Here is a 144179-nt window from a genome sequence, read left to right as displayed (position 1 = left end):
CTGATAAAGTAGGAACGAAGATTCATGGCACTTACCATCCATGTTAATCGATAGAATATCAATAAATCCTAAAACTGATGTATTTCATTTGGTCAAATCATTGCCCTTCCAGGATATTCGAACTTTAATACCAATAATTCTTGGTTATAGATCATTTTCAAAATCATCGATGAATACATCTAAAGGAAGCAATAGAGAATCCAAATAATCTTTATTCCTATCCACATGGAAACAATATCACGAATTGTCAACGTATTTAATTCTTGGTTCATAACCCATAGTAATCATACATCATGCAATATCATTGGAGTTCTCATACTCATTCAATCACTTACTAAATTCTCAGTCATTAAAGTTACTCGGTTCATTTAGTAGTCAAATCAATATCCAGTTACTTCAGAGTCTTTCCGAGTAATTCTGATGCTTATGAATTTCGGATACATGTTGTACTTCGTTTAGTTCACTTTGGTCATTTACTAAAATCATTATTTTGTGTCGTGATTGATTTATTTCACGAATATCCACTTCTTAGTACCAAATGCGTTCTAGAGTTGATCTGAGGAAAATACTTCCAGAATTATCATATATCCAAACTTGAGAAGACGAACACACATTCAAGTGATATCTATGCCATTCAGATATAGACATAGCATTAGGGTTGATCTACTCACTTAAGTTGTGTTCCATAACTTTTAAGGGTAGTACAACACCTACGTTTATTTGGATTTCTTATTTAATCCAAAACATTTACATAGTCTAGTCCATAAGGGCATTTTGGTTATTTTGGTTCTCAACATTTTTCTATTCATTTCAAGCTTGAGTATATCTATTCATTCCTGAGCTTGGTGACATTATTGAGTCATTCCATTCCAGGGGTATTTTAGTCATTTTATAGATGCAATGTATTTTCATCATTTCCTTACATCCGATCTTATTATTTAATTTAATCTTATCACTTACTTCAGTCATTCCAAACAATTCTGACCAAAAAGCACCTTCTATAAATCATTCTTCAGGTATTTACTCAATTTGGTAATTTCCATGTTAAATGTCTTTTCAAATGTTACTAACGAATTTTCAGAAATTTTTCATACAAAGGTAGGATCTCAATAATCAAATCAGTAATTTATCGGTTTAAAAACAAATTCTCAGGTTACTCTCTCATTCAGAGTCAACTTGGATTATTTTCACCTCTTAAGGGCATTTTTGTAATTTCGCACCTAGATATTTTGGTATTAACTCTTAACGAAAATAAATATAGTTTAGAGATCCTATGCTTAATTTCTTACTCGAACATTCTCAGATCTTGAAATGATTCCTTAACAGACTTCTAGTATCTTGCATAAATCCTATTGGGTTGTCTATACTCTGGGATGTACTGCAGTGAGTTGGGTTTCTCAACTACAGAAGATAATTGCTCTTTCCACAACTGAAGCAGAATATGTCGTTGTTACGGAAGCCAGCAAGGAGATGGTTTGGCTCCAAAGTTTCTTGGAAGAGTTAGGCAAGAAACAAGAAAACAATGTCTTGTATTGTGATAGTCAAAGTGCTATCCATCTAGCAAAGAATTCGTCTTTTCATTACAAGATGAAGCACATACAATTGCGATATCATTTTATCCGGTCTCTTCTGGAAGATGGGATTTTGAAACTTGAAAAGATTAGTGGAACCAAAATCCGACAAACATGTTGACAAAGACGGTAACTACGGACAAATTGAAGTTGTGTTTAGCTTCAGTTGACATGCTAGAGTAGCAAGACCAAAAATGCTGTTGCATTGATCAAGGTATGAAGACAAATTAAGATCAGTCTTTAATTGGGAGATTGTTGAAAGTTGAATTAATAATTCTTTGCCGCAAAAATTGAAATGCATGGCAGCAAGGGTTGAATTGATGCATTTGGCAGCCGGCGGTTTGGAAGCATTATGGGGCTGCTTATAATTCAAAGTTAGGCAGCCACTTTGATTGAAATAAAAATTGGAAAAATGTAATTTTGGTCATTGCACTTTAGGGTATTTTCAAAGATTAGTCCCTAAGCTTCAACTATAAATACCCTAGCTCATTTAGCTTCAAAATCATCCCAAATCATTTTTTCTCCCAATATTAGAGAGCTTTCTTGTGAGTAGTGAGTGTTTTGTAAACACCTGTAAATTTTCTCTTTAATAAAAGATCTGCAGCAGTCCGGAGACGTAGGCAAAATTGGCTGAACTCCGTTATCAATTTCGGGTATTATTTTCCGCTTTTATTTCGCATTCTCACTAATCTGATTATAGAGAAATTACTCGTTCTCGTTTATTTCCCAACAGCCAAACAGTCCCAAATAAGCCACCAAATTTGCACTTCCATCCAACAACATATTTAAGCAAAGAAAACCTCGACAGAAGTGTTGGATCCATCAGCAAAATACTATCGCTGAAACAAAGCAATTGGAAATCAGGAATCTAACATCCCAAAACACAACAGACTAAAGCCAGCATTAACAGGGCAGTGGCAAATGAAGCCTTAAAAAACACAACTAATCCAGAACAGGCCAAGGCCACAACACAACAACCAAGGAAATAATCGAAAGACATGGCATGCTGAATGGAGCACAACTGTAATAGAAAACACTTAACAACCAGCAGATCCCATCGAAATTTGCAGTAGACCTACACCTAGTAGAGATTAAGCCAATCTCAAAACACCCGAAGGGTAACTCAAGAAGTCCGAAATAGAGATGAACGTTTGCGGCCATTTACTTTTGCACCAATACCTTATTCTAAGCAGGCCGACTCTAATATGGACTCCCAATCCCACACTTTATTATTGAAAACCACTTTATTTATACAGAGCCAAATTGATGAAAAAATCTTGAACTAAATATTAACAGCAGCCAAAATATTAAAATATTTTAAAAAAATTATAAAGATTTATTAGGTATTTAAACGAAAACTTCAGCACGAATCAAGCTAACTTAGTGATTAAGGGATTGTTATTGTCTTTAAAGTCTCAAGTTCGAGCACTGCGTATATAGGGGTATGAGCGTTCATTGTTAAATATTTGGAGTCTTTGTACAAATATTACCTTGTATTCACCCTAGATTTATAAAAAAAAAAAAAAACTCAAAATTCACAAGATAACACCTAATTTATCTAATATTTAAAATTACAATGATCTAAATTGTTATTAGACCAAAAATTTTGAGAACATGAGATTATCCTTCTTTAGTTCGTTCCTTAGTTGATTAAATATTAAATAAATTATTATATTTTTTAATTTAAATATTTATTTTTATATGAATTAAAATACTATTAGACTAAAATTATACTAAATATACAAATTTTAACAAGAAAATATACAAATTTTATCAGGGGCAAGGGTCACTAAGCTCCGCCCCTGATCTTGAAGAACACCATGTGAACTCTTGTATTTGCTGGTGGATAGCGAATTCCAATTGATGATTGGACACTTACATTTTCAGGAATGATAAAGATAACATTGTTGAGGGTGCACCACTTCTGGCAAACGCTCCATACGATTAAATAGTGACAAAAAAAAGGTGGTTTACCGTTTCTTCCTCTAAGTGACAGAGGGCACAAGATACAAAATCCAAATTGGGTACACCCCTTTTGGATGGTTCTACAACCGTGGGTACTCTTTGATGGATAACCTTCCAAACAAAGGCTTCCACCTTGGGAAGGGCGAGGTTAGCCCAAACCAGCTTCCAGCAAACCTCTTTTTCAGTTCTTAAATGGGAAACACAGTCACCGAAATGACCTGAAGAGTATGACCTGATAGGATGATTGTTCCATAATAGTCGATCTGAGACGGCGAAATTGCTCACTGCTTTGTCAAGTAGGGATAAGAACTCCTCCCAGCTATTAAGTTCCCAATCGAAAAGTGATCGCCTAACTTCAGCGTTCCATAACTAGCGGCCATTAATTATCGCCTTAAACTCACTTACTTTCCTCGATTTTTTTATCGCAATACTATAAATCCTCGGGAAAGCTGTTTTAAGGGACAAAACTTCTGTTCATAGATCGTCCCAAAACTCAATGCTACACCCATCACCCACCGGACAAGAAAGGTTTTTAGAGAAAGGGTCATCATCCTTAAATAGAGGTTCGATTAAAATCCTCCAAAGCCACGAAGATTTTCTCAGATGAATATGACTAGGCGGAAACAACCTCCGGTCCAAACCATATTTAGCAACCACTTGCCTCCATAAGCTTGTTTTCTCGTTACCATATCTCCAAATCCACTTTTTCAGCAAGGATCTATTTTTTTACCGCAGATCAAAAAACCCAACCCACCAATCTCTTTTTGTCAGCAAGCGGTTTTCCACTTCACCCAATGTATGGCCCTACTAGACTTCGGACTCTGTAAGAAGCTAGCGATCATTTTATTCAGTTTAACAGCTACCGACGCTGGCATCAGAAAAAGAGAGAAAATAAACAGGCAAAATGGACAATACTGATTTTACCATGGTTATTCGAACGCCAAATGAAATAACTTCCCTTTCTAACCATCAAGTCTAGACTGAAATTTTTGGAGAACTGGATCCCACAAATCTACCGAGTTCCTAGTGAAGCCCAGAGGGAGGTCAAGATATGTGGTTGGGAAGTTGTCAACACCGCATTTAATTTCTTCTGCCTGTAAAAACAGCTGCTGTCAGGGAAGTTGATTCCATACAACTTCGAATTCCACAAATTTAGTTTCAATCCGGATGCAACTTTGAAAAGCTTGAGAACACTCTTGGTATTTCTGATTGACCATTGTTCTGCCTCGGTAAAAACAATGAGGTCATCAACGAACTGAATGTGGGATAATTTGCGCGATGCCTGAGCCAACTTGCACACCTCTAATCAAATCAACTTCTCCGGTTTTGTTCAACAACGCGTTTAAAACCTCCCCGACTATATTGAACAGCAGGGGAGATAATGGACACCCTTGTCGGAGACCTTTTTAGACTTGAACCATTTGGTCGGGCTTCCATTCACTAGTATAGAAATTGATACGGTGGATACACACATGTGGATCCAATTTCTCCATCTCGAACCAAACCCCAGACTCTTCGGTACAAAATCAAGGAACTCCTAATCCACAATATCGTAGGCTTTCTTAAAGTCTGCTTTGAAGACAAAGGCTTCGACATTCCTTATTTTCAAGTCATCTAGGATCTTGTTAGCAATAAGGGCGTAACCCACAATTTGTTTTCCAGCTGTGCAGGAAAATTGACAATCACTTATTACCTCATTGATGCATCTAGCTAGCCTTCTGGATAACACTCATGCTAGTATCTTGTACATGCTACCCACCAACGAAATGGGACAGAAGTCTTCAATGCTTTTAAGGGTTTTAGTCTTCGAGATTAACGCAATATAAGATTGATTGAAGGATTTATCGTCGCCCTTTCCATTGTAGAAATTTGAAGAAAAAAATCCAAGATTTCCCATTTAGTGAACCTCTAAATTTTTCTGAAAAAATCCAAATTGAATCCATCTGGACCCGGGGCCCTCAGCCATCCGCCGATTTGATTGCTGCCCAAATTTCTTATTCTGTTTCCTCGAGGCTACACACAGCTTCTTAAGTTTCGCCCCAAGCCTCTTAACCGGGATAGGTTTTACTTCACCGTAACTATTTCGGATCTATTTTTTAAAAGCCTGAGAGATTTGTTTCAGGGTTGATACTTCCTCGCCATCCACTCTAATGGCCAAATATTGTAACACCCTATGTCAGTACAACACACAGTCGATCCATAAAAGTACCACATGGAATCACTGGATTGGTTTCTTGATGTCACATTTCGATACAAATATGAACTTGTTATCCAGTCCGGGGCTCAGATAATGGTTTCTCTTGTTATAACTTCATCTTTAGATATTGGAATTGTCAGAACTCATGCTTTGTGCAGGTATACAGTTGCCATATTGAGGCTCTACGGATACAGCCTACTTTTGCTATTGCATGGTCAAATCTTGCGGGTCTGTTCATGGATTCTGGCGACTTAAATCGAACCCTTCAGTATTACAAGGTACGCATTGTTCCCGCCATTTTTTCTTTTTTTGTTTTCTTTGTCAAAATTCAGTATTTTTATTTCCTAATTACATGGTCAATTTTTCGTGTGCTGCTGCTCTTTTAATAATTTTCCACGAGATATAATCTCCATCCCCCTCCTCCCCCCTTCCTTAAACCGATTTTAGTCCTTAAGTTATTTTATGTGCTGCAATACTGATGGTCTAATTTGCTAATTTGAAATTGTAGGGAGCGGTTAAACTTAAACCCACATTCCCTGATGCCTATTTAAATCTTGGGAATATTTATAAGGTAAGCCATCTTGCCTTGTGCTGATAATGTTTTGTTTCTGCCAGTGCCTGGACCGTTCTTGTATTGGAGAAAGAAAAACATGATATCTGTTTCTTTCCAGGCTTTCAGAATGCCTCAGGAAGCTATTGTTTGTTATCAGCGTGCTGTTCAAGCTCGACCAAACAATCCGATTGCTTTAGTAAGTGCCTGTCAGAGATTAGTTTCCTTAATTGAAGGATTTGTAAATATTTTATTTGATTAGGATCCTTTACTCTAAGGGTCTGTATTATGTTACTAGAAGTAATTTATTACCTAGTTTAGAAGTTATCTAAGATAGTCCCTAGGTTTGTGTATTTATTCGTAAGTGTTTTCACTGTTGAACAATAAAAAAAAAACTTCGACATGGTGTAAGAGCCTACTAGAAAATTCTATATTTTTGTTGATGTTACTTTTGTTAAAAAAGGAGAGTTATTTTACTGTTTCTTATCTTCAGGGGAGATATCTTTAAGAGAAGATAAGGAAGCAGAAACAAACCTTTTTTTACAGCCCCTTCTTGATCAACCTCCTATTACTCCTCCTACTGCAGAAATACATTCTGGTCAGCCATTTTCTCCTATTCCTACTTCATCTTCTCCTCAAACTCCTCAACCAGTCATTAACATATCACATCCCAATATTCAAGATACTACTTGTCCCCTGAGGACCTATTCGAGGAGGAAGACACTTATACAGAATGATTGATTCCCTTCTCCAGAATGATTGATTCCCTTCTTCTGCTCATACTCCTATTCCTATATAGCTTGAGGTACATCCTGAAACTTATTCTGAACATAATGATAATGAAAATGTTTTAACTACCTCTGAACATAATGACACTGCTTTTGTTTTTGAATTTCCCATTACCATTAGAAAAGGAAAAAGAACATGTACCACTAAACATCCCTCCTATTTGTTTATGACTTACAAAAACCTTTCACCCAGCCACAAATCATTCCTTACTAGCATGAATGATATCACTATTCCTAAAACAACATTAGAGGCATTAGAAAATGAGAACTGTAAAAAGGCTATGAAAGAAGAAATGGGAGCACTAGAAAAAAAAAGACTTGGGTCTTTACTGTAAAATACAAATCAGATGGCTCTTTGGAAAGGTACAAGGCAAGATTGTTGGCAAAGGGGTACTCTCAAACCTATGAGATTGACTATCATGAAACATTTGCACCTATTGAGAAGATGAACATAGTGAGAGTCCTACTTTCTTTATCAGCTATCTAGGGATGAAATCTGCAGTAGTTTGACATCAAAAATTCCTTTTTACATGGAGACCTTGAGGAAGAAGTGTACATGGATATTCCACCTGGATTTGCTTTGATTACTGGAAAAAATGTTTACAGTTTAAGGAAAGCTCTATATGGACTAAAACAGTCCTCAAGATCTTGGTTTGGGAGATTTACCAAAGTAATGCTAGGAGAAGTCTTCAAACAGAGCCAAGGTGATCATACTCTGTTTGTGAAACACTCTTCATCATGGGAGTAACTATATTGTTGGTGTATGTAGATGATATTATTGTGACAGACAATAATTCAAAAGGAATTGATAACTTAAAGAAGTGCCTTGTAAAAGAGTTTGAAGTGAAAGAACTAGGAATATTAAAGTACTTTCTTGGTATTGAGGTGGCATAATCACAACAAGGGATTTTTATATCTCAACAAAAATAAACTTTGGATTTGTTAAAGGAAACTGTAAAATTGGGATGTAGACCAGCAACAACACCCATAGAAATTAATCACAAGCTTGGAGACTCAAAGGAGGGTGATATGGAAGTTGATAGAAATTCATTCCAAAGACTGGTGGGAAGACTAATATATTTGTCACACACTAGACCATACACATCATATGCTGTTGGGGTTGTGAGTCAATTCATGCACAACCCTAAGGAATCACACCTAAGGGCTGTAGTTCAAATCTTATAGTACTTGAAGGGTACACCATACAAAGGAATTATGTTGAAAAGAGAGGAGAAATTGACTCTGGAAGCATACACAGATGCAGGCTATGCAGGATTAATAGTTGATAGAAGATCAACTAGGCTACTAAACCTTTATTGGAGGAAACTTAGTTACTTGGGGAAGTAAGAAACATAATGTGGTGGCTAGATCCAGTGCAAAAGATGAGTTTCGAGCCATGGCACTGGGAATTTGTGAATTATTATGGCTGAAATTAGTTTAGAAGATTTAAAAGTGAAATGGGATGGACCAATGAAGCTATATTGTGATAAAAAGTCTGCAATCAACATAGCTCATAATCTAGTTCAACATGACAGAACAAAACATGTTGAAGTGGATAGACATTTCATAAAAGAGAAACTTGATAGTTGTTTAATCTGTACTCCCTATGTAACCATTGAAAATCAAGTTGCAAACATACTTACCAAGGGACTACCTGGTAAAGACTTTAAGAAGTAAATAGACAAGTTAAGGATGGAAAACATCCATGCCCTAGCTTGTGGGGGAGTTTTCGAGATTAGTTTCCTTAATTGAAGGATTTGTATATATTTTATTTAATTAGGATCCCTTACTCTAAGGGTCTGTATTCTATTACTAGAAGTAGTTTATTACCTAGTTTAGAAGTTACCTAAGATAGGCCATAGTTTGTGTATTTATTTGTAAGTGTTTTCACTATTGAACAATAAGAAAAACAATCTTTTCTACAGTGCCTACTACAAATATATTTTTCCTTTGATCAAGGATGAAAACTTTCTTTGAACTATTGTCATAACCATTTTTAGGTGAAACAATTGTTTATTGTTTTAAAAAAGATTATGATTTTAATTTTGGAAAAATTGGTGATTTTGAATTAATTTGTATAAAATTAAAAAGAGTCGCCATCAACCTTTGGGTTAGGTAGGTCGAATACCTAAAAACTTCTTTTAAAAACAATTTTAAGAAAAATCATTTTTAAGACAAAAATTGGTATGTGTTTACCAAAGATTCGATTTAAAATGGATTTGGGAGTCGGTTACACGTGGGGAAGGATTAACACCCCCACAGTGCCTAAATTTTGGTACCTAAACGATTATATATTGTTTAAATAATGAGAATTATAAACTCGAAAACGTATTTAAATTATGATCCTTTTATTTATTTGACCTTATTTAAATAAATGTGAACAATCTTTGAGAAAGCATTTCTTTTATAGTTAGGAGACTTTCTCATAGATTACCCTCACAAAAACATTATTTCACAAATTTCGTCAAGATAAAATAAAATAAGGTGAAAAATGATAAAAAAATATTCGAAATAAATAAACGTGAAACAAATAAAATTATCGAATATAAAAGAAACATTTACAAAAAAAAAAAAACCTTTGAAAAGATACTTCCCTTTAGTTGGGAGATATCTTCGTAGATTTCTTCACATTGAATTTTTTTTATATATTAAAATCATGAGGATTTATAAACAAAAACGGAAATAAAATTTCCACAATAAAACGCTTTCAACAATTACATGATTTATAAACAACAAAATTACAAATCTGTATCAAACTATATATTTACAAACATGATAAACTAAAATACTAATAAAATATTTATTCAAGACTAAATTGCAAAGATAGAAAGTTAAAGGACCAAAAATTGTTAGTTGTTTAATTTAATGAGAAATCTTGGGAATATATATATATATATTTACGTAAGGTTACAAATCTTGGGAACCGAAAATTTTCATTCCCAAGAGTTTCTACTTTCTAGGGAAATAACTTGAAGGTACTTGAGTACTTGGTGCAACCTAGCTATTATTCATCTTGTTTTATTTTTTATGTATTTTTATTTCTGTTTGTGAGAATAAAATTACCGAATCATTAAAAAAATATATCAAAATATATATTTACAAATATGATAAATTAAAATACTAATAAAATATTTATGACTAAATCGTAAATGTCAAATAATAACACCAAAAATATAGATAACCCATGAATAATATATAGGACTAAAATAAAATGAACATAAATATAAAAGATCAAACAGTAATTAAATCAACTGCAAAATAATGATTAAAATGAAACATTTACAAATATCAGAACCAAATTTTGAAAATCAACAAAAACACATAACACCTAAAATCAATGACTAAATTGAAATTAATAAAATTAAAGTGCTAAAAACGAAATAAACAAACATAGGGATTCGGGGACTAAGAATGTAAATAAAAAAATGAAAGTACTTAAATTAAAGAAACAAAAGAATGGAAATGTAAGAAGGTAAAACGTTAGGGTTAAGAGCCAAATATGTCCATGGGTTAGAATAATTATTAGTATAGTCAGAGAGTTAGTAATGCAAATAAACCAAAATAAATAAAGGATGGTGACAATAATGCAAATTCATGCTTAAAGTAAGGCATCTTAAGTGTAATTAACCCAAAAACTTGACATTTAGGCTAATATTAGCCATTTACGTTTGGTAACCAGAACCCAAAATGGGTTTTCACTTTTGTTTTTCTCTCTTTCATGCTATTATTCTCTCTTTTTTCTTAATCAGAAGGCTTCACAAGAGTCATGAAAGAACTGACCACCTTATATGGTGGTCCTTTTTCACTCCAACTCTGTCCCCCTAAATGATCATATTTTCCTTCTAAACCGAAACCTAAGGTAAAAACCTAAAAAAACTTCAATTTTTTTACTTTTTGCTTTTCGACCAACCCCAAAACTAAGCCTAACACACCAAAAGCCTCATATTTTCATCTATTCTTAGCTTTAAACGAACCAAGAAGAACCTCCCCAATTTTCTCTGACCGACGGCGCTCACCCAAAACTGAAGGTAAAAGAAAGTTTCTTTTTTGTTTCTTATACTATATTTTGAATGAAATAAAAATGTAAGGGATATGATACCTTTGAGAAAAATATAGTTCTTGAATCTGAAAATTTTCTTCTCTGTATATTGATAATTTTCAGATGATTACAAACTTTTTCGATTTTTTTTGTTTCCGTTTCTTCCTAATCGGTTCCTCCTTCATTTTGCTCTCGATTTCTCTTTGATTTTATTGTTGAAATCTTCACCAAATCTCCTTGGATGCATCTGCATTTTCTTTGCGTTTGGTAAGACCGTGACAGGTTTAAGTATGATTTATGTATTTGCTTTTGACTTTTATACAATTTTGATTTGTTTTGTTGTTCGATTGGCCGACATAATTGATGATGACATTTCAACTTGCTCGGAGGTGACTCGTCTTGGTGACTCGTCCGTGGAGAGGCTTGGTACTGTTGCTGATGGGTCTGTTGGGTTGCTGGATTTTGGAATTGGGCCTTTGGATAACTCTTTGTAACTTAGGCCTGAAAAAATGTAATTAATTAGTAATAAGATTAATAATAATAATAATATAGATAATAAAATACTAATATAATTAATAACGTTTTTTCGAGACCCGGACAAAAATGGGTGTTTATAGTTACCCCTCTTTGCACATTCTTGTGTTAACAAGAATAGGGAAAAAGACGAAAAAAACCAATTTTTGTCCGGTTCTCTTTTTTGGTTTTGAGATTTGTTGTTTGATTTGGGAGACGACACGACTCATACGTGCTGAAGAGTTCTAGTCGTCTAAGAGTGACAAGACTCCTACATAATGAGAAGATTTAGTCATGGGATGACACTGCTCATACGTTATGAAGAGTTCTTTGCCATCTTTAGGAAGGGTGATAACTCGGTTCCTACGTGATGAGGACGTCTGTTTATCTAGGTTGACATAGCTCCTACATAATGAGGAAATCTAGTCGGGTGATGACACGACTTATACGTGATGAAGAGTTTTGGCAATCTAAAGGTGATAACACGGCTCATACATGATGAAGAGTTCTGGTTATCAAGGATTGACACGACTCCTACATAATGAGGAGATCAGGTCGGGTGATGACACATTCCTACGTGATGAGGATGCATACCATCTATAGGTGATAACACGGTTCCTACGTGATGAGGACGACTGTCTATCTGGGGTTGACACCGTTCCTACGCGATGAAGAAATCAGGTAAGTGGATGACAAATTGTTGTGTCACTAAGTCAATCCATTGGGCACAATATTCTTCTTCGTGAAGTTGAAATCGTGAGTGGCTCTTTCGTCGTGAAGTTGAGCTTTGAGTTAGATAACTTTCATTTTGAAGTGTTGAATTGAACAAGTTCTTCTCATTATGAACTTCTTCTCTCTTGTTGGATGAGTTTTTCTCATTATGAATTCTCTACTGGAAATGTTAATGCAAGGTTGAACGAGTTCTTCTCATTATGAACTTCTTCTTCTCGTTAGATGAGTTCTTCTCATTATGAACTTTCCACTGAAAATGTTGATCCACCTCTTTCTTTGATGGAATCAAACCAAGGTTGAACAAGTTCTTCTCATTATGAACTTCTTCTTCCTCATTGGATGAGTTCTTCTCATTATGAACTCTCCATTGAAAATGTTGATCCACCTCTTTCTGTGATGGAATCAAACCAAGGTTGAACAAGTTCTTCTCATTATGAACTTCTTCTTCCTCATCGGATGAGTTCTTCTCATTATGAACTCTTCTGGAAATGTTGGTTCACCTCCTTCTGCGGTGGACTTGAAAGGAACAAGTTCATCTCATTATGAACTTTCTCCTTTAGGATGAGTTCTTCTCATTATGAACTCTTCTGGAAATGTTGGTTCACCTCCTTCTGTGGTGGATCATGATCTTTGCTGAAATCTTTGCTAATCTTTGCTAATCTCTAGAATTCCTTCTGTATGTAAGGTATTTTCCATCATGAATCTTATTTTTTCATACGAAGATCTGTAAAAAATGTGCTTGAATGCAATCAAATGTATCAATGTAATGCATTATCTATTATGCAAATGATGTTCTTATGAATGCAAAAATGTTGATGCAATCTTCATTTGACTTCAAAGTGTGAACTCGGTCTTCCTTCACTTAGTCAAAATGTCATTTCAAGCTGACATTTCTGATGAGCCATTAATCCACTTGCATCTTTGTGTTTTCTTTGATTCATTAAAGCCTAAAAAGAAATGTTTCATTTGTGGAACTCTTGTCGTAGTCAGAATTATGATCTTGATGCCCCATTTTGTCCTAGATAACTCCAGCTTTCTTTGCTTGGACTTGTGCAGAAATCCAATAAAGCTTTCATCTTTGAAAAGAGAATCTATCATCTTTGAAAAATATAGATGTAGATATGCTAAACACAGCAGAGATTAATTAGGAGAGCTGCGTCTGTTCTGATTTGACTTTTGAAACACATTGCAAGGAAAATTTATCCTAATTCCTTTCATGTCTTCACATCTAATCGGATCTCGAACAAGCCATTCATACCATATTATGTCGAGATGTTTAACAACAACCTATCGTTCAACCTTAGTTGGCTCCATTAGTTTCTTATTGTTAAAATTTCAGCTTCCCTTCTGTGGAAAGAAATCTTCATCATTTCTCACTTCTAACCTTGGGGTTGAAAAAGTCAATCTTCATCTCGGATCAACAAATGTAAATACCATATGATTGCAACATTGATTCAGCACCATAATCACTGGTTCGTAAAACATTTGATAACACATTCATCATTTCCTATGGCTTTTGCACAGATTTCTCAATCATAGTTTTCAGAGATTTTATAGGATGTCACTTAAGAACAAAGCTCAGTGGGAATACAAGTGGGGCGCTTTGACTTGCCAACATAAAATCATCAGAATAAGGCAACGGTGTGATGAACAAAGAAGTTATGTATAGTCAGCTCCACTGTCACTGTTTCACCATTTTATTCTTTATATCTTTCTGTATCATTGGGAATATTTTCTCAAATCAATGATCTTGACACAGGATGATATGAGCCTTCAGCATGCCCCCAACATTTGTAGATACGAACATTCAAAATGCATTCAAAATTGTTTCTTGCTGATGTGAGCCTTAAAAAATGCTTCAACATGAGCTTTCAAAATGCCCCACATGGATCATTTCTATCTGTATTAGCCTTCAAAATGTACCAATATTCTATTTCTGGTTGAAATGGACTTTCAAAATATCCCAACCTTTTCATGTTGGTGTGAGCCTTCAAGATGCCCCACATGGATAATATCTGTCTTTTTCATGCTGATGTGAACCTTCAAGATGTCTCACATGGATTACTTCTATCTTTTTATGCTGATGTGAGCCTTCAAGATGCCTCACATGGATTACTTCTGTCTTTTTCATGCTGATGTGAGCCTTCAAGATGCCTCACATGGATTACTTTGTCTTTTTCATGCTGATGTGAGCCTTCAAGATGCCCCACATAGATAATATAGACCTATAATCTTCAAGTCAAAAGGTTCACTCTCAATGTCCATTGAATTTGAATCTTATGATTCCCACGAGGTACAACTTTGATAATGCCCCATTTGTGGATAATTGTGGCTCTATTCGTATCCAAATCTGTTTATCTTGAATGCTCTCATTCTGGTGTTACTGAAAAACAATTAAATAACTTGAAAAATTTTCTTCATGTTGTCATAAACTTAAGAAGTGGTCAATTCTCTTGACAGAAAAGTCTGAGATATGTGCCTCTTTTGAATAAGGTGGTCATTTTCTGCTTGACTGGTTACATTCTTGCCTTTTTTTGCTATGCACTGGAATATGTGTCCCTTTGAATATGGTAATCCTTCTTCTTATCAGTTTGCTGATAATTTCACAAGAGAGTGTTACAAGGTCTCTCCTCCAACCCTTATGATCTTTCAGACCACTTGCTCTCAAGATGTGCTTCATCATTCTGGCACCACTCATTCTTTTTCTACAATAGAGGCATAACAATCCTCAACTTGCTTCAAGAACCTTTCTCATTTGAGACTGTCCTGTTTGAAAATGTTTTTCCTCCTTTCTTTATTGAAGAATGAAAGAATTTTGTAAAATATTGCCTATTGCATGTTCACAATTGAATCAAATCATAAAACATGAATTTAATGAATATCAAATAAATCAACTACTTTTTTAAATCATTAAAAATCATAGTCCTATGACAAGTGTCAAAATTATTGACTGGTTTAAGGTGTAGGTTGATTTTGGTAAAGTAAGGTCTCTTAAGTTGGTCCAGCATATATGTCTCTTTGAACTTCCACCAACTTGAAGAAATGGTTGCTATACTCATCTCATAGAGATACTTCTTGGTTCCAGACTCTTAGCAACATCTTTGGGATTTGTTGTGCTTCATCAAGAGCTTAAAATCGTCTCGTATGTCATTGTTACACCATTCAATATTCGAGTCGCCTTTTCAAGTATGTAACGTAGGCCATGGCTCATGGTTACTGTAACATCCTTTACACCGAGTTAGTGACTAAATTGTAAAGTTTCAAAATTTGGTGACTAAAGTAGAATAATGAAATAGTTCAATGATTATTGGAAATATATGATGAAGGTTATTTAATAATTATTAAAGGAAATAAAGGGTAAAATGGTCATTTGACCAGAAAGATTTTTATCTTTCTTTTAAGGTTATAAAACACGTGGGAATGAGATAATTTCTCTAGAGCATTCTTCAGTCTTCTTCTTCCTCCTCCCGTATCTCCAAGCTCAAAGGTGAGTTCTTTGCTTGTGGATTAATTATTGATTTTAAGGTTGGGTTATGATCATTAGAGGATAATTAAGCTTAAGGAAAACTTAATTTGTTCTAAAACAACAAGATGAAAGATATAGAAGAGATTAAAGAAAATGAGTTTTTAAGTGAATTTTTGAAATAGAAGGAGTTAATAGATTTTGAAGTTGAATTTGACTTGTCAAGGGTTAAATTAAGAGATGTGAAGTGATAGAATGAGTTTTAAAACATGTTAAAAATATGGTATGATTCTTGAAGTTAATGAGATGAGAGGATATTAAGGTTAAAGTCGAGATAAATAAATATAAATGGGTTTAAACATATATATGTAAGTTAAGAATAAGAAAGTGGATGATATATGAAGTAATTAAGCTGAAAAGAGTGGATTTTCAGGTATAAATTAGAATTCTGGGCTATGTGCATCAATGCACATTCAATGTGCACCGATGCATCAAGGGTAAATCCCAGAAATTGTTCAAGGTGTATCGATGCACCTGAATTGCATCGATGCACTCTTTTAAAATACAAACATCGAATGCCATCAATGCATCGATGCATAAGGAGTGCATCGATGCACCCCTTTAAATGTAAACATCGAATAGGATTTCTGCATCGATGCAGAGTGTGGTGCATCGATGCATACCTTCATTAAAAGATGAAAATGTCTCTTCTTTTATCCCAAGAAATGATAGTTTAGAATATATTAATTAGTATATTATTAATATCAATGAATTACTATGTAGATACAGAGCCTAAACAAGTTCTGGAACTTGGCAAATAGGATCGATCAAGGAAAAGATAACAGATCAGTATTGACTAGTGAGGCCAGGTGGTGCATAATAGTGACATGTATTGTTTAATGGAAATAAGACTTGCGATGAGTCTATTTCCTAGAATAATATGCATGAAGTTATGAATAAGATTATGTGTTTGCTATTATTATATGTGTTATATGTGATTATATGTTTTACATTAATTGTATGTATGCATAACTAAAATGTAATAATGGAAGAACATGAAATAAATTATATGATAGAGATATAAGGAATGAAATGAACGAGTGGGCATAAAATAATCAAGTATAAGTCATATTACATGGTATAGGTAATTACAAGAGAAATGTTAGAAGACTCTATGATGATAGTATAAATTCAAGGGCATATGTATAAATAAGGATACATAAGTTATATAGGGAAGATTTATATAGTTAAAGAAAACTATGGTTTATGAAGTATATAAGAAAAAGGGGAAGTGAGATAAGATAAGTAGAAAGTATTTATAGGATAGAATGAGATTATTTGAACATGTATTATAACTTTATAAAGGATGACTTAGGCTAAATCATTATATGATATAAATATAGGGCATTTCTATGAAAATTATGTTAAAGATACATGTTTACACGATTACAAGATATAATACAGGACATTAGATATATGAAAGAGAAAGTATATATGATATGAGAAAGCAAAATAAGTTGATATTGAATCAAGTGAATATAAGAGATTAAAGGATACTTCATACGAAAAGATATAAGGCATATGATATGACATGTTTATAGGAACACAAAAGAAGTGTTATATGCCATGTGATACAATGAATACGAAATGATATGAGAATTTACATGAACTGCATGATTACATGTATATGTGAATGAAGCTACGAGTTTATATGAATATGTGATATATTTACATGAATATGGAAAGGATATAAAATATAATACCCATGATATGTGTCATGAGAGCTAGGGGTATAGTTGGCATGCCAAGAGTCGAGGGTCTACGCAGTCCTTCAGGACATATATGTATCATTTGGAACATCTATGAGGTCTTTTGAGACACATACTTGGTCCTTGGAATATGTATATGGATCTAAAGGAATTTTCTACGTGGTCCTTAGGGACATCTCATATGGCACTTTGGTGCATTTCTACGCGGCACTTAGGTACAATTCTACGTGGCACTTCGATACATTTATACGAGCTGTGGTGACAACATTAGTGCACAACCTCTATAGACTCACATATCTATAGTTCTCACATGTGTACATGGGCTAATAAAGAAGATGTTATAAAAGAACCTTGTATGATATTGTGTGCTTTGTTTGTAATCTTTATGAGGTGAAATGATATATGTGATATGATTGATAGGTGTATATAGCTTGGTTAAGAAGAATAAGTACAAGAACATATGACTAAAAGATAAAGAACTAAAATAAGACTATTAAAGAGATAAGTAGAAATTTATTACGTACGCTTTATATGCTTTGTGATAGGAAATATGTTACTAGAATTATATGATGATATGTGTGTTGCTTTGTGAAATAATATGTATGTATATGACATACAAAATGCAATATATATATATATTTTTATGTTTGGATGCATTTTATGGTTTATCATGATTACATGAAATGTGCATAATAAGAATTAGTTATGATATGCTATATTCAGTTTGTTTATGCCTAACTAAGTCATCGACTTAGCATGTGATTGTTTCACACGTAGGTTAAAGAAGCGAGAAGAGAAGGAAGAAGAGCAAGACAGGTCATCATCTCCCTTACAAAATTTCAGATTAGAAAATAGATGATTTAAAGGTGTTTGGTTAATTGGAACATAGTTGACATGTACTAATTGATTGAGTTAAATATGCTTTGATCGACTTTGATTATTATGGTCAATTTATGTAAATAAACCGCTGTTATTGTAATGAAAGTTTTAAATTTTCTTTGAATTTGTCAAGGGTCAAAGTTTGAAAAGTCAATGTGACACCTCAAACTCGTATTCGGGTCGGGTACGGGTTGGGGTGTTACAGTTACGAAAGAAAGAGATAAAAAGGCCCAAACAAATGTTTAAGGTTAATTGAACCATGATCAATTCATTCTGATGCCTTCAATCTTGCCTTGCTTGACTTGAATATGCTTTGCTACTTGTCTCTCATCATTTTTTCTGGATCCCTCTAGACTTCCAATTTTTGGGTTCATTTTCATTTTTTATATCTCCAGCATTTCTTGTGCTTTTTAGTGAATATGAATCTTTGCACTTGATCAACCTTGTAACTTGAAGCTCAATGATTCACCCATCTTGTTTCAATTTCTTTTTTTTCTTCTTTTCTTTTCTTTTTTCTTTTTTCTTTTTTTTTCTTTTCTTTTTCTTTTTCCTTTTCCTTTTCCTTTTTCTTTTCATTTTTCTTTTTCTTTTTCTTTCTTTTTCTTTCTCTTTCTTTTCTTTTTTTTCTTTTTTTTTTTTTTTTTTTTTCCTTTTTCTTTCTCTTTTTTATGGATGAGTATAAAACTTCAATTGCTTTGAGTACATCATTTTCCTCTTGCATTTGTTATTCTTGACTGGATTTGATCTTCAAGAACCTTATATTTGATCTACCTTGTAGTTCGTAATAAAACTGGATTGACGATCTTTATTCCTGTGAGCAGATATCCTTCACCTTGCCCCCCAATGTGGAGGGTAATACTTCTTCAGGATTGAATCAGAAGAAAACTTATTCAAGCTCAAATGGGGATAAGAAAATATATATTTTTCTCTTTTTGTGAAGGGATAAATGAAAGAAGGTCGTTCATAATTTCATACACATAAAACTTTTTAAAAAGAGGTATCCACAGGGATAAATGTTTAATTAAACACCTTTATCAAAGCATATCGGTGTACTTCCAAATTTATCAACAAATCCAGAATCGAAACTCGTGCTTGTTGCTTGTGTAACTGCTCATTACACTATACTCACTATGTTTCAAGAATTTTAAAAACTCCTGTGCTTGTGTTTCAGTTATTGGCTCATTGATTGTTAGTGAGGGCTCATCATTAAATACTTCTGTGTACCAGTGCAGATTCCCTTTTCTTTCGATGTTTCAGGAGAGTAACACCTCTCACTTCTTGTGAAAAATCCTATTTCACTCACTGTTTCGGTTATCAAATCAATTCCTTGTGCTTTATCTTTTTCTTCTATTTTCTCCAAAGAAACAGGTCCTCCTACCATTGAAATATTGGCAATGTAATTCCAAGGTACCTTGCGGGTATCCTTAAACGGAAATGATAAAAGGATTGTGATAACCACTTTTGGTTTTGCTGGCATATGATTCATTACAGATGGTTTTACAGTGATAATCACAGACTCACTTGTTCTATGCATGGGTTTGGAATCTTTTGATGTGCAGACATCCTCTTCTCTTTTTCCTTTATCTTTCTTGAAGAATTCTATCTCTTTATTGTCCATCAACTTTTGTATCAATCCCCTAAATTCAAGACACAACTAAATTTCATGACCTTTTTTCCAAGTGATATTCACAATAATCTCCACAATCATTAGACTTTGGCTTAAACTCTTGATGAATCATACCAGTTTGGGAGAGTTGCTGGAATACCCAACTGATAGGAGACTTAATTTCAGAAACATTGACCTTTACTTTCCTCCTATTCTTCTCATCTTTCTTATTGCTTCGAGCCTGTCCAAATTACTCAAAATTCTCTTCGACAAATTGATTTATGATGCCCTATCTCATCTCTTCATGCAGGAAGATTTACGGATAATTGAAAGTTTGATACTTTTGAGGTCTTTTGGTTTCACCAGTATGATGATTTTGTATCTGGAAGAACAAATGTGTGACTTTTGAAGTTGTGTATATGGTGGAACGTTATAAACCAATCAACTCTACCCAAGAAAGTAAACATATGGATTTGGTGTCTAAAAAACAGGTAGAAACATTACTTCAAAGTCTCAGATAAATGTAGTGTCAAGATTTGGTTTTGGTAAGGACAACAATAGATCAAGTATTTGTATTTATGGCGTTGGACGGAATATGAAATGTCTAATTTTACCACTTGCCAAAGATCTATAATTCTTGAAAAATTTTAAAAAAATATTTAATTTACATGATACTAAAAAACTTCAAGATTAAATTTTGATTCCTTGCTCATAACCATAAAATCAATACAAATTTATTTATTACACAAAAGGCGGAGAAATGAAAAAAAACATGTTCAAACAAGATGCTGAAAATGAAAAGTATTATAGTGGTAGATAACAACTTCCACTTATTTATCTATCATGCCCCATTACTCCTATAATGTTGGGTGTATAATCGGCCCAGAGTCCTTGTCCTCATTTGCCCCCCATTTCTTGATCATCTTTTGTGTCAACTTCTTTGGATAAACTTTCAGATGCACAAATCTCTCTTTCCTCATGAGCAATCTCCATCATCATTTTTTTCTTCTCTGACTAGAAATTGGGCTTAATTTTAGATCCATAACAACTTTCCTTGGCGATGACAGTTTTTTCTTGGTTCTGAATGCTCATTGCAGCTACGATTTGGGTAGTATTCACCAGACTCCTTAAATTGCCCCCTGCCTCACTTGTTTTTAGAAAATATGATATAGGTATCTGAGGTGTCTTCTGGGTTACATCTGCCCCATTCTTTCTTAGACATATGGACCAATCTCGAATTACCTTTCCTTTCATTTCTTCATTTCTCATTTCTTTCTCATTATTTAGCATCAGAGAAGTATCGAGAGAAAAATTTGCCATACATACTTCACATTCCTTAGTTTTTCCCTTTTCCCTTTTAATGTCCTCTGCTGTATGAACTTCACTTGTTTTGACACTATCAACTTCATTTTGGGCGTTGAATGTCAATTGTATGATCAACATTGATTGATTGTTAACATCTACTTCTATGATTTTATGAACCAAAAGGTCTTGAACTCCTCGTTTGAAGTTTCCGTAATTCTCGATGGAGTGTCCTTGGATTCCAATATGATATTCAAAAAAGACTCTCATTATACCATCTTGGGTAAGGACGCAATAAAGGCTTAGCCCGACATGGGACAATAAGTTGGGCTTTGAGTAACTTAGGATATTACTTGCTGCACGAAATTGAAGGAAACTTAGGTAGAATTTCCTTTGACATCACTATCTCATTACAGTTGTTTACTTTGCTTTCTTGAAGACCTTGTGACTGATGACCAAAATGTTTTATTTGAATGTTTGGTTCTTGACCAATATCATGAGAAAGACAGTAATTTGAAAATTTCTCTTTCTCGACCAGTTTTGAGTTTTTGAGGAGCTTAGGATTCCCATCTTCAAAACATAGCAACCCTTCTGTTATAAGATCTTGGACTTTTAATCTCAGAATTATGCAATTTTCTGTAGAGTGACTGAAATCTCCAGTATGATAATTGCATAAATCTTTGACATCTTGCCAATCTGGACGCATATCAATACTACGTGGAATGGGTATTACAAGACCACTTTCAAAGAGAAAGGGTAACAAGTCTGAATATGAGATTGGGATTGGAATGAGATGTGTCATCTTCTTTTCCTTCTTGCTCTTTTTATCATTTTCAATGGTACTTGGTCCTTTCCATGCTTCTTTTCTTTGAAGCCAACTCAACTGATTTTTGGAGTTGTATTTGATTCCCACGTTCTTCTACAAGTTCCTGGTTATTTGTCATTATTGTCTTGGTTACAACACCAACATTCATATTTTCATTCAATTCCTTCGTAACTGGATTCTTTAAGGGCTTTTCTCCATTAATCACAATATTCACCATGTCCATTAATTTGATCATTTGTTTTTTTGAATCATCCTGGAACTTTTTTTCTTGATCCATCATCTCCTGTTGAGTCTTGATAATTTGGTCTTGGAGTTTCTTATTCTATAAACCCTTCCTAAAATCTCATTCATGGTTATTATCCTTCGCTAGGAAGACCAAGTTAGCTCCAATTTGATTTTGAAAATTCATTCATGGAATCCTCCATGAATTATTCCCAATTTTCATAATTTAATGCATGTAAAATAGTTTGAAACAAAATTCAAATGCATGATGTAAGATTGAAACTATAAATATAACTATGCAAAGATGCAAATGAAAAAAATGAAAATGTAAATACAAACGTAAAAATGCAAAGATGAGAATGCAAATACAAATGCAAAAGGTATCGATTTCCAAAAGTAATCATTCTTAGAAAGAGTTTTATTCTTCCAAAAGAACTTTCATCTTTACAAGAAAGATCGATATATGAATGCGGTTTGGCCTTTTTATTTAGCTTCATGATCTCAGTCATGATCCCAATAACTTTCTCCTCTTTCTAGAAATGATTATGAATCCAGACGGTGAGTTAGGAATTAAGTTTTTACAGAGTTATCACACCCCAAACTTAAGCTCTTGCTTGTCCTCAAGCAATGAATAATAGCTAGAATAAAATTAAAATTATCATGTCAAAGCAGTATTAAGAAAATCATATGGATTGAGATTTCAACCCTCAACAAAAATTGTTTGGCCTCAACACGTTGACAGTCATATCATTCAAGTCCCTTCCCTAGTCAATATCCCTTGCTATTGTATGTGCGTGATTGTAACTAGTCTATTCATAGAGGTAATTAGAAAACTTAAAGTAAGCACTCCTGGTTTGTCAAGGAAACAAATTATTCATCAGGCTTAGTTTATACTCCTAGTTATTTATCAACTTTTATTCTCTTTATTCATTTATTTAGGGGAGTCAGCTCATCACACCTATCGTTCCACACTCTAGGTAAAAGGGAGCATACCTTCCACCCCCAAGCTAGTCAGGCAGAGTCATCTTGTGACTACTTTCATTCACTCATATGCCTTGGCTACTCTTAGTTCTTTTGGAGTTTTTCTTGTTCATGCCTTTGCACAGAGGAGTATCCCTTTGTATTTTCGAGTTTTTCAAGTTTTTAAACACTAGAGAGTTTCCACTTTACCCTTAGAATATTTTTGAAGTCTCGACAAATAGAAAGTTCTTTCCTAAAAATTTTACAGATTACCTAGAACAAAACAACCTACAATAATGTTTATGAATTTCAAGGAATCAAGCCTAGGATTGGTTCTCTTCTTTAGACAATCTTAACAATAATTCTAGCCTAGGCAATAAAATTATGCATTCATCATTGGGCATCCCTAATTCATTCCTAATAATAATCTCATCTTGCTTATGTCATGACAACCAAAATTTTCAACCAATTAACATAAATTGCTTTATATCAAAGTATGGTGGAATATGGTACAATACCTCCTCCAAACTTAAAGGATGCATTGTCCTCAATGCATGAAATTAAAACTACATGATGTTATATGCATATGTGAAAAAGAAAAAAAAACTAAAATAAAGACTTACTGTGGTAGGGTGGCTTGACTGGACGCCGTCGTTCGGCGTCGTTTTGGAGGAGAGGGACTCTTGGATCTCGAATCTACTGCTGCTGGCGAGGAAGATGGCTGAAGTATATGACATGCGGTTCTCTTGTAGCGTTTCTTGCTGGACGAGGCTCGTGTTGGAGTTGACTACTCGGTAGTAGAAGTTGACTGCGATTCTCTTGTAGTGTTTCTTACTGGACGAGGAACTGCTGCTGGGACTGGTGGTGTTGGTCGAACAGGGGACTGAATAGGATCATGCTTGGGTTACTTCGGTGCTGGTGTGAAATCTTCGTCAGTGAAGAAGTGGGGTGGAGTATCATCACTGCTCTCGGTGGTCAAGAAAGAAGAGGAACTGAGACCTCTATGTCACCTTGGCTTTCCTTTGGTACAGGTGGTACTTGAGTTTCTAGTGGTGGCACATCCCCGGGTACTTTGGGGGAACGTCTGGAGGTGCATGCGATGTCGAGGCATGGAATGTTCTCACGCCCGCATTGTATTTGAGAACAGCGAGGAAGGTTGGTAGTATGATGTTTGTGCTCGGGAGGAACTCCTTGAAGAAGGCGTTGAGTTGCATGTCCCTAGCCTTGACATACTCGAAGTAAATTTCCATGTGGTCCTCCAGGCGACCGATTTTTCACGCGTTTCTCGAGTGTATATGACCACAACAGCCACTCTAGCTACGACAATCAATTTGGTCCACGCTCCAAACCTTCCTTTGGGTTGTCATCATTGAAACTCATTAGATCGGGGACTTTTTTCTTAGTAATACCCTCCTTTGGTTTTATGTAATCCTCGAAGTAATCCCCAGGAACCTTCTTCTTCTTGCATAATACGGTTATCAAGTTGGGAAATAGAAGGTTACCCCGATTCCTCTTGGTATAGTCATGGATCTGCTCGAAAATGAGTTCTCCAACGTCAATCTTCCTCCCGCATATGATTGAGTGCAAGAGTAACAGTTCTTCACAAGGACTGAGGTATTGTGGGACGTTGGCATCAACTTTTCTTTGAGAAAGTGGTTCCATAATTTCACGTGCGATTTTAGTGCTCAGAGATCTACTCTTTTCGTCGTTGGGACATTCCCCTAGAACTTGGCCCACCAAAAGCATAAATCTTGTAGTACACTGCCGTACATTTGTTGATCGGTCTTTGCCACAAATCTTTTGTGTTGCTCTTTAACTTTCCCCAACTTAAAATATCGGTTGAGTACAGAGGTGGAAAATCGAATGAGCTTTCCTCGAACATAAACTGTGTGGTTATACAGATCCTCGAGATAGGTATAGAATTCTCTTACCATCGCGGTGCTACGGCTTTGGGATTGTGAGAAAACTTCTCCCAGTTGTGTTTCTTTATCACGTCCATTACCTCTCGTCCAAACGAATCCTCTTACTCGACGGGAAAGACGAATCCATCTTCCAAATAGACATGACGTTTTTGAAAATTTTTGAAGCGTGCTTTTGCTTCTGCTGTTTGGAAACGTTTGAAACTCTGTGTTGGGCCTGGGGCTTTCCTTGTTCTTACCATTTTTCTTGGTTGCTATCAGTAGTGACGATGGGGAGAGGAAAATATTTCTTGCTTATTGTTGAGAGGTTGAGGCACGTTAAAGAAGAAGAAGTTATTCAACAGTTTGTTTCTTTGGAAAGTAATGGTGGTTTTGGGGTAATTTAGTCATTTCATGGTGGGGAAAAGATATCTCATTAAATGAGAAATATATGATTGGAAATAAAGTGGGGGAAAAGATTTATTTCCCTATTTATTCTGCCGCCAAAACCATGTGTCCTAGGGTTTCTTCTCTTCTCGTGCATACTTTTATTTCCCATGCGGCCACGTGTGCTTTGGTTGCCTACAATAAATAAAGAAAATAAAATAAAATGGATAATGAAAGCAGAAAATATCTTAATTTATTTATGTACAAAATTCAAATTTTTGTTGCCTAGGTAACAAAATTTTGTTCAAGAAAGTAAAGAAAACTCTTGGGCATCATGTGCCAACGATGCCGGTTTGTTACGCATGACTAGGGCTTCTTTGTACTCCTTTAGTCTCTGCCCGTTCACCTTGAAGATGGAACCATCGTTTTGGTTCTGGATTTCAATTGCTCCATTTTCATAGACTTTGTGAACGATAAACGGTCCTGACCATCTTGATTTCAGCTTTCCTGGGAATAACTTAAGGCTTGAATTGTAGAGTAGTACTTGTTGTCAGAATAAAATTGCCTCGACAATATTTTTCTGTCATGCCATCGTTTTGTTTTCTCCTTGTAAAGGCTAGCATTCTCGTATGTATGTGCTCTAAATTCATCCATCTCGTTCAGCTCCAAGAGTCTTCTTTCTCCAGCAAGCTGAGCATCCATGTTTATCTTTTTGATGGCCCAGTAGGCTTTATGTTCAAGTTCAACCAGTAGATGATATTCTTTCCCGTAGACCATTTTGAACGGGGACATTCCCAGTGGTGTCTTGAATACTGTGCGATAAGCCCATAGTGCTTCATCTAGCTTTGACGACCAGTCTTTTTGACTTGGGTTGACCACCTTTTTAAGGATCTACTTAATCTCCCAGTTAGACACTTCTGCTTGTCCATTCGTCTGAGGGTGATATGCCATAGCGATCCTATGATGTACTCCATATCGTTTTAGTGCCTTCGTAATCAATTTATTGTCAAAATGTGTGCCTTCATCACTGATGATAGCTCATGGTGTTCCAAATCGGGTGAATATTTTTTGTGCAAAACCTTTAGCACCATATTGGAATCGTTTTTAGGTGTTGCGATGGCTTCCACCCATTTTGATACATAATCCACTACCAGGAGAATATACAAATCTCCGAATGATGACGGGAAAGGTCCCATGAAATCTATTCCCTATACATCGAAAAATTTGTTTTCCAGAATATTTTTCCATGGCATCTCATGTCGTTTCGAGATGTTTCCTGTTCGTTGACATCTATCACATGACTTGTAGATTTTATACGCATCTTTGAACAGGGTTGGCTAATAAAATCCGGATTGAAGCATCTTTACTACTGTTCTCATTCCACCAAAATTCCCTCCATATGGTGACGAGTGGCATTGGTGTAGGATATCTCGCTGTTCTTCTTCTGGAATGCATCTTCAGATTATTTGGTCTCTGTATTGCTTGAATAGAAACAGTTCATCCTAGAAGTAATGTTGCACATCATGTCGAAACTTCTTTCTGCCCTGGCTAGATAAATCAGAGGAACAATACCACTAACAAGAAAGTTAACAATGTCACTATACCACGTCGTAGCCATGACAAATAATATTTCTCGTCTGGGAAATCCTATTTAATTTCCGTGATGTCAGGACAATCAGGTTTGTTATCTAGCCTAGACAAATGATCTGCCACTTGATTTTCTATACCTTTTCTATCCTTGATCTCTAAATCAAATTCTTGCAGTAGTAATATCCACCGAATTAGTCTAGGCTTTGCATCTTTTTTATTAATCAGTTATTTAATGGCAGAGTGATCTGTGTGCACAATTACCTTAGTGCCTATTAGATATGGCCTAAACTTATCGAATGCGAATACTACTGCTAAGAGTTATTTTTCAGTGGTGGTATAGTTCACTTGTGCATCATTAAGAGTTAAGTTCGCATAGTAGATAACATGAAAAATTTTACTTTTTCGTTGCCCTAGCACCGCTCTGACTGCATAGTCACTAGCGTCGCACATGAGCTTAAATGGTTCATTCCAGTCTGGTGGGATAACAATTGGTGCTCCCGAAAGCTTTTTCTTCAAATCTGTGAAGGCATTCAAACAATCATTAGTAAATTCAAATGGATGATTTTGTTGAATCAAAAGACATAAAGGTTTAGAGATTTGAGAAAAATCTTTTATGAACTCCTGTAGAAGCCTGCATGTCCAAGAAACTGCTTACACCTCGCACATTAGTAGGTGGGGGAAGATTTGCAATTGCATCCACCTTGGCTTTGTCGACTGCGATGCCATGGCATGAAATTTTGTGACCCAACACTATTCCTTCTGTTACCATAAAATGACATTTTTCCTAGTTCAGTACTAGGTTGGTTTCTTCACAGCGTTTCAACACCTTGGATAAATTGTCGAGACATCGGTCATAATCATCACCCGAGATGGAGAAGGCATCCACAAATATTTCCATGCACTCTTCCACTATATCTGAAAAGACTGCCATCATGCATCTTTGAAATGTAGCTAGAGCGTTACACAGTCCAAACGACATTCGTCTAAATGTATAGGTACCATACAGACATGTGAAAGTTGTTTTCTCTTGATCCCCTGGTGCTATGGAAATTTCGTTATATCCCGAGTATCCATCGAGAAAGTAGTAAAATGCTTTTCCCGCTAGTCTATCCAATATTTGGTCGATAAAACGGAGGGGAAAATGATCATTATTTGTGGCTTTATTGAGCTTTGTGTAATCCATGCATATGCGCCATCCCGTGACTGTTCTCGTGGTGAGGAGCTCGTCATGCTTGCTTTTAACCATGGTCACACCACCTTTCTTTGGTACGCATTGTACTGGGCTAACCTATGAACTATCGAATATAGGATAGATTACTCCCACATCCAGCCATTTTATAATTTCCTTCATTACTACCTTATTCATGATCAAGTTGAGCCATCTTTGGGGTTCCACCGAGGTGATGTGGCTATCTTCGAGATTAATTTTATGTATGCATATGGTCGGACTGATTCCTTTCAAGTCTGCCATTGTCCATCCTATAGCTTTCATGTGTTGTGACAAAACATTCAACAAACTATTCTTCTGTTCGGAGGTTAGGTTGGCAGAAATTATCACTGGTAGTGTTTCACCAACTCCTAGATAATCATATTTCAAATGTGATGGAAAAGGTTTAAATTCCAATTTTGGTGCATGTTGTGAAGATAACTCATGAGATTTAACTTCATCATGATCTAAGGGTTCAAGTTTCATACCTGATTTGTTATGAAGAAGTCTCGATTGGTCCTTTGTTTTTCCTTCGTATCTTGCATTGGTATCGTTTTTGGGGTGTTCATTGCTCATATTTTTGTGGTCGAGGCCATGCTTTTTGGGAACATCTTCTGAAAATAGTTTATCTGGGCCAAAGTTTTCTGCTTCATGTATATCGGTTGTAGGTTTATGGCACAAAGTACTGTATTCATTGAGCCTTAGGGATTCACCACGTCCCAGGATTACCTTTTCTTCAATCTTGTTAATGCATTGGCATTCATCTGAATCGTCCACTTATTTCATAGAGTTGAATACATTAATAGTGACGCTTTGCTTGCCTACTCTCATGGTAAATTTTCCATTTTTACAATCTATGAGGATTCTCCCGGTGGCTAAGAAAGGGCGTCCCAGAATGATTGGTGCATTTTCATCGGCTTCACAATCCAGGATAAGAAAATCAACTGGAAAAACAAATTTATCCACCTTTACTATGATGTCTTCTATTATGCCGTCGGTTCGCACATAAGACAATCAGCAAACTGTAGGATGACCGAGGTAGGATGGGTGTGATACCCGTCTAACTTCATAAATATGGACTTTGGCATCAAGTTTACACTTGATCCCAAATCAATAAGAGCTAATCCTATGAAGTCATTACCAATGGAACATGGTATTATAAAACTGTCAGGGTCTATTTGTTTTGGTGGGAGTTTGCTTACTGTTGAATAGATTTATGTTGCCCTGGTGACGCATTCTACCTTCATTTTCTTTGTAACAATTTCTTTAAGATACTTGGCATAGGAAGGTATTTGCTCGATGGCTTCAAGTAAGGTAACATTAATACACAACTGATCCTGAACATCAACAAATTTCTTGAATTGGATTTCATCATCATGCTTCTTCAACCGTTGAGGGAACGGTGGTGGAGGTCTCACATCGACTGCTGATGGTGCTGAGTAATCGCTGGCCTTGGCCATGAATTTTTTGTTATCTGGTCGATGCTTTTCTAGCCTTTACTTCTTTTCTTCTCTTCAGACACTTCCTCTTGTTCAACATTCTCATAATGATCATCCAGTTGTGTTACGCCTTGGCGAGGATTGTTCAGGTATTCTCCCCCAAACTTATCATCTTGGTTAACTTGTTTTCCACTCCTTAGCGTAAGTACATTGCATTGCTCCTTCCCATGATGCTTAGTGACTTCAATATCACTAGGGAGATTTCCATGTGGGCGAGAATGTAATGTCGTAGCTTTTCTCCCACTTGATTCTCCATCGCTCTGAGAGATGAACTATGGATTTGCAAAAGTGTTTGTTGGCTTTGTAACAAATTTCCTTGATTTTTAATTATTGCATAATGTTCGTGCATGAAGGTCTTTGTGGAAGCCATGAAATCTTTTGTCGAGGCCATGAATTCATGCAATGATAACTCTAAGGAACTAGTATTCGAATTAGTGTTAAAGGAAGAAGCTATACCTTTATTGTTCTGTCAGGGCTGCTGATGATGCTGATTCTGAAAATGTTGATGGTCAGAATTATTTTGCTGTGGCCTGTAATTTGTAGCTTGATTGTTACTATTCCCTTGGTTACTCTATGAAAAATTCGGGTGCTATCTCCAACCAGAATTGTACGTGTTTGAATAGGGGTTATTATTGTTCCGATTGTAATTGCCCACAAAATTGGTTGACTCATGGTTTTCAGGACATTCACTCTCATGATGATTTCGTGACAAAATAAGCATACATTATTGGTCACCTTGACTTCTCTTACCTCATTAGGGCGTTGCAAATTTTTCAACATATTGGTTATGGCCGAAAGTTGAGCTACTACCGAATCATTACCTTCTAATTCATATGCTGCCGATGTCTTTCTGCCAGTTCCCATTCTTACTCTTGGAAATTGATAATCATTATTTGTTATCCTATCGAGGATGTCAAAAGCTTCCTCGGGTGATTTGTCTAGTAAGGTTTCAGTTGCTGAGGCATCTAGCATCATTCGAGTTGGTGCATTGACTCCATTGTAAAACATCACCACTTGCGTCCAATCATGAAATCCATGGTTAACACATTTATACCTATCCTAACATTTGTACATTGATTCATCATCTCCTTGGCAAAAACTCACGATGTCATTACGAAGCTGTGTATTCATATTGGGCGGATTATATCGGAGTAGGAAACTCTTGCATAAATCTGCTCATGACTCCATTGAACTGGAAGGAACTTCGTTGAGCCAAGCTCTTGCTATATCGTGTAAGGAGTAAGGAAAAAGCTTCAGTTTGAGCACATCTTCATGAACTCCTTGTTGCCGAAACGAGTTGCATACTTCAAGGAAGGCACGCACATGCTGCCTAGCATCTTTATTGGGTGAACCACCAAATTGGCCAATAGATTTCAGCATATTAAACATCACTGGTTTAAGTTCGAAATGAGTGGCTTGTATCTCTGGTGCCACTATACCTGGATTGAGGTCATCGAGAATATGATTCAAATGATCTCGTATCGCTCTTGGTCTTGCAACTTGAAGATTAATTGTTGCATCTGGATCTCCTAGATATCTCATGTTGTGTTGCATTTGGAGTTGATTTGATTGTTCTCTGGTTCTTTGGGCGCGTAACCTTTGTCTGAGTGATTCATTAACTTTAGGGTCAAATGGTTCCAAAGGCTTAACAGAAGATCTCAAGGTCATGCAATAATTGGATCTTACAAAAGAAAATAGTAAACTATGTTAGACTAATATAATGTAACAAAGAGAACTTGTTATGGCTAAACATTTCGTCAGTTGCCAATCCCCGGTGATGGCGCCAAAAACTTGATCGCTTGTAAATGTATATGCTAAGGCAAGCAAATATGTGCAAGTATACACAATCGATGCAAGTAATATAGTAGTGAGTGAGTATCGTCTCCACAGGGATTGTATTAGAAATATATTTTCACCATAGCTAGAACTAATGTCACAAGCTAATTCCTACTAAGTATTATCCTAAGAACTAATATTAATGAACTAAGAAAAATGATTCAATGATTTCAGAAAAGTTTGGTTGAGGCAAAATAAATATGTAGACTAACAAAACAAGTGATGTTTAAATATAATGCAAGCAACCTCACATATTCAGACGTGTCACAGAGCACTTATGCTAAACTATTATCTTGACAACAATTATTCCAGTTTAGAATGAATTATTATGACTCACTAAAGCTACTCGACAGGATTACTAGGTATTCTTAGACGCTTGCTATGGCAATACCTCTCAGCGTTAACTATAGACGTTGTCTATCCTACTCTAGCATCTATCCCTTTTAGTCGATTGAAACTACTCCTTATCTCTAAGGTAGACAAGTTAGAACTTCACCATCCCAGATTCATTCCATTGCTCACATTGATCTATCTTAATTCTCTCAAATTTAAGAATCACTTATCTAGACAAAAGGCTATCTCTCGATGCTCTTACAATGCCAATACATGTTTTACCAAAACCCAAGGCTATCTCTCGATGCTTTTACCGTGCTAAGGTAAAATATTTAAACTATGAGCAAAACAATCATAAGCTAAACATAATTCATCATTCATAAACATAAAATTATTGTTCAGGGAAAACAATGTTTAACACCAAGTAAAGCATTCATGGTGCTATCAAAGATCATCCAAGATTCAACGTTTAATACAACCCCAAATAGATAAAGAGTTGAAAATAAAGGAAGAACAAATCCCAAAACTGGAGGCTCTGTCGTGACAATCTTGAACAGCATCGCGCCTGCCTTGGTGATCGCCCTCTCTCGAGGCCTGATCACCGCTCTGCTATCGTCTAGCTATGGAGGACACCAAGGAAGGTTGGTGGGTAGATGGTGGGAAAGCACTACAGTTGCTTGCTCACGCCTTAGGTAAAGCTCTTCTCTCTTCTTCCCTTCCTCTCCCTTTTTGGCGGCTACGGCTGGTTATTTATAAGGAAAAATCTCCTAGGTCTTTGTCTACTTTTGGAATTTCCTTAACTAGCCATTATTAATTGCTCAGACTTAAAAAGGAAAGACGGCTGGCGACTATCAGAATATTTGAGGCTTGTTGGCACGTGAAGTAGGTCATCTAACTGGCGTGTACATAGGTGGTTTCACCACACCTACTTCACACTTCCTCAAATAAATCTTGCCTCGACGAGATAAATCTACTTCTCACGTTCTCATTTGTTCCGTTGGCCTTTGCACTTTTACATTGTCACGACTGAAATGTTCTTACTCTGTAGGATTCCTGCACAAACACAACCCAAACAACCCTTTCTCTTCAGCAGCATCAGTCACACCAAATAAATTTTGCCTAAGGAACACTTATCCACCAAAATCTAATATAACCTATATGCAACTAAATGCAACTAAAAATACAGTGCATATTTTGTCTAGATGAGCAATAACTTAAGTAAAAAGACTAGGAATTAAGTCTTTTTACAGAGTTATCAGTGGTAAACCATCCTGTGGCTTGGTTAAGACATCTTGAAAATCCTACAATAGAGAAGAAAATACACTAGGCAAATCTGTGATGTGAGTGATAGTTGATAAAACGAAGTCCTTGAAATGGACTAGAATACACGACATATTGAGGGTCACTCACACCTGTGGGTCATTTGTTTAGCTTTTATCGGTTGTGATCTCTTTTACCTTTTGTTTCAAGTTCCTAATCTCCTTGAGAATTCGTTGTTGATCTATAATAATCTCTTTAGGGGGTAGAGGGTTAAGTTGGAACAATTTACCTTTTATTGGAATTGTGTAAGTTTTTTTTGGCCATAATATATCGTATTGCCAAGGATGTCCTAGGAGGATGTGGGATGCTTGTATCGAAATTACATTACACCATACGTTGTCACAATACTTTCCCATCTTGATATTAATGAGGCATTGTTTAACCACCTTCATCTCGGCATTCTCATTAAGCGTTTGTAAGCAATAAGGTTTCAGGTGTCGTTGGCAAGGAAGTTTGAGTGATTCAACAACGTTGGAGCTAATGTCGTTGACACAAATACCATTGTCAATGATGATGGAGAATGGTTGTTCCTTGATTTGGTAGCGTGTGTGGAAGATTTTGGAACGTTGTATTTCAGACTCGTCAGATGCTTGGATGTTCAAGGTATGACGGATCACTAAGATTGTACCATTGTACTCATCGCTTCCATAATCATCACTATCTTCTTTGGCTTCAGTATGTGCTGGAATGTCGGGGATGTCATCATTGAAATCAGAATTGTAAGATCCATCAGCTAGTATGGTTAGGGTCCTCATGTTTGGAAAATCGCGGCTGATATGACCTCTCCATAAGCATTTAAAACACTTGATGTCTCTTGCTTGGGTGTCATCTTTAGAGGCTGGAAGTGTTTCATTCTTTACTGGTTGTTGTTTCTCCTTGTTGGGTTTGTCATCTCTCGACTTTTTTTGAGAAAATAGAGTAGAAGATGAGGAAAGATTTGAAAGATTACCTTGGTAAGAGAATGAAGTACCTTGGTAATGTTCACTGAATCAGAATCTCATTTGGATTTGTGCTTCGATTGTCATTGCCTTATTTAGTGTATCTTTAAGGTTTTTGTACCCATGGAGATTAAGAAGATCAATGATGTTTGAGTTTAAGCTGACGACGAATCTTGACATGGTGTCATCTTCTTCTTCGGTTATGTTAGCTATATTGAGTAATGACTGCATCTCCTTGTAGTAATCTTCAACTGAACTTCTACATTGTCAAAGTCGGTGTAGTCTTTGTTTAACTTATCGTGTATAATATGTCGGTAGGAATCGGTTCCTCATGGCGTGTTTGAGTTCGGTCTAAGAAGTGATTGGTTGAATTTGGAAGTTGTCGATCTTTTTCCTTGTTTACATCTACCAAGTGTGAGCATATCTTTCGAATTCCAAGGTGATGAGGGGAACTTGTTCAGCTTGGGGGCAGTCATGGTATGCTAAAATGAGATCAACTTTTCCTTCCCAATCGATGTACTTGTCCGGATTGTAATCTCCTTTGAAAGAGGGGATCCTGAACTTTGGTTTTACAAAGAGTTCTGGTGCTTGAAAATGTGGTTGTGCTCGCTTGGGGGCAAAAAGTTCAGCATTGTTTGGTCTTGGATTCTGGTTTGGTAGATGTAGTTATAGTTCTTTTCGTTCTCTCACAACATTGTTAAGTTGATCAAATATTGTTTCAATTTGAGTTGTGAGTCGTTCAAGTGCGGCTAAGATAGTCATAAGTGTCTCGTTGTTATTTTTGCACATCCTGCAATCATAACACTCAAAAGAAAATTTTAAAGTAAAATAAAAATAAAAGAAAGAAAATTCAACAAAGTAAGAAACCTCACAAGTCACTCCAAGAAAGTAACACAACGAGAGGCAAGTAAGCCAATCTTGTACTCTTTAAAACTCACTTTTCCAAGTAGTCTTCCACAATTCGTATCGGATTTTGATTACTAGCAAAGGTGATAAGAAAACTTAAAAGCTCTAAAAGGCCAAACAAGGTTTAGACTCCAATAGAACGAGAATGCAAAGAAGGAAGAAGTATGAAAACTCTTTAGTCCTACTAAAACAAGAAATATAATGTGTTATATAATGCAAAAGAACAATAAAAAGGAAATAAAAAGAACCTAAAGCACTAAGAGTCAAAGAAAAAAAAGAACCAAACCAGAAACCTAGAAAACGCTGGGTCAACTTGAGTAACGTTTCTTAGGGGGTTATCGGTATCCAAAACTTTTGGAAAAAATTCTTAAATGTCGTTCGATGTGCGTAGAAACCACCTGTAAAAGTTCAGAACCAAATACCTTCAGTAGTATCCAGTAGACTCTGTTGAACGGTAAGTCCTCAAACAGTCTATTTTTCGTGATCACTTTGTTTGAAATTGTTATTGATCTCCAAAAATTTTGATTGTTTTTTTAATTATCTTAAATATATTTTGTTTCAATATGGAAATTTTCACTATGAAATTCCTCCTGTATAATTTTCAAGAAATTCGACAAGATTCTAGACCGAATATGCTGATGAAACTTGAACGATGTATTGAAGGCTCTAATGAACTCCGATTGCGGTGAATTTTGGACCAGAGATTACTCTTAGGATGAATATGACAGTTGGAGAAAATAATCCCTAAATTCATTTGTTTGCATTTTTTTTAATTTTTGTGATTTTTTATAAAAGTTTTGGCATTTTTTTGTAAAAACAGTAAACTAACAAGAAGGATTTGAATCTAAATTAAAATTAAATAAAAAAGAGCCTGCAGATTAATGAAAGTTGATCTTGTTGAAGAATCTAAATTAAAATTAAATAAAAAAGAATCTGCAGATTAATGAACGTTGATCTTGTTGAAGAATCAAACCTAGAAAACTCTAGACTCGATGAAGAACAAATGGGATGAATAGTAGAAGGTGACTCCCTTATTAAGGTGAAAGGTAAAGATGATGATGGTGAGGATAGATTTGTGGAAAATAGATGGATAAGTGTCCTATCGAACCCTCCTAGTCTCAATGAAAAGACAAACTCGATAATATGGCTCTAAGTGTCCTATTGAACCCTCTTAATCGCAATGAAAAGACAAATTCGATAATATGGCTCTAACCAACCCTCCTAGTCACGATGAAAAGACAAATTGAGTGTGAAGATTAATCTCACTCACAAGAACTTGAAAAAACTCCAGGAGAAGAAGCTTTCAAAGCACAAGGCAATCATCACTTGCAAAAATGAACTCTCATTGTATTATTAATCAAAGAAATCTGATTTACAAAGTTGAATGAAACCTCCTTTATATAAGGGTGAGTTCTAAAGGTCCTAAATAACTAATGAATAAAATAATAACAAACTAAACGTGTCTTAACTCTAATTCATAATAAAATAATAAAAACTAAAAATATGTTTTAACTCAACCTTAATTCCTAATAAAATAATAAATCTAATCCTAAAAGATAATGCCTCATCCTATATTAAATTATATTTCAAATAATCAATATAAATATTTAAAATTCGTAATATTTACAAAATCACATATTAATCTCGTATAGAAATTTCCTGCATGCGTTGTCTTCAATAATATGAATGTATCTTGAGTTCCCGATTTGGATTGATGCAAATCAAGAACCGTTGGAAAGATAAGAGACAAACGGTTGTATCTCCAGAAGACATGTTGACCGGATAACAACTGGATCCCCTTCAAAAAGTTGTTGTAAATTTGCTGCTATTAGACACTGACGGATGAATTCTTGAACTGTGATTTGAAGCTTGTCTTTAGAAAGTTTGGTCCGGCCTCGTGTGATAGGGTCAATTTTGGTTTTTGGCAAAGTCCCACATTGGTTGTGTATAAGGAGGAGGGGAAATTCTTTTGTTATAAATAAAGCCATCATCCTCCTTAGTTTATCATCCCACAAATATAAGCCTTCTTCTATATTAAAGGCTATTTGTATTATTTCTCTCTTTGTAATATTTCCTCTATTAGTGAAATATTTTGGTGTTCTCTTTTATCTCTATTTAATAGCTATTGTCGGGTATAGTTGTTGTTAATTATTGTCCTATTAAAATTACTTGTCTTGGTAGTTCTGTCTAAGGAAAGTGGGTTTTAAGAGGGACCATTGTAACCCCTCCTCTTTCCTGGGAATATACCTTGAGGTGATTTTTAGTACAATCGTTTTCACACTAGTCACCTAAATAATAGTTTCGAAGGTGAATCTCTTATTGGTGGAAATTAACCCGAATTCTACAACAATTGGTATCAGAGCTCTTGGTTTATTTTAGTATGCTCTGTGGTTGCGGCTTAGGCTGATCTTCCACATCAGAAAAAATTTCCTTGGGATAATTGACATTCCGCATTGGCAGTTATTAAATAGAATTTGTAGCAGAAATGACAGACGCTTCTTCATCTTCAATTTTGGTAAGAAATGCTGTGACAAATATTAGATTTGCAGTGGAGATTTTTGATGGCACCGGTCATTTCGGCATGTGGCAAAGTGAGGTTCTAGATGCCCTATTTCAGCAGGGTCTAGACATTGTTATTGAAGGAGAGAAACCAGATGATGTTGAGGAGAAAGAATGGAAGATGATCAATAGAATGGCATGTGGTACTATTCGATCGTGTCTTTCTAGAGAGCAGAAGTATGCATTTTCTAAGTTAACTTCTGCAAGTAAATTGTGGAAGGCACTGGAGGAGAAATTTTTGAAGAAAAGCGGTCAGAACAAACTCTACATGAAAAAGAGATTGTTCCGCTTCAACTATGTACCAGGTACCACTATGAATGATCACATTACTAGCTTTAATCAGCTGGTGACTGATCTGATGAATATGGACGTGACTTTTGAAGACGAAGATCTGGCTCTGATGTTGATGGGATCACTTCCTGATGAGTTTGAGTATCTTGAAACTACTCTACTTCATGGGAAGGTTGATGTGTCTCTCAGTGAAGTAATTGATGCCTTGTATAGTTATGAATTGAGAAAGAAAGACAAACAAGAAAACACAAGTGTCGAAGCAGAAGCTCTTGTTGTTAGAGGCCGTTCGAAGAGTCAGAATAAAGGAAGCAGAGGGAGATCGAAGTCAAAGCCCAGATTGAGCAAAGATGAATGTTCCTTTTGTCGAGAAAAAGGGCAGTGGAAGAAAGAATGTCCCAGGCTAAAGAATAAAGGCAAACATGAAAGGGGGAAGGCTATCTCAGAATCAAATGTGGTCGAGTATGATGATGCAAATTCAGATTTCGCACTCGCTGCTACGCCATCAACCAGCTGTTCCAGTTCATGGCTGTTAGATTCAGCTTGTAGCCACCATATGACCCCCAATAGAGAATGGTTCTTTGATTTTAAAGAACTAAAAGGTGGAATTGTCTACACATCAAATTATTCCCCTCTTGACACACTTGGGATTGGTTCAATTCGCTTGAGGAATCAGGATGGATCAATCAAAACCTTAACAGGTGTCCATTATGTACCAGATTTAATGAGAAATCTCATCTCTGTGGGAACCTTAGAGTCAAAAGGTTTAGAAGTGAGGGAAAAAGATGGGATTATGAGGATTATCTCTGGTGCACTGGTGATAATGAAGGGAATCCGAAAAAGAAACAATGTGTATTACTTTCTGGGTAGTACAATTGTTGGGACAACAGCAGTGGCAGCTTCTACTGATGAACATGAGTAAGAAGCAACCAGGTTATGGCATATGCGCTTGGGGCATGTTGGTGAAAAATCCTTGAAATTACTCATAGATCAAGGATTATTGAAGGGTGCTCGGACTTGCAAATTAGCTTTTTGTGAGCATTGCATCAAAGGGAAGAAGACGAGGGTGAAATTTGGAACAGCAATCCATGATACTAAAGGTATTTTGGTTTATGTTCATTCAGATGTATGGGGGCCTTCCAAGACAACTTCATTGGGAGGAACACACTATTATGTCACCTTTGTTGATGATTTTTCCCGGAGAGTTTGGGTGTATCGAATGAAGACAAATGATGAGGTGCTAGGATTTTTCCTTAAATGGAAAAAGATGATGGAGACTCAAACAGGCAGAAAAATCAAACGTCTCCGTACAAACAATGGTGGAGAGTACAAAAATGATCCATTTCTGAAAGTCTGTGAAGTGGAAGGTATTGTCAGGCACTTCACTGTCAGAGGTACACCACAACAGAATGGGGTGGTAGAGCGTATGAACCGGACATTAGTGGAGAAGGTTCGGTGTATGTTGTCTAATGCTGGGTTAGGCAAAGAATTTTGGGCTGAGGCTTTGGTCTATGCTTGTCACCTTGTCAACCGCTTACCATCGACTGCTATTGGTGGTAAAACACCATTAGAGAAATGGTTTGGAGTACCTGCTACATATTATTATTCCTTACATGTGTTTGGTTCCACTGCATACTACCATGTTAAGGAGTCAAAGCTGGATCCAAGAGCAAAGAAGGCGATCTTTATGGGGATCACCTCTGGTGTGAAAGGCTATCGTCTTTGGTGTCCAGAAACAAAGAAAATAATCTTCAGCAGGGATGTTACCTTTGATGAATCTATCATGTTGAGAAATGTGACTTCAGAAAAATTAGACCAGACAGATGGAACTCCCAAACAGGTAGAGTTTGAAGGAAGCAAGATTATCCCAACCAGTAAAGAAACTGATGTTGACTCTCCTTTGGTAGAAGAAGAGTCAGATGAAGAAGAGGTTCAGACCCAAGAACCTCCACAGCAATATAAATCAATTGCACCCAGAAAGGGAAAGAGGACCATTATACAACCTGTTCGTTATGCTGATATGGTCTCTTTTGCATTACCAATTGCAATTGATGACGTTCCTGCCACTTTTAATGAAGCAGTTCAAAGTTCATAACATAAAAAGTGGAGGATCGCCATGAATGAAGAAATGCAATCCCTTCAAAAAAATCAGACGTGGAAACTAGCTAGTCTTCCGAAGGGAAAGAAGGCAATTGGGTGCAAGTGGGTATATGCAAAAAAAGATGGATTTCCTGACAAGAATAACATCCGCTACAAAGCAAGATTGGTGGCTAAAGGCTACGCTCAAATGGAGGGAGTTGATTATAATGAAGTATTTTCTCCAGTTGTAAAATATTCCTCCATCAGAATTTTGTTGGCTTTGGTAGCACAGTTGGATTTGGAACTAGATCAGATGGATGTAAACACTGCATTTTTACATAGAGACTTGGATGAGGAAATCTACATGACTCAGCCAGATGGATTCAAAGTTGCTGAAAAAGAAGAGATGGTGTGCAAATTAGAAAAATCGTTATATGGATTGAAGCAATCTCCAATGTAGTGGTACAAGCGATTTGACAAGTTTATGATAGGGCAGAAGTACACAAGAAGCAAATATGATCATTGTGTGTATTTACGCGAGCTAGAAGATGGATCCTATATATATCTTCTTCTTTATGTTGATGATATGTTGATAGCTTCCAGGAGTTAGACAGAAATTGTGAAACTAAAGACTCAATTGAACAGGGAGTTTGAGATGAAGGATCTTGGTGAAGCGAAGAAGATTCTAGGCATGGAGATATCAAGGGATAAGAAATTGGGGAAGCTTTGTTTGTCTCAGAAAGAATATCTAAGGAAGGTACTAAAACGTTTTGACATAAATGAGATGTCAAAACCAGTTAGTACACATCTTGCTCCTCATTTCAAGCTCGGTGCATCAATGTCACCTAAGGATGATGCAGAACGAGAATACATGTCAAAGGTTCCGTATGCAAATGTTGTTGGTAGCTTGATGTATGCAATGGTGTGTATGAGACCCGATATTTCACAAGCAGTTGGGGTTGTGAGCAGGTATATGCATGATCCTGGAAAGGAGCATTGGCAAGCTGTGAAATGAATTTTGCGGTATATTCTAAACACCGTAGATGTTGGTTTGGTCTTTCAGCATGACAAACAAGACGGTCAATGTGTAGTTGGGTATTGTGATTCAGACTATGCAGGTGATTTGGACAAGCGTCGATCAACTACTGGTTATGTGTTTACATTTGCAAAGGCACCAGTCAGTTGGAAGTCCACCTTACAGTCAACAGTGGCTTTGTCTACTACAGAGGAAGAGTATATGGCAGTTACAGAGGTTGTGAAGGAGGCAATTTGGCTTCAAGGGTTGCTTGGTGAATTGGGAATGGAACAAAAGCACATCAAAGTGCACTGTGACAGTCAGAGTGCTATTCATTTAGCAAAGAACCAGGTTTACCATGCAAGGACGAAGCACATCGATGTTCGATATCACTATGTACGAGAGATTCTAGAAGAAGGTGGAGTCATAATCCAGAAGATTCGGACCACTGAGAATCCTGCTGATATGTTGACAAAAGTGGTAACTGCGGTCAAGTTTAAACATTGTTTAGACTTGGTCAATATTGTTACAAATTAAAAGATTATTTTTTTAGAGATGTGTGTGGAATTTGCCAAGGTAGAGATTTGTTGGTTTTTGGAAAAGTCCCACATTGGTTGATCGGTGGGATTGAGCCAAACAATGCATTACCAATGGTGATAACCCCAACATTTTGGCGATTTGACCTAACTAACACCCTATGAGCCTAATATGCCTGAACTAACACCTTTTTACCAATATTTCCCGAAGTAACACCCTTTCGGCTGAGCTGGTACAAAGGCGCATCCCTGGGGATGTGTTTTACCTAGGTTTTAGTTGACTGGGATGACACGTGGGTAAGGCGCATCCCTGGAGACGCGCTTTCACGGGGTTTCAGCTGAGTCGGATGCCACGCGGGTAAGGCGCATCCCCGGGGGGTCGCTTTCGTGGGGATTGGTGACACGTGTGGAATGCGTGTTTCCGGGGGGCGCCGTCCATTAAATTAATTAAATGCCATCCGTTTTTTCCTCACCTACCACCCTCCTTCTCCCCTATATAAACCCCTTTAACCCCCCTCATTCTTCACACCAAAATATCTATTCCTCTGTTATATAATTCAAATTCACCTTTCATTTGAGTATTAAATTTCTTATTAGTGGTAAGAAATTTAATTTTAAGTTAGTATATTTTTTAAAATAGTTGTTATATTTTTTATTAATATAATTATATAAATATTATATTTTCATTCAAATAATATTTATATAATTATGATTTATTTATATTTATTAATTAATTATTATTTTTTCTAATTATATTTTTTGTCTACAGTTATAATAGAAAGCGAAATGTTGTTGCGATTAAATGCAAATCATATCTCCAGACATTTTAGTGATATAGTAATATTTTTTTAAAATTTATGTTAATGTTTATTATTATTTTTAATTTAAATTTATCATGAATTTATATTAATTTTAAATTTTTTGAATGCTTATTAATTAGGAAAATGATCGTATTTTAGAGACATTTATTAAAAACCCACATATACCGACACCAACACGTATTTTGCCATAGTTGTCTTCTACAGGGTTTGGGTATATTACAACAATTATTGGCGGTTGCAAACTCGAACTTGTCCTAATTTTTTCATTGATTGAGAGGTGGAGGCCCGAGACACATATTTCATCTTCCATGTGGAGAGTCTACAATTAAATTGGAGGATGTCTCTAAGCATTTGGGGCTTCCCGTCGACGGAAATATTATGTATGGTGTTGCCGATGGTGATTGGAAGTCAATGTGCATGGAGTATCTTGGAGCTGTTCTGCCAGAGTTTAATGGAGGTAGAATAGCTTTATCATGGCTAAAAGCCAATTTTAAAGTTTTGAATGAAAATGCTTATGAGTATGAAGCAAAGGCATGTGCTCGAGCTTATATTCTGCGAATCATTGGAGGAATATTGATGCCCGATAAATCTCGTAACCAGGTGCATTGTATGTGGTTGCATCATCTGATTGATTTTGATGAAGCTGAAAGATATAGTTGGGGACCTCCAATTTTGGCATCTCTTTAGAGAAATGTGTCGTGCAACAAATTATAAAAAACTGTTATCGGTGGATGTCTTCTGCTTCTCCAATCATGGGTGTGGTTCCGCATGTCTTTCTTATGCCCAATTGTTAATGAGTCATACGTATTCCCCTTATTATTGAGGTAATTTCCTAACTAAATTTTGATTTTAATATTTTTAATTAAATAGGGTGATATTTAGTTTATATTATATTTCATAGGTGGTCGATGAAAAGAAAAATCATAGAGATATCCCTACTGAACTAGAGGAAATCCGTTTACTTATTGATACAAAACTTGGGCTTGAGGTATGTTTTTAAATCTGTTTAAATATGAATAATTTAATTTAAAATGCTAGTTATAATTAGAATATTATATTTATTTGAATTGTATATTTATATTTCAGTTTCAGTGGATACCTTATGTGAGCGATGAACTAAAGGCTTGCATCCCACCCCACCTGCGTAGGTCATTAGATGTCAGTTGTACCTCTTATATGTTATGCTATTGTTGAGTGGCATCCAGTTGATCGTGTGCTCCGTTAGTTTTGTTGTACGCAATATATTTCTGGAGTACCTAGGAATTTAGACGACATGCATAACATAGACAGAAGAGGAAAGAAGGAGGTCAACTGGGTGGTGAGACACAAAGATTGGATTGCGATTTGGGAGAACAGGTATGCACAGTTGCCCCCTCAACAATTTTACGCTGAAACTGGTCATATTGTTATGTATATCTATATGGAGTGGTTTAATGAAAACATAAAGTTATTTCTACTTTCTGCGGAAGTACGAGGGGTTAGCATTCATAGGCGTCGAGATAGACGTCCACCGTCTTAATATCATCATCCCCCGACTCGTGGACGGAGAGAAGACGCTACCGGTTCGGCATCAGTCGCACGACCAGAACCATCACAACATCCATATCCACCGATGATGATGCCACAGGGGTACATACCCAGCCCTCCAGTTCAGATGCCATATCCGCAAGGGCATATACCAAGCCCACCATTTCATATGCCATCTCCGCAGGATTACATTCTTAGCCCGCAGGGTTATATTCCTAGCCCGCCAAGTTTTATGCCTAGCCCATATAGTTTTATGACACCCTATGGAGGTGCATATACGACTATGTTTAATGATCCAACATATGGTTCATATGCATCTTATTTGGCTGGTGGTGCTTCTCTACAGACACCTCAAACTCCATCTAGATCACAGACATTGATGCCAATGTTTTCACAGTTTTCTCAATTTTCTATAAGCGGTGGGATTGTCAGTAACACTTCACCAGGGTTGTTATTTTATACAGGCCCTTCATCTTCATCTATGTCAAATGAATAAAATTTCGATGATGATGATGATAGTGAATATGAGGAGACTGAAGAGCAAGTTATACGAAGAAATCCTGCGAAATAGACAACCACCGGCATGTGTAACTCATTCGAGAAGACAACATCGATGATCCAGTTGTATTTTAATGTTATTTAAATAGTTATATTTTAGAAATTTATGTAATTTTGTAATGTTATTTAAATGTTTAATGGTTTCGTGAATTATTTTTAATGTTATTTTGTAAAGTTATATTTTTAAAGTTATATTTTATTCAAATTCAACATGAAATGTTTTTAAAATACAAATCCAAATTCAACTTAATATTCCAATTGAAATTTAAAATTGTATTCGAAATTTAAAGTTATATTCCAATTATAGTTTACAGTACTTAAATTGAAACTTAAATTACATTGTCTTGTAAAAATTATTTAAAAAATAATTCCACAGTAGTTAATGAGCATCATTATAAAACATATACATTAAAGCCCACGTGTTATAATCTCATTAACAAAGGTTCACAATGGAAAATAATTCAAACTTCACATAACATTTTATCACTTCACATTTATTCAATTTCGATGCTCATTCCATACAATTTCAATGTCACAACATAAATGTTGACTTTATCACTTCACATTTACTAAATTTATCTATAGCATTTTATCCAATTTATTCAAACTTCACATAACATTTTAATTTAAGTTATGAACTTAAATTTATCCATATGTATGATTTTATCCTTAACTTGCTCAACGTTCAAAAATAACTTAAATATAGATTATAATTTACCCAATTTCACCACTTGGTTGTGACCCCGGGGACATGAGTCACATAATAGGGCAATCATAACATATTCTCTGACAAAATAATGGAAGGCCCCCCTAATACGCACTTTCACCACTTTGTTGCGTCCCCTCAAACATGATAGGCACCGACATGAATAGTGGCTCGGGGGACATGAGTCACATAATAGGGAAATTATAACATATTCTCTGAAAAAAATAATAGAAGGCACGCCCCCTGAAACGCGCTTTCACCACTTTGTTGCGTCCTCTCAAACATGATAGGTACCGACATGAATAGTGCCAGGGGGACATGAGTCACATAATAGGGCAATTATAACATATTCTCTGACAAAATAAAGGAGGCGCTCCCCCTGAAATGCACTTTCACCACTTTATTGCGTCCCCTCAAACATGATAAGTACCGACATGAATAGTGCCCTGGGGACATGAGTCACATAATAGGGCAATTATAACATATTCTCTGAAAAAATAATGAAAGAAACGACCCATGAGACGCACTTTCACCACTTTGTTATATCCCCTCAAACATGATAGGTACTGACATGAATAGTGCGCTCGAGGACATGACTCACATAATAGGGCAATTATAACATATTCTCTAATAAAATAATGGAAGGTGCGCCCCCTGAAATGCGCTTTCACCACTTTGTTGTGTCCCCTCAAATATGATAGGTACTGACATAAATAGTGCACTCGAGGACATGACTCACATAATAGGGCAATTATAACATATTCTCTGACAAAAAAAGGGAAAGCACGCCCCCTGAAACGCGCCTTCACGTGAATAGTACCCTTGTTATAGACATTATTATATACATCGTATTATAAACTTTCAAAACAAACTTCAGCTCCCTAGCTTTCAAAATCTCAAATTCTAAATTTCTCAAAAATCTCAATCCTGTATTCTCTGAAAATGAGTCATCTTTCTGTTGTTGTTTTATATGATAGAGAAATTAAGGAATCTGAAGAGGGGGTTGTTTTTGAATCAGGTCATTATATCCCCTTAACCTTGAAGAGAAACAACACTCTTGAGGAGTTAATCACAAAAATTTTGTTTAAAATTCGTGTAGGAGGCCGGAGAAGACTATCTTCACTTCAGTATAGATTTCGTACTGAACTTTTTACAGTCACATATACATTATTTCAGTTTTCCAATGATGATGATGTTGCTATGATGGTTGATTCTCATATGGGAAGTTCACAATCTCTTATTGAAATGTATGTCACTTTTATTGAGGTTCGTGCTTCTCGTGGTCTCTCATGTTCCTCTCACTTTGGCATTGCATATCAAGCTGATCAAGTTGATAGTCTGACGCACCTGATCTGTAATGATTTCACATCATTAATGGAAAATCCAACGCCAGATGCCATGCCATCAAGTTCAATAGGAATGCATTCATACTTATAATCTCAGCCCACGTGGCTTCACCAATAATCCATATGGCAACATCTCTTCTACTTCAAGGGGTAGACATTCATCTGCCACTGTTTTCGACTTACACATGGAAATGCCATCGAGACATCAGTCTATTCACAACCCACATGATACAATAGCCTTAAGTTCAAGGGAGGACACGCAAGCAGCAACTTCTTTGACCTCAACATTGGATTATCTGAGGAACCCTCATCTCCACCAGAAGAACCTCTTCGGGAGCCAGGTGCAGATGGTGCTGAAACGAGATTATTCGTTGAACCTGACTCACCACAGTTTAACATACACTCTGATGATGACGAGGATGATGTTCCCATAAATACAACACCAGGAAAACTTCCTGCACATATGTATGGGGTTGATTATGATGCAATGTACGAGCCTGAACTTCCAGATCTCCCTAATGTTTGCAACTATGGACTTTAGTCATCAGTCAATGACGGTGATTTACATATTGGAATGGAGTTCGTATCGAAAGAGGAAGTAATGATGGCAATAAAGAGTTACAATATTCATAACTTAGCTCACTCCCGAGTTGATCGATCTACCACGGATAAATATGTCTGCTACTGTATCCAACGTGACAACGGATGTAAGTGGATGGTCCGTGTATCAAAGAGGAAGAACAACTTATGGGAACTAACCAGATACAACGGTCCTCATACGTGTTGTGCAAGAGGTATAAACCAGGATCATCCCAACTTGGACTCCAATATTATTTGCCAAGAAATCATGCCCATTGTGAAGCAAAGCTCTCATATAGTTGTTACAGTGTTGATTTCTATTATATAATCACAATATGGGTACACTGTCTCCTATAAATAGCTTGGTTGGCAAAACAGAATGTCATTGTCAAACTTTATGGAGAATGAGATTCCTCTTACAACGAGCTGCCCAGTTGGTTTCATGTTATGAAAAGACTTAATCCCGGGACAATTGTTGAGTTCAAAACTCAACATCATTACGTGAATGATCGAGTGGTTCGCGTTTGCTGCCAATTTTACCGTGTCTTTTGGTCTTACCCTCAGTGTATTAATGCAGTGAAGTATTGTAAACCAGTTGTCCAATTGATGGTACTTTCTTGTATGTGAAATACAAGCAAGTTTTATTATTGGTTGTGGTCCAAGATGGTAACCACAATATTCTTCCTGTTGCATTTGCCCTCGTTCAAGGAGAAGACACTAAGTCTTGGGATTTTTTCCTTAAATATTTACGTTTACATGTTGTCACAAGGGAACACATATGCATTATTTCAGACCGAGGAGCCGAGATAAAAGCAGCAATGGACTCTTTGGGTCCAATGTGGAAACCTCCACATGTTCAACATCATTATTATGTCTGTCATATTGCTGCAAACTATTACGGAAAATACAAGAAGAATGATGAACGTCAATTAGTCGTGCGCATGGGTATGTTACTTTTTTTCAATTTGTCATTCATTTTCGTATTACTTATTTATACTTCATATTAACTATTACATATTTCTAATGGCTTAGGTTATGAACTCTTACCTCAAATATTTGAGTTTATGCTACAAGAATTGTTTGACAAAAATAAGAAGGGATGCGAGTACATTATGGACATCAGCAAAGAAATGTGGACAAATGCGTATAAATGGGGGGTATCGCTATGGTCATATGACAACCAACTTGGCTGAAGTAATCAATTCAACCTTATAAGGGGCGCGTCATTTACCAGTCACGACGTTGGTCAAAATGACTTATTTTCGTTTGGGTCAACTATTTGCAAAGCTCGGTGGACAAACTCTTACTTGGATGCAGAACGACCATATTTATCACCCAAGACTAGTAGCTGATTTACAGAAAAAAGTGGCTGCATTAAATGGGATGTTGGTTACAAATTTTTCTCGCACCCGTGAATTATTTTGTGTAACCGAAATGCCTCGTCCTCTTCAAGGGATTAAAGCTAACTCTTTCAGAGTTAATCTGCAAGAGAGGTGGTGTGATTGTGGTTTCTTTCAAGCACTCAAATATTCATGCTCTCATGTTATTGCAGCTTGCTCACATTCGCATTTGGACTACAAAAATTATGTTGATCCCGTATACCAACTTTCACAAGTATTCAAGGTACATGAATTTGAGTTTCCGCCCATAGGTAATGAAAGAGACCCAGATGAGATTCAAACTTGGCTTACAATTGTACCAGATCCGTTTCTATTGAGGGACTCAGGTCGTCCAAAATCCACTAGAATACATTGTGATATGGATATTCAGGAGCAGTCAACAGAACAAAAAGATGTGGGCATTGCAGAAACATCGGGCACAATAGAAAAAAATGTCTAGCTCTATTGTCATCACATAACCGTTAACCCTTATGTAATTGCATTTTCTATTTCAATGAATGTTTTGGTTTCTAATATATAAATGTAATTGCATTTTCTATAATTTCTCAATGTATGCATATTTTCTGCCTAAATTTTCCACTTACCTCTTACTTCAACTAATTAACATTTTCAATTTAATCAAACCTAACCCTAAAGGCTCGTTCCCTGAAACGTATAACACTTTACCATAAATTTACTCCACCTTTAATACACATTTAAAAAATACATTCGACAATTCTTAAATCATAACCGAAACAGTTTATATAATAAATTACTAATTTATAATAACAATAAACATTAAATCTTTATTAAAAAAAACCAGCGTGGCATCCGACTCAACTGAAACCCCGTGAAAGCGTGTCTCCAGGGATTCGCCTTTGTGCCAACTCAACCGAAAGGGTATTACTTGGGGAAATATTGATCAATTTCAGGCATACTAAACTGATAGGGTGTTACGTCAAATCGCCCAAAATTTTGGCTGTTGAAACCAACAAAGGCGACCGCCGCAGTTTTCCCTATGTTGAACTGGAAATGAATCATACCCAATGGGAAAACAAAAACATCTCCGGGGTTTAATATTTTCGTGAAGAGACGGTTGTCCGGGTTTGATGTAACTAAGGCGACATAAAGTGTGCCTTCGACAAGAAGTAAAAACTCAGATCCTCGAGGGTGAAAGTGAGGAGGGTTAACGCCATGAGGCGCAAAGTCTACTCGAGCCAGAGATAAGCCGAGAGTGTTAAGTCCTGGAAATGCATCAACATTGACCACAGTGACATTTGATCCAACTGGATTAGCTGTGTTCCCCTGCTTGTTTAGGCCTGAAAAAAAATCTTCTGCAACTGCAAGCTTTGGGTCTTTGCAGAATTTACCGTTTACAAACACTGCAATGAAGAAACGTTAAAAGTTATATTAAAACATTGAAACTAAACTGATTTTTCTTCAGCTGAGGCTTTAACATAAAGTGGACTACATACCGCCATTTTTTATGTCCTTGACAGCAACACAGAAATCCTGGAGAGGACTGGGATCATACGCTGAGGCCAATGAGCAAGCCAAAGCCAAGAGGCTGAAAGCTATAAGAATGGAATGAATTCCTTTCATTATGATATAGCAGAAGTGATTAACTTCTTGTTTGCTATTGCTTTGGAGAATATTGAGGAACTTTGCATGGCAGATGAAGCTTTTTATAGATGGAAACAAACGATCATTTCATTATTTTTCCACGAGTAGCAGGTAAAGACTGTCACGGTCAGCTGACCGGGAACGTATCAGAGTTTAGCGGCTTGAATTTACTCATTCTATGGATTTGCATGCTTATTTTTCTGGAACTTATTTTTCATGTTTGTCTATGGTATTTTTGCAGTTTAAGCTCCTGTTATCAGATTTCAGATTTCTGATCATAGACTTCTCAGACTCTTTTATGTTTATCAAACTAGTAATTAGCAAATAAACTTTGCTCAAAGAATATACCCAGATTTCTTGCAGAAAACTGATCAAGTAAAAAGTAAACAGAGAGTTGTTAAAAAGATTAGTTTTCCCCGAAATCCCGTGTTTGTTTCATGTAATTCGTTTTCCGGAAAATATTTTCCCGTGTTTGTTTCATGTAATTCATTTTCCGGAAAATGTTTTACCGTGTTTGTTTCACGTAATTCGTTTTCCAGAACGTAATTCATTTTCCTAGTAACAGAATTTCCTTTATGTTTTTTGTAAAATGACTTACAGATTCATTTTCCGTAAGTCATTTTCCAAATTTTTCACTTCAAAGCAAAAATACTCAAAATAATTTTATTTTATGAATTTAATATTAATAAAATATTTTAATATCATTTTCATCAAAATATTAATTATTAAAATATTTAAAATATATTTATTAATATTTATAATATATAATATATATTTTAATATTATAAAATAATCAATTATATTATAATAATATAAGATATTATATTTTTATTTTAATATATAATAATTTTTTATATATTTAATAATGAATAATTTTATTTATATATTTAAATAATATTTTAGTAAAGATATTTAAAATATACTAATTAATATTTTTTAAAATATAATATAACACTATTACTTTAATAAATAATTAATATAATTTATAATATTTTAATTCACTAAAATATACCAATATTAATATTTTTATTAATAAAATTATAAAAATAATATTTAATAATAAATATATTATTTTAATATTTTAAAATAATAATATTAAGTTTTATGATAAATAATATTATTTATTATATTTAATATTTGTAATAAATAATTTTAAAAAAAACTCTTCAACTAGTGGAAAAATATTTAAATAACATCTTCCAAACATCATAAAACGTTTTCCAGAAATGTAATTCATTTTCCAGAAATGTAATTCATTTTCCAGAATTCAAATTCCAGTAATTCATTTTCCAGTAATTCAAATTCCAGTAATTCATTTTCCGGAAAATCAATTACAGTCAAACAAACAGACCAGTGAGCTTTCAAGAAGCGGTACAAGAAAAGAAATGGAGAGATGCGATGGATGAAGAAATCAAGGCCATCGAGAAGAATGACACATGGGAACTTACCTCACTTCCCAAGGGACATAAGGCGATAGGTGTCAAATGGGTGTACAAAACAAAGCAACACGCCAAAGGAGAGATTGAAAGGCACAAGGCGAGGCTAGTTGCTAAAGGCTATAGTCAAAAGGCTGGAATTGACTATGATGAGGTATTTGCTCCTGTTGCTCGATTGGAGACTATCAAACTAATCATTTCTTTGGCAGCTCAAAACAAGTGGAAGATACAACAGATGGATGTAAAGTCCGCCTTCCTAAATGGAGTTCTTGAAGAGGAAGTTTACATTCAGCAACCATCAAGCTATGAAGTCAAAGGGCACGAAGACAAGGTGTTGAAGTTGAAGAAGGCTCTTTACGTGCTAAAACAAGCACCAAGGGCATGGAATAGCCGAATCGACAAGTACTTCCAAGAGAATGGCTTCAACAAATGTCCCTACGAGCATGCTCTATATATCAAGATCAAATATGAAGATATTTTGATCGTGTGTCTCTATGTGGACGATTTGATCTGCACTGGAAGCAACCCAAGCATGTTTAATGAATTCAAGGATGTGATGATGAAAGAATTCGAGATGACACACATGGGGCTCATGGCGTACTACCTTGGCGTTGAAGTTAAGCAATAAAATGATGGAATTTTCATTTCACAGGAAAGCTATGCAAAGGAGATACTGAAGAAGTTTAAGATGGAGAACTGTAAGCCAATAAGCACACCGGCAGAATACGGGATCAAGATGACCAAACATGAAGAAGGCGAAAGTGTAGATCCAACATTCTTCAAAAGTTTGGTAGGAAGTCTACGCTATCTAACTTGCACGAGACCCGATATTCTTCACGCAGTTGGATTGGTTAGTCGCTATATGAAATCTCCAACAACCACCCATTTTAAAGCCACAAAGAGAATTCTTCGTTATCTGAAAGGTACAATTGACTTTGACTTGTTCTATTCAGTTTCTAACGATTACAAGCTTGTTGGATATAGCGACAGTGATTGGGGTGGAGACATAGATACTCGAAGGAGCACTACTAGATTCGTATTTTTCATGGGAGATATTGCGTTCACATGGATGTCAAAGAAACAACCGATTGTCACATTGTCCACTTGTGAAGCGAAATATGTTGTTGCTACCTCATGCGTTTGTCATGCAATTTGGCTTAGAAATCTGTTGAAGGAGATAGGTTTGATACAAGAAGAGCCTACCAAGGTTTGTGTCGACAACAAGTCAGCCATTGCCTTAGCGAAGAATCCAATATTCCATGATCGAAGCAAGCACATTGATATTCGCTACCACTATATAAGGGAGTGTGTTGCAAGAAAAGATGTGGAAGTTGAATACGTGAAGTCACAAGATCAAGTTGCTGATATTTTTACCAAGCCACTGACTAGCGAAGACTTCTTAAGATTAAGGAACCTACTAGGGGTCACGAGATCAAGTTTAAGGGGGGGGTGTTGGATCATAAACTTGATCCATTATGGGAGTCTAAACCCAAACCCAAACTAAATTGATGTCATTACTTACATCATTTAATTAAAGATGTCATTGCTTACATCATTTAAGTAATGATGTCATTGCTTACATCATTTAAGTAATGATGTCATTGCTTACATCAATTTAGTTAGGTGAGAGTTAGATATTTGTTGAATTTGTAATGGTTTAAATTAGTTTATTTGTGTGGTGTAGGATTGTTCTTGAGTAGTATAAATGCCCCTTCCCATTTTAATTTTAAGCATCAAGAAAAATTAAAAGCTTCTAAGTGAGTGAAGAAGCAAAGTCCTATAAGAGAAAGTTGTAGTTCTTGTTTTTGAGTGAGAGTGCTCTTGTAATATTTGTTTGAGTTTCAATAAAAGTTGTTTGTGTGAGTGTTTTATTTCTAACACTGGGATCATACGTTGAGGCCAATGAGCAAGCCAAAGCCAAGAGGCTGAAAGCTATAAGAATGGAATGAATTCCTTTCATTATGATATAGCAGAAGTGATTAACTTCTTGTTTGCTATTGCTTTGGAGAATATTGAGGAACTTTGCATGGCAGATGAAGCTTTTTATAGATGGAAACAAACGATCACTTCATTATTTTTCCACGAGTAGCAGGTAAAGACTGTCACGGTCAGCTGACCGGGAACGTATCAGAGTTTAGCGGCTTGAATTTACTCATTCTATGGATTTGCATGCTTATTTTTCTGGAACTTATTTTTCATGTTTCTGTCTATGGTATTTTTGCAGTTTAAGCTCCTGCTATCAGATTTCAGATTTCTGATCATAGACTTCTCAGACTCTTTTGTGTTTATCGAACTAGTAATTAGCAAATAAACATTGCTCAAAGAATATACCCAGATTTCTTGCAGAAAACTGATCAAGTAAAAAGTAAACAGAGAGTTGTTAAAAGATTGGTAGTTGAGAATGACATTAAGCAGCAGATAAAACGAGCTTAACAAATCTGATGACAAAAACATCTGCTAGTATTATTTATGTGATGGAAAAACATTTTTATTGACGCAAAACCTGCTTCCTTAGTTAAGTAAGAAGAAAATTGATCGATTGAAGGTAATTCAACTAATATTTATATATAAATTGGGGTGTGGTTAACTACTACTTTGAATTTGACCACGTGGAAGGTTACAAACTAACTAATATGGGAAAATTATTTGATATAAATACATAATATTCGTTGTAATAATAACAATATGTAATAATGTAAGCACGATAATAACGAGTATAAGACAATCATAAAATTAAAAATATAATATTTAACGTAGAAAACTCTATTTATTGTGTTCGTAATGAATACAAGAAAATTTGTGTATAAAGGTGATTTAGAGTTTAATCAAATTACTTCTAAATCATAATCCCTAGGAACATTCTACTACGCTCGAAGAGCACGGTTGAATACCACTGAGCATTGTTAATTTGATTTATAAAAAATTAAGATTTTAAAGTACTCAACGTATAATTATAAATTAGTTAAAAATCTAAAGATAAATTATTTAAAATAAAATATTAATGATATTATTTTCCTATAATTTTTATCAAAATATTGTTAAAAAAACTATGGAAAATAATGTAATTAATATTTTATTTTAAATAATTTACCTTTAGATTTTTAACTAATTTACAATTATAAGTTGAGTCCTTTAGAATATTAAATTTTTATAAATTAAATTAACGGTGCTCATCGTTAGTGGTGTTACGCGACGCTCGTCGAGAATAACATACTCATCCCAATCCCTAATATCTATCTATAGAGAGAAATTCTTTTAACAAACAACACTACATAGAAAAAATCTATTGAATCTTCCACTCTTTATCGCGCAAAGAAAAAAAGTAGAGTTTTAAATGAATTGAACTTCCACTCATACCATCCTCCCATTTGTTAATTGTTTCCATATGCAGATTTTAAATCTTAGCCGGAGATTTATATTGCAGTCAGCAACATATATAGTTATGGAATTTAAGGATTTTATTGTAATGTAAGGATTTTATTGTAATGACTTGTAAAAAATCAGGACTAATAGCATTGTTCGATGTATAGCCTGTGTTTGAACTCTATCGTTGTGAACAAAAAAAATATTAAATTAGAAGTGTTACTCTTATATGATAAAACTCTACGGTATCTGATTTAAACTAGTTATCCAATAAATCGAATATATATGATTATACTAAATAAAATATTTTTTCAATCAAATTCAAATAAACATCTTATAAATGTGGGTTCAGACTGGAAACACACCAACAAAATCCAAACAAACATGTTTCAATAAGAAGAGGCCCATAAAAAGCCTATTTCATTTCACATTTCAGAAAGAAATAAAAAAACTAATGTTAACTATAAATAACGAACGACGACTTCAACAATTACTCAACGCATTTTACTTCACATCAGGAATTGAACTGAAGATTCTTCACCGTTTTCCTGTCGAGATGGAAAGCCTTGGCCAGAATATGAGCATTGATGGGAGGATTTGAGCCGAAGACTGCATTAGAAACGGTGATCACCCCTGGGATTTGGCTGTTCATACTAGCAAAGGCCACTGCATGGGTGTTCCCATTGTTTTACTGGTAATGAGTGAGACCCTGAGGGACTACGAACACATCTCCAGGGTATAAGACTTTGGTTATCAGACGATTTTCCGGGTTCAACGTAACAAAACCAACATGGAGCGAGCCTTCCATAACCACCAGAATCTCTGACGCACGTGGGTGAGTGTGAAGTGGGTTGAGGCCACCATTAGGTGCATAATCAACTCGAGCCATGAATATCCCCAATGTGTTAAGTCCTGGTATCTGCGCCACGTTAACTGGTGTCACGATCAATCCGGCTGAATTCGACGTGTTTTTGCGGATATGGAGCCCGGAAAAGTAGAAGTCACCTGCTCTGGCTAGCTTGGCGCCTTTGCAGACTTTCCCATTGACAGAAACTGCATGAAATATGTTACTATGTTAATTCGGGTGTGAGTGTCGAATACGAATATATATCAGAAAGGACGGAGAGAACATACCAGAACCGTTGGGGTCAGCTTCACAGAAATCCTGAAGAGGACTAGGATCAGAGGCAAAGGCAAAGGCCAAAGACGATGCAAGAGACAAGATGAAAAAGGCTTGGATGATCTCAAGACCTTCCATTTTTATGTAATGGTAGCTTTATATCAGAAGAGTTACGTGAAAGAATGGCCATTTATAGGTTGAAGACATTGAATTAGTCCATGAATTTAGCTCGCTTTATTTAATTTTACCATAGCAGACAATACATATTGAAACACAAGAATCATTTTTTAATTACCTTGTGAATCATTCTTCTGCAGGCCTGCATGAAAGAACTAATATAATTCATCTTCCTTTTGCTTAAAACAGGGCATATTGAAACAGAAAAGTCGATGGGATGCTGGCAATTTATGGATTGAAAGTGACTCCAACTGTATCTCAAATGAAGTAATGCTTCATACAAGAAAAGGCACAGTTTAATCCTAATAATATTATCGAATATGACTGATGCTTCGATTCGTCATACGCTACGGAATTTGACAATGAAACCTAGTATTTTCCCAATTCATTCATTTATTTACGGGTAAATTACAAAGAGTAGTCATTCAATTTTGGGTTTGGTTCTATTTGGTCACCCAACTTTAAAACTTTTTATTGTAATCATTTAACTTTTCAGAACGGTTAAATTGTTAATGGAATAATGATGTGATTTCTATTTTATTATAATAACATATTTAATCCTTAATATCTATACATTCAATTTAGTTTGTCTTAATTATAAATAAATCAATAAATTTTAATCCTTCAATTTTATAAAATCTATTAATTTGACCTCATCTATTAATTTGACCATTAACCACCGTCAAACTCTACATATATTAGAAATTGTATCTTGAAATAATAATGAAGTGTGATGTAATTATTGTTTAGTTCATTTCTTAACTTTGTTTGTAGTTTTTATTCCTATCTATAAGAATGGAATGCATTTCATAATCAATCGCACTCATAATAAGAAAAATTAATTATAAAAGTATTATATCGGGTTTTAAAGCGGTGTCTAAACTGTTTTTCAGTCAGTTTAGGTGTTTAATGTTACAAACATTATCACATATGTGTTTGATTCGTAACAGTCGTTAAAAGATTCCGTTATCCAATACGTGTTAAATTTATAGATTTTTAATTTTTAAAAATCCCAAAATTATCATAAATCTAAAAAAAAACCCTAAACTCTTAACCACCTTAATTTTAATCCCTAAACTCACACCGACCGTCGGCCTTATCGCTGTTATCATTGATTGAACCTCCACCGACAATCACTGTAATATCTCAAATTTTGGATTAGTGACTGGAATGTAAAATTCAAAAGTTTAGGGATTAAAATGTAAATTTTTAAAAGCTTTGTTTTGGGTATGTAAATAAGTAGTTCAACCCAAGACAATTATTTTAGTGGGTTTCAGATTTTTGATCTGGAGTTTGAATAAAAGTCTATTAAAGAATAAAGTTCGGTATATTATTCGGATAATCGAATTGAATTGAAAGCTTACAAAAATTTAAAAGAAGGTAGATTTTGGTAGGAAAATTATATGGATATTTTTAATTAGTGAAATTTAAGTTGAATTGGTTGAATTTGGTGAAGATTTGCACTATAAAGTAGAATAATGCCATTTAGTGACTAAATTAAAATTTTAGAAAATTAGAGGGTGAAAAAGAAAATTTTAAAGATGAGATTTTTAGGGTTATTTAATAATATTTAATGAATATGAGAGTGGCATGAGTATAATTTTTGGGAATTCATTAATGGTAATTTAGGCTTTTGGCCCAAAATGAATAAAAAAATTCATTTTAATTTATTTTAAAAAGCTAAATTAAGAGATATTTTGCTTAGAATTTTTAAGAGAATTGCTCCTCTTCTCCAGCAAACTGCCGTGAGTCACCATAGCTAAGGTAAGTTAGATTTTTTTTTTCATTTTTAGTCAAAGTTAGTAAGATTTTAGGCTAAAGTGTGAAATAAAAAAATAATCCTCATTAAATTTTCTACAATTGATGTAATTATTTCTTTGTTTTATGCTTGAATGGGGGAAATGAGTGAATTAGGTGGATGAAGGGGAGATTTGAATTCATTGAACTAATGTTAGAAATGGATGTTGGTAGTGTTGTAGAACTAAAATCAAGCATGAAGATTAATTAAAACCATCAAAGGAGCCAAATGAAACTTTCGGCCATTGATGAAGTTGTTAGGAACTTGATTTAATTTGATTTGTTTTGCTTTGAATTTGATTGGAATTGATTGGAAATGGTGTGTGGATGACTAAATTGTGATTGAATTAAAATGGAGACCATTTGGAGAAATACTCTAAAGTTTCTGCTTAAAGGAGAAAATTGAAGGAAATTTTTATAAAAAATTCCTATTGTTTTAGAGTGAAGGTAAGAATGATTTGGTGTGCTTGAAACGATGATTTGGATAAACAAGATATTGATTAAGTTGTTAGGGACATTTTAAAAAGTTTGAAAATTTTAAAGGGTTAATAAATAAGCTTTGGGGAGTTAGGGTACAATACTGAAATTTTTGTTAGAATGTGGAATTGGAGTTAAATTGAAAAGTGGTGAAGATTGAGAATCAATTTGAAAGATCTTGGAAACTAATTAGTGGTGATATCAATTTGATTATATAGATGAATTGTTTTAATATGCAAATAGTATATGATTTTTAATAAGCCCATTGTATAAGAATGAGGTTTAGTGGTACAATGGCATGCCATGAGGTGGAATGAATTTGTATATGTTTTAGATCTGACACCAAGATGGATCATTCGTGGTCTAACTTGTGTACCCTAGTGGTACGCGAGGTGGAGTGATCCGGTGCGATCTGTCTGGCACTATATGTGCATTATATGATATGGCACCATATGGGTCACTCGTATTTGACTCGGCGTATCTTAGTGGTGCACAAGGTGGAGTAACTCGGTGCAATATGTTATATTAGTTTCGACTGCATATGGCACCCTCACTCGTTATCTGACTCACGTACCATTTAATTCTCATGATAATACAATGGGCAAATGTCTTATATAAATAAGAAACATATGAATTTGAAATGATTTGACTTCGAAAAGAAAAGTATAATTTTGCAATGATATGGACTAAAATAGAAAAGTATATATCTAAAATGGTATAATACAGTTTGAATTACAGATTTCTATAATAAATTCTTATTACGAGTTAACATATGATTTTATGCATATTTTATTTTATTAATGTTTTTATACGATTCTGTCTGTTTTATACGTTAAATATTTTATTTATTTTAATTTAATTTGTTGCCTCACTAAGTTAAAACTTAGCATGTATGGAGCACATCAACATCATTTTCGAGGAATCGATTATCCCACCAAAATTAGTAAGTAAAGACGTTATCTCTGTTATATTTGGTAGTGACATGTATTTTAAAGAAGCTTCTAGCTGCTCTGATTCGAGTCTGTTTAAGATATTTTTTTTTGTTTAAATTATGAAGGATTAGTTTTACAAAGGACACTATTAATTATTTATATTAGTTTATTAAATCGTAATTATTTATGATATAAATTATTTTCAAATCAGGTAGTTTTTTTGCAGTTTTGATTTAAGATATGTTATAGTACAAAACTGTCTAAATTTATATCTAAATTGAATTTAAATTTTGACATTAAATATTAAATTATGATTTTGTGTGATTATTAGTTTTAAAATAAAGAAATACATTTTGAAATTTTTAAAGAAATAAATATTTATTGATTTTCAAATAGTAAATGTTTCGTATGACTGATGTGATATCTTTGACTCATATACGGGTACGTATATAGGTTAAGGGTGTTACAATTTTTGGTATAAGAGTTGTAGGTTTAGCCGATTTCTCGGCCTAAACCGAAAAGAAAAAGTGTAAAAAAATTATACATGCCATTAAGATGTCCGAATTATTGATCTGGTGAGATGGTATACGAGTAAACTCGATAGTGTAATGATATAGTGAGAAATGTCAGTTTAGTGATATTATTTGATAATTCAAAAAGTAAGATCGGGATTATTTTTAATTTGAATAAACTAGAGGAAACTCTAGTTTACTATTCTAGAAAGGTTAGTGTCATATGAAATTTTCTTCATGTTGCAAAAGGAATGTTGTGTCAACAGGTGAAGATTAAATTGACACGAGATAACGGTTCACTCAATAGGAAAACAATGATATCAATTTAGAGGAATGTTGGATTAGAATTGATCTCGGAATATAGAGGGATGGTTAAATGTTTTGGGGCCACAAAGACAAGGATAAATAGCTTATAAGTTGCTATAGAGGATTTAGAATAATTTCGGTTAGAGATTAGATATTTTGTTGTTAGGCCCAAATATATTGTTGTTCAAAGTTAACGATTCATAAAGGCTTGGAAAAGATTACGAGATTATGATGATTGAGAAAGAGAGTTGAGAAAAGGAAAGATTTTATAGGAAACAATCATGAGCAGAAAATGATTAACCTCCACAATTAGAATGCGAAAATGATTTGTATTGATAAAGATCGCTTAATAGGGATTGACGAGCTTTGTAGTTAAAAGTATATTAGTATTTCTTTTTTAATTTAATTTTGATCGGATATTAGAATTTGATGCGATTAATGCGAGTTTGACGAAATATTTTTCAATTTGAATTAGGTATTTTAATATTTACGTGTTAGGGAACCGAATTCCCAATCGTACGTGAATGTCAAAGATAATTGTATTTTCCTAATGATATTTCGATTTAATTAAGATAAATGAAGGACATGAAGTAGAATTTCGAATAATGGTTCAAACTTTCTGAAAGGAAATAAAGGTAGAACGGCAGAAAGTATAGTATATGTACGAGTTGTGATTGAGTAGAATTTTGAAAAGTTATTCTGAACTTGAAATCTTTTGAAAGTCACAGATTATTCAAAAGATTCATAAAAAGACTCTCGATGACTCCCTCCCCATTAACCAAGTTATTAGGAAAGGAAACGACATTTATTTGAATTGGTAAGAAACAAGGAAATGAATGGTATGGAATAGTAAGATCAGTTGGAAATTGATAGTTTGGAAGGTAAGTTGAGGAAGTCATTACAAATTTTATAGAAGATATTTGAAAATGATTCTCTTGTGGTAAAGTAAACAAATCAAGCGAGTTTCGTTCGAAGTACGAGAAGATTGATTTCGAAATATGTACGAGGAGTATGAATTTTTAATTGATAATAAGTCAGAAATTGGAGCAGCAAGTTCTGCAAAAAGTAAATTTTATAAATTGGATTGGAAAATCCGTCAGAAATTGTAAAAGCTGAATTGGAATAAGTACTTTATATGGTTAGATACGTATTTGAATCCTATTTCTGATGGATAAAAGGAGAAATTGCAAGTATAAGAAATAATGCAGAATATTGTTTTTTTTCAAATAGCATAGACTACCAAAGTCAGAAAGGTGTAGTAAATTCTGCAATCAGTAAGGATTACAAGTATTATGATGGCGCCTCTCATACCAGTATGAGAATGATATGACCTATGTTACAAGGAAGCTTTCAATTTAAGAAGGAAATTTTTCTCTAAGTTATGAGTAAAAGTTAACATATATTGTGCTTGCTTGAAGATAAGAGATGATGGATCAATTGCATTGACAATCAAGAAAGGAAAAATTGAAGTGTTGGACAAATTACCAAGTGAAAATTAAAACAAAAAAAAGATAAGACTTTCTAAGGTTTATAAGCGAGTTGTAGAAATTGATATGTTACGCAAAAAATTCTTTTCTGTATTGAAAATTGTCAATTTGTAATTATTAATAGAAGAAGAAAATGGAATAATGATTGTAGGGGTAAAGTTAAAGTTTATTTTGTTGAACAAAGAAAGAGTATAAAAGTACATGTTAGGTATAGAATAGGAAAACGAGGATGAATTTGAGGATTATAGGTTATGCTTGAGGTAGTAAAGAAATAAGAAAGATTTTCACTTTGGAAGAAAATAAAGACAAAAGAAATTAAAGAGAATGGTTTAAAGGGTGACAAGGTTATAAATAAATGTAGTTTATAAGTTTGGCATGACAATAAATTGGAAATAAGGTAATAAATGTAACACCCTGTACCAGTATGACACACACTCGACCGATGTAAGATGTCACATGGAACCACCGAAGTGGTTAACCAACTTTAAACTTACATTCTTTTGCTTTGAAACAACCATAAAATAAACTGAAATACAATAAAAATCTTTTCTAAAGGGGAGCTGCAAAATAAAATATTTACACTTCAAAAATATTACTGACCAACTTGACTTAATATACGACTCAACTGGACAATAATGTTTACAAATATACATGCCTAAATAAAAACGCTGAGACATACATCTGATTTGCACTGGACTGGTCTGGACTTTGGTCTATCTACTTCTTTCCAACTGCTTGATCTACTAACCTGCCCACGGAAAGATCTGAAGGCTAAGTAAACTAGCTCACTGCCACACTAACGACTAAAACATACTAACTGTAATTCACTGAAAAGCTCATGTTATCAAGTATATTGGTATAAGGTCTACTGTTGTCTGTTCTACTCTTTGTTCTATTCTACTAGCCCACTTATTAAGTGTTGGACCTTGCACCCAATCTAGTCTACTTTAAAATTGCTTTAATGAGTACTCTTGAATACTCACTCTCTACGCTATGGTAGACATCATAGGCATAGAGAACACACCAGAACCGATAATCGAAGATACCACTAGGCGCAGAGAACACGCCAGAACCAATGGCAGCTTAGACAGTTAGCTACGGCACCTAACATACAACATTATCTCTGCATCATTTTTCCTCAAGGCGTAACTCCGTTTACTCTGAAAATGAGCCTTATTCATCTATTTCCTATATTTTATGGGCTTCCCAATGAAAGTCCACACAAACATCTCAAAGAGTTTCATATGGTGTGTTCAATCATGAAACCTCAGAGAGTATCTAAAGACCAAATAAAACTATGAGCTTTCCATTTTTCTTTATTTGGTTTAGCCAAAGAATGGTTATTTTATTTACCTCCCAGTTCTATAAATACTTAGGTTGATTTAACTCGGATTTTTCTTGATATGCTTTTCCCAGCAACAAAAGCAAGTGAAATAAGGAGAATCATTATGGAAATAAGACAAAGAGATGGAGAATCGCTTTATGATTACTAGGAGCGATTTAAGAAGCTTTGTGTAAGCTGTCCACAACACAGATTATCTGAGCAAACACTCATCCAATATTTCTATGAAGGGTTGCTTCCAATGGAGATGAAAACTATATACCCTTCTAGTGGAGGAGCTCTTATGAACAAAACACCACCTATAGCAAGGGAATTAATTTCGACAATGGCTGCCAAATCTCAGCAGTTTGGCACTTATAATCCAAGATGGAGAGACCATCCAAATCTGAGTTATGGGTAAAACATAAGGCAGAATCAAACTTATCAGCAAAGGCCCTCACAAACATTTCAACCACAAAAGTCCTCTCTGGAATCCATTATTCAACGTTTGGCATTGTCTAAGGAAAAATTACAAAATTGAATCGAGGCCCATTTACAAGAATTGGATTAAAAAATGAGCTAACTAGCTCAAACCGTGGGGATACTAAAATCACAAGGGAAGCTACCTTCACAAACGAGACAAACCCACGGTAAAATGTTAACACCATTACTCTCCGAATTGGTACAATTATCAAACAACCAATCTCAGAGGATGTTGGCGCAAATCCAAAAAGGAATAAAGAAAATTCGACACCCCAAGTAGAAGAAGAAGAAATTAGCGCAAACCCTCATAAGGAAAAGGGGATTGACGCAAATCCATATAGAAAGAAGAAAAAAGTTTCAAAGCCTGATCTGATACCATCTCCCTATGAAACAACACCACCTTTTCCTTTCATGTTAGTAAAAATAGACAAACAAGATGAAGAAAAGGAAATATTGGAAGTATTCTGAAAGGTTGCAATCAACATACCCCTCCTTGACGTAATCCGAAAAATACCAAGGTATGCTAGATTTCTTAAAGACCTTTGTACTAAAAAAAAGAAAGCTTACCAGAATAGAAAAGGTGAATTTGGAAGAGCATGTTTATGTTGTTTTCCAACGAAAGCTTCCACCAAAATTAAAAGATCAATGTATGTTTGTTATACCTTGCAAAATTGGTAAAGTTGGAATTAAACATGTAATGTGTGATTTAGGAGCTTCTATAAATATTATGTATTTATATGTGTACAACTTACTTTCTAATGAGCCTTTGAAGGATACAAGAGTAACAATACAGCTGGCGAATCAATCAATAATATATCTCGAAAGACTCTTGGAAGATGTCTTAGTTAAGGTAAATGAGCTTATACTTTCGGAAGATTTCTATGTCATTGATATGGAAAACGAATATTTCTGGAAGATATCTATGTCATTGACATGGAAAACGATCGAGCAAATACTTGTTTAGAAATACTTTTAGGTATTCCCTTCCTTATCACAACAAATACGAAAATCGATGTAAAAAGTGAAATTCTTACAATGGAGTTTGATGGTGAGATCATAAAATTTGATGTATATAAAGCAATGCGACATCTAGATAATGTTTCTAGTATTAATTTTGTTGATATTATTGAGCCTCCTGTTAATGATTATATGGAATCTAACTTTATTGATAAGATATGCAGGGAATTAGGGGAATTTGAAAATGAAATAAGGGAATTCGAGAAAATATTTTTGGTTAATTCTGATTCATGCTTTACACCCTCAAATACTAAAATGCTACATTCTATTTTGTAGGCTCCTCAAATCAATTTGAAGTAGTTGCCAGAAAACTTGAAGAACACATTTTTGGGAAAAATAAATACTTTACCCATAATTATTTTGGACAAGATGAAAATGATTTGAAGAATAGCCTATGAGAAATCCAAAATTTACAATAAAAAATAAAAGAATTATACGATCGTAGAATTTCTCATAAGGAAATTCTTAGTTAGAAAAAATGTAGGAAGTAGAAGAATAATATGGAGCCTATAATCTAAAAAAACAGGTCACGAGCTAACGATGTTAAACAAAGACGCTTGATGGGAGGAGGCCCATTACATTTTATTTCATTTTATTTTCATTTTATTTGTAGCACACTTTATTACATTTAAATTTATTTCATTCCATTTTATTTTTATTTTATCAAATGTTTAATTTATTTTATTTTTCTGAACAAATTCGAATTTTGATCGAATATATAACCAAGGAGTAGTGTTTCAAATATGGAGACAGGAGGCGGTACAGGTTAGCATAACCCACCCCCACAGGCACATGATAGCAATCACCAAAGCCAAAGCTTTTCCTATTCTACCGAAACTTCTAACTTCAGGGGGCTTCAATTTTTTTTCGGCGAGGCTCACCTTATCATCTATATCTTACCCTTTTAAATCAAATCCAATCACCTTCATTTTGATTTTCACATGGGTCCAACATGATAAAAAACACAAACCCAAATTGTTTTTGACCGGCCACTTTTTCCATTTCCCCCAAACTTTTCTTCCTATATTTTAACCTTCTATTGACCCATCTATCACTTTCAAGTTCTTTTAAACTCAAATTATTTTCTCCTTTTTGTTTAATAACACACGTGGCCTAGCCCCCATTTAACAAACAAAACTATGTTTTTTTTATTCTTTTTTCTCCCCAGTCGCACGACAAACAACCCTCTTTTTCTTCTTTTATTTTCATCAATCGGCCTCCACCCCCATCGCACTACCGCCTTCGAATTGTTGCACCAGCACCTCCACTTCGATATTATTTATCTTTTTTTTATTCATTATGGTGAGAACACATAACCAAGCCAATAGAGGTTCTCCTCCACCGCTCAACCTTGGAGGACGTCGTCGCCATGCCGCTTAGGCCTTTGCAACCATTCCAAGCAATTTTCATTTTATGCCCGCTCTACCTCCTCCTCCTTGTGGTGGGTGACAGCTACAAGACTCTTAACCGAGAACTCCAACAACTACGCACGAACCCGTTGCTCCTCCGTTCATCGGCCAAACCTCATTCTCTCATCATCATACTACCAGTCCAAGCAATCCACATCTGCCCAGACCTTCATCATCAGCCACCCTGATGTTGTACTCTATGTCGTCTAGTTCCACTTCCCAGTCGATGTCGAATACCGCACCACCATCATATATTGTCCCTGAATAGCCCAAGCTAAATTCTACGCCATTGGAAATTGAACCTTTACTGATATGGCACCATGTTTTTTGTTTTAGAGAGGACTTTGAACAAGGTTTTCCCATTTCAACGGGTGTTGTCGATGCCGCTGCTTCTTTTTCTCATCAGCATGTTGCGCCACCACCATCTCCTTCATTTGCTGCAAGCTTTACTGCTGATTCTGGTGAATATTCTGCTCATATGGGTGATGCTGATAATGACAATTCTTCTGAAAGATACCGTCAGGAACGAACATATTCGGTCCCAATTGAAAAAAATTCTCCATGAATATCTTCAATTTGATAATGAAGAGTCCTGGAGGTTCGACAGCATCCGACATCGTCGGTTTCAGGTTTGCAAGTATATTCTCTCTCGTACTCTTGATACTTTACATTTATGAGATTCTGTCTATAATTATTTTTCTGTCATTGGTTGGGAATTGTATCCTAAAATTAGGTGTAGCACGTATTATGAATTGGTGTTCAAATTTTATGCTACATTTACCTTTTCACAACATCGAGTCATTTCTATCAACTCTCCTGATGTTATATCATTTATATTTCTTAGCCAGTATTTTAGAATGTCTGTGAATGATTTTTCTTTTTCTATGGTGTTCGTGACGGATTTCACGAATCATGGATATCTGATTGCTTTACTTGAGATGCCTCAGGATTTCGACACTGACATAACTTATGAGGCTCTCACAGGATCGACGGGAGTTTAGTACAATGCACGCACTACTAAATCATGGCACATTCATGACCCTACTCTTCGTTATATCCACCGATTCTTAGCATATAATTATTATGGACATAATGATACTACGTCCGCACAAAATAAAGTTGAATTGTTCTTTTTATAGTGTACGCAAAACGATACTAAGGTAAATTTGGGATTTTTGTTCGCTCGGGCCTTTGAGCGGGTTGTGTGCTTTGATCGCCCCTTTCTCAGACCGTATATTACTCACCTTGCATCTTGTTTATTTCCATTGATGTTTGATACTACTCAATTTACTTATGCTTTTACAATGGATACTTTGGATGCTAGGTGTTTGGACACAATGGACCTCCTTGCCGGCACCCCTGACATTCCTCACATAGTTCCTCCAGGCACTATCACACCTCGTAATCAGTGAGTTTTTCTCCGAAGGACTTCTCCACAGCCACCACCGGTCGAACATCCACACAGTGGGATCTATGAAGCTCATGGGTGCCTCAATTCCATTGAGCTAACTTAGTTGGGATCCTATCCTATCTTCGATCGAGTTCGTCTTGCTGTGGACACTATAACGATCGCCATTAAATCAAGGGAGTAATTTTGTTCCTTCTCTTATGCTTTAAATTCATATTGGGACAATATGGTCTAAGTGAGGGGTAGAATTTGCTATCAAATTCTTTTCTTGCTTGTTTGATTGGTTGGAATCAAGTAGTTCTGATATTGCTGTGTTGGATTCTTTAGGTGCTTATCTTGAAATTCACTTTATACCCTTGTTTCCTTTTGGATTGTGACCTTGTTTTGATCGAATTCAATTTGCATGATGGTGATTGGTATAGCTGGTGATTTTCTGCTAAGTATTGATATTTCATTCAGTTGTTGATGGAGATGAACTTGACTTAGTACATATAAGCCTTTTCTTGTGAGATTCGAGCCTAACGAGAATACATTTTCTTTCTTGCTCACTGTTTGACTTGATTGTACCGAACTAGTTATGATATTCTAAAAATTGTAATCATAATGCATATTGAGATTACATGTTGGTTATAATGTTTTAATGTGATAGGTGCACTTTGGTTTAAACCCATTCCCCCCCTCCAAAAAAAACCTACTCATTTATATATCCATTAGTGAGCCACCTTTTGAGCCTTTATCCATTTTCTTTGTTTTACACCACATAATTAGACCCAACCCTTTATTTTTATCCCTCTTTTCTACTCATATCAAGATAAGTAAATGGTTCCTTGAACAACATGTTTATGTTTATTTAAAAAATGGTTCAAACAGCAGTACAATGCATAAAATAGCAAAAAAATGAAAAAAAAAGGTGCAAAAGAATGAAAAAATGTTTATGTTTATGCTTTTATATGTTTATATGTTTGATTTTATTTTATTTTATGAAGATTAGGAATAATTTGTAAATCTCTTGTCTTTGTACTTAAACCGATCATCATAGCCTTTTTCCTACCCTAACCTAATCCCCATTATACCCTGATTTGAAGACCCCATGATTATTTTATTATGTTCACCTTTAGTAGTGGAGACTTGATTGGATTCCAAACATATGGTAATATCTTGATTAGTTACGGTTTGAGTGATTTTAATTTACCCTAAACACTTTGAGCGGGTTTGTGTGGATCTCTGTGAGGTATTGAGTTATGTTTTACTGATGTTAGCAAAGAATTGGGATATCTTGTTTGCTTAAAATTCTCCTTAGTTGTGTCTTTGTATTGTATCTTGAATTCGACAATTGTCATGAACTTATTTTGATTGGAAGTTTGAGGAATAAATTGAAATTGAAGATGACAACTTGTGATTTTGATATGTTAATTGAGGAATGCTTGATTTTTTGGCTTCCACTTTGTATAACAGCATACCATTTGAACCAAGTGGTTCCACCATAATAAACTTCTTTCTGTCCGTCAAATCAATAGCGAAGTCCTGCTCCAATCTCCGGCGCACAATTGCGGTGGTGGTGGTGTTGAGGTCCGATTCATCCAAGAACTCCCAGAGGAGGGCGATTAGCTCCAAGTCCGACGCCATTTCGGTGATTCGGCAGCTTGGATCTACTTTTGCTCACAGGATTTTCAGTTTCAGCTTGGATTTTCTTGCTGGTAAGCTTGATTTTAACATCCTTTTCTAGTTATTTCCAAATCCCCTCCATTGGAATCCTCGAGAAAGGTACCAAATTTCCTCACTCGATCCAGTTTTCCCCTGATTATTTTTGGGTTGAATGAATCATATTTCTTTGTTCAAGTGCTAGTATGATTTGATTTTCGTTTTGGTGAATTGGATTAGATCTGGTTTCTGGGATTTGAATTTGGGTTTTTCCTTTCCTTTTTGAATTATTTTCAATTATTTTTAGGTCTACACGTTATTTCCTTCATTGGGGTTTTATTGTTCTTTCTCTCGAGTTGTGATCTCAATTTAGTTATTTTTAATCTTCAGTTCTGTAGTTACTTGGTTCAAATTTTCGTGCCTTTTGCTGCTTAATTTTGGAGGATAATATTTGACTCTGCGTAGTTTAATTATTTGTCTTGTACTCTAGAATAATCCAAGTGAAGTTCATGCTAATACACTACTGGTAATTGATGGTTATCAAGGGCTTCCCTTTTATCTTCATTCTTCACCTTTAAGGCACTACTGGATCTATATTTTGCTATATTGCTCTGGGTAGGAGTTACTAGATCATTTTTTTTTTCATTGTCCTATACCTCTAGTATCTTATATCATTATTTATATTTCAAATTGAGTATATCTGTTATAAATATTTATAAACTGTTGTTGCTTTTTGGGTGTTACATTTTCGGGTCTGAGGATTTTCAGAAAGGTTTCTCCTTTGGATCTTCTTTTTCATAGTCCCCCATAGCTTCGATTATAGATGATTACTTGAGGTCATGTCATTCTTTTAGATCCCATAGGGCGTATAGGGGGAGGGCTCAACGGAGTGGTGTCAAGGAGACTAGACTTAGAGTTTGTTCGTTAAATGTAGGCACATTAAATGCTAGGCTGCTGGAGCTGACCGACGTACTTAGTAATAGGAAATAGATTTTGCATGTATTCAGGAGACTAGGTGGAAAGGGGCTCGCGCCAGAGAGTGTAATGGGTACAAGTTGTGGTATTCAGGAGTAGATAACGCTAGAAATGGGGTGGGTATCTTGGTATCCTCTAGTCTCAAGGAAAATGTTGTTGAAGTTTGTAGATACCGGGATAGGATCATGATGATTAAGGTTATTATAGAAGCGGAAGTGGTGAACGTCCTTTCAGTGTACGCTCCACACGTTGGCCTAGGGGAGGGGGAGAAACGTTGCTTCTGGGATCAGTTAGATATTGTACTTAGGAGCATCCCGGAGGACCAAAGAGTTTTCATAGGGGGAGACTTCAATGGCCATATAGGTAGTGCAATCGACGGGTATGACGTGTTCATGGGGTTTCGGTTATGGTAACAGGAATGATGAGGGGCGTACGTTGCTTGATTTTGCTACTGCTCACGACTTGGTGATCACTAACTCCTTATTTAATAAAAGAGATGCGAACTTGATTACGTTTCACAGCGGGGGACATTGTACCCAAATCGACTACATCTTGGTTAGAAATCGGGAACGATGGGCTTGCATTGACTGTAAGGTGTTCCCTGAAGAGGCATGTGCATCACAACACAAATTGTTGGTTTTGGTGTTCCGCGTACCCAACGGGCGGAGCACGCATAGGAGGGCTAAACTGGGTAAACCTAGGATCCTCTGGAAGAACTTACATGGAGCGAAACTGATGACTTTAGGAGTAAGCTTTTGTCTAATACAGGTTTTGAAACTACAAACTCAAATAACGCAGATATGTTATGGAAAAATATGGCAAATTCCATCAGAGAGGTGGGCAAAAAAACCCTTGGGTTGTCGACGGGGAAGGCCAAGGAACATAAAGAATCGTGGTGGTGGAACGACGAAGTCCAAACTAAGGTGAAGACAAAACAAACTTGCTTCAAGGAGTTTCTTCAATGCAATGACGACGAAGAAAGGTCGGAGCTAAACAAAGATACCAGGAGGCAAAGCGGGAAGCCAAGAAAACGGTAGCTAAAGCAAAGGATAAGGCATATGAGGAATGTACAAGAGATTAGACACTAAGGAAGGACAAAATGGCATCTTCAGACTTGCAAAATCTAGGGAGACTAGGAAAAAAGATCTAGGTAACATTAGGTTTATTAAGGACAACAATGGTGTTCTTTTAACGAAAGAACAGGATATTAAGAGGGTTTGGGGTAGTTACTTCTTTGGCTTATTTAATGACGGTGCCTCTCCATGTAGAGATAATATCGTTGTTGGGTCAGCCGACCATCATACTACGGCCAATGACTGCCCTACAAGTAGGATTGGGTTTGAGGAAGTCAAAATGGCTCTTAGAAAGATGGGAAGGGAGAAAGCTGTCGGTCCTGATCAAATTCCTATCACTGTGTGGTTAGCCCTAGGAGATGAGGGAGTTAAGTGGTTGACCAACATCTTTAATATTATTTTAGAGACTGCCAAGATGCCAGAGGAGTGGAGAGAGTCTACGGTGATACCAATTTATAAAATAAGGAGATCCCCAACGTTGTGGTAACTACAGAGGTATTAAACTACTCAGCCATACCATGAAGCTATGGGAAAGGGTGATAGAGGCTAGGTTGAGACAAGTCACTAGGGTTTCGGAAAACCAATTTGGCTTTATGCCAAACAGGTCTACCACGGAGGCGATTCATTTACTTCGACGGCTTATGGAGAAATATAGGGAAAAGTCTAGAGATCTTCACATGGCGTTCATTGACCTTGAGAAGGCTTATGATAGCGTTCCTCGCGATACGATCTGGAAGACTTTGGAAACGAGACGGATACCAACTGCTTATATCCGGACGATTCGTGATATGTACTGTAGATCTACTACTTACGTCAGGACTACAGTTGGCGACACCGAGGCATTCCCGGTGGAAATCGGACTCCACCAGGGGTCGGCTCTTAGCCCTTACATCTTCGCCTTGATTATGGACGACATCTTTTGTGCGACACCAGACGGTGTACCTTGGTGTATGCTTTTCGCTGACGACATTGTCTTAGTGGCTGAAACAAAATCTGAGTTGAATAGCAGACTGGCTACCTGGAAGACTGCTTTGGAAGAAAAGGTTTAAGGATCAATATTGAAAAGACAGAGTATTTATGTTCAAACTTCAGTGGGAACCAAAATGATGAAATGTAGAAGTATGCATAGAAGGACACGTTCTTCCCTCAAAGGATTGTTTCAAGTACTTAGGGTCTATGATACATAAAGATGGGGTGTAGATGATGACGTTACACACCGTATAAAGGCGGGATGGCTAAAGTGGAGGGCTGCTACTGGAGTTTTGTGTGACAAGAAGGTGCCTCTAAAACTTAAGGGAAAATTTTATAGAATGGCAATAAGACCAGCACTGTTGTATGGATCAGAATGTTGGGCACCCAAGAAGGATCACGTAAGGAGGATAGAGGCCGCAGAAATGAGAATGCTTCGATGGACATGTGGTAGGACTCTGTGGGATATGACGACAAACTCTGCTATTAGGATGTCCTTAGGGGTGATGTCTGTTTCCGAAAAAATGAGGGAGGGAAGACTACGGTGGTTTGGGCACGTCCTTAGGCGACTACCGTCGGATGCGGTCAGGAGGGTAGAGTCGATTACAGTCGACGGTGCCAGAAGGAAAGGACGACCAAGGCGGAAGTGGGATGACTGCTTGAGATCTGATTTGAGGGATTTATGCCTTACCGAAGACATGACCTATGATAGGAAATTATGGAGGCTTAAGACTAGGGTAGTCGAGTAGTGTGGGTCACATCTATAGGGTGTATCATCTTTCTCTTCTTTTAAATGCATTTGTAGTTATTTCCTTGACTTTTACTTTTTATACTTTTCTGTTATTGGTATTTATGAAAATATTAAAACTGGGCTTGCTATCGTTGTCTCATGTGTATCATTCTCATCATGTTTCCTCTGTTAATTTTAGCCGGGACTTAGGTTTCTGTCTATATGCAGAGACTCTTTCGCAGAGATTATTTTGCAGGGATTACTCCCCATTACAGAAGCACATATGATATTAATGACTGCATATGAATACTGTTTAGCTATGTATTTATGTAATTATTTATACATGCATTGCATTTTATCTATATTTTTAATTTTCTGACTGCCGGAGGTCTTTCACGGAAGCTATTCTCAACCTGGCGTTGGGGGCAGCCTACTACCCTACCTCCCCCTTACCCCATACATATGGGAATTGGGTTTTGTTGTTGTTGTTGTTGTTGTAATTGAGGAATGCTTGAGGATAAGCATTGGATAAGTGAGGGGGGAATTTGTTAGGTGTTTTATTTAGTTATTATTTCAACTTTAAATTGCTCTTTAATTTTTAGTTTTTATGGCTGATTTTTTCGTTTTGATTCATTTTCTGTGCATGACACTAGATTCTGAAAATTGCACTAAAAGGATGAATTATGTTGTTTTTTTGTTTTCAGAATCATGGCTGGATTAGTGGACATGACTCCGGACATGACGCATCTTACGAGGTGATGATTCAACACCTTCTAGAAGGTCCAGTCAGCGCTTCTAGTAGGATGAATGGATCAGCCGCACGTTTCTACAATTCGAATTTAAGTTAAACTCATGTTTTTAGGATATTAGTATAAATATTATATTTTATCTTATTTTTTTTAGTATTTTAGTTTAAATAGTTTAAATATTTTCATTAGGAATTATCTCTTTTATTTTAGGAATTATATTTTCCTTATTTTTAAGATTTTAAAGGCTATAAATACCCTCTGAGTGTAAGCCTAGAAACATATTCATAATTCATTCTTCTTCTTTCCTTTGGTTTTATAAAAGTTATATTTTCTTTTTCAAAGTTTTTCTTTGTTTTAATTTTAATTTTAATTTTTAAAGATGCTAAGTATGATTGTCATACTTAGCTAATTTCTCCATAGCCAAGTGTTAAAGCGATGACTCAATCCCTATTGTGAGGATTGAAATGCACTAAAATAACTTTGAGTTATTTTCTCAATTTTCTGGAGGAATAAGATTGGTAATCGACCTATCTTTTTAAAATCAAAATGATTTTTAATCAAAAAGTCGATGTTGGTTCGAAAGTTGTTCTGATTTATAGTTTGGAGGAAGAATCGGCTGGTAGCAAGTTCTACTTCCTGTGAACACACTTAACGGTGGTCCGCTAAGGAAAATTGAGATTGTGCTCGATTCTCATTGAGGCAAAATAATCCAAGTCGGGTTTTTCTAGATCTATAAAACAGTTTGCCGCTAACGACGATAGTCGTAATTAGTCTCCGTAAAGGACTGATATCCAAAAATATATTTTGGGTTATCGGTTCACAAGAGAAAAAACCAAGTTACAGGGGTTGGGCCCTGTAGACTGTAACCGGTGAATAACCGAAGCAAAAATTTATTCTGAGAATCAATAGGAATTTGAGGCAAAAGATGAAGCCAAAGGCTAATTTCACTGTAAGTTTCTTTTTATCCCAAACACTTTAAATTATTTAATTATTTAATTTCTTTTTTTAATTATTCTCTTTTATTTTAAAAACAACTTTTAAACCACCTATTTAATCTCATCCAAAATTCTACCTTATCTCATCATTTTTTAAATCAGAGATTTCAGTTCATCAGAAACACCAGAGTCCTTGTGGACAGACTTTGCTTCCCTACTCTATTCTCTCTCTTTCTTTATTTATTTTTAAGAAGCCGGAATTATTTTGACAATAAAACGACATTAAATCTATGTCCAACCTCATAATTCTAATAATATATTCTGAGTTCATATCCAAAATGACCCCACACAGAGGATACAAGATATAGGTACATTACAGGCCACCATATCTTCCTTTATTCATGCTGGACATTAACTATAACACTCGCACTCAAATTCAAATTCCAATAACAGCTAATTCATTATATAATAGCACGTAGGACACTACGACACCAATAACACCACAACATTATTTCAAACAAACTTCTGAGGTTTTGATTTAGGTCTTACAGTACTTTTTAGTCCGATCAGAACCGAGACTGGAGATACTTAACTGTATTCTTGTCCAATTGGAAGGCCTTGGTGAGAACATCTGGGTTGATCGGTGGGTTTGAGCCAAACACTGCATTAGCAATGGTGATAACCCCAGCATTTTGGCTGCTGAGACCAGCAAAGGCGACCGCCGCAGTTTTCCCTATGTTGAACTGGAAATGAATCATACCGAATGGGAAAACAAAAACATCTCCGGGGTTTAATATTTTCGTGAAGAGACGGTTGTCCGTGTTCGATGTAACGAAGCCGACAAGAAGTGTGCCTTGGACAAGAAGTAAGATCTCAGATCCTCGAGGGTGAGTGTGAGGAGGGTTAACGCCATTAGGCGCATAGTCGATTCGAACCAGAGATATGCCGAGAGTGTTAAGTCCTGGTAATGCATCAACATTGACCATAGTGACATTTGATCCACTGGATTAGCTGTGTTCCCCGGCTTGTTTAGGCCTGAAAAAAAGAAATCTTCTGCAACTGCAAGCTTTGGGTCTTTGCAGAATTTACCGTTTACAAACACTGCAATGAAGAAACGTTAAAAGTTATATTAAAACATTGAAACTAAACTGAATTTTCTTCAGCTGAGGCTTAACATAAAGTGGACTACATACCTCCATTTTTTATGTCCTTGACAGCAACACAGAAATCCTGGAGAGGACTGGGATCAGACGCTGAGGCCAATGAGCAAGCCAAAGCCAGGAGGCTGAAAGCTATAAGAATGGAATGAATTCCTTTCATTATGATAGAGCAGAAGTGATTAACTTCTTGTTTGCTATTGCTTTGGAGAATATTGAGGAACTTTGCATGGCAGATGAAGCTTTTTATAGATGGAAACAAACGATCACTTCATTATTTTTCCACGAGTAGCAGATAAACGATCACTTCTTGTTTGCTATTGCTTTGGAGAATATTGAGGAACATTGCTCAAAGAATATACCCAGATTTCTTGCAGAAAACTGATCAAGTAAAAAGTAAACAGAGAGTTGTTAAAAGATTGGTAGTTGAGAATGACATTAAGCAGCAGATAAAACGAGCTTAACAAATCTGATGACAAAAACATCTGCTAGTATTATTTATGTGATGGAAAAACATTTTTATTGACGCAAAACCTGCTTCCTTAGTTAAGTAAAAGAAAATTGATCGATTGAAGGTAATTCAACTAATATTTATATATAAATTGGGGTGTGGTTAACTACTACTTTGAATTTGACCACGTGGAAGGTTACAAACTAACTAATATGGGAAAATTATTTGATATAAATACATAATATTCGTTGTAATAATAACAATATGTAATAATGTAAGCACTATAATAACGAGTATAAGACGATCATAAAATTAAAAATATAATATTTAACGTAGAAAACTCTATTTATTGTGTTCGAAATGAATACAAGAAAATTTGTGTATAAAGGTGATTTAGAGTTTAATCAACTTACTTCTAAATCATAATCCCTAGGAACATTCTACAACGCTCGACGAGCACGGTTGAATACCACTGAGCATTGTTAATTTGATTTATAAAAAATTAAGATTTTAAAGTACTCAACGTATAGTTATAAATTAGTTAAAAATCTAAAGATAAATTATTTAAAATAAAATATTAATGATATTATTTTCCTATAATTTTTATCAAAATATTGTTAAAAGAACTATGGAAAATAATGTAATTAATATTTTATTTTAAATAATTTACCTTTAGATTTTTAACTAATTTACAATTATAAGTTGAGTCCTTTATAATTTTAAATTTTTATAAATTAAATTAACGGTGCTCATCGTTAGTGGTGTTACGCGGCGCTCGTCGAGAATAACATACTCATCCCAATCCCTAATATCTATCTATAGAAGAAATTCTTTTAACAAACAACACTACATAGAAAAAATCTATTGAATCTTCCACTCTTTATCGCGCAAAGAAAAAAAGTAGAGTTTTAAATGAATTGAACTTCTATTTTATTCTAAACTTCGCCGCTTGTCACAATATATCCTTAACTCCTATTTTAAGTAAATTTCTTCTTAATAATCTCGGACTCGATAAAAAAAATTAGATGACACGATTCTAACACAGTGTTTACCAAATCATAAACTTGTCATGTTTGATAATTCAGTGTTAGCCAAGAGATTTAGCCGTTTACGTTACAACTTACCAGAAGAGGTTCACCTACTTACAAAATCTTGCACTAAAATCCTGAATTAAAAGGACCAATTTCCATATTGTTTTCATCTTTCTTTCTTTTTATGCAGTTAGTTATTCGGTGTTGATAGATGACGTTCTAAGGCAGTCAATTTTCGCTGGTGGCATTTAATGTGCATGTTTTGATTACCATCCTCCCATTTGTTAATTGTTTCCATATGCAGATTTTAAATCTTAGCCGGAGATTTATATTGCAGTCAGCAACATATATAGTTGCGGAATTTAAGGATTTTATTGTAATGACTTGTAAAAAATCAGTACCAATAGCATTGTTCGATGTATAGCCTGTGTTTGAACTCTAACGTTGTGAACAAAAAAAATATTAAATTAGAAGTGTTACTCTTATATGATAAAACTCTACTGTATCTGATTTAAACTAGCGAAATGCTGTTGCGATTAAATGCAAATCATATCTCCAGATATTTTAGTGATATAGTAATATTTTTTTTAAAATTTATGTTAATGTTTATTATTTTTTTTAATTTAATTTTATCATGAATTTATATTAATTTTAAATTTTTTGAATGCTTATTAATTAGGAAAATGATCGTATTTTAGAGACATTTATTAAAAACCCACATATACCGACACCAACACGTATTTTGTCATATTTGTCTTCTACAGGGTCTGGGTATATTGCAACAATTATTGACGGTTGCAAACTCGAACATGTCCTAATTTCTGCATTGATTGAGAGGTGGAGGCCCGAGACACAAATTTCATCTTCCATGTGGAGAGTCTACAATTACATTGGAGGATGTCTCTAAGCATTTGGGGCTTCCCGTCGACGGAAATATTATGTATGGTGTGGCCGATGGTGATTGGCAGTCAATGTGCATGGAGTATCTTGGAGCTGTTCTGCCAGAGTTTAATGGAGGTAGAATAGCTTTATCATGGCTAAAAGCCAATTTTGAAGTTTTGAATGAAAATGCTTATGAGGATGAAGCAAAGGCATGTGCTCGGGCTTATATTATGCGAATCATTGGAGGAATATTGATGCCCGATAAATCTCGTAACCAGGTGCATTGTATGTGGTTGCATCATCTGATTGATTTTGATGAAGCTGAAAGATATAGTTGGGGCGCTCCAGTTTTGGCATCTCTTTAGAGAAATGTGTCGTGCAACGAATTATAAAAAACTGTTATCGGTGGATGTCTCCTGCTTCTCCAATCATGGGCGTGGTTCTGCATGTCTTTCTTATGCCCGATTGTTAATGAGTCATACGTATTCCCCTTATTATTGAGGTAATTTCCTAACTAAATTTTGATTTTAATAATTTTAATTAAATAGGGTGATATTTAGTTTATATTATATTTCATAGGTGGTCGATGAAAAGAAAAAATCATAGAGATATCCCTACTGAACTAGAGGAAATCCGTTTACTTATTGATACAAAAGCTGGGTTTGAGGTATGTTTTTAAATTTGTTTAAATATGAATAATTTAATTTAAAATGCTAGTTATAATTAGAATATTATATTTATTTGAATTGTATATTTATATTTCAGTTTCAGTGGATACCTTATGCGAGCGATGAACTAAAGGCTTGCATCCCACCCCACCTGAGTAGGTCGTTAGATGTCAGTTGTACCTCTTATATGTTATGCTATTGTTGAGTGGCATCCGGTTGATCGTGTGCTCCGTCAGTTTTGTTGTACGCAATATATTTCTGGAGCACCTAGGAATTTAGACGACATGCATAACATAGACAGAAGAGGAAAGAAAGAGGTCAACTGGGTGGTGAGACACAAAGATTGGATTGCGATTTGGGAGAAGTGGTATGCACAGTTGCCCCCTCAACAATTTTACGTTGAAACTATTCATATTGTTATGGATAGCTATATGGAGTGGTTTAATGAAAACAATAAGTTATTTCTACTTTCAGCGGAAGCACGAGGGGTTAGCATTCATAGGCGTCGAGATAGACGTCCACCGTCTTAATATCATCGTCCCCCGACTCGTGGACGGAGAGAAGACGCTACCAGTTCGGCATCAGTCGCACGACCAGAACCATCACAACATCCATATCCACCGATGATGATGCCACAGGGGTACATACCCAGCCCTCCAATTCAAATGCCATCTCCACAAGGGCATATGCAAAGCCCACCAGTTCATATGCCATCTCCGCAGGGTTACATTCCTAGCCCGAAGGGTTATATTCCTAGCCCGCCAGGTTTCATGCCTAGCCCATATGGTTTTATGACACCCTATGGAGGTGCATATACGGCTATGTTTAATGATCCAACATATGGTTCATATGCATCTTATTTGACTGGTGATGCTTCTCCACAGACACCTCAAACTCCATCTGGATCACAGACATTGATGCCAATGTTTTCACAGTTTTCTCAATTGTTTATAAGCGGTGGGATTGTGAGTAACACTCCACCAGGGTTGTTATTTTATACAGACCCTTCATCTTCATCTATGCCAAATGAATAAAATGTCGATGATGATGATGATAGTGAAGATGAGGAGACTGAAGAGCAAGTTATACGAAGAAATCCTCAGCAAAATAGACAACCACCGGCATGTGGAACTTATTCGAGAAGACAACATCGATGATCCAGTTGTATTTTAATGTTATTTAAATAGTTATATTTTAGAAATTTATGTAATTTTGTAATGTTATTTAAATGTTTAATGGTTTCGTGAATTATTTTTAATGTTATTTTATAAAGTTATATTTTTAAAGTTATTTTTTATTCAAATTCAACATGAAATGTTTTTAAAATACAAATCCAAATTCAACTTAATATTCCAATTGAATTTAAAATTGTATTCGAAATTTAAAGTTATATTCCAATTATAGTTCACAGCACTTAAATTGAAACTTAAATTACATTGTCTTGTAAAAATTATTTAAAAAATAATTCCACAGTAGTTGATGAGCATCATTATAAAACATATATATTAAATCCCACGTGTTATAATCTCATTAACAAAAGTTCACAATGGAAAATAATTCAAACTTCACATAACATTTTATCACTTCACATTTATTCAATTTCGATGCTCATTCCATACAATTTCAATGTCACAACATAAATGTTAACTTTATCACTTCACATTTACTCAATTTATCCATAGCATTTTATCCAATTTATTCAAACTTCACATAACATTTTAATTTAAGTTATGAACATAAATTTATCCATATGTATGATTTTATCCTTAACTTGCTCAACGTCCAAAAATAACTTAAATATAGATTATAATTTACCCAATTTTACCACTTGGTTGCGACCCCGGGGACATGAGTCACATAATAGGGCGATCATAACATATTCTCTGACAAAATAATGGAAGGCGCCCCCCTAATACACACTTTCACCACTTTGTTGCGTCCCCTCAAACATGATAGGCACCGACATGAATAGTGCCCTGGGGGGACATGAGTCACATAATAGGGAAATTATAACATATTCTCTGAAAAAATAATAGAAGGCACGCCCCTTGAAACGCGCTTTCACCACTTTGTTGCGTCCCCTCTAACATGATAGGTACCGACATGAATAGTGCCAGGGGGACATGAGTCACATAATAGGGCAATTATAACATATTCTCTGACAAAATAAAGGAGGCGCTCCACCTGAAACGCGCTTTCACCACTTTATTGCGTCCCCTCAAACATGATAAGTACCGACATGAATAGTGCCCTGGGGACATGAGTCACATAATAGGGCAATTATAACATATTCTATGAAAAAATAATGAAAGGCACGACCCCTTAGACGTACTTTCACTACTTTGTTATATCCCCTCAAACATGATAGGTATTGACATGAATAGTGCCCTCGAGGACATGACTCACATAATAGGGCAATTATAACATATTCTCTAACAAAATAATGGAAGACGCGCCCCTTGAAACACGTCTTTCATCACTTTGTTGCGTCCCCTCAAACATGATAGGTACTGACATGAATAGTGCCCCCAGGGACATGACTCACATAATAGGGCAATTATAACATATTCTCTGACAAAAAAAAGAGAAAGCACGCCCCCTAAAACGCGTCTTCACATGAATAGTACCCTTGTTATAGACATTATTATATGCATCGTATTATAAACTTTCAAAACAAACTTCAGCTCCCTAGCTTTCAAAATCTCAAATTCTAAATTTCTCAAAAATCTCAATCCTGTATTCTCTGAAAATGAGTCATCTTTCTGTTGTTGTTTTATATGATAGAGAAATTAAGGAATCTGAAGAGGGGGTTGTTTTTAAATCAGATCATTATATCCCCTTAACCTTGAAGAGAAACAACACTCTTGAGGAGTTAATCACAAAAATTTCGTTTAAAATTCGTGTAGGAGGCCGAAGAAGACTATCTTCACTTCAGTATAGATTTCGTACTGAACTTTTTCCAGTCACATATATATCATTTCAGTTTTCCAACGATGATGATGTTGCTATGATGGTTGATTCTCATATGGGAAGTTCACAATCTCTTATTGAAATGTATGCCACTTTTATTGAGGTCCGTGCTTCTCGTGGTCTCTCATGTTCCTCTCACTTTGGCATTGCATATCAAGCTGATCAAGTTGATAGTCTGACGCAACTGATCTGTAATGATTTCACATCATTAATGGAAAATCCAACGCCAGATGCCATGCCATCAAGTTCAATAGGAATGCATTCATCAGGAACTACTTATAATCTCAGCTCACGTGGCTTCACCAATAATCCATATGGAAACATCTCTTCTACTTCAAGGGGTAGACATTCATCTGCCACTGTTTTTGACTTACACATGGAAATGCCATCGAGACGGCAGTCTATTCACAACCCACATGATACAATGGCTTTAAGTTCAAGGGGAGGACACGCAAGCAGCAACTTCTTTGACCTCAACATTGGATTATCTGAGGAACCCTCATCTCCACCAGAATAACCTCTTCAGGAGCCAGGTGCAGATGGTGCTGAAACGGGATTATTCGTTGAACTTGACTTACCACAGTTTAACATACACTCTAATGATGATGAGGATGATGTTCCCATAAATACAACACCAGGCGAACTTCCTGCACATATGTATGGGGCTGATTATGATGCAATGTAAGAGCCTGAATTTCCAGATCTCCCTAATGTTTGCAACTATGGACTTCAGTCATCAGTCAATGACAGTGATTTACATATTGGAATGGAGTTCATATCGAAAGAGGAAGTAATGATGGCAATAAAGAGTTACAATATTCATAACTCAGTTCACTCCCGAGTTGATCGATCTACCACGGATAAATATGTCTGCTACTGTATCCAACGTGACAACGGATGTAAGTGGATGGTCTGTGTATCAAAGAGGAAGAACAACTTATGGGAACTAACCAGATACAACGGTCATCATACTTGTTGTTCAAGAGGTATAAACCAGGATCATCCCAACTTGGACTCCAACATTATTTGCCAAGAAATCATGCCCATTATGAAGAAAAGCTCTCATATAGTTGTTACAGTGTTGATTTCTGTTATACAATCACAATATGGGTACACTGTCTCCTATAAAAAAAGCTTGGTTGGCAAAATAGAATGTCATTGTCAAACTTCATGGCGAATGAGATTCCTCTTACAACGAGCTGCCCAGTTGGTTTCATGTTATGCAAAGACTTAATCCCGAGACAATTGTTGAGTTCAAAACTCAACATCATTACGTGAATGATCGAGTGGTTCACGATCGCTGCCAATTTTACCGTGTCTTTTGGTCTTACCCTCAGTGTATTAATGCAGTGAAGTACTGTAAACCAGTTGTCCAATTGATGGTACTTTCTTGTATGGGAAATACAAGCAAGTTTTATTATTGGTTGTGGTCCAAAATGGTAACCACAATATTCTTCATGTTGCCTTTTCCCTCGTTCAAGGAGAAGACACTAAGTCTTGGGCTTTTTTCCTTAAAAATTTACATTTACATGTCGTCACAAGGGAACACATATGCATTATTTCAGACCAAGGAGCCAGGATAAAAGCAGCAATGGACTCTTTGGGTCCAATGTGGAAACCTCCACATGTTCAACATCATTATTATGTCTGTCATATTGCTGCAAACTATTACGAAAAATACAAGAAGAATGATGAATGTCAATTAGTCGTGTGCATGGGTATGTTACTTTTTTCCAATTTTTCATTCATTTTCGTATTACTTATTTATACTTCATATTAACTATAACATATTTCCAATGGCTTAGGTTATGAACTCTTACCTCAAATATTTGAGTCTATGCTACAAGAATTGTTTGACAAAAATAAGAAGGGATGCGAGTACATTATGGACATCAACAAAGAAATGTGGACAAATGCGTATGAAGGGGGGGTATCGCTATGGTCATATGACAATCAACTTGGCTGAAGTAATCAATTCAACCTTAAAAGGGGGGCGTCATTTACCAGTCACGGCGTTGGTCAAAATGACTTATTTTCGTTTGGGTCAACTATTTGCAAAGCTCGGTGGACAAACTCTTACTTGGATGCAGAATGACCATATTTATCACCCAAGACTAGTAGCTGATTTACAGAAAAAAGTGGCTGCATTATATGAGATGTTGGTTACAAATTTTTCTCGCACCCGTGAATTATTTTGTGTAACCGAAATGCCTCGTCCTCTTCAAGGGATTGAAGCTAACTCTTTCAGAGTTAATTTGCAAGAGAGGTGGTGTGATTGTGGTTTCTTTCAAGCACTCAAATATCCATGCTCTCATGTCATTGCAGCTTGCTCACATTCGCATTTGGACTACAAAATTTATGTTGATCCCGTATACCAACTTTCACAAGTATTCAAGGTACATGAATTTGAGTTTCCGCCCATAGGTAATGAAAGAGACCCAGATGGGATTCAAACTTGGCTTACAATTGTACCAGATCTGTTTTTATTGAGGGACTCAGGTCATCCAAAATCCACTAGAATACATTGTGATATGGATATTCGGGAGCAGTCAACAGAACAAAAAAGATGTGGGCATTGCAGAAACATCGGGCACAATAGAAAAAAAATGTCCAGCTCTATTGTCATCACATAACCGTTAACCCTTATGTAATTGCATTTTCTATTTCAATGAATATTTTTGTTTCTAATATATAAATGTAATTGCATTTTCTATAATTTCTCAATGTATATATTTTCTGCCTAAATTTTCCACTTACCTCTTACTTCAACTAGTTAACATTTTCAATTTAATCGAACCTAACCCTAAAGGCTTGTTCCCTAAAACGTATAACACTTTACCATAAATTTACTCCACCTTTAATACACATTTAAAAAATACATTCGACAATTCTTAAATCATAACCGAAACAGTTTACATAATAAATTACTAATTTATAATAACAATAAACATTAAATCTTTATTAAAAAAACCAAACATCCGACTCAGCTGAAACCCCGTGAAAGCGCGTCCCCAGGGACGCGCCTTTGTGCCAACTCAGCCAAAAGGGTGTTACTTCGGGAAATATTGATCAAACGGTGTTAGTTCAGGCATACTAAACTGATAGGGTGTTACGTCAAATCGTCCAAAATTTTGGCTGTTGAAACCAACAAAGGCGTCCGCCGCAGTTTTCCCTATGTTGAACTGGAAATGAATCATACCCAATGGGAAAACAAAAACATCTCTGGGGTTTAATATTTTCGTGAAGAGATGGTTGTCCGGGTTTGATGTAACTAAGGCGACATAAAGTGTACCTTCGAGAAGAAGTAAAAACTTAGATCCTCGAGGGTGAAAGTGAGGAGGGTTAACGCCATGAGGCGCAAAGTCGACTCGAGCCAAAGATAAGCCGAGAGTGTTAAGTCCTGGAAATGCATCAACATTGAACACAGTGACATTTGATCCAACTGGATTAGCTGTGTTCCCCTGCTTGTTTAGGCCTGAAAAAAATAAATCTTCTGCAACTGCAAGCTTTGGGTCTTTACAGAATTTACCGTTTACAAACACTGCAATGAAGAAACGTTAAAAGTTATATTAAAACATTGAAACTAAACTGATTTTTCTTCAGCTGAGGCTTTAACATAAAGTGAACTACATACCGCCATTTTTTATGTCCTTGACAGCAACACAGGAATCCTGGAGAGGACTGGGTGTTGGATCATAAACATGATCCATTATGGGAGCCAAAACCCAAACCCAAACTAAATTGATGTCATTACTTACATCATTTAATTAAAGATGTCATTGTTTACATCATTTAAGTAATGATTTCATTGCTTACATCAATTTAGTTAGGTGAGAGTTAGATATTTGTTGAATTTGTAATGGTTTAAATTAGTTTATTTGTGTGGTGTAGGATTGTTCTTGAGTAGTAGAAATACCCCTTCCCATTTTAGTTTTAAGCATCAAGAAAAATTAAGAGCTTCTAAGTGAGTGAAGAAGCAAAGTCCTATAAGAGTAAGTTGTAGTTGTTGTTTTTGAGTGAGAGTGCTCTTGTAATATTTGTTTGAGTTTCAATAAAAGGTCTCGACGAGAGGAATCCGACGTCGCCAGAATTTTCTCAATCTGAGTTCTGACGCACCACCAGAAGACTGCTGCCAGAAAATCGAGTTGACTCACCGAGTTGAGCCGAGTCAGCCGAGTTGGAGCCCTTGACCGAGTTGTCCAAGTCCCTCCAAAGTTTTTTTCAGCGTTCCGGATTCATCCGTGCAATCGGATTTTACAAAATCTCATTATATTGAGAGATATGGCAAATGGTATGGCACCATTCCAAGTTCCAACACTCAACAACAACAACTACGACAATTGGAGTATCAAAATGAAGGCACTTTTTGGATCACAAGATGTGTGGGATATCATAGAGAAAGGCTATAACGAGCCTGTGGATGATGATGCTTTTGCTACTCTTACACCAGATCAAAAGACAACTTTGAAGGATTCAAGAAAGAGAGATAAGAAGGTTCTCTACCTCATCTATCAAGCATTAGATGATGATGGTTTTGAAAAGATTTCAAGTGCAAGCTCTAGCAAGGAAGCGGGGGAGAAGCTGCAAACCTCTTACAAAGGATCCGAGCAAGTGAAGAATGTTCGTCTCCAAACATTAAGAGATGAATTCGAATCCTTAAACATGAAAGCATCTGAGTCTATTTCAGATTATTTCTCAAGAGTAGTAGTTGTTTCTAATCAATTAAAAAGAAATGGTGAAAAGTTAGACGATGTGAGGATAATAGAGAAGATACTCCGTTCATTGGATCCCAAATTTGAGCACATCGTCGTGACGATTGAAGAAACTAAAGACTTGGAAGAAATGACGATCGAGTAACTCCAAGGATCATTGCAAGCATACGAAGTGAAGCATAAGAAGAAGCATGAGTTTACTAAGCAACTCCTCAAGCTGCAACTCAAAGATATGCATGAAAGCCAACGCAATGATAGAAACCAACGTGGTCAAGGAAGAGGTAGAGGTCATGGACGAGGTGGAAGTCGAGGTCGTGGACGAGGCTGGAATTCCAACAACAACAATTCCAACAACAACTATGAGAAAGGAGAAAGCTCAACACGAGGCCGTGGAAGAATCAATCCGAACTCAAGGCATGACAAATCTCAAGTTCGATGTTATAATTGTCAAAAGTTTGGGCATTATGCTTCAGAATGTAGAGCTTCCAACAACAAAATTGAGGAGAAGGCTAACTACGTGGAGGAAAAGACAGATGGCAAAGAAACTCTTCTTCTAGCACGAAAGGAAACTGATGGTGGCCAAGCAAATTCCTGGTATCTTGACAGTGGTGCAAGCAATCACATGTGTGGAAGGAAAGACATGTTCGTGGAGCTAGACGAGTCAGTAAGCGAAAATGTTTCATTTAGAGATGATTCCACAATAGCAGTGAAAGGGAGAGGTAACATTCTTATCCGTTTGAAAGATGGGAGGCATCAATTTATTTCAAATGTCTACTATGTGCCCAATATGAAAAGTAACATCTTAAGTTTAGGGCAACTGGTAGAGAAAGGTTATGATATTCACATGAATAATTATAATCTTTTTATAAAAGATGATAAGAATAACTTCATTGCTAAAGTACTGATGTTAAAGAATAGAATGTTCTTGATCAACAGACAAAATGATGTTGCAAAGTACCTAAAAGCTTGCTATAAAGATGCATCATGGCTTTGGCATATTCGATTTGGGCATCTCAATTTTGGAGGTCTAGAGCTGCTATCTAAGAAGGAGATGGTGAAGGGACTACCTCGCATCAACCATCCTGACCAGCTTTGTGAAGGGTGTCTAGATGGGAAACAATTCAAGAAAAGCTTTCCAAAGAAGTCAGAGACAAGAGCCAAGAAGCCACTCGAGCTCATCCATACCGATGTGTGTGGACCGATCAAGTCGAGCTCTCTCGGTAACAATAACTATTTTCTTCTCTTCATTGATGATTTTTCAAAAAAAACCTGGGTATATTTCTTGAAACAGAAGTCAGAAGTTTTTGAAGTCTTCAAGAAGTTCAAAGCAGCAGTGGAGAGAGAAAGCGGTAGAAAGATCAAATCCATGAGATCTGATCGAGGTGGAGAATTTACTTCCAGGGAGTTTCAAGAGTTCTGTGAAGCAAATGGAATTCGTCGACCAATGATAGTTCCTAGATCCCCCCAGCAAAATGGTGTGGCAGAAAGAAAGAACATAACAGTCATCGACATGGCACTAAGCATGCTCAAAAGCAAGAAACTACCTAAGGAATTTTGGGCGGAGGCAGTAGCGTGTGCAGTCTACTTGACAAACCGATCTCCAACAAGAAGTGTATGGGGAAAAACACCGCAAGAAGCATAGAGTGGAAGAAAGCCTGGCATTTCCCATTTGAGAACCTTTGGAAGTATAGTCCATGTTCACGTACCAGACGAGAGAAGAACAAAGCTTGATGATAAAAGCGAGAGTTTTATCTTCATCGGCTATGATGCTAATTCGAAGGGCTACAAGTTGTACAATCCAAACAATAAGAAGTTTGTGATTAGTCGAGATGTGGTCTTCAATGAATAAGGAGAATGGGATTTTAACTCTCATACAGATGCCTTCAATTTCTTTCCTCAGTTTGAGAAGATGAGCAGACAATGAGGGAACAACTAGATGAATTTCAACAAGAGCTTGCAACTCCACCCACTTCACCAACATCAACCACTCAAGGAGACTCATCACCTTCGTCATCGTTAAGTGGGAATCAAAGTGAAAGAGTTGTTCAACACACAAGAAGCCTTAGAGATCTCTATGAGGTAACTGAACGACAAGATAATCTTACATTATTTTGTTTGTTTGCCGATTGTGAACCAGTGAGCTTTCAAGAAGCGGTACAAGAAAAGAAATGGAGAGATGCGATGGATGAAGAAATCAAGGCCATCGAGAAGAATGACACATGGGAACTTACCTCACTTCCCAAGGGACATAAGGCGATAGGTGTCAAATGGGTGTACAAAACAAAGCAAAACGCCAAAGGAGAGATTGAAAGGCACAAGGCGAGGCTAGTTGCTAAAGGCTATAGTCAAAAGACTGGAATTGACTATGATGAGGTATTTGCTCCTGTTGCTCGATTGGAGACTATCAAACTAATCATTTCTTTGGTAGCTCAAAACAAGTGGAAGATACAACAGATGGATGTAAAGTCCGCCTTCCTAAATGGAGTTCTTGAAGAGGAAGTTTACATTCAGCAACCATCAAGCTATTAAGTCAAAGGGCACGAAGACAAGGTGTTGAAGTTGAAGAAGGCTCTTTACGTTCTAAAACAAGCACCAAGGGCATGGAATAGCCGAATCGACAAGTACTTCCAAGAGAATGGCTTCAACAAATGTCCCTACGAGCATGCTCTATATATCAAGATCAAATATGAAGATATTTTGATCGTGTGTCTCTATGTGGACGATTTGATCTTCACTGGAAGCAACCCAAGCATGTTTAATGAATTCAAGGATGTGATGATGAAAGAATTCGAGATGACAGACATGGGGCTCATGGCGTACTACCTTGGCATTGAAGTTAAGCAACAAAATGATGGAGTTTTCATTTCACAGGAAAGCTATGCAAAGGAGATACTGAAGAAGTTTAAGATGGAGAACTGTAAGCCAATAAGCACACCAGCAGAATACGGGATCAAGATGACCAAACATGAAGAAGACGAAAGTGTAGATCCAACATTCTTCAAAAGTTTGGTAGGAAGTCTACGCTATCTAACTTGCACGAGACCCGATATTCTTCACGCAGTTGGATTGGTTAGTCGCTATATGGAATCTCCAACAACCACCCATTTTAAAGCCACAAAGAGAATTCTTCGTTATCTGAAAGGTACAATTGACTTTGACTTGTTCTATTCAATTTCTAACGATTACAAGCTTGTTGGATATAGCGACAGTGATTGGGGTGGAGACATAGATAATCGAAGGAGCACTACTAGATTCGTATTTTTCATGGGAGATATTGCGTTCACATGGATGTCAAAGAAACAACCGATTGTCACATTGTCCACTTGTGAAGCGAAATATGTTGCTGCTACCTCATACGTTTGTCATGCAATTTGGCTTAGAAATCTATTGAAGGAGATAGGTTTGATACAAGAAGAGCCTACCAAGGTTTGTGTCAACAACAAGTCAGCCATTGCCTTAGCGAAGAATCCAATATTCCATGATCGAAGCAAGCACATTGATATTCGCTACCACTATATAAGGGAGTGTGTTGCAAGAAAAGATGTGGAAGTTGAATACGTGAAGTCACAAGATCAAGTTGCTGATATTTTTACCAAGCCACTGACTAGCGAAGACTTCTTAAGATTAAGGAACCTACTAGGGGTCACGAGATCAAGTTTAAGGGGGGAGGTTGGATCATAAACTTGATCCATTATGGGAGCCTAAACCCAAACCCAAACTAAATTGATGTCATTACTTACATAATTTAATTAAAGATGTCATTGCTTACATCATTTAAGTAATGATGTCATTGCTTACATCATTTAAGTAATGATGTCATTGCTTACATCAATTTAGTTAGGTGAGAGTTAGATATTTGTTGAATTTGTAATGTTTAAATTAGTTTATTTGTGTGGTGTAGGATTGTTCTTGAGTAGTATAAATGCCCCTTCCCATTTTAATTTTAAGCATCAAGAAAAATTAAGAGCTTCTAAGTGAGTGAAGAAGCAAAGTCCTATAAGAGAAAGTTGTAGTTCTTGTTTTTGAGTGAGAGTGCTCTTGTAATATTTGTTTAAGTTTCAATAAAAGTTGTTTGTGTGAGTGTTTTATTTCTAACACTGGGATCATACGCTGAGGCCAATGAGCAAGCCAAAGCCAAGAGGCTGAAAGCTATAAGAATGGAATGAATTCCTTTCATTATGATATAGCAGAAGAGATTAACTTCTTGTTTGCTATTGCTTTGGAGAATATTGAGGAACTTTGCATGGCAGATGAAGCTTTTTATAGATGGAAACAAACGATCATTTCATTATTTTTCCACGAGTAGCAGGTAAAGACTGTCACGGTCAGCTGACCGGGAACGTATCAGAGTTTAGCGGCTTGAATTTACTCATTCTATGGATTTGCATGCTTATTTTTCCGGAACTTATTTTTCATGTTTCTGTCTATGGTATTTTTGCAGTTTAAGCTCCTGCTATCAGATTTCAGATTTCTGATCATAGACTTCTCAGACTCTTTATCGAACTAGTAATTAGCAAATAAACATTGCTCAAAGAATATACCCAGATTTCTTGCAGAAAACTGATCAAGTAAAAAGTAAACAGAGAGTTGTTAAAAGATTGGTAGTTGAGAATGACATTAAGCAGCAGATAAAACGAGCTTAACAAATCTGATGACAAAAACATCTGCTAGTATTATTTATGTGATGGAAAAACATTTTTATTGACGCAAAACCTGCTTCCTTAGTTAAGTAAGAAGAAAATTGATCGATTGAAGGTAATTCAACTAATATTTATATATAAATTGGGGTGTGGTTAACTACTACTTTGAATTTGACCACGTGGAAGGTTACAAACTAACTAATATGGGAAAATTATTTGATATAAATACATAATATTCGTTGTAATAATAACAATATGTAATAATGTAAGCACGATAATAACGAGTATAAGACAATCATAAAATTAAAAATATAATATTTAACGTAGAAAAACTCTATTTATTGTGTTCGAAATAAATACAAGAAAATTTGTGTATAAAGGTGATTTAGTGTTTAATCAACTTACTTCTAAATCATAATCCCTAGGAACATTCTACGACGCTCGACGAGCACGGTTGAACACCACTGAGCATTGTTAATTTGATTTATAAAAAATTAAGATTTTAAAGTACTCAACGTATAATTATAAATTAGTTAAAAATCTAAAGATAAATTATTTAAAATAAAATATTAATGATATTATATTCCTATAATTTTTATCAAAATATTGTTAAAAAAACTATAGAAAATAATGTAATTAATATTTTATTTTAAATAATTTACCTTTAGATTTTTAACTAATTTACAATTATAAGTTGAGTCCTTTAGAATTTTAAATTTTTATAAATTAAATTAACGGTGCTCATCGTTAGTGGTGTTACGCAGCGCTCGTCGAGAATAACATACTCATCCCAATCCCTAATATCTATCTATAGAGAGAATTTTTTTTAACAAACAACACTACATAGAAAAAATCTATTGAATCTTCCACTCTTTATCGCGCAAAGAAAAAAAGTAGAGTTTTAAATGAATTGAACTTTTATTTTATTCTAAACTTCGCCGCTTGTCACAACATATCGTTAACTCCTATTTTAAGTAAATTTCTTCTTAATAATCTCGGACTCGATAAAAAAAATTAGATGACACGATTCTAACAAAGTGTTTACCAAATCATAAACTTGTCATGTTTGATAATTCAGTGTTAGCCAATAGATTTAGCCGTTTACGTTACAACTTACCAGAAGAGGTTCACCTACTTACAAAATCTTGCACTAAGATATGAGCCAGCGTCTGATCTGAGCATACTGATTGGAAGTTAACACCAATTTCGAATTGCACAACTCCATCTTCCTGAATTAAAAGGACCAATTTCCATATTGTTTTCATCTTTCTTTCTTTTTATGCAGTTAGTTATTCGGTGTTGATAGATGACGTTCTAAGGCAGTCAATTTTCGCTGGTGGCATTTAATGTGCATGTTTTGATTACCATCCTCCCATTTGTTAATTGTTTCCATATGCAGATTTTAAATCTTAGCCGGAGATTTATATTGCAGTCAGCAACATATATAGTTGCGGAATTTAAGGATTTTATTGTAATGACTTGTAAAAAATCAGGACTAATAGCATTGTTCGATGTATAGCCTGTGTTTGAACTCTATCGTTGTGAACAAAAAAAATATTAAATTAGAAGTGTTACTCTTATATGATAAAACTCTACGGTATCTGATTTAAACTAGTTATCCAATAAATCGAATATATATGATTATACTAAATAAAATATTTTTTCAATCAAATTCAAATAAACATCTTATAAATGTGGGTTCAGACTGGAAACACACCAACAAAATCCAAACAAACATGTTTCAATAAGAAGAGGCCCATAAAAAGCCTATTTCATTTCACATTTCAGAAAGAAATAAAAAAAACTAATGTTAACTATAAATAACGAACGACGACTTCAACAATTACTCAACGCATTTTACTTCACATCAGGAATTGAACTGAAGATTCTTCACCGTTTTCCTGTCGAGATGGAAAGCCTTGGCCAGAATATGAGCATTGATGGGAGGGTTTGAGCCGAAGACTGCATTAGAAACGGTGATCACCCCCGGGGATTTGGCTGTTCAGACTAGCAAAGGCCACTGCATGGGTGTTCCCATTGTTTTACTGGTAATGAGTGAGACCCTGAGGGACTACGAACACATCTCCAGGGTATAAGACTTTGGTTATCAGACGATTTTCCGGGTTCAACGTAACAAAACCAACATGGAGCGAGCCTTCCATAACCACCAGAATCTCTGACGCACGTGGGTGAGTGTGAGGTGGGTTGAGGCCACCATTAGGTGCATAATCAACTCGAACCATGGATATCCCCAATGTGTTAAGTCCTGGTATCTGTGCCACGTTAACTGGTGTCACGATTAATCCGGCTGAATTCGACGTGTTTTTGCGGATATGGAGCCCGGAAAAGTAGAAGTCACCTGCTCTGGCTAGTTTGGCGCCTTTGCAGACTTTCCCATTGACAGAAACTGCATGAAATATGTTACTATGTTAATTCGGGTGTGAGTGTCGAATACGAATATATATCAGAAAGGACGGAGAGAACATACCAGAACCGTTGGGGTCAGCTTCACAGAAATCCTGAAGAGGACTAGGATCAGAGGCAAAGGCAAAGGCCAAAGACGATGCAAGAGACAAGATGAAAAAGGCTTGGATGATCTCAAGACCTTCCATTTTTATGTAATGGTAGCTTTATATCAGAAGAGTTACGTGAAAGAATGGCCATTTATAGGTTGAAGACATTGAATTAGTCCATGAATTTAGCTCGCTTTATTTAATTTTACCATAGCAGACAATACATATTGAAACACAAGAATCATTTTTTAATTACCTTGTGAATCATTCTTCTGCAGGCCTGCATGAAAGAACTAATATAATTCATCTTCCTTTTGCTTAAAACAGGGCATATTGAAACAGAAAAGTCGATGGGATGCTGGCAATTTATGGATTGAAAGTGACTCCAACTGTATCTCAAATGAAGTAATGCTTCATACAAGAAAAGGCACAGTTTAATCCTAATAATATTATCGAATATGACTGATGCTTCGATTCGTCATACGCTACGGAATTTGACAATGAAACCTAGTATTTTCCCAATTCATTCATTTATTTACGGGTAAATTACAAAGAGTAGTCATTCAATTTTGGGTTTGGTTCTATTTGGTCACCCAACTTTAAAACTTTTTATTGTAATCATTTAACTTTTCAGAACGGTTAAATTGTTAATGGAATAATGATGAGATTTCTATTTTATTATAATATCATATTTAATCCTTAATATTTATACATTCAATTTAGTTTGTCTTAATTATAAATAAATCAATAAATTTTAATCCTTCAATTTTATAAAATCTATTAATTTGACCTCATCTATTAATTTGACCATTAACCACCGTCAAACTCTACATATATTAGAAATTGTATTTTGAAATAATAATGAAGTGTGATGTAATTATTGTTTAGTTCATTTCTTAACTATGTTTGTAGTTTTTATTCCTATCTATAAGAAAGGAATGCATTTCATAATCAATCGCACTCATAATAAGAAAAATTAATTATAAAAATAAATATTCAAATTATATCGGGTTTTAAAGCGGTGTCTAAACTGTTTTTCAGTCAGTTTATGTGTTTAACGTTACAAACATTATCACACATGTTTGATTCGTAACAGTCGTTAAAAGATTCCGTTATCCAATACGTGTTAAATTTATAGATTTTTAATTTTTAAAAATCCCAAAATTATCATAAATCTAAAAAAACCCTAAACTCTTAACCACCTTAATTTTAATCCCTAAATTCACATCGACCATCGGCCTTATCACTGTTATCATTGATTGAACCTCCACCGACAATTATTGTAATATCTCAAATTTTGGACTAGTGACTGGAATGTAAAAACTCAAAACTTTAGGGATTAAAAATGTAAATTTTTAAAAGCTTTGTTTTGGGTATGTAAATAAATATTTCAACCCAAGACAATTATTTTAGTGGGTTTCAGATTTTTGATCTGGAGTTTGCATAAAAGTCTATTAAAGAATAAAGTTCGGTATATTATTCGGATAACAGAATTGAATTGAAAGCTTACAAAAATTTAAAAGAAGGTAGATTTCGGTAGGAAAATTATATGGATATTTTTAATTAGTGAAATTTAAGTTGAATTGGTTGAATTTGGTGAAAATTTGAACTATAAAGTGGAATAATGCCATTTAGTGACTAAATTAAAATTTTAGAAAATTAGAGGGTCAAAAAGAAAATTTTAAAGATGAGATTTTTAGGGTTATTTAATAATATTAAATGAATATGGAGTGGCATGAGTATAATTTTTGGGAATTCATTAATGTTAATTTAGGCTTTTGGCCCATAATGAATAAAAAATTCATTTTAATTGATTTTAAAAGGCTAAATTAAGAGATATTTTGCTTAGAACTTTTAAGAGAATTGCTCCTCTTCTCCAGCAAACTGCCGTGAGTCACCATAGCTAAGGTAAGTTAGATTTTTTTTTTCATTTTTGGTCAAAGTTAGTAAGATTTTAGGCTAAAGTGTGAAATAAAAAAATAATCCTCATTAAATTTTCTACAAATTGATGTAATTATTTCTTTGTTTTATGCTTGAATGGGGAAATGAGTGAATTAGGTGGATGAAGGGGAGATTTGAATTCATTGAACTAATGTTAGAAATGGATGTTGGTAGTGTTGTAGAACTAAAATCAAGCATGAAGATTAATTAAAAACCATCAAAGGAGCCAAATGAAACTTTCGGCCATTGATGAAGTTGTTAGGAACTTAATTTAATTTGATTTGTTTTGCTTTGAATTTGATTGGAATTGATTGGAAATGGTGTGTGGATGACTAAATTGTGATTGAATTAAAATGGAGACCATTTGGAGAAATACTCTAAAGTTTCTGCTAAAAGGAGAAAATTGAAGGAAAATTTTATAAAAAATTCCTATTGTTTTAGAGTGAAGGTAAGAATGATTTGGTGTGCTTGAAACGATGATTTGGATAAACAAGATATTGATTAAGTTGTTAGGGACATTTTAAAAAGTTTGAAAATTTTAAAGGGTTAATAAATAAGCTTTGGGAAGTTAGGGTACAATACTGAAATTTTTGTTAGAATGTGGAATTGGAGTTAAATTGAAAAGTGGTGAAGATTGAGAATCAATTTGAAAGATCTTGGAAACTAATTAGTGGTGATATCAATTTGATTATATAGATGAATTGTTTTAATATGCAAATAGTATATGATTTTTAATAAGCCCATTGTATAAGAATGAGGTTTAGTGGTACAATGGCATGCCATGAGGTGGAATGAATTTGTATATGTTTTAGATCTGACACCAAGATGGATCATTCGTGGTCTAACTTGTGTACCCTAGTGGTACGCGAGGTGGAGTGATCCGGTGCGATCTGTCTGGCACTATATGTGCATTATATGATATGACACCATATGGGTCACTCGTATCTGACTCGACGTATCTTAGTGGTGCACAAGGTGGAGTGACTCGGTGCAATCTGTTATATTAGTTTTGACTGCATATGACACCCTCACTTGTTATCTGACTCACGTACCATTTAATTCTCATGATAATACAATGGGCAAATGTCTTATATAAATAAGAAACGTATGAATTTGAAATGATTTGACTTCGAAAAGAAAAATATAATTTTGCAATGATATGAACTAAAATAGAAAAGTATATATCTAAAATGGTATAATACAGTTTGAATTACAGATTTCTATAATAAATTCTTATTACGAGTTAACATATGATTTTATGCATATTTTATTTTATTAATGTTTTTATATGATTCTGTCTGTTTTATACGTTAAATATTTTATTTATTTTAATTTAATTTGTTGCCTCACTAAGTTAAAACTTAGCATGTATGGAGCACATCAACATCATTTTCGAGGAATCGATTATCCCACCAAAATTAGTAAGTAAAGACGTTATCTCTGTTAATATATTTGGTAGTGACATGTATTTTAAAGAAGCTTCTAGCTGCTCTGATTCGAGTTTGTTTAAGATATTTTTTTTTGTTTAAATTATGAAGGATTAGTTTTACAAAGGACACTATTAATTATTTATATTAGTTTATTAAATCGTAATTATTTATGATATAAATTATTTTCAAATCAGGTAGTTTTTTTGCAGTTTTGATTTAAGATATGTTATAGTACAAAACTGTCTAAATTTATATCTAAATTGAATTTAAATTTTGACATTAAATATTAAATTATGATTTTGTATGATTATTAGTTTTAAAATAAAGAAATACATTTTGAAATTTTTAAAGAAATAAATATTTATTGATTTTCAAATAGTAAATGTTTCGTATGACTGATGTGATATCTTTGACTCATATACGGGTACGTATATAGGTTAAGGGTGTTACAATTTTTGGTATAAGAGTTGTAGGTTTAGCCGATTTCTCGGCCTAAACCGAAAAGAAAAAGTGTAAAAAAATTATACATGCCATTAAAATGTCCGAATTATTGATCTGGTGTGATTAAGTGGCTAGATGAATAATGCTGATTTTTTACTTAATGTGAGATGGTATACGAGTAAACTCGATAGTGTAATGATATAGTGAGAAATGTCAGTTTAGTGATATTATTTGATAATTCAAAAAGTAAGATCGGGATTATTTTTAATTTGAAGATACTAGAGGAAACTCTAGTTTACTATTCTAGAAAGGTTAGTGTCGTATGAAATTTTCTTCATGTTGCAAAAGGAATGTTGTGTCAACGGGTGAAGATTAAATTGACACGAGATAACGGTTCACTCAATAGGAAAACAATGATATCAATTTAGAGGAATGTTGGATTAGAATTGATCTCAGAATATAGAGTGATGGTTAAATGTTTTGGGGCCACAAAGGCAAGGATAAATAGCTTATAAGTTGCTATAGAGGATTTAGAATAATTTCGGTTAGAGATTAGATATTTTTGTTGTTAGGCCCAAATATATTGTTATTCAAAGTTAACGATTCATAAAGGCTTGGAAACGATTACAAGATTATGATGATTGAGAAAGAGAGTTGAGAAAAGGAAAGATTTTATAGGAAAAACCGTGAGCAGAAAATGATTAACCTCCACAATTAGAATGTGAAAATGATTTGTATTGATAAAGATCGCTTAATAGGGATTGATGAGCTTTGTAGTTAAAAGTATATTAATATTTCTTTTTAATTTAATTTTGATCGGATATTAGAATTTGATGCGATTAATGCGAGTTTGACGAAATATTTTTCAAGTTGAATTAGGTTTTTTAATATTTACATGTTAGGGAACCGAATTCCCAATCGTACGTGAATGTCAAAGATAATTGTATTTTCCTAATGATATTTCGATTTAATTAAGATAAATGAAGGACATGGAGTAGAATTTCGAATAATGGTTCAAACTTTCTAAAAGGAAATAAAGGTAGAACGGCAGAAAATATAGTATATGTACGAGTTGTGATTGAGTAGATTTTTGAAAAGTTATTCTGAACTCGAAATCTTTTGAAAGTCACAGATTATTCAAAAGATTCATAAAGAGACTCTCGATGACTCCCTCCCCACTAACCAAGTTATTAGGAAATGAAATGATATTTATTTGAATTGGTAAGAAACAAGGAAATGAATGGTATGGAATAGTAAGATCAGTTAGAAATTGATAGTTTGGAAGGTAAGTTGATGAAGTCATTACAAATTTTATAGAGGATATTTGAAAATGATTCTCATGTGGTAAAGTAAAGAAATCAAGTGAGTTTCGTTCGAAGTACGAGAAGATTGATTTAGAAATATGTACGAGGAGATATGAATTTTTAATTGATAATAAGTCAGAAATTGGAGCAGCAAGTTCTGCAAAAAGTAAATTTTATAAATTGGACTGGAAAATCCGTCAAAAATTGTAAAAGCTGAATTGGAATAAGTATTTTATATGGTTAGATACGTATTTGAATCCTGTTTCTGATTGATCAAAAGGAGAAATTGTAAGTATAAGAAATAATGCAGAATATTGTTTTTTTTTTTCAAATAGCATAGACTACCAAAGTCAGAAAGGTGCAGTAAATTGTGCAATCAGTAAGGATTACAAGTATTATGATGGCACCTCTCATACCAGTATGAGAAGGATATTCGTGTAGGAAGAAAAGGATATGACCTATGTTACAAGGAAGCTTTCAATTTAAGAAGAAAATTTTTCTCTAAGTTATGAGTAAAAGTTAACATATATTGTGCTTGCTTGAAGATAAGAGATGATGGATCAATTGCATTGACAATCAAGAAAGGAAAAATTGAAGTGTTGGACAAATTACCAAGTGAAAATTAAAACAAAAAAGGATAAGACTTTCTAAGGTTTATAAGCGAGTTGTAGAAATTGATGTGTTACGCAAAAAATTATTTTCTGTATTGAAAATTGTCAATTTGTAATTATTAATAGAAGAAGAAAATGGCTTAATGATTGTAGGGGTAAAGTTAAAGTTTATTCTGTTAGAACAAAGGAAGAATATAAAAGTACATGTTAGGTATAGAACAGGAAAACAAGGATGAATTTGAGGATTATAGGTTATGCTTGAGGTAGTAAAGAAATAAGAAAGATTTTCACTTTGGAAGAAAATAAGGACATAAGAAATTAAAGAGAATGGTTTAAAGGGTGACAAGGTTATAAATAAATGTAGTTTATAAGTTTGGCATGACAATAAATTGGAAATAAGGTAATAAATGTAACACCCTGTACCAGTATGACACACAGTCGACCGATGTAAGATGTCACATGGAACCACCGAAGTGGTTAACCAACTTTAAACTTACATTCTCTTGCTTTGAAACAACCATAAAATAAACTGAAATACAATAAAAATCTTTTCTAAAGGGGAGCTCCAAAAATATTATTGACCAACTTGACTTAATCTATGACTCAACTGGACAATAATGTTTACAAATATACATGCCTAAATAAAAACGCTGATACATACATCTGATTTTCACTGGACTTTGGTCTATCTACTTCTTTCCAACTGCTTGATCTACTAACCTGCCCACGGAAAGATCTGAAGGCTAAGTAAACTAGCTCACTACCACACTAACGACTAAAACTAACTGTAATTCACTGAAAAGCTCATGTTATCAAGTATATTGGTATAAGGTCTACTGTTGTCTGTTCTACTATTTGTTCTATTCTACTAGCCCACTTATTAAGTGTTGGACCTTGCACCCAATCTAGTCTACTTTAAAATTGCTTTACTGAGTATTCTCGAATACTCACTCTCTACGCTATGGTAGACATCATAGGCACAGAGAACACGCCAGAACCGATAATCGAAGATACCACTAGGAGCAGAGAACACGCCAGAACCAATGGCAGCTTAGACAGTTAGCTACGGCACCTAACATACAACATCATCTCTGTATCATTTTTCCTCAAGGCGTAACTCCGTTTACTCTGTAAATGAGTCTTATTCATCTGTTTCCTATATTTTATGGGCTTCCCAATGAAAGTCCACACAAACATCTCAAAGAGTTTCATATGGTGTGTTCAATCATGAAACCTCAGGGAGTATCTAAAGACCAAATAAAACTATGAGCTTTCCATTTTTCTTTATTTGGTTTAGCCAAAGAATAGCTATTTTATTTACCTCCCAGTTCTATAAATACTTGGGTTGATTTAACTCGGATTTTTCTTGATATGCTTTTCCCAGCAACAAAAGCAAGTGAAATAAGGAGAATCATTATGGAAATAAGAGAAAAAGATGGAGAATCGCTTTATGATTACTAGGAGCGATTTAAGAAGCTTTGTGTAAGCTGTCCACAACACAGATTATCCAAGCAAACACTCATCCAATATTTCTATGAAGGGTTGATTCCAATGGAGATGAAAACTATATAACCGTCTAGTGGAGGAGCTCTTGTGAATAAAACACCACCTATAGCAAGGGAATTAATTTCGACAATGGCTGCCAAATCTCAGCAGTTTGGCACTTAAGGTGAACCCAGCCGACAGGTTCACGAGATAAGTATTATTTCATTAGAAAAAAATTGATAAATTAACTGATGTAGTTAATTCTTTGGTTGCAGGAAAAATTGGATCAACAAAAGTATGCGGAATATACACAATGACATATCATTCGACAGATTGATATCCAATGCCTCAGGAGGAAGTTGGCGCAGAAGCAAATGTTGTAGGGAACTTTCCGATACCTCCCCAGAGACCCTATAATCCATACTCTAATACTTATAATCCAAGATGGAGAGACCATCCAAATCTGTGTTATGGGCAAAATATAAGGCATAATCAAACTTATCAGCAAAGGCCCTCACAAACGTTTCAACCACAAAAGTCCTCTCTGGAATCCATTGTTGAACGTTTGGCATTGTCTAAGGAAAAATTCCAAAATTGAATCGAGGCCCATTTACAAGAATTGGATTAAAAAATGAGCCAACTAGCTCAAACCGTGGGGATACTAGAATCACAAGGGAAGCTACCTTCACAAACGAGACAAACCCACGGTAAAATGTTAACACCATTACTCTCCGAAGTGGTACAATTATCAAACAACCAATCCCAGAGGATGTTGGCGCAAATCCAAAAAGGAATAAAGAAAATTCGACACCCCAAGTAGAAGAAAAAGAAGTTAGCGCAAACCCTCATAAGGAAAAGGGGATTGACGCAAATCCCTAGAAAAAGAAGAAAAAAGATTCAAAGCCTGATCTGACACCATCTCCCTATGAAACAACACCACCTTTTCCCTTCATGTTAGTAAAAAGAGACAAACAAGATGAAGAAAAGGAAATCTTGGAAGTATTTTGGAAGGTTGCAATCAACATACCTCTCCTTGACGTAATCCGAAAAATACCAAGGTATGCTAGATTTCTTAAAGACCTTCGTACTAAAAAAAGAAAGCTTACCAGAATAGAAAAGGTGAATTTGGAAGAGCATGTTTATGTTGTTTTCCAACGAAAGCTTCAACCAAAATTAAAAGATCAATGTATGTTTGTTATACCTTGTAAAATTGATAAAGTTGGAATTAAACATGTAATGTGTGATTTAGGAGCTTCTATAAATATTATGCAATTATATGTGTACAACTTACTTTCTAATGACCCTTTGAAGGATACAAGAGTAACAATACAACTGGCGAATATATCAATAATATATCTCGAAAGACTCTTGGAAGATGTATTAGTTAAGGTAAATGAGCTTATATTTCCGGAAGATTTCTATGTCATTGATATGGAAAACGAATATTTCTGGAAGATATCTATGTCATTGACATGGAAAACGACCGAGAAAATACTTGTTTAGAAATACTTTTAGGTATTCCCTTCCTTAGCACAACAAATACGAAAATCGATGTAAAAAGTGAAATTCTTACAATGGAGTTTGATGGTGAGATCATAAAATTTGATGTATATAAAGCAATACGACATCTAGATAATGTTGCTAGTATTAATTTTGTTGATATTATTGAGCCTCCCATTAATGATTATATGGAATCTAACTTTATTGATAAGCTATGCAGTGAATTAGGGGAATTTGAAAATGAAATCAGGGAATTCGAGAAAATATTTTATGTTAATTCTGATTCATGCTTTACACCCTCAAATCCTAAAATGCTACATTCTGTTTTATAGGCTCCTCAAATCGATTTGAAGCACATGCCAGAAAACTTGAAGAACACATTTTTGGGAAAAATAAATACTTTACCCATAATTATTTTGGACAATATGAAAAGGATTTGAAGAAAAGGATTTGAAGAAAAGCCTATGAGAAATCCAAAATTTACAATAAAAAATAAAAGAATTATACGATTGTAGAATTTCTCATAAGGAAATTCTTAGTTAGAAAAAATGTAGAAAGTAGAAGAATAATTTGGAGCCTATAATCTAAAAAAACAGGTCACGAGCTAACGATGTTAAACAAAGACGCTTGATGGGAGGCGACGCATTTCATTTTATTTTCATTTTATTTGTAGCACACTTTATTACATTTAAATTTATTTCATTCCATTTTATTTTTATTTTATCAAATGTTTAATTTATTTTATTTTTCTGAACAAATTCGAATTTTGATCGAATATATAACCAAGGAGTAGTGTTTCAAATATGGAGACAGGAGGCGGTGCAGGTTAGCATAACCCACCCCCACAGGCACATGATAGCAATCCCCAAAGCCAAAGCTTTTCCTATTCTACCGAAACTTCTAACTTCAGGGGGCTTGAATTTTTTTCGGTGAGGCCCACCTTATCATCTATATCTTACCCTTTTAAATCAAATCCAATCACCTTCGTTTTGAATTTCGCATGGGTCCAACATGATAAAAAACACAAACCCAAATTGTTTTGAACCGGCCACTTTTTCCATTTCCCCCAAACTTTTCTTCCTATATTTTAACCTTCTATGGACCCACCTATCACTTTCAAATTCTTTTAAACTCAAATTATTTTCTCCTTTTTGTTTAATAACACATGTGGGCTAGCCCCCATTTAACAAACAAAACCATGTTCCTTTTTATTCTTTTTTCTCCCCAGTCGCAGGACAAGCAACCCTCTTCTTCTTCTTTTATTTTCATCAATCGGACTCCACACCCATCACACCACCACCGTCGAATCGTTTCACCAGCGCCTCCACTCCGGTATTATTTGTCTTTTTCTTTATTCATTATGGTGAGAACACGTAACCAAGCCAACGAAGGTTCTCCTACACCGCTCAACCTTGGAGGACGCCTTCGCCATGCCGCTTAGGCCTTTGCAACCATTCCAAGCGATTTTAACTTGATGCCCGCTCTACCTTCTCCTCCTTGTGGTGGGCGACAGCTATAAGACTCTTAACCGAGAACTCCAACACCTACGCACGAACCCAAGGTAAACTCTACGCCATCATACTGCCAGTCTAAGCAATCCACAGCCGCCCAGACCTTCATCATCAGCCACCCTAATGTTCTATTCTATGTCGTCTAGTTCCACTTCCTAGTCGATGTCGGATACCGCACCACCATTATATATTGTCCCTGAACAGCCCAAGGTAAACTCTACGCCATTGGAAATTGAACCTTTACTGATATGGCACCATGCTTTTGGTTTTAGAGAGGACTTTGAACAAGGTTTTCCCATTTTAACGGGTGTTGTCGATGCCGCTGCTTCTTCTTCTCATCAGCATGTTGCGCCACCACCATCTCCTTCATTTACTGCAAGCTTTACTGCTGATTCTGGTGAATATTCTGCTCACAAGGGTGATGCTGATAATGACGGTTCTTCTGAAAGACACCGTCAGGATCGAACATATTCGGTCCCAATAGAAGAAATTCTCCATGGATATCTTTAATTTGATAATGAAGAGTCCTGGAGGTTCGACAGATCCGACATCGTCGGTTTCAGGTTTGCAAGTATATTCTCTCTCGTACTCTTGAACTTTACATTTATGAGATTCTGTCTCTAATTATTTTTCTGTCATTGGTTGGGAATTGTATCCTAAAATTAGGTGTAGCACGTATTATGAATTGGTGTTCAAATTTTATGCTACATTTACCTTTTTACAACATCGAGTCATTTCTATCAACTCTACTGATGTTATATCATTTATATTTCTTAGCCAGTATTTTAGAATGCCTGTGAATGATTTTGCTTTTTCTATGGTGTTCGTGACGGATTTCACGAATCATGGATATATGATTGCTTTACTTGAGATGCCTCAGGATTTCGACACTGACATAACTTATGAGGCTCTCATAGGATCGACGGAAGTTTAGTACAATACACGCACTACTAAATCATAGCACATTCATGACCCCACTCTCTGCTATATCCACTGATTCTTAGCATATAATTATCCTGGACATAATGATACTACATACGCACAAAATAAAGTTGAATTGTTATTTTTATAGTGTACGCAAACCGATACTAAGGTAAATTTGGGATTTTGGTTCGCCCGGGCCTTTAAGCGGGTTGTGTGCTTTGATCTCCCCCTTCTCGGACCTTATATTACTCATCTTGCATCTTGTTTGTTTCCATTGATGTTTGATACTACTCAATTTACTTATGCTTTTGCAATGGATACTTTGGATGCTAGGTGGTTGGACATAATGGGCCTCCTTGCCGGCACACCCGACATTCCTCACATAGTACCTCCAGGCACTATCACACCTCGTAATCAGTGAGTTTTTCTCCGAAGGACTTCTCCACAGCCACCACCGACCGAACATCCACACAGTGGGATCTATGAAGCTCATGGGCGCCTTGATTCCATTGAGCTAACTTAGTTGGGATCCTATCCTATCTTCGATCGAGTTTGTCTTGCTATGGACACTATCGCGATCGCCATTAAATCAAAGGAGTAATTTTGTTCCTTCTCTTATGCTTTAAATTCATATTGGGACAATATGGTCTAAGTGAGGGGTAGAATTTGCTATCAAATTCTTTGCTTGCTTGTTTGATTGGTTGGAATCGAGTAGTTCTGATATTGATGTGTTGGATTCTATAGGTGCTTATCTTGAAATTCACTTTATACCCTTGTTTCCTTTTGGATTGTGACCTTGTTTTGATCGAATTCAATTTGCATGATGGTGATTGGTATAGCTGGTGATTTTCTGCTAAGTATTGATATTTCATGCATTTGTTGATGGAGATGAACTTGACTCAGTACATATAAGCCTTTTCTTGTGAGATTCGAGCCTAACGAGAATACATTTTCTTTCTTGCTCATTGTTTGACTTGATTGTACCGAACTAGTTATGATATTCTAGAACTTGTAATCATAATGCATATCGAGATTATATGTTGGTTATAATGTTTTAATGTAATAGGTGCACTTAGGTTTAAACCCATTCCCCCCCCCCCAAAATAAACCTACCCATTTATATATCCATTAGTGAGCCACCTTTTGAGCCTTTATCCCATTTCTTTGTTTTACACCACATAATTAGACCCAACCCTTTATTTTTATCCATATTTTCTACTCATATCAAGATAAGTAAATGGTTCCTTGAACAACATGTTTATGTTTATTTAAAAAATGGTTCAAACAGCAGTACAATGCAGAAAATAGCAAAAAAATGAGAAAAAAAAGGTGCAAAAGAATGAAAAAAATGTTTATGTTTATGCTTTTATATGTTTATATGTTTGATTTTATTTTATTTTATGAAGCTTAGGAATAATTTGTAAATCTCTTGTCTTTGTACTTAAACTGATCATCATAGCCTTTTTCCTACCCTAACCTAAGCCCCATTATACCCTGATTTGAATACCCCATTATTATTTTATTATGTTCACCTTTAGTAGTGAAGACTTGATTGGATTCCAAGCATATGGTAATATCTTGATTAGTTACGGTTTGAGTGATTTTAATTTACCCTAAACACTTTGAGCGGGTTTGTGTGGATCTCTGTGAGGTATTGAGTTATGTTTTATTGATGTTGGCAAATAATTGGGATATATTGCTTGCTTAAAATTCTCCTTAGTTGTGTCTTTGCATTGTATCTTGAATTCGACAATTGTCATGAACTTAGTTCGATTGGAAGTTTGAGGAATAAATTGAAATTGAAGATGACAACTTGTGATTTTGATATGTTAATTGAGGAATGCTTGAGGATAAGCATTGGATAAGTGAGGGGGAATTTGTTAGGTATTTTATTTAGTTATTATTTCAACTTTAAATTTCTCTTTAATTTTTAGTTTTTGTGGCTGATTTGTTTGTTTTGATTCATTTTCTGTGCATGACACTAGATTCTGAAAATTGCACTAAAAGGACGAATTATGTTGTTTTTTTTTTGTTTTCATAATCAAGGCTAAATTAGTGGGCATGACTCCGGACATGACACATCTGACGAGGCGATTATTCAACACCTTCTAGAAGGTCCAGTCAGCACTTCTAGTAGGATGAATGGATCAGCTGCATGTTTCTACAATTCGAATTTAAGTTAAACTCATGTTTTTAGGATATTAGTATAAATATTATATCTTATCTTATCTTTTTTTTAGTATTTTAGTTTAAATAGTTTAAATATTTTCATTAGGAATTATCTCTTTTATTTTAGGAATTATATTTTCCTTATTTTTAAGATTTTAAAGGCTATAAATACCCTCTGAGTGTAAGCCTAGAAACACATTCATAATTCATTCTTCTTCTCTCCTTTGGTTTTATAAAAGTTATATTTTCTTTTTCAAAGTTTTTCTTTGTTTTAATTTTAATTTTAATTTTTAAAGATGATAAGTATGATTGTCATACTTAGCTAATTTCTCCATAGCCAAGTGCTAAAGCGATGACTCAATCCCTATTGTAAGGATTGAAATGCACTAAAAAAACTTTGAGTTATTTTCTCAATTTTCTGGAGGAATAAGATTGGTAATCGACCTATCTTCTTAAAATCAAAATGATTTTTAATCAAAAAGTCGATGTTGGTTCGAAAGTTGTTCTGATTTATAGTTGGGAGGAAGAATCGGCTGGTAGCAAGTTCGACTTCCTGTGAACACACTTAGCGGCGGTCCGCTAAGGAAAATTGAGATTGTGCTCGATTCTCATTGAGGCAAAATAATCCAAGTCGGGTTTTTCTAGATCTATAAAACAGTTTGCCGCTAACGACGATAGTCGTAGTTAGTCTCCGTAAAGGACTAATATCCAAAAATATATTTTGGGTTATCGGTTCACAAGAGAGAAAAAACAAGTTACAGGGTTTGGGCCCTGTAGACTGTAACCGATGAATAACCGAAGCAAAAATTTATTCTGAAAATCAATAGGAATTTGAGGCAAAAGATGAAGCCAAAGGCTAATTTCACTATAAGTTTTTTTTTATCCCAAACACTTTAAATTATTTAATTAATTATTTTCTTTTTTTAATTAGTATCTTTTATTTTAAAAACAACTTTTAAATCACCTATTTAATCTCATCCAAAATTCTACCTTATATCATCATTTTTTAAATCAAAGATTTCAGTTCATCAGAAACACCAGAGTCCATGTGGACAGACCTTGCTTCCCTACTCTATTCTCTCTCTTTCTTTCTTTATTTATTTTTAAGAAGTCGGAATTATTTTAACAGTAAAACCACATAAGTCACTGTCAAACCTCATAATTCTAATAATATATTCTGAGTTCATATCCAAAATGACCCCCACACAGAGGATACAAGAGATAGGTACATTACAGGCCACCATATCTTCCTTTATTCATGCTGGACATTAACTATAACACTCGCACTCAAATTCAAATTCCAATAACAGCTAATTCATTATATAATAGCACGTAGGACACTACGACACCAATAACACCACAACATTATTTCAAACAAACTTCTGAGGTTTTGATTTAGGTCTTACAGTACTTTTTAGTCCGATCAGAACCGAGACTGGAGATACTTAACCGTATTCTTGTCCAATTGGAAGGCCTTGGTGAGAACATCTGGGTTGATCGGTGGGTTTGAGCCAAACACTGCATTAGCAATGGTGATAACCCCAGCATTTTGGCTGCTGAGACCAGCAAAGGCGACCGCCGCAGTTTTCCCTATGTTGAACTGGAAATGAATCATACCGAATGGGAAAACAAAAACATCTCCGGGGTTTAATATTTTCGTGAAGAGACGGTTGTCCGTGTTCGATGTAACGAAGCCGACAAGAAGTGTGCCTTGGACAAGAAGTAAGATCTCAGATCCTCGAGGGTGAGTGTGAGGAGGGTTAACGCCATTAGGCGCATAGTCGATTCGAACCAGAGATATGCCGAGAGTGTTAAGTCCTGGTAATGCATCAACATTGACCATAGTGACATTTGATCCAACTGGATTAGCTGTGTTCCCCGGCTTGTTTAGGCCTGAAAAAAAGAAATCTTCTGCAACTGCAAGCTTTGGGTCTTTGCAGAATTTACCGTTTACAAACACTGCAATGAAGAAACGTTAAAAGTTATATTAAAACATTGAAACTAAACTGAATTTTCTTCAGCTGAGGCTTAACATAAAGTGGACTACATACCTCCATTTTTTATGTCCTTGACAGCAACACAGAAATCCTGGAGAGGACTGGGATCAGACGCTGAGGCCAATGAGCAAGCCAAAGCCAGGAGGCTGAAAGCTATAAGAATGGAATGAATTCCTTTCATTATGATATAGCAGAAGTGATTAACTTCTTGTTTGCTATTGCTTTGGAGAATATTGAGGAACTTTGCATGGCAGATGAAGCTTTTTATAGATGGAAACAAACGATCACTTCATTATTTTTCCTCGAGTAGCAGGTAAAGACTGTCACGGTCAGCTGACCGGGAACGTATCAGAGTTTAGCGGCTTGAATTTACTCATTCTATGGATTTGCATGCTTATTTTTCTGGAACTTATTTTTCATGTTTCTGTCTATGGTATTTTTGCAGTTTAAGCTCCTGCTATCAGATTTCAGATTTCTGATCATAGACTTCTCAGACTCTTTTGTGTTTATCGAACTAGTAATTAGCAAATAAACATTGCTCAAAGAATATACCCAGATTTCTTGCAGAAAACTGATCAAGTAAAAAGTAAACAGAGAGTTGTTAAAAGATTGGTAGTTGAGAATGACATTAAGCAGCAGATAAAACGAGCTTAACAAATCTGATGACAAAAACATCTGCTAGTATTATTTATGTGATGGAAAAACATTTTTATTGACGCAAAACCTGCTTCCTTAGTTAAGTAAGAAGAAAATTGATCGATTGAAGGTAATTCAACTAATATTTATATATAAATTGGGGTGTGGTTAACTACTACTTTGAATTTGACCACGTGGAAGGTTACAAACTAACTAATATGGGAAAATTATTTGATATAAAAACATAATATTCGTTGTAATAATAACAAGAGAAAATAACCTCAGTGACCAAAAATGCCTTATAATATACGATTTTAACCAACTTTTTTGGATTTGCCAAAATGACCAACTAAATCGCAATGCGATCGATAATTCGCAACGCGATTCTGACTATCGCATTGCGATTTCCCAAATTCGCGTTGCGATTTACGTATGCGAATACGTAAAATCGCAACGCGAATTTGGAAAATCGCAATGCGATTACGTAAATCGCAATGCGAATACGTAAATCGCAATGCGATTACGTAAATCGCAATGCGAATCTGTAAATCGCAACGAGATTCTGACTATCGCAATACTGAATTTCAAATTCACAACTCGATTTCTGAATTCGCAACAGGTTTTAATTTCGCAACACAAATATTTTGGGTATATAACTACGCAGCAGCAGTAACTCATAACCTAAATCCCTAAATCGCAACTCATTCCATCTCCATCTATCACTCTCTCCGGCGACATCCGTTCTTATATCCAAAGACATCCTTCCCCATCCGGCAACAGGTTTTAGTTTCGCAGCTCGTTTGTTTAGTAAATTAATTTACAATAATGAAATCATCTAATGTTGATCATGTTTGGATAGATTTATGTTTTGGAGGGTCATGAGAGAATATTCATGGTGTTTTACATAATATGCCTTTACCCATGAATCTTCAACTAAAACTGTCATTAAAAAAGTTAACTTATGAAACTCTAATGTTACGTGTTGCAAATAAATTGAATTTAGAGCCCCTAAGTGGATTTAGACTATCTTATCAGAGAAATGGTAAAGTTTATTGTTAACCGACAATGAAGATGTTGAACGATTCATTGCTTACATTAGTGTTTCAAGTGATGATGTTACATTGTATGTTGTTGAACCTAGAAGTAGTGAAGTTGGGTCAGTAGCGGGTAGTAATCGACTAAGTTTTTCAACCCCAGTTTATGGTGCTCAAAATTTAATGGTTCCACCACAATTTCATCACCAAGCAAATATTGTTTCACCACATTTCCAATACCAAACACAATCTCAAAACCCACAACCTTTCCCTAATCCCAATCCCAATCAACTTTCAGCACCAAATTCCGGTTTTCGTATTGACCAGTTAGACGATGATGAGCCAACAGAAAAAATTGTGAGTACTAGTCAGTATTCGAAATTTGATCTTGGTCAATACCCGGACTTTGATCTTGGTCAATACTCAGATTTTGATGATTTTTCAGAAGAAGAAACAGACCCTGCGTGTAATGATTTTGATATTGGTCAATACCCGAATTTTGATGATGAACCAGCCGTTGTCGAGGAAGATGTTGTTGATGATAATGAGAAGAAAGTTACGACTGTAAATGAACATGTTGAACATCCATTCTGTAATTCATATAACACTGAAGAAGAAAAAGAAGAAGAAGAAATCCCCAAAGAAAAGTCCCCAAAGAAAATGCCACGAGAGTATAACTGGAATATGCCAGAATTACTTCAGATATTGGAAGAAGAGTTGGTAAAGATAGCAGTTGATTGTTACACAAAAATTATTCGTATCAAGAAAGATGATTGTTTTGATACAAAGGAAGACTTGAAGATAGCTTTGTATACGAAATGTGTGGAAGATGGCTATCAACTAAAAGTTAACAAATCAAGCAAAGATCGTTTCGAAACAAGGTGTATGATTGACAAAAACTGTACGTGGCGTATGATTGCAAAGAGGATAAATGATTGCGAAATGTTTCAAGTTAGGACTTTTATTGATAAACATACATGTTCAAGAACTCAAGTTTTTCCTCACCATAGACAGGCAAACAAAAAGGTGTTGGTGGTTTTCTGGCTGAGTTAATGTTTTTGAATGGTAGGGTATATCGGGGACATGAAATTATGACTGACATGAATGCTCGGTTCAAGATTAGTATCTCATATTCTCAAGCTTGGAGAGCCAAATGTTATGCCTTGGAATTGTTGAGGGGGTCGCCAGAAGCATCGTTTGCCCAACTGCCGGCTTATTGTCACAATTTAAAGCTGAAAAATCTTGGGTTGGTAACTCATATCAAAACAAATAGAGATGGATGCTTTGAGTTGCTGTTTATCGCCATTGGTGCTGCGGTTAGTAAATCAATATAATTTTGTTGACTCATTTTGTTAGTTACATGCATTTCACATTTAAATGATTATATTTCTTGTGTATATGATTTTGTAGATTCGTTCGTTTATTAATTGCATGCGCCCAGTTATTATAGTTGACGGAGCACATTTAAAAGGTCGATACCTTGGAGTAAACTTATTAGCAGTAGCCATTGATGCTAACAATGGGATACTGCCAATAGCTTACGGGGTTGGCAAATCTGAAACCTCTGATTAATGGACATGGTTTATGGGGCATCTTAGGGATTGCATATGTCCTATTAGCAATCTGACAATCATATCCGATAGGGCAAACTCAATTGACAACGCTGTTAGAAGGTATTTCCCAGATGCTTTTCATGGACTTTGTGGTGTTCATTTGTATAGAAATCTAAAATCAAGGCCTGCTGGTATAAAAAATCACAAATAGACATACTGGAAGACTGTAAAAGCTTATCGGGAAGTGGATTTTAATAAGCATATAAACTGTTTAAGACGTGTTTTGCCTCAGTGTGCTTAAACACTAAAAGATGTCGGGTTTGAAAGATGGTCAAGAGTACATCAACTTGGAGCAAGATATGGTTTCATGACGTCTAATAGTGCATAATCAATCAACGCTCTAAGTCGTCATTCCCGGAAATTACCCATTACTATGTTAATGGAGTTTTTTCGAGCCTCTATTCAACAGTGGTACTACAAGAAAAAGAAACCATGTAGGTATTATTTCTTTAAATTCATAACTTATCATATATTTTACTAAGTATTATTTATTTAAATTTACAGGAACATTGGAACATCGTGTTACACCATGGACAGAAAAAAAGATAACGAAACGTGTTGTGAAGTCAACGTCATGGAGAGTTGAACCATGTTCAAACACTTTGTTTGAAGTACTGGATAATAACTTAAATGGGCTTGTCGATCTAAATGCAAAGACGTGTAGTTGTATGAAATGGCAAACATCTGGTTATCTGTGTGGCCATGTTATAAAAGTTTCTCTTCATCTAAACCAAGATGATTCAAGCGCATACGCTATGGATTGCTACACTACAGAAGTATATCGACAGACTTATGGCGAGATTGTCTGCCCTATTCCACATCCTTCTGAGTGGGACATACCAGATGACTTACAAACAGTTTTGCCACCAGCCATGGACAGAAGGCTACCTGGCCGACAAAAAAAGTCACGATCGTATACCGTCTAAGGGTGAAGAGAAGAAGAGATTGACATGTAGTCGGTGCAAGGAAAGTGGTCATACAAGGTTGACATGTGGATCACCAGTGCCATCACAATCATCTTTTCCTCTACCAAAATATGGATCCTCATCAAATCACAACCGGCTTCACCTTTTGGGACTGTTAACTTAGGTGATTTTTAAATGCAAACGTTGTATTATGTGTATATTATGTGTGAACTTTTAACATTTTCAGCTAGACATGTATTAGTAACTTGAGTTTGAACATTGCTATGATATGTTCAGTTGTTATCACTTATTAGACATTCATTTGACTATCGCAACGCGGAAATCGCAACGCGAATATGACTATCGCAACACGAAAATGACTATCGCAATACGGAATTGACTATCGCAACTCGGAAATGACTATTGCAACGAGAGAATCGCAATGTGAAATGAAAATCGCAATGCACAATGAAAATCACAACGAGTGAATCGTAATGCGAAAATGAAAATCGCAACGCGAAATTAGTTTCGTGTTGCGATTTTCATTTTCGCATTGCGATTCACTCGTTGCGATTTTCATTTCGCATTGCGATTCTCTCGTTGTGATAGTCATTTCCGCGTTGCGATAGTCTGTTTTACATTCAACATAATGCATATTGAAATCAACAAATCAACTATTACATTTCAATCAATTAAACAAGCACAAATATTATGTACACATCAATTAAACAAGTCAACATTTACAAATCATCTTTTACAAATCAATTAAACAATCAAATAATAATAATGAAATCAACTTTTGCACCCATACATCCATTTCACGCAGCTCACTTCAGGATTAACCTGCAGAAACCAAACATTGAATCAACAATACTTTCTACACATCTAAAACCTACAAACAGCAAATTATTGAATTCTAGCTACTTAACCAAACATTTTCAAACCAAAAAGAGTATATATGTTTAACAACACTTGCATTTGACTTACAAATTGTTTATGGACACTTTCATAATGCGGATGCAGGTAGGCATCGTCTCGCATATATCGCTCTAGCCATAAAATGCCAAAACCACAAGCCTACTGCACTTCTATCTCTATCGGTGGGAGGTAGAAAATGTGTACTTCCTGTCGTCAAACGCTCCAAGCACATGCATACGAGAGGACAACAATCCCCTCTGGCTTCCTTCGTTTGTTGTGGCGCGGTCTCGTCTCTGATAACTGTAACATTGAACTTCTTTGGCTTCTTGTTTCCAGACTTAGTCCAATAATCAATTGCATCCAAGAATTTAGCCAAATGAGAGCTCCATCCCTTAATCATATCTCTCAAATCAGACAATGATATATAATTTATCATGTTGTCATATACTATTGTCTTTAGGGATGGGAGCTGAAGCTCGACGAGAAGCCAATGAGTACTGTCCAAAACAGGGATAAACACCTGCATCGAAATGTAATAATTCAAATTGCGCACTTATTTATGAACACCTTTAAAATATTTAAACAAATATACTAACCTTATCGACCTCCCACCATGCAGGATAAAGTTTAGCTTGTCTATTAGCCAACACATATGATTCTTGTCGTTGATTCTTCAAGTGAACTACGTGAAAAGACGTCGGCATAATTGTATATCGCGTTTTTTTAATATTTTTCTTCAATTTCCTTACAATTAGAAGACGTGTCACCCATGCATCAATATGCTGTTTTACAAAAAAAAAGACATATATTAGTGAATTACATAAATTTTAAAAAAAATTAATCAAACTGAAATATAAGAAGAAATATAAGACTTACCCCCCCATCGAAATAGTCGTTGTCTTCAACCCCTAATAATACACCCCACCAAGACCGTTCAATCAACAAATGTATATCATCGTTGAGTTTGTATATGTCAGCGTAACACCCTTGGCTCCGCTCATGTAGATAAAAATCAACTACGGTCTTAGCCCAAAGGGTATTATCCAGAATTGTTTCTGGTAGTTGTTTCCTCTCCACTTCATCTGCCGGAATGGTACTGGCCGGTAACTTATACGAAAGCCAACAGTCATCCATCATGTCCGGCACGTGAGGGGGCTTCTCAATAATTCGATATATTACGCCGTGTGAATCGGGCTCTAGAATGTTGGGAGGGACCTCTTCAACAATGACAGTGGCCTCTTGAACGGTGGGAGGGGACTCTTGAGGGATGATAGGGGCCTCTTGAACGATAGGGGAGGCCTCTTGAACGATGACAGGTGAATCGGGCTTTTTCTTACGGATTCTTCGCACTATTGGGGTGAACGGAGATGTAATGGCACGTGCACGCCATCTGATGCGTGAACTCCGTCTTGCAAGAAAAACCCGACGTAGAGCATCCACCTTAGCGGGTCGTTAAAAATAAATTAATACATAAATCAGTAAATAAACAGACATGATATTAAATAGTGAAAACAAAGACAAATATATTTCAAACTTGCACGGTATTCACCCAAGTCATTATTATATCATTGTTCACAAAATGCATCAGATAACATTCCAGAAGTAAACACTTATATAAACATTTAAAAGGATAACATATAGGTTTAGTGCAGGTTCAATGACAACATAAAGAGTAGTAGTTTATTCTTGAAACTTAAATTTTCAACACTGTGAAGTTAGTATTTGTCTTTTGGTTGAAGTAATGCAATTCATTCAAGTTTCAATTTGCAGAAGAAGAATAGAATCTGAAACTTAAAATCGCAACGCGAAAAAGACTATTGCAACGCGAAAATGACTATCGCAATGAGAGAATCGCAATGCGAAATGAAAATCGCAACAACAAAATCGCAACGCGAAAATGACTATCGCAATGCAAATTTGACTATCGCAACGAGAGAATCGCAATGCGATTTTCATTTCGCATTGCGATTCTTTCGTTGCGATAGTCAAATTCGCATTGCGATAGTCATTTTCACATTGCGATAGTCATTTTTGCATTGCGATTCTCTCGTTGCGATAGTCATTTTCGCGTTGCGATAGTCATTTTCGTATTGCGATAGTAAACTATTCTTCTTCTGCAAATTGAAACTTGAATGGATTGTATTACTTCAACCAAAAGACAATCAAAAACAAATACTAACTTCACAGGGTTAAAGAATAAACAGTTAAACAGTATTGGCAGCAACCGAATGAATTTACTAAGCAATCTAAGTGAAATTATGAGTAAATTTATCATCAAGTTAAATATGAAAAATATTAAACTTACCTCATTGCGTAGAGTATGAACCTCGTTCTGCAACGATGCTACAATCTCACGTAGAGCTGCTACCTCACCACGTAAAGTAGACACCTCAACACGCCATGCACCATTGTCATTGCGTAAAGTACCGACCTCCTCACGCAAGGCATTGACCTCATTATGTAACTCCCCTAACTCATCCCGTGGAGGTGGAGGTGGAGGTGGAGAACAGGGAGATAAACATCGTGGCATCTTTGCTGGTCGCCTATCATGAGGTGATGGTGGAGAAGAGGCTCGATGATGTGACAGAATAGGTAATGACTCTCGTTATGGAGGTGTATATTCGGGTCGATCAGGTGATGGCTCTGGGTGAGGTGGTGGCTGCTCATTATCCGTGCCATCAAAAAAAAACTTACTAGCTTGCCACCAATCAGTGGCAAGCTCAGCTTCCGTGGGTGTCAGCCTCTGTAATGGAGTGTTGGCCTCCTAACAATATAAAAGCTCAAACAAAGTTAAACGTGTACTAGTAATAACTTGTTTATAAACATATGGTAGTATTTGTGTTAACTTACATTATTTATTGTAGTATACGGTAGTAAATCTTCTCATTGTTGCAAGGACCATTTCCTCTTCCAGGAAATAGCCCTAGGAATATCATTAGAAGTTTTTAATGCATATGTCTGCATGGAGGGAAAGGCCTCAAATATCCAAATCTACAAACAATATAATAACAAACATTAGTAATTGTTAAAGAATTAATTATAATTTTGGAAACATTATATAAAAATTATTACCTTAAAGGCCCAAATAAAGCCTGACAAAGTGTATTTGGAACCATCGCCACTCAAACGTTTCCGATCATAAAAGGCAGACGACAACTTATTCCATGTAGCTCTCCATAGATACGAACCCCACGGAAACAGGTTCCATGCATTTAGGTCCTCTACCAATTTAATTAGATCATTAGGAATAGGTTGTCGGGCCTCTCTGCCTAAAAAGCCGGCTTACAAAAGTATTAGAAGGCATACTCGGACAACATCGACGTCATCCATCCGAGTAAAACCATATTTCTTATTCAATAATCTCGTCAAGTCTTCCACGTGTAAATTCGACTTCTCCGTTGACAACTCAGGAAAAACCCGGGAAAACCATGATAGGCGGGTAATATGTCTAGTGTACCGATCTACATCATCGTGTCTGAAGCGTAGACCGGTGATTAAGCAAAACTCCTCCCGCCCAAAACACGTATACGCCAGTGGAAAATCAAACCATATCTATTCATCACGACGTTGTATAGTCTCTGGTAGATCGCTAGTCATGGTTTGAAGAAACAGATGGGTCAACATAGAATCTCCACCCTGATGTTGTACTTTCAGCCATGGCCCGAAGCAAGTATCCTCAAATATTTTTCTTTGTGCAGGTGAAAGCTTCGACGCAATTGTTTTGGCCAGGATTAATTTATTTCTTAAGGTCGATTGAGCCGAATAAAAGTTCTGCAAAAACAATAAACATACCAATTTAGATATACCAAAAACTACACTGTGAAGATATGAACAATAAACATAAAGAGTAGTAGTTTATTCTTCAAAATTAAATTTGCAACACTGTGAATTTAGTATTTGTGTTTTAGTTGAAGTAATGCAATTCATTCAAGTTTCAATTTACAGAAGAAGAATAGTTTCTGAAACTTTAAATCGCAACACGAAAATTACTATCGCAATGAGAATTTGACTATCACAACGCAAGAATCGCAACACGAAATGAAAATCGCAACGACAGAATCGCATTGCGATAGTCATTCTCGGTTTCAAATACTAAAATTGAAAGAAACTTGAATGGATTGCATTACTTTAACCAAAAGACAAAACAAAGACAAATACTAACTTCACAGGGTTAAAGACTAAACAGTTTAGCAGTATTGGCAGTAATTGAATGAATATAATAAGCAATCTAAGTGAAATGGTTAATCTATTATTGAAAACACCAGTAAACTTATCATCAATTTCAATATGAAAAACCTAATAATAATGCAAAAATTTTAAAAAAAAATAATTAAAAAAAACTAACCCTCGGTGGTTGATTTGGTTGATTTTCCATTTCTGACCGTGAATGATTTCGCCGGAGATGGAGACTGTTATCGTCGTGGGGACTGATTTCGTCGGAGATGGGGACGGATGTCGCCTTAGAGAGTGAGAGATGGAGATGAGATTGAGTTGTGATTTAGGTTTTTAGGTTATGAGTTGCGATTACGGGATATACTGTGGACGGTTCAGTGTTCCGATATATTAATATATTCATGTTTAGAATTTGAAAAAAAATACGCGTTAATACGAATGACGCTATGTAAATCGCATTGCGATATTCAGATTTGCATTGCGATTTACGTATTCGCATTGCGATTTACGTAATCGCATTGCGATTTTCCAAATTCGCGTTGCGATTTACGTATTCGCATTGCGAATTAGGAAAATCGCAACGCGAATTTGGGAAATCGCAATGCGATAGTCAGAATCGCGTTGCGAATCTGGAAACTGATTTGCGATACCGAAGATCACGTTGCGAATTATCGATCGCATTGCGATTTAGTTAGTCATTTTAGCAAACCCAAAAAAAGTTGGTTAAAATCGTATATTATAAGGCATTTTTGGTCACTGAGGTTATTTTCTCTAATAACAATATGTAATAATGTAGGCACGATAATAACGAGTATAAGACAATCATAAAATTAAAAAATATAATATTTAACGTAGAAAAACTCTATTTATTGTGTTCGAAATAAATACAAGAAAATTTGTGTATAAAGGTGATTTAGAGTTTAATCAACTTACTTCTAAATCATAATCCCTAGGAACATTCTACAACGCTCGACGAGCACTGTTGAACACCACTGAGCATTGTTAATTTGATTTATAAAAATTTAAGATTTTAAAGTACTCTACGTATAATTATAAATTAGTTAAAAATATAAAGATAAATTATTTAAAATAAAATATTAATGATATTATTTTCCTATAATTTTTATCAAAATATTGTTAAAAAACTATGGAAAATAATGTAATTAATATTTTATTTTAAATAATTTACCTTTAGATTTTTAACTAATTTACAATTATAAGTTGAGTCCTTTATAATTTTAAATTTTTATAAATTAAATTAACGGTGCTCATCGTTAGTGGTGTTACGCGGCGCTCGTCGAGAATAACATACTCATCCCAATCCCTAATATCTATCTATAGAGAGAAATTCTTTTAACAAACAACACTACATAGAAAAAATCTATTGAATCTTCCACTCTTTATCGCGCAAAGAAAAAAAGTAGAGTTTTAAATGAATTGAACTTCTATTTTATTCTAAACTTCGCCGCTTGTCACAACATATCCTTAACTCCTATTTTAAGTAAATTTCTTCTTAATAATCTCGGACTCGATAAAAAAATTAGATGACACGATTCTAACACAGTGTTTACCAAATCATAAACTTGTCATGTTTGATAATTTAGTGTTAGCCAAGAGATTTAGCCGTTTACGTTACAACATACCAGAAGAGGTTCACCTACTTACAAAATCTTGCACTAAGATATGAGCCAGCGTCTGATCTGAGCATGCTGATTGGAAGTTAACACCAATTTCGAATTGCAAAACTCCATCTTCCTGAATTAAAAGGACCAATTTCCATATTGTTTTCATCTTTCTTTCTTTTTATGCAGTTAGTTATTCGGTGTTGATAGATGACGTTCTAAGGCAGTCAATTTTCGCTGGTGGCATTTAATGTGCATGTTTTGATTACCATCCTCCCATTTGTTAATTGTTTCCATATGCAGATTTTAAATCTTAGCCGGAGATTTATATTGCAGTCAGCAACATATATAGTTGTGGAATTTAAGGATTTTATTGTAATGACTTGTAAAAAATCAGTACCAATAGCATTGTTCGATGTATAGCCTGTGTTTGAACTCTAACGTTGTGAACAAAAAAAATATTAAATTAGAAGTGTTACTCTTATATGATAAAACTCTACGGTATCTGATTTAAACTAGCGAAATGCTGTTGCGATTAAATGCAAATTATATCTCCAGACATTTTAGTGATATAGTAATATTTTTTTTAAACTTTATGTTAATGTTTATTATTTTTTTTAATTTAATTTTATCATGAATTTATATTAATTTTAAATTTTTTGAATGCTTATTAATTAGGAAAATGATCGTATTTTAGAGACATTTATTAAAAACCCACATATATCGACACCAACACGTATTTTGTCATATTTGTCTTCTACAGGGTTTGGGTATATTGCAACAATTATTGGCGGTTGCAAACTCGAACCTGTCCTAATTTCTGCATTATTGAGAGGTGGAGGCCCGAGACACACATTTTATCTTCCATGTGGAGAGTCTACAATTACATTGGAGGATGTCTCTAAGCATTTGGGGCTTCCCGTCGACGGAAATATTATGTATGGTGTGGCCGATGGTGATTGGCAGTCAATGTGCATGGAGTATCTTGGAGCTGTTCTGCCAGAGTTTAATGGAGGTAGAATAGCTTTATCATGGCTAAAAGCCAATTTTGAAGTTTTGAATGAAAATGCTTATGAGTATGAAGCAAAGGCATGTGCTCGGACTTATATTCTGCGAATCATTGGAGGAATATTGATGCCCGATAAATCTCGTAACCAGGTGTATTGTATGTGGTTGCATCATCTGATTGATTTTGATAAAGCTGAAAGATATAGTTGAGGCGCTCCAGTTTTGGCATCTCTTTAGAGAAATGTGTCGTGAAACGGATTATAAAAACTTGTTATCGGTGGATGTCTCCTGCTTCTCCAATCATGGGCGTGGTTCCGCATGTCTTTCTTATGCCCGATTGTTAATGAGTCATACGTATTCCCCTTATTATTGAGGTAATTTCCTAACTAAATTTGATTTTAATATTTTAATTAAATAGGGTGATATTTAGTTTATATTATATTTCATAGGTGGTCGATGAAAAGAAAAAATCTTAGAGATATCCCTACTGAACTAGAGGAAATCCGTTTACTTATTGATACAAAAGCTGGGTTTGAGGTATGTTTTTAAATCTGTTTAAATATGAATAATTTAATTTAAAATGCTAGTTATAATTAGAATATTATATTTATTTGAATTGTATATTTATATTTCAGTTTCAGTGGATACCTTATGCGAGCGATGAACTAAAGGCTTGCATCCCACCCCACCTGAGCAGGTCATTAGATGTCAGTTGTACCTCTTATATGTTATGCTATTGTTGAGTGGCATCCGGTTGATCGTGTGCTCCGTCAGTTTTGTTGTACGCAATATATTTCTGGAGCACCTAGGAATTTAGACGACATGCATAACATAGACAGAAGAGGAAAGAAAGAGGTCAACTGGGTGGTGAGACACAAAGATTGGATTGCGATTTGGGAGAACTGGTATGCACAGTTGCCCCCTCAACAATTTTACGCTGAAACTGGTCATATTGTTATGGATAGCTATATGGAGTGGTTTAATGAAAATAGAAAGCTATTTCTACTTTCGTCGGAAGCACGAGGGGTTAGCATTCATAGGCATCGAGATAGACGTCCACCGTCTTAATATCATCGTCCCCCGACTCGTGGACGGAGAGAAGATGCTACCGGTTCGGCATCAGTCGTACGACCAGAACCATCACAACATCCATATCCACCGATGATGATGCCACAGGGGTACATACCCAGCCCTCCAGTTCAGATGCCATCTCCGCAAGGGCATATGCCATCTCCGCTGGGTTGCATTCCTAGCCCGCAGGGTTATATTCCTAGCCCGCCAAGTTTCATGCCTAGCCCATATGGTTTTATAAAACCCTATGGAGGTGCATATACAGCTATGTTTAATGATCCAACATATGGTTCATATGCATCTTATTTGGCTGGTGGTGCTTCTCCACAGACACCTCAAACTCCATCTGGATCACAGACATTGATGCCAATGTTTTCACAGTTTTCTCAATTGTCTATAAGTGGTGGGATTGTGAGTAACACTCCACCAGGGTTGTTATTTTATACAGGACCTTCATCTTCATCTATGCCAAATGAATAAAATGTCGATGATGATGATGATAGTGAAGATGAGGAGACTGAAGAGCAAGTTATACGAAGAAATCCTCAGCGAAATAGACAACCACCGGTATGTGGAACTCATTCGAGAAGACAACATCGATGATCCAGTTGTATTTTAATGCTATTTAAATAGTTATATTTTAGAAATTTATGTAATTTTGTAATGTTATTTAAATGTTTAATGGTTTCGTGAATTATTTTTAATGTTATTTTGTAAAGTTATATTTTTAAAGTTATTTTTTATTCAAATTCAACATGAAATGTTTTTTAAAATACAAATCCAAATTCAACTTAATATTCCAATTGAAATTTAAAATTGTATTCGAAATTTAAAGTTATATTCCAATTATAGTTCACAGTACTTAAATTGAAACTTAAATTACATTGTCTTGTAAAAATTATTTAAAAAATAATTCCACAGTAGTTAATGAGCATCATTATAAAACATATACATTAAAACCCACGTGTTATAATCTCATTAACAAAGGTTCACTTTCACCACTGACCCCTGAGACGCACTTTCACCACTTTGTTATATCCCCTCAAACATGATAGGTACTGACATGAATAGTGCCCTCGAGGACATGACTCACATAATAGTGCCCTCAGTGTATTAATGCAGTGAAGTACTGTAAACCAGTTGTCCAATTGATGGTACTTTCTTGTATGGGAAATACAAGCAAGTTTTATTATTGGTTTTGGTCCAAGATGGTAACCACAATATTCTTCATGTTGCATTTGCCCTCGTTCAAGGAGAAGACACTAAGTCTTGGGCTTTTTTCCTTAAAAATTTACGTTTACATGTTGTCACAAGGGAACACATATGCATTATTTCAGACCGAGGAGCTGGGATAAAAGCAGCAATGGACTCTTTGGGTCCAATGTGGAAACCTCCACATGTTCAACATCATTATTATGTCTGTCATATTGCTGCAAACTATTACGGAAAATACAAGAAGAATGATGAACGTCAATTAGTTGTGCGCATGGGTATGTTACTTTTTTCCAATTTTTCATTCATTTTCGTATTACTTATTTATACTTCATATTAACTATTATAAATTTCTAATGGCTTAGGTTATGAACTCTTACCTCAAATATTTGAGTCTATGCTACAAGAATTGTTTGACAAAAATAAGAAGGGATGCGAGTACATTATGGACATCAGCAAAGAAATGTGGACAAATGCGTATGAAGGGGGGGTATCGCTATGGTCATATGACAACCAACTTGGTTGAAGCAATCAATTCAACCTTAAAAGGGGCGCGTCATTTACCAGTCACGGCATTAGTCAAAACGACTTATTTTCGTTTGGGTCAACTATTTGCAAAGCTCGGTGGACAAACTCTTACTTGGATGCAGAACGACCATATTTATCACCCAAGACTAGTAGCTGATTTACAGAAAAAAGTGGCTACATTAAATGGGATGTTGGTTACAAATTTTTCTCGCACCCGTGAATTATTTTGTGTAACCGAAATGCCTCGTCCTCTTCAAGGGATTGAAGCTAACACTTTCAGAGTTAATCTGTAAGAGAGGTGGTGTGATTGTGGTTTCTTTCAAGCACTCAAATATCCATCCTCTCATGTCATTGTAGCTTGCTCACATTTGCATTTGGACTACAAAAATTATGTTGATCACGTATACCAACTTTAACAAGTATTCAAGGTACATGAATTTGAGTTTCCGCCCATAGGTAATGAAAGAGACCCAGATGAGATTCAAACTTGGCTTACAATTGTACCAGATCCGTTTCTATTAAGGGACTCAGATCGTCCAAAATCCACTAGAATACATTGTGATATGGATATTCGGGAGCGGTCAATAGAACAAAAAAGATGTGGGCATTGCAGAAACATCGGGCACAATAGAAAAAAAATGTCCAGCTCTATTGTCATCACATAACCGTTAACCCTTATGTAATTGTATTTTCTATTTCAATGAATGTTTTGGTTTCTAATATATAAATGTAATTGCATTTTCTATAATTTCTCAATGTATGTATATTTTCTGCCTAAATTTTCCACTTACCTCTTACTTCAACTAGTTAACATTTTCAATTTAATTGAACCTAACCCTAAAGGCTCGTCCCTGAAACGTATAACACTTTACCATAAATTTACTCCACCTTTAATACACATTTAAAAAATACATTCGACAATTCTTAAATCATAACCGAAATAGTTTACATAATAAATTACTAATTTATAATAACAATAAACATTAAATCTTTATTAAAAAAAACCAACGTGGCATCCGACTCAGCTGAAACCCCGTGAAAGCGCGTCTCCAGGGATGCGCCTTTGTGCCAACTCAGCTGAAAGGGTGTTACTTCGGGAAATATTGATCAAACGGTGTTAGTTCAGGCATACTAAACTGATAGGGTGTTACGTCAAATCGCCCAAAATTTTGGCTGTTGAAACCAACAAAGGCGACCGCCGCAGTTTTCCCTATGTTGAACTGGAAATGAATCATACCCAATGGGAAAACAAAAACATCTCCGGGGTTTAATATTTTCGTGAAGAGACGGTTGTCCGGGTTTGATGTAACTATGGCGACATAAAGTGTGCCTTCGACAAGAAGTAAAAACTCAGATCCTCGAGGGTGAAAGTGAGGAGGGTTAACGCCATGAGGCGCAAAGTCGACTCGAGCCAGAGATAAGCCGAGAGTGTTAAGTCCTGGAAATGCATCAACATTGACCACAGTGACATTTGATCCAACTGGATTAGCTGTGTTCCCCTGCTTGTTTAGGCCTGAAAAAAATAAATCTTCTGCAACTGCAAGCTTCGGGTCTTTGCAGAATTTACCGTTTACAAACACTGCAATGAAGAAACGTTAAAAGTTATATTAAAACATTGAAACTAAACTGAATTTTCTTCAGCTGAGGCTTTAACATAAAGTGGACTACATACCGCCATTTTTTATGTCCTTGACAGCAACACAGAAATCCTGGAGAGGACTGGGATCATACGCCGAGGCCAATGAGCAAGCCAAAGCCAAGAGGCTGAAAGCTATAAGAATGGAATGAATTCCTTTCATTATGATATAGCAGAAGTGATTAACTTCTTGTTTGCTATTGCTTTGGAGAATATTGAGGAACTTTGCATGGCAGATGAAGCTTTTTATAGATGGAAACAAACGATCACTTCATTATTTTTCCACGAGTAGCAGGTAAAGACTGTCACGGTCAGCTGACCGGGAACGTATCAGAGTTTAGCGGCTTGAATTTACTCATTCTATGGATTTGCATGCTTATTTTTTCTGGAACTTATTTTTCATGTTTCTGTCTATGGTATTTTTGCAGTTTAAGCTCCTGCTATCAGATTTCAGATTTCTGATCATAGACTTCTCAGACTCTTTTGTGTTTATCGAACTAGTAATTAGCAAATAAACATTGCTCAAAGAATATACCCAGATTTCTTGCAGAAAACTGATCAAGTAAAAAGTAAACAGAGAGTTGTTAAAAGATTGGTAGTTGAGAATGACATTAAGCAGCAGATAAAACGAGCTTAACAAATCTGATGACAAAAACATCTGCTAGTATTATTTATGTGATGGAAAAACATTTTTTATTGACGCAAAACCTGCTTCCTTAGTTAAGTAAGAAGAAAATTGATCGATTGAAGGTAATTCAACTAATATTTATATATAAATTGGGGTGTGGTTAACTACTACTTTGAATTTGACCACGTGGAAGGTTACAAACTAACTAATATGGGAAAATTATTTGATATAAATACATAATATTCGTTGTAATAATAACAATATGTAATAATGTAAGCACGATAATAACGAGTATAAGACAATCATAAAATTAAAAATATAATATTTAACGAGTATAAGCAGAGGCCCGTAAAAAGCCTATTTCATTTCACATTTCAGAAAGAAATAAAAAAACTAATGTTAACTATAAATAACGAACGACGACTTCAACAATTACTCAACGCATTTTACTTCACATCAGGAATTGAACTGAAGATTCTTCACCGTTTTCCTGTCGAGATGGAAAGCCTTGGCCAGAATATGAGCATTGATGGGAGGGTTTGAGCCGAAGACTGCATTAGAAACGGTGATCACCCCTGGGTTTTGGCTGTTCAGACTAGCAAAGGCCACTGCATGGGTGTTCCCATTGTCTGCATGGGTGATCACCGTTTTCCTGAATTCGACGTGTTTTTGCGGATATGGAGCCCGGAAAAGTAGAAGTCACCTACTCTGGCTAGCTTGGCGCCTTTGCAGACTTTCCCATTGACAGAAACTGCATGAAAGCATGAAAAATGTTACTATGTTAATTCGGGTGTGAGTGTCGAATACGAATATATATCAGAAAGGACGGAGAGAACATACCAGAACCGTTGGGGTCAGCTTCACAGAAATCCTGAAGAGGACTAGGATCAGAGGCAAAGGCAAAGGCCAAAGACGATGCAAGAGACAAGATGAAAAAGGCTTGGATGATCTCAAGACCTTCCATTTTCATGTAATGGTAGCTTTATATCAGAAGAGTTACGTGAAAGAATGGCCATTTATAGGTTGAAGACATTGAATTAGTCCATGAATTTAGCTCGCTTTATTTAATTTTACCATAGCAGACAATACATATTGAAACACAAGAATCATTTTTTAATTACCTTGTGAATCATTCTTCTGCAGGCCTGCATGAAAGAACTAATATAATTCATCTTCCTTTTGCTTAAAACAGGGCATATTGAAACAGAAGAGTCGATGGGATGCTGGCAATTTATGGATTGAAAGTGACTCCAACTGTATCTCAAATGAAGTAATGCTTCATACAAGAAAAGGCACAGTTTAATCCTAATAATATTATAGAATATGACTGATGCTTCGATTCGTCATACGCTACGGAATTTGACAATGAAACCTAGTATTTTCCCAATTCATTCATTTATTTACGGGTAAATTACAAAGAGTAGTCATTCAATTTTGGGTTTGGTTCTATTTGGTCACCCAACTTTAAAACCTTTTATTGTAATCATTTAACTTTTCAGAACGGTTAAATTGTTAATGGAATAATGATGTGATTTCTATTTTATTATAATAACATATTTAATCCTTAATATCTATACATTCAATTTAGTTTGTCTTAATTATAAATAAATCAATAAATTTTAATCCTTCAATTGTATAAAATCTATTAATTTGACCTCATCTATTAATTTGACCTTTAACCACCGTCAAACTCTACATATATTAGAAATTGTATTTTGAAATAATAATGAAGTGTGATGTAATTATTGTTTAGTTCATTTCTGACGCCAGACAGAATAGTGATTATCCTGTAGGCTAGTTCCGACAGACGATTCACAAGAGAAAATTCGTCCAAAAACCAGAGAAAAAAAGTCTCTAGGGTTTAATAAAATATTATAAAATCAAACAATGCAAAAAAGCAGTCCACAAGCCGGACTGTTATAGCAAAAAAATGGTCTTTATTCGAATTTTGCCAAAAATAGCAAAATCCCGAAAATCACTCTAAATTGAAATTCGAAATAAAATAAGCAATCTCCCAAAAATCCGGCCTAAATCGGATTTAAATTGACTTCCTAATTAACAATCGAAATATTACCATAAATAGTAAAAAATAACTAAATCTAGTGATTCGGAGGGGAAAACGGCAGAATTTGAGGTTGAAAAAAAAGGCCACATGGAGCGTAATGTGGAGAGCGTACGCGTCGAAAAGAGCTTTTCGAATTGGGGTCTTATGCGCGATTCTGACACCTGTAGCCAAAGTTATGGCCAAAAGACTGAAACATACTCAAAACGACCCCAATGAGGAACATGTCACAATCAATTCCCGCCTTTGCGCTGATCTGCCAACTCATGGCATCTCAGCGCCATCAACGTGCAATCTGACAGCTCAGCATCATCTGTCTCGGATCCCCCTGCATCAATTTCTTAACTATGTTTGTAGTTTTTATTACTATCTATAAGAATGGAATGCATTTCATAATCAATCGCACTCATAATAAGAAAAATTAATTATAAAAGTATTATATCGGGTTTTAAAGCGGTGTCTAAACTGTTTTTCAGTCAGTTTAGGTGTTTAACGTTACAAACATTATCACATATGTGTTTGATTCGTAACAGTCGTTATAAGATTCCGTTATCCATTACGTGTTAAATTTATAGATTTTTAATTTTTTAAAATCCCAAAATTATCATAAATCTAAAAAAAACCCTAAACTCTTAACCACCTTAATTTTAATCCCTAAACTCACACCGACCGTCGACCTTATCACTGTTATCATTGATTGAACCTCCACCAACAATCACTGTAATATCTCAAATTTTGGACTAGTGACTAGAATGTAAAAACTCAAAAGTTTAGGGATTAAAAATGTAAATTTTTAAAAGCTTTGTTTTGGGTATGTAAATAAGTAGTTCAACCCAAGACAATTATTTTAGTTTGTTCAGATTTTTGATCTGGAGTTTGCATAAAAGTATATTAATTAATAAAGTTTGGTATATTATTCGGATAACCGAATTGAATATACATAATTATTATATTAGTTAAAATACTAATTCGTATTCGAAATTGTTTATGTCGGGAAATCGACATCGGGTAGATCGCGATAAAAACCAAATATAAAGCGAACGAAAGGAAAATGATTAAGTTTAAGAGTTCAGCGAAAATAACATTTAAAGCGTAGAGAGACATCACGTGAGTGCAACTTACTTATTTTATATTCGATATGAGGACGGCTTGCAATGAGCCAACCTTGAAGGTTTTCAATTGAAAACAATTTGAATTATTTTATAAAATATCTTTATATTGATTTACTAAATGGTTTTTATATGATTTTGGGTTTGAATAATCCAAATTATTTTATTCGATATTTTATTTCCTAACATGTGAATATTTTTGGATATGAACTGCCCATATTTGGTTTTTTAAGATTTTTTTATATTTGATTATATGGATGAATTGTTTTAATATGCAAATAGTATATGATTTTTAATAAGCCTATTGTATAAGAATGATGTTTAGTGGTACAATGGCATGCCATGAGGTGGAATGAATTTGTATTTGTTTCAAATCTGACACCAAGATGGATCACTCATGGTCTAACTCATGTACTCTAGTGGTGCGCGAGGTGGAGTGATCCGGTGCGATCTGTCTGGCACTATATGTGCATTATATGATATGGCACCATAGATGGGTCACTCGTATCTGACTCGACGTATCTTAGTGGTGCACGAGGTAGAGTGATTCGGTGCAATCTGTTATATTAGTTTCGACTGCATATAGCACCCTCACTCGTTATCTGACTCACATACCATTTAATTCTCATGCTAATACAATGGGCAAATATCTTATATGAACAAGAAAAGTATTGATTTGAAATGATCTGACTTCGAAAAGAAAAGTATAATTTTGCAATGATATGAACTGAAATAGAAAAGTACATATCTAAAATGGTACAATACAGTCTGAATTACAGATTTCTATAATAAATTCTTATTACGAGTTAACATATGATTTTATGCATATTTTATTTTATTAATATTTTTATCTGATATTGTCTGTTTTATACGTTAAATATTTTATTTATTTTACTTTACTTTGTTGCCTCACTAAGTTAAAACTTAGCGTGTAGGGAGCATATCAACATCGTTTTTGAGGAATCGATTATCCCACCAAAATTAGTAAGTAAAGACATCATGTCTGTTAATTTATTTGGTAGTGACATGTATATTAAAGAAACTTCTAGCTGCTCTGATTCGAGTATGTTTAAGATATTTTTTTGTTTAAATTATGAAGGTTTAGTTTACAAAGGACACTATTAATTATGAATATTGGTTTATTAAATCTAATTATTTATGATAGAAATTATTTTCAAATTAGGTAATTTTCTGGCAGTTTTGATTTAAGATATGTTACAGTACAAAACTATTTAAAATTCTATCTGAATTGAATTTAAATTTTGACATTAAATATTAAATTATGATTTTGTGTGATTATTAGTTTTAAAATAAAGAAATACATTTTGAAATTTTTAAAGAAATAAATTTTTATTGATTTTCAAATAGTAAATGTTTCGTATGACTGATGTGACATCTTTGACTCATATACGGACATGTATATAGGTTAAGGGTGTTACAATTTTTGGTATTAGAGTTGTAGGTTTAGCCGATTTCTCGGCCTAAACCGGAAAGAAAATGTGTCAAAAATTTATACATGCCATTAAGATGTCTAAATTATTGATATGGTGTGATTAAGTGACTAGATGAATAATGCTGATTTATTACTTAATGTGAGATGGTATAAGAGTAAACTCGATAGTGTAATGATATAGTATGAAATGTCAGTTTAGTGATATTATTTGATAAGTCAAAAAGCAAGATCGGGATTGTTTTTAATTTGAATAAACTAGAGGAAACTCTAGTTTACTATTCTAGAAAGGTTAGTGTCGTATGAAATTTTCTTCATGTTGCAAAAGGAATGTTGTATCAATGGGTAAAGAGTAAATTGACACGAGATATCAGTTCACTCAATAGGAAAACAATGATATCAATTTAGAGGAATGTTGGATTAGAATTGATCTCGGAATATAGAACGATGGGTAAATGTTTTGGGGCACAAAGGCAATGATAAATAGCTTATAAGTCGCTATCGAGGATTTAGATTAATTTCGGTTAGAGATTAGATATTTTTGTTGTCAAGCCCAAATATATTGTTCTTCAAAGTTAACAATTCAGAAAGGCTTGAAAAAGATTACGAGATTATGATGATTGAGAAAGAGAGTTGAGAAAAGGAAAGATTTTATAGGAAACAATCGTGAGCATAAAATGATTAACCTCCACAATTAGAATGCGAAAATGATTTGTTTTGATAAAGATCGCTTAATAGGGATTGACGAGTTTTGTAATTAAAAGTATATTAGTATTTCTTTTTAATTTAATTTTGATTGGATATTAGAATTCGATGCGATTAATGTGAGTTTGACGAAATATTTTTCAAGTTGAATTAGGTTTTTTAATATTTACGTGTTAGGGAACCGAATTCCCAATCGTACGTGAATGTCAATGATAATTGTATTTTCCTAATGATATTTCGATTTAATTAAGATAAAGGAAGGACATGAAGTAGAATTTCGAATAATGGTTCAAACTTTCTAAAAGGAAATAAAGGTAGAACGGTAGAAAGTATAGTATATGTACGAGCTATGATTGAGTAGAATTTTGAAAAGTTATTCTGAACTCGAAATCTTTTGAAATTCACTAATTATTCAAAAGATTCATAAAGAGACTCTCGATGACTCCCTCCCCACTAACCAAGTTATTAGGAAATGAAACAATATTTATTTGAATTGGTAAGAAGCAAGGAAATGAATGGTATTAAATAGTAAGATCAGTTGGAAATTGATAGTTTGGAAGGTAAGTAGAGGAAGTCATTAAAATTTTATAGAGGATATTTGAAAATGATTCTCAAGTGGTAAAGTAAACAAATCAAGTGAGTTTCGTTCGAAGTACAAGAAGACTGATTTTGAAATGTGTACGAGGAGATAGGAATTTTTAATTGATAATAAGTCAGGAATCGGAGCAACAAGTTCTGCGTAAAGCAAATTTTATAAATTGGATTGGAAAATCCGTCAGAAATTATAAAAGTTGAATTGGAATAAGTACTTTATATGGTTAGATACGTATTTGAATCCTGTTTCTGATGGATCGAATAGAGAAATTGTAAGTATAAGAAATAATGCAGAATATTGTTTTTTGTTCAAATAGCATAGACTATCAAAGTCAGAAAGGTGCAATAAATTTTGCAATTAGTAAGGATTACAAGTATTATGATGTCACCTCTCATACCAGTATGAGAAGGATATTGGTGTATGAAGAAAATGATATGACCTATGTTACAAGGAAGCTTTCAATTTAAGAATGAAACTTTTCTAAGTTATGAGTAAAAGTTAACATATATTGTGCTTGCTTGAAAATAAGAGATGATGGGTCAATTGTATTGACAATCAAGAAGGGAAAAATTGAAGTGTTAGATAAATTATGAAGTGAAAATTAAAACAAAAAAATGATAAGACTTTCTAAGGTTTATAAGCGAGTTGTAGAAATTGATATGTTACGCAAAAAATTCTTTTCTGTATTGAAAATTGTCAATTTGTAATTGATAATGGAAGAAGAAGATGACATAATGAATGTATGGGTAAAGTTAAAGTTTATTGTGTTAGAACAAAGGAAGAATATAAAAGTACATGTTAGGTATAGAACAATAAAATGAGGATGAATTTGAGGATTATAGGATATGCTTGAGGTAGTAAAGAAATAAGAAAGATTTTCACTTTGGAAGAAAATAAAGACACAAGAAATTAAAGAGAATGGTTTAAAGGGTGACAAGGTTATAAATAAATGTAGTTTATAAGTTTGGCATGAAATAAATTGGAAATAAGGTAATAAATGTAAAACCCTATACCAGTACGACACAGTCGATCGATGTAGGATGCCACATGGAACCACCGAAGTGGTTAACCAACTTTAAACTTACTTTCTCTTGCTTTGAAACAACCATAAAAAAATTAAATACAATAAAAATCTTTTCTAAAGGGGAGCTCCAAAATAAAATATTTACACTTCAAAAATATTACTGGCCAACTTGACTTAATCTACGACTCAACTGGACAATAATGTTTACAAATATACATGCCTAAATAAAAACGCTGTGACATACATCTGATCTGCACTGGAATGGTATGGACTTTGGTCTATCTACTTCTTTCCAACTGCTTGATCTACTAACCTGCCCACAAAAATATCCAAAGGCTAAGCTAACTAGCTCACTGGCACACTAACGATTAAAACATACTAACTGTAATTCACTGAAAAGCTCAAGCTATCAAGTATACTGGTATAAGGTATACTGCTGTCTGTTCTATTCTACTAGTCCACTTATTAAGTGTTGGACCTTGCACCCAAGCTAGTTTACTTGAAAACTTCTTTAATGAGTATTCTCAAATACTCAATCTCTACGCTATGGTAGACATCATAGTCACAGAGAACACGCCAGAACCGATAACCGAAGATACACTAGGCGCAGAGAATACTCCAGAACCAATGACAGCTTAGACAGTTAGCTACGACACCTAACATACAACATCATCTATGCATCATGTTTCCTCAAGGCGTAACTCTGTTTACTCTGAAAACGAGCCTTATTCATATGTTTTCTATATTTCATGGGCTCCCAATGAAAGTCCACAAAAACATCTCAAAGAGTTTCATATGGTGTGTTCAAGCATGAAATCTCAGAGAGTATCAAAAGACCAAATAAAACTATGAGCTTTCCCTTTTTATTTATTTGGTTTAGCCAAAGAATGGTTATTTTATTTACATCCCAGATCTATAAATACTTGGGTTGATTTAAGGAGAATCATTATGGAAATAAGACAAAAAGATGGAGAATCACTTTATGATTACTAGGAGCGATTTAAGAAGCTTTGTGTAAGGTGTCCACAACACGGATTATCTGAGCAAACACTCATCCAATATTTCTATAAAGGGTTGATTCCAATGGAGATGAAAACTATAGACCCTGCTAGTGGAGGACCTCTTGTGAACAAAACACCACCTATAGCAAGGGAATTAATTTCGACAATGGCTGCCAAATCTCAGCAGTTTGGCACTTAAAGTGAACTCAACCGACATGTTCACGAGATTAGTATTATTTCATTAGAAAACAAAATTGATAAATTAACTGATGTAGTTAATTCTTTGGTTGCAGGAAAAATTGGATCAGCAAAAGTATGCGGAATATGCACAAAGTCATATCATTCGACATATTGATGTCCAATGCTTCAGGAGGAAGTTGGCGTAGAAGCAAATATTGTAGGGAACTTTCTGGTACCTCCCCAGAGACCCTATAATCCATACTCAAATACTTATAATCCAAGATGGAGAGACCATCCAAATATGAGTTATGGGTAAAACATAAGGCAGAATAAAGCTTATCAGCAAAGGCCCTCACAAACGTTTCAACCACAAAAGTCCTCTCTGGAATCCATTGTTGAACGTTTGGCATTATTTAAGGAAAAATTACAAAATTGAACCGAGGCCCATCTACAAGAATTGGATAAAAAATGAGTCAACTGGCTCAAACCGTGGGGATACTAGAATCACAATGGATGTTACCTTCACAAACGAGATGAACCCACGGTAAAATGTTAACACCATTACTCTCCGAAGTGGTATCAAACAACCAATCCCAGAGGATGTTGGAGCAAATCCAAAAAGGAATGAAGAAAATTCTACACTCCAAGTAGAAGAAGAAGAAGTTATCGCAAACCCTCATAAGAAAAAGATGATTGACACAAATCCCTAGAGAAAGAAGAAAAAAGTTTCAAAGCCTGATCTAACACCATCTCCCTATGAAACAACACCACCTTTTCCTTCCAGGTTAGTAAAAAGAGACAAACAAGATGAAGAAAAGGAAATCTTGGAAGTATTCTGGAAGGTTGAAATCAACATACCCCTCCTTGACGTAATCCGAAAAATACCAAGGTATGGTATATTTCTTAAAGATCTTTGTACTAAAAAAAGAAAGCTTAACAGAATAGAAAAGGTGAATTTGGAAGAGCATGTTTATGTTGTTTTCCAACGAAAGCTTCCACCAAAATTAAAAGATCAATGTATGTTTGTTATACCTTGCAAAATTGGTAAAGTTGGAATTAAACATGTAATGTGTGATTTAGGAGCTTCTATAAATATTATGCATTTATCTGTGTACAACTTACTTTCTAATGAGCATTTGAAGGATACAAGAGTAACATCGATCAAAAATATATCCCGAAAGACTCTTGGAAGATGTCTTAGTTAAGGTAAATGAGCTTATATTTTCGGAAGATTTCTATGTCATTCATATGGAAAACGAATATTTCCGGAAGATTTCTATGGCATTGACATGGAAAACGACCGAGCAAATACTTGTTTAGAAATACTTTTAGGTATTCCCTTCCTTACCACAACAAATACGAAAATCTATGTAAGAAGTGAAATTCTTACAATGGAGTTTGATGGTGAGATCATAAAATTTGATGTATACAAAGCAATGCGACATCTAGATAATGTTATTAGTATTAATTTTGTTGATATTATTGAGCCTTCCATTAATGATTATATGGAATCTAACTTTATTGATAAGCTATGCAGGGAATTAGGGGAATTTGAAAATGAAATCAGGGAATTCGAGAAAATATTTTCGGCTAATTCACATTCATGCTTTACACCCTCAAATCCTAAAATGCTACATTTTGTTTTGTAGGCTCCTCGAATCGATTTGAAGCAGTTGCCAGAAAACTTGAAGAACACATTTTTGGGAAAAATAAATACTTTACCCATAATTATTTTGGACAAGATGAAAAGTATTTGAAGAAAAGCCTATGAGAAATCCAAAATTTACAATAAAAAAATAAAATAATTATACGATCGTAGAATTTCTCATAAGGAAATTCTTAGTTGGAAAAAATGTAGGAAGTAGAAGAATAATTTGGAGCCTATAAGCTAAAAAAACATGTCACAAGCTAACGACGTTAAACAAAGACGCTTGATGGGAGGCGACCCATTTCATTTCATTTTATTTCATTTTATTTGTAGCACACTTTATTACATTTAAATTTATTTCATTCCATTTTATTTTTATTTTATCAAATGTTTATTTTATTTTTCTAAACAAATTCTAATTTTGATCGAATATATAACCAAGGAGTAGTGTTTCAAATATGGAGACAGGAGACGGTGCAGGTTAGCATAACCCACCCCCACAGGCACATGATAGCAATCCCCAAAGCCAAAGCTTTTTCTATTCTACCGAAACTTCTAACTTCAGGGGGCTTGAAATGTTTTTTGGCGAGGCCCACCTTATCATCTATATCTTACCTTTTTAAATCAAATCCAATCACCTTCATTTTGAATTTCGCATGGGTCCAACATGATAAAAAACACAAACCCAAATTGTTTTTGATCGGCCACTTTTTCCATTTCCCCCAAACTTTTCTTCCTATATTTTAACCTTTTATGAACCCACCTATCACTTTCAAGTTCTTTTAAACTCAAATTATTTTCTCATTTTCGTTTATTAACACACATGACCTAGCCCCCATTTAACAAACAAAAACATGTTCCTTTTTATCCTTTTTTCTCCCCAGTCACACGACAAACAACCCTCTCCTTCTTCTTTTATTTTCATCAATCAAACTCCATACCCATCGCACCACCGCCGTCAAATCATTGCACCAGCGCCTCCACTCCGGTATTATTTTTCTTTTTCTTTATTCATTATGGTGAGAACACGTAACCAAGCCAACGAGGTTCTACTCCACTGCTCAACCTTGGAGGACGTTGCCGCCATGCCGCTTAGGCCTTTGCAACCATTCCAAGCGATTTTGACTTGCTGCCCGCTCTACCTCCTCCTCCTTGTGGTGGGTGACAACTACAAGACTCTCAACCGAGAACTCCAACACCTACGCACGAACCTGTTGCTCCCCCGTTCATTAGCAAAACCGCATTCTCTCATCATCATACTGCCAGTCCAAGCAATCCATAGCTGCCCGGACCTTTATCATCAGCCACCCTGATGTTCTACGCTATGTCGTCTAGTTCCAATTCCCAATCGATGTCGATACCGTACCACCATCATATGTTGTCCCTGAATAGCCCAAGTTAAACTCTACGCCATTGTAAATTGAACCTTTACTGATGTGGCACCATGCTTTTGGTTTTAGAGAGGACTTTGAGCAAGGTTTTCCCATTTCAACAGGTGTTGTCGATGCCGCTGATTCTTCTTCTCATCAGCATGTTGCGCCACCACTATCTCCTTCATTTGCTGCAAGCTTTACTGCTGATTCTGGTGAATATTCTGCTCACAGGGGTGATGCTGATAATGACGATTCTTCTGAAAGACACAGTCATGATCGAACTTATTCGGTCCCAATTAAGAAATTCTCCATGGATATCTTCAATTTGATAATGAAGAGTCCCGGAGGTTCGACAGCATCCGGTATCATCGGTTTCAGGTTTGCAAGTATATTTCCTCTCGTACTCTTGATACTTTACATTTATGAGATTATGTCTATAATTATTTTTCTGTCATTGGTTGGGAATTTATCCTAAAATTAGGTGTAGCACGTATTATGAATTGGTGTTCAAATTTTATGCTACATTACCTTTTACAACATCGAGTCATTTCTATCAACTCTCCTGATGTTATATCATTTCGATTTCTTAGCCAGTGTTTTAGAATGTCTGTGAATGATTTTGCTTTTTCTATGGTGTTCGTGACGGATATCACGAATCATGGATATCTGATTACTTTACTTGAGATGCCTCAGGATTTCGACACTGACATAACTTATGAGGCTCTCACAGGATCGACGGGAGTTTAGTACAATGCACGCATTACTAAATCATGGCACATTCATGACCCCACTCTCCACTATATCCACCGATTCTTAGCATATAATTATTCTGGACATAATGATACTACGTCCGCATAAAATAAAGTTGAATTGTTCTTTTTATAGTGTACGCAAACTGATACTAAGGTAAATTTGGGATTTTGGTTCGCCCGGGCCTTTGAGCGGGTTGTGTGCTTTGATCGCCCCTTATTCTCGGATCTTATATTACTCACCTTTCATCTTGTTTGTTTCCATTGATGTTTGATACTACTCAATTTACTTATGCTTTTGCAATGGATACTTTGGATGCTAGGTGTTTGGACACAATGGGCCTCCTTGCCGGCACCCCCGACATTTCTCACATAGTTCCTCCAGCACTATCACACCTCGTAATCAGTGAGTTTTTCTCCGAAGGACTTCTCCACAGCCACCATCGGCCGAACATCCACACAGTGGGATCTATGAAGCTCATAGGTACCTCGATTCCATTGAGCTAACTTAGTTGAGATTCTTTAGGTGCTTATCTTGAAATTCACTTTATACCCTTGTTTCCTTTTGGATTGTGACCTTGTTTTGATCGAATTCAATTTGCATGATGGTGATTGGTATAGCTGGTGATTTTCTGCTAAGTATTGATATTTCATGCATTTGTTGATGGAGATAAACTTGACTCAGTACATATAAGCCTTTTCTTGTGAGATTCGAGCCTAACGAGAATATATTTTCTTTCTTGCTCATTGTTTGACTTGATTGTACAGAACTAGCTATGATATTCTATAACTTGTAATCATAATGCATATCGAGATTACATGTTGGTTATAATGTTTTAATGTGATAGGTGCACTTAGGTTTAAACCCATTTCCCCCCCAAAAAAAACCTACCCATTTATATATCCATTAGTGAGCCACCTTTTGAGCCTTTATCCCTTTTCTTTGTTTTACACCACATAATTAAACCCAACCCTTTATTTTTATCCCTCTTTCCTAATCATATCAAGATAAGTAAATTAGTTGCTTACATTGATGTATGTTCTCTATTTATTATTTTATTTTATTATTTTTTTCATTTTTATTTTAAAAATGGTTCAAACAGCAGTACAATGCAGAAAAACGGCAAAAAAATGAAAAAAAAAAAGGTGCAAAAGAATGAAAAAATATTCATGTTTATGTTTTTATATGTTTATATGTTTGATTTGATTTTATTTTATTTTATGAAGATTAGGAATAATTTGTAAATCTCTTGTCTTTGTACTTAAACCGATCAGCATGGCCTTTTTCCTACCCTAACCTAAGCCCCATTATACCCTGATTTGAAGACCCCATGATTATTTCATTATGTTCACCTTTAGTAGTGGAGACTTGATTGGATTCCAAGCATATGGTAATATCTTGATTAGTTACGGTTTGAGTGATTTTAATTTACCCTAAACACTTTGAGCAAGTTTGTGTGGATCTCTGTGAGGTATTTAGTTATGTTTTATTGATGTTAGCAAATAATTGGGATATTTGCTTGCTTAAAATTCTCCTTAGTTGTTTCTTTGCATTGTATCTTGAATTCGAAAATTGTCATGAACTTAGTTTGATTGGAAGTTTGAGGATAAATTGAAATTGAAGATGACAACTTGTGATTTTGATATGTTAATTGAGGAATGCTTGAGGATAAGCATTGGATAAGTGAGGTGGAATTTGTTAGGTGTTTTATTTAGTTATTATTTCAACTTTAAATTGCTCTTTAATTTTTAGTTTTTGTGGCTGATTTTTTCGTTTTGATTCATTTTCTGTGCATGACACTAGATTCTGAAAATTGCACTAAAAGGATGAATTATGCTGTTTTTTTGTTTTCAGAATCAAGGTTGGATTAGTGGGCATGACTCCGGACATGACGCATCTAACGAGGCGATGATTGAACACCTTCTAGAAGGTCCAGTCAGCGCTTCTAATAGGACGAATAGATCTGCCGCACGTTTCTACAATTCGAATTTAAGTTAAACTCATGTTTTTAGGATATTAGTATAAATATTATATTTTATCTTATCTTTTTTTTAGCATTTTAGTTTAAATATTTTCATTAGGAATTATCTCTTTTATTTTAGGAATTATATTTTCTTTATTTTTAAGATTTTAAAAGCTATAAATACCCTCTGAGTGTAAGCCTAGAAACACATTCATAATTCATTCTTCTTCTTTCCTTTGGTTTTATAAAAGTTATATTTTCTTTTTCAAAGTTTTTCTTTGTTTTAATTTTAATTTTTAAAGATGCTAAGTATAATTGTCATACTTAGCTAATTTCTCCATAGTCAAGTGCTAAAGCGATGACTCAATCCCTATTGTGAGGATTGAAATGCACTAAAATAACTTTGAGTTATTTTCTCAATTTTCTAGAGGAATAAGATTGGTAATCGACCTATCTTTTTAAAATCAAAATGATTTTTAATCAAAAAGTCGATGTTGGTTCGGAAGTTGTTCTGATTTATAGTTGGGAGAAGAATCGGCTGGTAGCAAGTTCGACTTCCTGTGAACACACTTAGCGGCGGTCCGCTAAGGAAAATTGAGATTGTGCTCGATTCTCATTGAGGCAAAATAATCCAAGTAGGGTTTTTCTAGATCTATAAAACAGTTTGACGCTAACGACGATAGTCGTAGTTAGTCTCCGTAAAGGACTGATATCCAAAAATATATTTTGGGTTATCGGTTCACAAGAGAAAATAAGCTACAGGGGTTGGGCCCTGTAGACTATAACCGGTGAATAACCGAAGGAAAATTTATTATGAGAATCAATAGGAATTTGGGGCAAAAGATGAAGCCAAAGGCTAATTTCACTATAAGTTTCTTTTTATCCTGACACTTTAAATTATTTAATTAATTATTTTCTTTTTTTAATTATTATCTTTTATTTTAGAAACAACTTTTAAACCACATATTTAATCTCATCCAAAATTCTACCTTATCTCATCATTTTTTAAATCAGAGATTTCAGTTCATCAGAAATACTAGAGTCCCTGTGGTCAGACCTTGCTTCCCTACTCTATTTTCTCTCTTTCTTTCTTTATTTATTTTTAAAAAATCATAATTATTTTGACAATAAAACGACACAAGTCACTGTCAAACCTCATAATTCTAATAATATATTCTGAGTTCATATCCAAAATGACCCCACACAGAGGATACAAGAGATAGGTACATTACAGGCCACCATATCTTCCTTTATTCATGCTGGACATTAACTATAACACTCGCACTCAAATTCAAATTCCAATAACAGCTAATTCATTATATAATAGCACGTAGGACACTACGACACCAATAACACCACAACATTATTTCAAACAAACTTCTGAGGTTTTGATTTAGCTCTTACAGTACTTTTTAGTCCGATCAGAACCGAGACTGGAGATACTTAACCGTATTCTTGTCCAATTGGAAGGCCTTGGTGAGAACATCTGGGTTGATCGGTGGGTTTGAGCCAAACACTGCATTAGCAATGGTGATAACCCCAGCATTTTGGCTGCTGAGACCAGCAAAGGCGACCGCCGCAGTTTTCCCTATGTTGAACTGGAAATGAATCATACCGAATGGGAAAACAAAAACATCTCCGGGGTTTAATATTTTCGTGAAGAGACGGTTGTCCGTGTTCGATGTAACGAAGCCGACAAGAAGTGTGCCTTGGACAAGAAGTAAGATCTCAGATCCTCGAGGGTGAGTGTGAGGAGGGTTAACGCCATTAGGCGCATAGTCGATTCGAACCAGAGATATGCCGAGAGTGTTAAGTCCTGGTAATGCATCAACATTGACCATAGTGACATTTGATCCAACTAGATTAGCTGTGTTCCCCGGCTTGTTTAGGCCTGAAAAAAAGAAATCTTCTGCAACTGCAAGCTTTGGGTCTTTGCAGAATTTACCGTTTACAAACACTGCAATGAAGAAACGTTAAAAGTTATATTAAAACATTGAAACTAAACTGAATTTTCTTCAGCTGAGGCTTAACATAAAGTTGACTACATACCTCCATTTTTGATGTCCTTGACAGCAACACAGAAATCCTGGAGAGGACTGGGATCATACGCTGAGGCCAATGAGCAAGCCAAAGCCAAGAGGCTGAAAGCTATAAGAATGGAATGAATTCCTTTCATTATGATATAGCAGAAGTGATTAACTTCTTGTTTGCTATTGCTTTGGAGAATATTGAGGAACTTTGCATGGCAGATGAAGCTTTTTATAGATGGAAACAAACAATCACTTCATTATATTTCCACGAGTAGCAGGTAAAGACTGACACGGTCAGCTGACCGGGAACGTATCAGAGTTTAGCGGCTTGAATTTACTCATTCTATGGATTTGCATGCTTATTTTTCTGGAACTTATTTTTCATGTTTCTGTCTATGGTATTTTTGCAGTTTAAGCTCCTGCTATCAGATTTCAGATTTCTGATCATAGACTTCTCAGACTCTTTATCGAACTAGTAATTAGCAAATAAACATTGCTCAAAGAATATACCCAGATTTCTTGCAGAAAACTGATCAAGTAAACAGAGAGTTGTTAAAAGATTGGTAGTTGAGAATGGCATTAAGCAGCAGATAAAACGAGCTTAACAAATCTGATGACAAAAACATCTGCTAGTATTTTTATGTGATGGAAAAACATTTTTATTGACGCAAAACCTGCTTCCTTAGTTAAGTAAGAAGAAAATTGATCGATTGAAGGTAATTCAACTAATATTTATATATAAATTGGGGTGTGGTTAACTACTACTATGAATTTTACCGCGTGGAAGGTCACAAACTAACTAATATGGGAAAATTATTTGATATAAATACATAATACTCTTTGCAGTAATAACCATATGTAATAATGTAAGCACGATAATAACGAGTATAAGACAATCATAAAATTAAAAATATAATATTTAACATAGAAAAACTCTATTTATTGTGTTCAAAAAATATAAGAAAATTTGTGTATAAAGGTGATTTAGAGTTTAATGAACTTACTTCTAAATCATAATCCCTAGGAACATTCTACAACGCTCGACGAGCACTGTTGAACACCACTGAGCATTGTTAATTTAATTTATAAAAAATTAAGATTTTAAAGTACTCAACCTATAATTATAAATTAGTTAAAAATCTAAAGATAAATTATTTAAAATAAAATATTAATGATATTATTTTCCTATAATTTTTATCAAAATATTGTTAAAAAACTATGGAAAATAATGTAATTAATATTTTATTTTAAATAATTTACCTTTAGATTTTTAACTAATTTATAATTATAAGTTGAATCCTTTAGAATTTTAAATTTTTATAAATTAAATTAATGGTGTTCATCGTTAGTGGTGTTACGCGGTGCTCGTCGAGAATAACATACTCATCCCAATCCCTAATATCTATCTATAGAGAGAAATTTTTTTAACAAACAACACTACATAGAAAAAATCTATTGAATCTTCTACTCTTTATCGCGCAAAGAAAAAAGTAGAGTTTTAAATGAATTGAACTTCTATTTTATTCTAAACTTCGCCACTTGTCACTACATATCCTTAACTCCTATTTTAAGTAAATTTTTTCTTAATAATCTCGGACTCTATAAAAAAAATTAGATGACACGATTCTAACACAGTGTTTACCAAATCAGAAACTTGTCATGTTTGATAATTCAGTGTTAGCCAAGAGATTTAGCCGTTTACGTTACAACTTACCAGAAGAGGTTCATTTCCATTTGTTTTTCTTTGGATTAATATCACAATGAGAAAAATGTTGGGTCTATTACTATATAAGTACCTTTTTGTTGCACATGAATATGAACAACTGAATATCCGAATTCAAATCGAAAATGTACTGACGATGAAGAATGTGAAACAGAATTATACAATGTTTTGAATCGAGTGGCTGAAAATGCAAAGCGTTTCCAAATCAAACTCACTGAAAATATACACATTTCCCTCCCACTTTATTTTGAGGAACACCCAACTTCTATCCTGGATTAGTAAAAGATCAACTTAAGATTTGAGACTCAAGTTCATCAACAGTCCACCAATACTGTATGCTTTAAACCATGAAATTATCTCCATGGGCCATGGCATCTCCAGAACCACGAAACTGCATGCTTTGAACTTGAAACATTAATCAGTGTCCCCTAACTATTATTTTGAGTGTATAAATAATGTTATTTTAGAGCATTGGGACTTAAGTTCTTCGTTACTGATAGACAGTGTGAAGTGCTTCAGGCGTATATCAATCAAAATGGGATTGTTGGGTATCAGCAGCTGGCTTTCATATTTGGTGTCTCGGGTATTCTCACTTTTCGTATCCTATCATATATGT

General features: G+C 35.1%; 6 protein-coding genes and 3 pseudogenes across 6 annotated transcripts; all 9 read right to left on the bottom strand.

Annotated features, from left to right (window-relative positions):
• Positions 1 to 49461: 49461 nt before the first annotated feature.
• On the bottom strand, positions 49462 to 50358 carry LOC120121507 (germin-like protein subfamily 1 member 13). Its single transcript, XM_039140852.1, has 2 exons — positions 50165 to 50358; positions 49462 to 50071 (listed from the first exon to the last, which is right to left on the bottom strand). The coding sequence occupies exons 1-2, from the start codon at positions 50289 to 50291 to the stop codon at positions 49593 to 49595; spliced, it is 606 nt and encodes a 201-aa protein (XP_038996783.1). The 5' UTR covers positions 50292 to 50358; the 3' UTR covers positions 49462 to 49592.
• A 5234-nt stretch (positions 50359 to 55592) lies between these two features.
• On the bottom strand, positions 55593 to 56369 carry LOC120121525 (annotated as a pseudogene).
• Positions 56370 to 75073: 18704 nt separating this feature from the next.
• LOC120121489 lies at positions 75074 to 76095 on the bottom strand (annotated as a pseudogene).
• An 8743-nt stretch (positions 76096 to 84838) lies between these two features.
• On the bottom strand, positions 84839 to 85492 carry LOC120121524 (germin-like protein subfamily 1 member 14; the record flags this gene model as incomplete). The annotated part of the gene is made up of 2 exons (XM_039140865.1): positions 84839 to 85329; positions 85423 to 85492. Coding segments are annotated over 2 exons (561 nt in total), but the record flags the coding sequence as incomplete, so codon positions are not given.
• Positions 85493 to 92974: 7482 nt separating this feature from the next.
• LOC120121523 lies at positions 92975 to 93752 on the bottom strand (annotated as a pseudogene).
• Positions 93753 to 108270: 14518 nt separating this feature from the next.
• Positions 108271 to 109209, bottom strand: LOC120121512 (germin-like protein subfamily 1 member 14). The gene is made up of 2 exons (XM_039140855.1): positions 109021 to 109209; positions 108271 to 108928 (listed from the first exon to the last, which is right to left on the bottom strand). Exons 1-2 carry the CDS (start codon positions 109145 to 109147, stop codon positions 108393 to 108395), a joined length of 663 nt encoding a protein of 220 aa, XP_038996786.1. The 5' UTR covers positions 109148 to 109209; the 3' UTR covers positions 108271 to 108392.
• Positions 109210 to 124702: 15493 nt separating this feature from the next.
• On the bottom strand, positions 124703 to 125633 carry LOC120121513 (germin-like protein subfamily 1 member 13). The gene is made up of 2 exons (XM_039140856.1): positions 125359 to 125633; positions 124703 to 125265 (listed from the first exon to the last, which is right to left on the bottom strand). The coding sequence occupies exons 1-2, from the start codon at positions 125483 to 125485 to the stop codon at positions 124775 to 124777; spliced, it is 618 nt and encodes a 205-aa protein (XP_038996787.1). The 5' UTR covers positions 125486 to 125633; the 3' UTR covers positions 124703 to 124774.
• Positions 125634 to 126406: 773 nt separating this feature from the next.
• LOC120121522 (putative germin-like protein subfamily 1 member 12) lies at positions 126407 to 126914 on the bottom strand. The gene is made up of 3 exons (XM_039140864.1): positions 126791 to 126914; positions 126654 to 126701; positions 126407 to 126558 (listed from the first exon to the last, which is right to left on the bottom strand). The coding sequence occupies exons 1-3, from the start codon at positions 126912 to 126914 to the stop codon at positions 126407 to 126409; spliced, it is 324 nt and encodes a 107-aa protein (XP_038996795.1).
• Positions 126915 to 141109: 14195 nt separating this feature from the next.
• Positions 141110 to 142050, bottom strand: LOC120121490 (germin-like protein subfamily 1 member 16). The gene is made up of 2 exons (XM_039140836.1): positions 141860 to 142050; positions 141110 to 141767 (listed from the first exon to the last, which is right to left on the bottom strand). The coding sequence occupies exons 1-2, from the start codon at positions 141984 to 141986 to the stop codon at positions 141232 to 141234; spliced, it is 663 nt and encodes a 220-aa protein (XP_038996767.1). The 5' UTR covers positions 141987 to 142050; the 3' UTR covers positions 141110 to 141231.
• Positions 142051 to 144179: the final 2129 nt, after the last annotated feature.

This window comes from Hibiscus syriacus, unplaced genomic scaffold (assembly GCF_006381635.1).
Source record: "Hibiscus syriacus cultivar Baekdansim isolate YM2019G1 unplaced genomic scaffold, ASM638163v2 tig00110374_pilon, whole genome shotgun sequence".
NCBI classification, from domain to species: domain Eukaryota; kingdom Viridiplantae; phylum Streptophyta; class Magnoliopsida; order Malvales; family Malvaceae; genus Hibiscus; species Hibiscus syriacus.
The sequence above is the reverse complement of the archived record's forward strand: the minus strand, read 5'-3'. Positions and strand labels throughout refer to the sequence as shown.

Coding starts and splice junctions, on each gene's coding strand:
- LOC120121507 (XM_039140852.1), bottom strand. CDS start 50,291: ATGAAAGGAATTCATTCCATTCTTATAGCTTTCAGCCTCTTGGCTTTG. Junction 50,072..50,164: donor CAAGGACATAAAAAATGGCG/GTATGTAGTCCA, acceptor TCTTCATTGCAG/TGTTTGTAAACGGTAAATTC.
- LOC120121512 (XM_039140855.1), bottom strand. CDS start 109,147: ATGAAAGGAATTCATTCCATTCTTATAGCTTTCAGCCTCCTGGCTTTG. Junction 108,929..109,020: donor CAAGGACATAAAAAATGGAG/GTATGTAGTCCA, acceptor TCTTCATTGCAG/TGTTTGTAAACGGTAAATTC.
- LOC120121513 (XM_039140856.1), bottom strand. CDS start 125,485: ATGAAAGGAATTCATTCCATTCTTATAGCTTTCAGCCTCTTGGCTTTG. Junction 125,266..125,358: donor CAAGGACATAAAAAATGGCG/GTATGTAGTCCA, acceptor TCTTCATTGCAG/TGTTTGTAAACGGTAAATTC.
- LOC120121522 (XM_039140864.1), bottom strand. CDS start 126,914: ATGGAAGGTCTTGAGATCATCCAAGCCTTTTTCATCTTGTCTCTTGCA. Junction 126,702..126,790: donor AGCTGACCCCAACGGTTCTG/GTATGTTCTCTC, acceptor GCTTTCATGCAG/TTTCTGTCAATGGGAAAGTC. Junction 126,559..126,653: donor CGCCAAGCTAGCCAGAGTAG/GTGACTTCTACT, acceptor ACACCCATGCAG/TGGCCTTTGCTAGTCTGAAC.
- LOC120121490 (XM_039140836.1), bottom strand. CDS start 141,986: ATGAAAGGAATTCATTCCATTCTTATAGCTTTCAGCCTCTTGGCTTTG. Junction 141,768..141,859: donor CAAGGACATCAAAAATGGAG/GTATGTAGTCAA, acceptor TCTTCATTGCAG/TGTTTGTAAACGGTAAATTC.